Source organism: Symphalangus syndactylus, chromosome 11 (genome assembly GCF_028878055.3).
Source record: "Symphalangus syndactylus isolate Jambi chromosome 11, NHGRI_mSymSyn1-v2.1_pri, whole genome shotgun sequence".
Taxonomy (NCBI): Eukaryota; Metazoa; Chordata; class Mammalia; order Primates; family Hylobatidae; genus Symphalangus; species Symphalangus syndactylus.
This window is the reverse complement of record NC_072433.2, coordinates 50,442,361-50,586,539: the sequence shown is the minus strand read 5'-3', so window position 1 is coordinate 50,586,539 and position 144,179 is coordinate 50,442,361. Positions and strand designations below refer to the sequence as shown.

Below are 144,179 nucleotides of genomic sequence, written 5' to 3'. Positions count from 1 at the left end.
CCGAGATTGTACCATTGCACTCCAGCCTGGGCATTGGAGTGGATGCCGTCTCACACACACACACACACACACAAAAAAAAAAAAAAAGCTGTTATTACAGTTGGTCATTTAAATTGAAAGCACCAAGTAGCAGAGACTGCTGAATTGAGTCACACATGGTAACAACATGAGACAACAAATAGAAATGTCATGTTCTAAGAGGGGTGCCCCATAAAGACAGATTTTAAATATGATGCATATCAGTCACGTTATGTCTTGGGTGCACAGACATGAACCATGTAACTTCTACAAATGATCAACCATTTCTTTACACCATTTTTCCATAGCATTTGCTATAGCCATATGTTTCTAAGTAAAGTCAGTTTCTCTTAGATCTAAAGAAACTTGTTCTAGGGAAAGTCATTAAAATCTTCTAAAATCAAAACAAACTTCCAAAATAATTTTCCATGCTCTGAAACTAAAGGCCAAGTAAATCATGCAACAACTTTTCAATAGCTCCAAACTCTCAATAGTAAGTACACTGTGTTAAAGCCATTCTGTCCCTCAAAATGGTATTCAGGTATTAAGTGGTATTGAGGTATTCAGGTATTAAAATCTGATTCGGAGTTGCCTCCTTAGTGCGGGAGGCAGCGCTTCAGTCTCATAAAATCTTAATTTGAAAATTTCTTTGTCAGAACCACAATATTGTTTAACATTGCAACAACTATTATTTCAGGAAGGCAATTTGCAGGACATGTTTGAAATATATTACTCTAGAGAAAAGAGGAAATAATTTGGGGAATGGCAAAGTAAAAGTAAAATCATTTCTTTAATATATGGTGAGAAGAGTCATATACACACATACATACTACTAATATATGATAGAGAAGTATCTAATTTAATCTGTGAGCATAGTAAAGTGTCAGGTTCTGTTCTTAGGAGACACCTCCTGCCTGTAGGTGGAATACATCAGTCCATCTGTCCTCCATCTCCAACTATGCAGGTATGTCTGGTTCATTGACTGGCTGCACAATAAGAATCTGATCTGCCTCAACAATTCCTGCTGTTTACAGCAGGTGTCAGTGCTTTATAAAGTGACACATGCTTCTTTCAAACAAAACAAACAATAATTAGTTTTGAAGTAATTCCAAACTTACAGAATAGTTACAAGGATAGATACAAAATGTACAAAGTACCTTTATTAGATTCACCAACATTATACATTTTGCCATATTTACTCTTCTAATCTGTGTGCATGTGTATATCCCTCTTTCTCTCTCTGTGTCTCACTCTTTCTCTATCTCTGTCTCACTCTTTCTCTCTCTCTCACTCTCTCTCTATCCCTTTCTGTCTCCCTCTCTCTGTCTCTCTCCAACCAATACTTCAATGTTATTTTCTCAGGAGAAAATCAATCTCTTACAATAACTGTACTGCAACTTTTAAATTCACAAAATGTGATTTAATGCCTTAATCACATGGCAGCCTACCACATTTCAAATGTTGCCAGAGGTTCCAACATGCTGAATTTCTCTTTATGCTGCATTCCTCTCTATGCTATATTTTTCTTGATGCTACATTTCTTTTTATGCTATATCTCTCTTTATGTTATATTTTTCTTTATGCTATATGTCTCTCTATGCTATATTTCCCTGTATGCGATATTTCTCTCTATGTCATATTTATTTTTCTCCTGGCCAAGGATCCATCCCAGGCTCACACATGGAATTCGGTGGTTCTGCCACCCTGGTCTTCTTTGATCTGGGATGTTATTTATCTCTTCTTTATCTTTCACAGCATGAATATTTGTGAAGAGTGCAGGCTATCGCATGTGCCTCTTGAACAGAAGTTGTACCCCAGGACAAAGTCACCCCAAAACCTCAAATTCCTATGATTTATTCCTTCCTGGGAATTTCATTGCCATAACAAGGGCTGGACTCTCTACTTCCACTTTACAAAAGAAAAGCCATGTTGATTCTTAAGAAGCACAAAAAGTGGCAGGAGAGAGCTGCTGAGATGTTTCAAAAATGCGTGTCTGGCCCTTGAATTTGGAGATAGTTATGGAGAGAATGGTGTGTAATTGTGGAGGTTAAATTTTTTTTTGTATCAGCCTTACTCAAGTCTACCCATCAGAGCAATGGGCACAAGCATGCATGCCCCAAATTAGGCCAGAGAGGAATGAAGCCAGCCTGTGGGGAAGAGGCAGAGGAATGAAGGCAGGGCCAGTTCAGTGAGGGAGGATGGATGTCCCTGGTGGTTATCCATGGAAGACATCCCCTCCAGCCTCAGAGGAAGTGCTAATGCCAAGTCGAAAGCACTGTTTAGGAGTGCTGGCCAGGCACAGTGGCTCTGCCTGTTATCCCAATACTTTGGGAGGCCGAGGAGGGCGGATGACCTGTGGTTGGGAGTTCAAGACCAGCCTGGCCAACATGGTGAAACCCTGTCTCTACTAAAAATATAAAAATTAGCCAGGCATGGTGATGGGAGCCTGTAATCCCAGTTACTCAGGAGGCTGAGGTAGGAGAATCACTTGAACCTGGGAGGTGGAGGTTACAGTGAGCTGAGATTGCACCACTGCACTCCTGTCTGGGCAACAGAGCAAGACTTCATCTCAAAAAAAAAAAAAAAAAGAAGGTACACCTTTGGCAGGAACTAAGAAAGTTACTCATTTTTAGTGGCTCCCTGACTGCTACTTTGGGCGGTTCTACTGAGGATCAGGGAAACAAACTCATGCATTATGAATGGTCCTTTCCCTCAGAATGCCAAGGATGAAACTGCCAAATTTTTATTTACATTTCAAAAGGAAATGATTATTATCTTAATAGGTGCAATGTTTCCTTATTTTCAAACAAGGTTCTTAATGTTGAATTAAAATAGATTTTATGGTAATTTCTTATTACAAAGCAATACGTGCACAGAAAAAGTTGGAAAATGCAAATAAAAATATGGAATATTTTTTAACATCTATATTTTAATATATTTACTATATTCTATATTTCTACAACTCAAAAAAATTGCAATTAACATCTCAGCATATCACCTTTCTTTTTCTACATACATGTGAATGTAATTTTTATTCAAATATGACAAAATACTATATCACTGTTTTTGTTCACTTTTTTCATTTTACATATTCTGAATTTTTTCTACGTTAATAAACATTCTTCAGAATGCTTTTTCTGGCTGAAGAGTTTTCTATTTTGTAACTCTGCCACAGTTAACTTAATCTGTCTTTTTTTACTGGGAATTTAGGATATTTCTAGTTTTTGTTAATGGTATAACAGAAATTGCAATAAATATAATATAACTAGTGTTTTCTAAATCCCTGTAATTATTATTATTATTATTTTTTTTTTTTTTGAGATGGAGTCTTTCTCTGTCGCCCAGGCTGGAGTGCAGTGGTGCAATCTTGGCTCACTGCAAGCTCCGCCTCCCAGGTTCACGCCATTCTCCTGCCTCAGCCTCCAAGTAGCTGGGACTACAGGCGCCCGCCACCACGCCCTGCTAATTTTTTGTATTTTTAGTAGAGACGGGGTTTCACCGTGGTCTCGATCTCCTGACCTCGTGATCCGCCCGCCTCGGCCTCCCAAAGTGCTGGGATTACAAGCGTGAGCCACCGCGCCCGGCCCCTGTAATTATTTTTATGGTACTTTTGACAAGAGAATTTATAAGTCAAGAGTTAAAGGAAAACATTTAGAAGATCATAATATTTATATCTAACTTGACCTATGTATATAAAAACATTTTAAATAATGGAGTTATTCTTCTTGTAGGCCAACATCATTTTAATAGACATCTTTGTTTTGATGTTTTTGTATTTTTCTTAACTTTTCTTAAAATAACCTAACTTTTGTCTCCAGATGCCAGCAACTTCTGTGTGCCTTGCAAAGCCAAATAAAATTCTTTCAAAGGCAATGGCCTAGTCTGTACTGTCTCAATAACTCCCTGTGATTTCTTCAAATGCAGAAGGCTGACTCTTTCCATGGTATCTTCTGCTGCTCCACCTCTGACCACACAGCCTCCCCCATTTCTTCCACTTCCCCACTTGCAGTAAGTAAATGTCCCCTTTGCGATTTGCTGTCTTTCCCCTTCCTCTGAGACCAGAAGGTACACAGATACTTGAAGCTCAGCTTCAACCTCAATCTGGCTGATCACAGTGTTTTCCTCAATTAGGATAGTTCCTTGCTCAGAACGTTTCAATTGTAGCTGCTGAAAGAACAGTTATGGGCCTGGAGGGAGACGAACTGGCAGCATTTCTTTCTTAGAGCCATGTCTCAGGGACCACAATCCACACGCACAGAATCACTCCAAGGCTCAGCTGCTGAGTATCTGCTTCTCCTTCACTACTAGTGAGTGCTCAAGACTCAGGTGAATGGTGGGAAGAGGTAGGATTTTCTTCATAGTGTCTGTGATTCTCTCATAATTTTATTTTTACTTCTCACTGAATTATGACTAATTAGTAAGAATTTCCAAATGAAACATAAATGTTATTAATATTATGAGCACACAAATTTACATACTCATATAATGAAATTTGTGATTTTATACTATCATATTTGAATTGAAACTTTACTAGGCTATTTTTGATTACAATAAATTAGTATAACAAATTATTTTATGTATTTATGAAGAATTCTATCTTTCAACACACAACAAATGAAACTAATTTAGAATAATTTAATCTTATATCTTTTTTACAGTTTAGAGATACTTCAATATATTTTAATACTTTAGCACTATTTAAATAATGATGTCATAACATAAAATCTTTTCAACATTTCACAATACCAATAATTTAGCAGATGACTATAAAAGACATTATGTTTTATTGGATTATAGTAATTGCTACCAGAAGGATTTTTTTCTTGATAACACAAACTATCTGGCACCGTCATTTTTTGTTATATATTAAAACTCAATAGTGTGAGTGACCAACTTATATGAATAGAGGCTGGTAATATCCAGTACAATTTCAAATATTTCTTTAAGTTTACATTGATATTTAGATTTTCTAAATGATCTAAAACATATAAGATGTGTGTATTCACTTGTATAAGATTAGTTAGGAGAGAATAATAATTTGTGAATAATTTAGCATTCCCTTATTACTAGAAAATCTTCTAAATTTAGTATCTCTTTTTATTCTTCTAAAAAGCTTAAATTGTAGGTTGCCCTATTAAACATATAGTCACAAAAAGTGACAAGTCATTTTTAACTCAATTGTTGAAATTCACAAGTTAACATTTTCTGTATTTAATACGGTTAATGCCTTTTAGTGTCTATGTATCTTTAAAATGGAAGACAGAGAGAAAGAAACCAAGATACTTTTGCAAACAGAAGAAACAAAATGACAATGACAGAAATTGTCCATTTTTTTTTACTCACAAGGGCGTGAAAGCCTTAAGAAATTTGATCAGCAGCAAACTTTTCTATATCTGTACCATGAGAGAATTTTAAGTTTTTCTTAAATGAGTTCATGTTAAAAGCCCTGTACTTCATGTAGAAGAGGGAAGATGTCTGAAAAGATGGGTCTTAGTGGACCCTAATCGTTCCTGATCAGGGTACCTGAGCAGAAAGACATGCCCTCCATTTCCTTCTTAATACAATATTTGACACAGTTAATATGAGTATAATTTTTCTGTTACTCTGATGCACAGGGATATGATGGTAAAATACCTTGAAAGCATTTAGGAAAAAAAGTCCTATATTTTGCTCAAAATTTTAGAGTTTGGTAATCAAAAAAAAAAAAAAAATCTGCACTGGCAGACATAATTTTATGATTTCCAAAAAGTTATAGCTCAGAATTAGTGATCGAGCCCCGCCCGGGTGGTTTTTTTGTTTCCTACCTCTGCAGTGACACTTTCTTTTCCCATGTTTTTTTTCTCAGATGAAGTGAGAATACAATGTCTTGAGATTGTGAATATCTGCACTTGTGAGCACTGTGCTACCATCTGCACTCTTTGCTAAGCTAAATTACAATAGAATAGTAGATGCACTCCAGTTTCATTTCTCAGTGGTATCTGGAACTTGCCATCAAGTACATTTGTACATTACACAAACGATGTTTATAAAATTGTTTTAGCTGGAAAAGGTGACTTCCTTTTCTGATGTTGCCAGCTGTGTTTGTCAGTTTACCAACTATTGCCAGTGAATAAAAAGACCTACTGCCCTGCCAACTAGGTCATGTGCAATTCTCATAATCACTTCATTCTTCATAATCGTAGTTGATGGCCAGTAATATGTTTTAGGACACTGTTCATAGAATATGGTGAAATTGATGAGAATATGACACTTTTGATTATTAAACCAGTAAAAATAAAACAAGGTATTATTTATTTTCTGATATGGATTTTTAAGCATAAGTATATGCCAGGAAGAATGTAAAAAAACTATTAAGACATATCATTAAAATACAATTCTAAATAGTAAATATTATTATAATACTGAAAACATAGATTTAATCAAACTTTATCTTGTCCAAAATAGCATATTCTGTAACGCAAAATAGTGACAGGTTTGTGAATAGCTTCTTTCTCTCATGACAATCTTTTTTTTCTGATGTCTGATCAAGGCTGTTGACTTTACAATCAGCCTTTAGTTACTGGTCCATTGAAAGGTGTTGTTTTCCCTAACATCCATGATTGTGCATATCCTTTGGGGCTTACAGTATTAAGAATATCCTGAGATGAAAGTGAGAATAATGAAGATGAACTTTATCTATATTATCTGTCTTCTGAGAGTGCTCAGGGGCTTCACCATCAACCCAAAGGCAGGCTGGTTGCCAGATCTCATAGTGAGGGCTGAGATTTGCATTTAGAATTCTAAATGTGTACTGCATCAAATAGGACCCGATTCCTACACTCACATCAACCTATATGACCTCATGGATTTTTTTCTTCTATTTAATTTCTCTCAGTGGTATACCATGTTTCCAGATCTCATGATTATTTTATGTTAGAATTGCCAGACTCAGCAAATAAAAATACAGAGCATACAGTTAAGTTTAATATTCAGAAAAAAAAGTAACTTTTTAATATAACTATAAAATATTTAAACATTTGCATGTAGTTTTCCTATGCATAACTATTATTATATATTACATATATATATTCACTTTTTACTTATGTGAAATCCATATTTAATACTCTTATGCTTTATCTGTTGATCTCAATCCATAAGAATCATAGTCCTCCTCAGTGTTCAGGCTCAGCACCAATGACCTAGAGTCCCATTGAGTAGAAGGTCACATGAGAGTCATTTACAGAGTGGGGGCATGAATGAAAAATGGTGAGATGGATGTCTTTGAGGTAAAAAGAGAAAATATTAAAATTATTATTTATGTTACTTTTTCTATTACATTTATTCTCTGTCTTTGTTAGATAACCTACAATACCTGAAGAGTAATAATAAAAAGATTCTGGTATATAGTTATTAAATAATTCCATATATGTTAGTGATTCATACTCAAATTTTGCTTTACTTGTACTGGATTGTGAACCTTATAATGTGAAGATCATTAAGACTTTCTGTTGATATTCTTCTGGTGTTTCCCCTGAGTGCAATATGGCAACAGATTCCAACTGAGCTGAGGGTGCAAATGTATATTGTTGAGAACTATCAATTGGTTGGTTCTGTAAGTTGAAATAAATATGTCCCTTTAATAGATTAAGTGCTTGGATAAAAAGTAAAAATTATTTGCTGCAATTTTTTTTGATAAACTCATACGCATCAAGTGGTCTTAGAGCAATGTCTACCTCAGCCATTATTTTCTGAGTATGAGCCAAAAACACAGTTTATCACATAATCTGCATTGCCTTACGTATTTACACTTAGGGACCAGTGTAGTTTTAAGTGACCTTGAAAACAATTGAACACTTTCACATCTCAGAAGAAAAATAGAGTGCCTACAGATTTTGTTTCAGTATTATACAGCTGACTTGTTCTACGCCAGTATTGAATTGATTTAATAAAATAATAATGCCAGCATCCAGAGCAAATAACAAGAGAACAATTTTCAAATTATTCAGTAAAATTTCAGAAAAATTATTTTGATACAGAGATCTTTCAATTAACATATGACGAAAATTCCCTGTATTATTGAAGAGCAAAGTGGTTTTGAAGGCATGGGAGGGTATTTCGGTATTAAGTGAAGGCTCAAGAAAAAGATCTTCACATAAGCATTTTCATGTAAAGTTATGGACGCCATAAACTTGAGAAATGTGCTGCTCGTTCTCTTGAAAATTGAAAGCGGGGTTTTTAGTAATTCCTTTCTGAGATGATGAGGGTTTAGATAAGGAGTACCATATTAAAACTAAGCTTCAAGAGAACCAGGACCATTTTGAAAAGATACATACGGTTAGTACAGCAATGTTCACATCCTAAACCCCAGATCCTGTGAATATCTTAGCTAATACGACAAAGGAAAATTAAGTACAGATGGTGTCAAGGTTAATAAGCATCTGACTTCATGATAGATTATCTTCATCATTAGCAGAAACCCTATCTAATTAGAAGGGTACTTAAATATGAAACAGGGAGGCAATAAGAAAAGCATTAGAGTGATGGGATATTGGATCGATTCACTGCAACTTTTTTCAAAAAAATTTTTGGTGATTCTTTTTCCATTAGCACAAAGTTTACTTCAATTCAGTTGTAAACGCACCCATGATTTATTTTATATGCATATTATTATGGGTGGTGAAAATTAAACAAAAAATACAGAAAGTAAAGAAATGCTTTTTGAGGAGTGAGCCACAGGTACTATATGAGTATAGATAATGTGCACCCTACATAGATGTGATTGTGGATGTGTTGACATTTGATATATATATGAGTTATTTGTTATAAAATATAATACTCAGGCTGCATTTAAAAATTTTATATGAGATAGTCAGCATTAATCAAGATAAATGGGTAAAATTAAAATATAAGGTTGGTAATAATTTTGACTATACAATAACTAACATTGATGGTAAGAAGTCTATTGCTTTATTTCAGATATATAAAATATAATTCCTCTTCATCATTAAGATGACCATGTTCCACTTAAGGTACTACTAACAATCGCCCTTCTTCTTCAAGCTGGTATTGGATTCACAGCCAACAACTTCCTCCTATTCTTCCGAATCTTCTCACTCCTTCAGGATCAGAGGCCTAAGCCCACTGACCTCATCACCTGTCACCTGGCCCTTGTCCACTTAGTGATGCTCCTCATTGTGGTCTTCTTGGCATCTCCAGACCTGTTTGAGTCACTGTATTTTCAGAGTGACTTCAAGTGTAAGGCATTCTTCTACATGCACAGGGAGCCTCTCCATCTGCACCACCTGCCTCCTGAGCGTGCTCCAGGCTGTCGCCATCAGCCCTGGCACCTCCTGGTCTGCAATGATTAAACAGAAGTTCACAGGTTACATCTTTCACTCCTTCTTCTTCCTATGGGTTCTCAGTCTGTCTCTCAGTAATAACCTGTTCTCCTCTACTGTGGCTTCTTCTAATGGGACTAAGACCGATGTGCTAAGTATCGGCAAATACAACTCACTTTCTTCCGTAAGCTACATTATCAGGAGCCTGTCTTTCATGCTGCCACTGCTTAGGAATGTCTGCTTTGTAACAATCATGCTGCTCTCAAGTTCATGCATGGTAATTCTCTTGTCCAGACATCAGAGACGATCCCAATACCTTCACAGAACCAACCTCTCTCCAAGAGCCTCCCCAGAGAAAAGGGCCACCCAGACCATCCTGCTGCTGGTGAGTTGCTTTGTGGTCATGTACTGGGTGGACCTTATTATCTCATCCTCCTCAGCTCTATTATTGGTTTATGACTCAGTCATTGTGAGTGTCCAGAGGCTTGTGGGCAGTTTCTATTCCACTGTCAGCCCTTTCACACTTATTAGTTCTGATAAAAGCATAATCAAAATTTTGCATAATGTGCGATATATACATTTTTAATAAATTAATTACAAAATAGTCTGAAAAATAGATTATTTTGACATTAGTTAAATTATCTAAGAAGTAGATGATTTGATATATAATTTTTTTAAGGCCACAGCACAAAATTTATTGAGATTATTTACTAAATAATTCATATACATCCAACATCACTAAATGGAAATAACTTAATTTTTAAAAATAAGCAAGGCTTAAATTGGGGTCTTTCAAAAAACTCAAAAAATTCTTGGTGACTGTATCTTTAACAAATGGAATGACAAAACTAGTTAAGTCAGATTATCTCAATCAACTCCAAAACTCAATGTTGCCAACATGTTTTTCTACTTAAAAGGAAACAAAAAGCAAAGACTCATAATTTAGTAATTACCATGTTTCTTGGTTTCTGTTCTCAAATGCCACAGAAAGATATCTGATGAAAGGAAGCAAAGTACCAAGACTCATCAGTCTTCTTCAAAACTTTAAGGTTGCTTTCACAATCTCACTATAAGTATTTAGATTCCTATCTGACAGATTTCCTCACTTATGTGAGTAGGAATGCTCTCGAAACCTTAGTCTTTACTCTTGCTTCATACTAGAGCTGTTTATTTAAACCACCTCTGTATTTGCTGGCCTGCAACACTAGATAAGAACTCATTCCTATCTCTTCCAAGAAACCAAGATAATCTCAATATGAACTTTAGTGGCCAATATGTTATAGTACTTAGCAATACTTTGTTTTCTAATGGCAAGTATGTTGAAAAAATTATCATTAAGTGAATTTCATAGCACATAGAAATAAATGATTCTATTAAAATATAAAAACATCCATTAACTTGTCCTCACTATTTCCAGTGACTTTAAATATCAAATCTAATTATACAAAGACAAAATTATTTGCCCTATTTGACCCTGTGTACCAAATGATGTAAGTGCGGAAAATAAGAAACATTTTAAGATTTTAAATCTCATATTAAGAACCTTGGATACCACTTAGCATTGTGACAGAGGAGAAAAAAGTAAGGTGAAAACAAATTTCTCAGAGATTTTTAAAGGAAGAATCGATGTAAAAGAATATTCCTTTGGACTCTATAGCCTTTTAAAAATCATTTATCTTTCGGTGCTTCAACATGATGCCAAATAAAAATCTACTGAATAAAAATAGCAGGGAAGGGAATCAAACATTTATAAGATATATTTATTATTTTTCTGACCAAAGTGCAATGATTTTTAAATCTTTTTAAACAAATAACTATGAAAAAAGTATTCAAGAAAATAAAATACAAATGAGAAATTTAACTAGATTGCTTCTTCTAATTAATCCTAACCTTTTATTAAGTCTAGAAAACAAACAAAAGAAACCTTTGAAGTGTTACTAAAATGCTAACTGAATCATTTTAGCATAAATCTAGCCACATGCATTTCAAGGTTCCACTGTTGGGAATTTTGTTAAGATCAGCTGAATCATGAATAACACTATATAACAGAGTATAAGAAACACAAGCATTAGATGTGATCCTTGCCCCATACCCTTAGATTATGTCAGACTAAAACTGACAATTCTGCCAGGCTCTGAACCCCTAGTGCCCCCAACCCAAATCTTGGAAGCAAAGAATATGCTCTGTCATACAACTTTGTACGAGTTGTAGTAAAACAAAGCTTAAGTTTTCTCATCTTTCTATAGCAAATGGTCAGTTATTTGATAAACACTAAAATGCTGCTAAGAATCCATTTTGAGTTTTTTTACCAAACACATTGTGCAAGAACTGACTACACAAAAAGTTCCTTTGAAATTTGGTCCACAAATTCACTTAAGGTTGGAAATTTAAAACTTGCAAGAAAAAAAGGGAATGGGTATCCCTACTAAAATATTGTGATTACTAGAGGGATATATACGTGTACTCAAAAGTTTTGCTCACAGAAGGCACAAACTATAAAAGGGATATTGTTTTGAATTTAAAAAAAACTAGCTGATACCCTTCTTTGTTTAGTGAGCACCACAACTAAGATGAAGTTAAACCTGAATTCACTGTCTACTCCTGTGACCAAAAAAAAGAACATAAAAAATTTACTTTGTTTTACCATGTACTTTCCAGCCACTAATTGAGGTGTAGTTATGAAAGATTAAAATTGCCTTAAAAAGGGGTCATGGGGCCGGGCGCGGTGGCTCACGCTTGTAACCCCAGCACTTTGGGAGGCCGAGGCGGGCGGATCACGAGGTCAGGAGATTGAGACCACGGTGAAACCCCATCTCTACTAAAAATACAAAAAAATTAGCCAGGCGTGGTGGCGGGCGCCTGTAGTCCCAGCTACTCGGAGAGGCTGAGGCAGGAGAATGGCGTGAATCTGGGAGGCGGAGGTTGCAGTGAGCCAAGATTGCGCCACTGCACTCCAGCCTGGGCGACAGAGCGAGACTCCGTCTCAAAAAAAAAAGGGGGGGGGGGGTCATGATAGCAGCTATCAAAGCAATATTCAAGCATGATTTCAAGGATGCTTTCAGGTTTAGAATTAGCCTTCCTTGTCGAAAATCTGCACAACTTCATCAAAAACTTCATCAACAGATTTAAAAGCATCTATTTTCTTGACTTTCCCCATTTCTTCATATAAGTCAATAATTGGCTTTGTTGGCTGAAGGTAGGTCTGAATTCTCTTTTCCAAGCTCTCTCTGTTGTCATCACTCCTACCACTACTCTTTCCCCTCTCAAGACATCGTTCAATACAGATCTCATTATTACACTCAAAAAACAGAACGAAAGATACATCTGCCTTCCCATCCATGGTCTTGTTCCAACCTTGAACGTTGTCTTGATTTCTCGGAAACCCATCAGTCAAGAATTTCTTCTTCTGAGCATTGGCAGCCATTGTCTGATCCATTTCCCTCTTTAATAAACTGATGGTTATCTCAACTGGTACAATCTTCCCCTCTTTAACGTACTTTTCAATAAGTTCACCATACTGTGAATCTGGGTTCTTCCTTTCATCACGAAGCAGCTCTCCTGCAGAAAGGTGTGTGTAGCCATATTTCTCGACGATGCGGGCGCACTGGGTCCCCTTGCTGGCGCCGGGGCCGCCGAGGACGAACACGACCAGCGGCTTCATGAGACGGGGAGGGCAGAGGAGAATCGGCCGGCGGGTCTGCAGCAGAAAGCTAAGGCCCAGGACGTGGAGCAGCCGGCTGCGGCAGCGGCTCAGCATACACCACGCCTCGGCCAGACGCTGAGGGAGCTGACAGCGGCCGGCGCGGCGCGGGGCGGGGCGGGGAGGCGAGGCGGCGGGAGAAAGGGGCGGGCTCGATTTGATATATAATTTAATGACACTTTTAATCTATCTAAATTCTTTTGAAACCTATGCTGCCAAAGACTTAGTGGTTTCTTGAATTCAGTGTCCACCCTTATAGTCTCCTGTGTCTACAAGTTCTTTATCTTTAATTTTGATTCCCTAATTTTTCTATAAGACAACTTTTCTACCTTCTTGAAGTGTACAGTCAAGAAGCTCCTGTTGGTAAATACAATCTCTCTCCCTTTCTCTCTCTCTCTTTTTTTTTTTTACTTTTTAAGATAATTTAGTTTACCCTTATTTATTAAAAATATGCTAGCTATGTATCCAATTATAGGTTGAACAATAACTTTTTTTCAGAACTCTTAATATTTCTTTCTCAGTTTTCTGGGTCTGTACAGGCTGTGGAGATTTTACTCTCACCTTGTAGGTTATCTCTCCTTCTCATGGCTTTTAATTGTCTTCATTCTATTTGGTGTTATGCAGTTTGACTGTTATTTTGTTAAATATCTTTCTTTATTGCTCTCTTTTAGACACAGCACACTTCTGCATTTATGAGTTTATACCTGGTTTTTAATTTTAGAAATTTGAAAATAACTATTTTATTAGTGTGATTTATTATTTATATGGACTTAAGGAAAATAATTGTGCTTTGTTCCTTCTCATTCTGTTACTTATATATGTATAATTACATTCATATTGCTATGATTTTGTTTCTCTTACTGTCTTTGGCTACATTCATTCTGTTCAATAGTTCAATTCACTAATCCAGTTCACTAATCCTCTCGTCATCAACTTAGTCTAATTTAATATTTAACTCATACATTGTATATTAATATGTATTTAATTTATTCCATTTCTATTTGACTCTTTTCCAAATTTGCTTGTTTAGTTTATAATTTTCTGATTATTTTGATATCCCCTTTTCCCTATTTGCTTAAAAATTTAAACATATTTCCATATGCCTAGGTTTTGTGATGCCTAATTTCTTCTAACCCCTTTACCTGATGGCTTATTTTCTTCTGTCCTTTACAGTTTTTAATTTGCTTCTCACACAAATAAAGATCTCACCTTAAAACAAAATAGTATGGCTTGGCTTGTAATTTTTGTTGAAAGCAGTAGTATATGTTGTATAAAACAGTATATTGGGGTAAATAGTTTTCAGGTTATTGATGAGCAGTTTTCCCTCAGATAGGCCTTAGTGTAGGGGTTTATGGTCATGTAGATGAGAGGTACGCTGGGATTGAAATTTGTTATGGCAGCAATAACCTTCTGAGCACCAGGGAATTCAAATCCTTTTCAGGATACTTTGCCAATATCTCCCAGGTTTGCTGTGCCTTCCCTTTGTGCCTTTTATCAGAGATAATCTCATGCACAGCTGTATTTTACGGTCATTTTTACTCCTTTTTTTTTTTTTTTTGAGATGGAGTCTTGCTCTTGTCATCCAGGCTGAAGTGCAATGGCACAATCTCAGCTCACTGCAACCTCCCCCTCCCGGGTTCAAGCGATTCTCCTGCCTCAGCCTCCTGAGTAGCAGGCATTACAGGCACCCACCACCACACTCAGCTACTTTTTGTATTTTTAGTTGAGACAGGGTTTCACCATGTTGGCCAGGCTGCTCTTGAACTCCTGACCTCAGGTGATTCACCTGCCTCGGCCTCCCAAAGTGCTGGGATTACAGGTGTGAGCCACTGTGCCCGGCCAACTCCATGTTTTTTAACTTGGTGGCAGGGGGTGAGGGAGTGAGGATATCTCTGTTGTTCTGAAGCTTCAGACAGCACTGTCAGCTGGGGTGTGTGGTTACTGACATGTAAAGATTTTCCTGCCCATCCTGTAGATGCAATGCAGGGCCAAGAGCACATTTCCGTTTCTCCCCCAGTAGTAGAGAGGCTCCTAGTCCATGTTTCTAACTCCCAGTGGAAGTGGGTCTGCAACAGTGCCCCGTAAATTAATGGTTTAGTTTATTTGTTGTTGTTGTTGTTTTGAGACAGGGTCTCACTTTGTCGCCCAGGCTAGTGTGCAGTGGCGCAATCTCGGCTTACTGCAGTCTTGACCTTCTGGGCTCAAGCGATCCTGCCGCCTCAGCCCCCCAAGTAGCTGCGACTACAGGCATGTGCCACCATGCCCAGTTATTTTTTGTAGAGACAAGGTTTCACCATATTGCTGGTCTTGAACTCCTGGGCTCAATTAATCTGCCCACCTCGGCCTCTCAGAGTGCTAGAGTTATAGGCATAAGCCCCGCGCCTGGCTGGGCTTCAGTTTCTTTATGGGAGATGCATCTGTGCAGAGATGTGGATGTTGGCCTTGTTTCTCCACCATCAGCTGCTGTGAGTTTTTTCACGATTCCCTCTGGCTCATGTTTGGATGCTCTTACACTGCACATTGGGCCTTGTATTCTATAGGAGAGATGGGAGAGGTATGTCTCCAGAGTTGTAGCAGTGGGTGGGATAGTGGTCCCTCCCCATCAGCATTATTGGGGAAGCATTCTCAGGATTCTACCCCATCCTCCCTGACAGGCCTTGTAGGGTTGCTAGAAACACTCTGACAAAGGTGTAAACCTTATGTCTGTAGACTCCAAGGTTTCACCTTCTCCTTCACCCACCTACACACAGACACCAGGTACTACTTCAAAAGTTTTCGTTTAATTTTACCAGTGTACATGGTCTTTCCGGTGCACATAATAGCCTGGGGTCTCCATTACCTGCAGGCTTCTGCATCCCCTGATGTTGGATTTGTTGTATTCCCTGTGAATTCAGGTCTCTAAACGGCTCAGAACGAGCCATTCATTTATTTGCAGTTTCTCCAGCTTTTTTGTTTGCATAATGTAGGAGCAACTCTTTGTCAGGTGTCTACATCTACAAACTTAACTCAGAAGTGAATATTTTTAAATACATTTCATTTCTATCATACTTTTAGTACTTCTCTATTATTACCTATGCTAATTGTTCTTCAGTATTTGTTATATTTGTATGTTTTTATCTCTCTATTTTAATTAATTAATTATTTAATTTATTGAGATGGATTCTCACTCTATTGCCCAGACTGGAGTGCAGTGGCGTGACCTTGGCTCACTGCAACCTCCGCCTCTGAGGTTCAAGTGATTCTCCTGCCTTAGCCTCCCCAGTAGCTGGGATTACAGGCATGCACCACCACACTTGGTTAATTTTTGTGTTTTTTTTAATAGAGGCATGGTTTTGCCATGTTGGCCAGGCTGGTCTCAAACTCCTGAACTCAGGTGATCCACCTGCCTCCTCCTCCCAAAGTGCTGAGATTACAGGTGTGAGCCACCATGCCTGACCTAGTTAGAAGTAATCTTATTTGTTTATTCTTAGTTTTGTTCCCTGGAATTTTGAAGTTAAATTCAAAATCTCATTGCTCAGACCAATGTCATGGGACTTCCACCCTATGTTTTTTTTTTGTTTTTTTTTTTTTTTTTGGTAGCAGTTTCAGAGTGTCAGGTCTTACATTTAAGTTTTTAATAAATTATGAGTTAATTGTTACATATGGTGTAAAATGAAGGTGTTATTTTATTGTTCTCTGTGTGAATACCCAGTTTTCCCAACACTATTTATTGAAGAGTCTGTCATTCTTTATTGTGTATTTTTGTTGCCTTCATCTAAAATCAATTAGCTGTGAATGCATGAATTTCTGAGCTTTTTATTTTGCTTCATTAACCTATGTGTCTGTTTTTATGTCCATACCATACTGTTTTGGATACTATAGCTTTGTACCATGTTTTGTTGTCAAGTAATGTAATGTTTGCACATTTTTTTTTTTTTAGCTGATATTGCCCTGACTCTTCAGGGCCTTTTTCATATCATATAAATTATAGAATTTTTATCTTATGTCTGTAAAGTATGTCACTGATATTTTGATAAGAATTACATTAAATCTGTAGATTATCTTGTGTAATACAGACATTAAAACAATATTAATTCTAGAAATTCATGAATAAGGGACATCTTTCCATTTGTTTTTATTTAATTTTTGACCTCAATTCTTAAGGTTTTTTTAGCTTTTAATGTAGAGATTTTACCTTTTTGATTCAGTTTATTTCTGAGTATACTTTTTGTATGTATTATAGACGGAATTGTTTTCTTGATTTCTCTTTCAAATACTTTTACATAGTTTCTTGTTAGTGTATAAAAACCCTGTTGACTTTTGTATGTTGATTTTATCTCTTGCAAGTTTACTACATTTCTACATTAGATCTAACAGTTTTTTAGTGGAGTTTTAAAGGTTTTGTATATAAAATTATGTGGTCTGCAAAGAGTGACAAGTTAACTTTGTTTCCAATCTGTATGCCTTTGATTTTTTCTCTAATTTCTCTGGCTTGGATATAGAGTACTGTATTGAATAAGACTGATGAAAGTGGGTATTCTTGTTGTGTTCCAGGTCTTATAGAAAAGGCTTGCAACTTTGTCTCATTTAATATATTATTAGCTGTTTATTTGTAATACATGAACTTTAATTGGTTTAGGTGAATTTATTCTATACCTAATTTGTTGAGAGTTTTTCTCATGAAGGGATGTTACTTTGAAAAAAAAATTATTCAAATATTTAAATGTTATACTTGGTCCTGTGGTGTGTCTTTCTGATCAGAAGCTGAGATGTGCATCCATAACTACGGGAGGGCATAAGGGCATCATATTTCACATTCTGTCAAAAGGACCTGCTTATGTAGTCTACTGCGAGTGTCTGACTTCATAAAATAAATTGAGGCCCAGGAACTGTCATCTGCTTTCTTCATTGAATTATGCCAAGTCTCTGAAAAAGTGCCTAATATATACATGATGAATACGTAAGCCCTAACTCCCACCTCTTTAGATGTATCTGACTGTGCCTTTCTCAGCACCCAGGGATATCCATTCTCTCTGGGTCAAGGATAAAGTCCAGCTAAAATGAAACTCCATTGTCCTTTACAAATGTAAGGACAGGTTTGTCTTCTATATGCTTTTCCAATTATAGAGGGACATGAATCATTGAGACATGAGAAAAAGCCTCTTGGGTGAAAGAACAGAAAAAAATATATAAATATGAACAACCATTGCATGTCCAGCAGCCTTTCCACTGAGTCAGGCACTAGGGATCCACTTTTCATGTTTTATGTCATTCATTCCTCACAAAAACCATATGAGGTTCATTGTACAATTCTCTTCAGAGATGGAAACTGAGGCTGATAGAGATGCACTGTTATTCTGAAACACAGTAGCTGGTAGAGTCACCACTGTGCCTTGCAGAAAACAGATGCTTGCCTACTGAACAGCTGGTCCGGGAACTGTGGAGTGGTGGTGAATTCCTGGTAAAAGTTCAAGAAAATGGTGAAGAAGAAGATAGTTTGACCCCGGAAGGCTGCTGCCAGGGACTGCATCAGCTTCTCCCTTGGGCCTGGCTTGGGGGTTGGCTTCATTCAAATCTCTAGGTTCAGGATAGACTCATATTTTTACTTGGGTGGGTGTGTAGGGGGGACAAGAAGGAACATACAGTGATGAGACCATGAAACACCAGAGGACTGGAATGTGTGGCTCAGACCAGGAGGTCCCCATCCTTTGGAGACTTGTACATGTGGAGGATATAGATGTCCATGGTGAAGAATTTTTTAAGCTTCCAATGTCGAATTTGATGTGGAGGTAAAGAATAATTAATCCATTCATAACTTCAAGGCATCTTCATCATGCTGTATCAGCTGTAGAACAATAGCACTCTCCTGTATTAATAATCTTTATGAAGAGCACTATTCCAGAGAGTTCCCAAAAATCATTCTCAACGTAGAAATGAGAAAACACAGGCTTTGTGATATCAAATGGCTGCTCCAAAACACATGGGTCAGAATGAGAATCTTCCACGGTGAGGGTTGCATGAAATTTCTTCTAAGCTACCTGAGGCTCAGTGTGTTCCTGACATAAAGGGGAAGGGCATGGGGAAGCCACATTTTCTCTCTGTTTTAAAGACAGGGCACAGGGCAAGAAAGCCTAGCACAACCCTTTTGACTTAAAGCAACATAACTGAGTTTTCTAACCTCAAACGGAGAGAAACAGCTACAGCAACCCCACATCTGGCAAAAGTGTCCATGATGGGAAACTCCAGGGTTGGAGAAAGCCCATCAGAGGGCCAAGGATCTGAGGAGATAACTTGGTAAACAGAAAACCCAAATAAGTATGAAACAACTGAAAGGTAACTCAAACATACCAGTTGGAAAAGTGGAAATAGAAACATAATTTTCTTTGTCACATTGATACCAGCTTGTCAAATAATTCAAAGAGTCTGGATCCAAAATGGCAGATACATTCAGAAACTCCTGTTGGCAGTGTACCTGTCACAGCCCTTCTGGAACAAAGTCTGGCTTAGCTATTCACACTTTACATATGCCTATTCTTTCACTGAGTCATTTCTTTCCTGGGAGACTGTCATCTACCAGGGATTAGTACATGTTATGAGCTAAATTGTGTTCCCTTCCCAAAATGTATACATTCATGTTTTAACACCTAGTGCCTCAGGATGTGACTATATTTAAACATACAGTCTCTGCAAATGTAAGGTTAAGTGAATTCAATGGGACGCATCCTAATTCAACATGACTGGGGCCCTCATTGGAAGAGGCAGTCAGGGCACAGAAAAGCACAAGAGAACATCTTGTGGACACAGAGATAGAAGATGATCATCTGCAAGCCAAGGAGAGACCTCAGAGAAGACACACAGCCACCAGCTTCTGGTTGGATTACTAGCCTCCAGAACTGTGAGAAACTCAATTTTTGTTGTTAAAGCACTTCAGCCTGTGTTACTGTATTATGGAAGCCATAGCAAAGTGTCATAGCCTATTAGGACACACGTAAGATGTTCCCTGAAGCATGAGTGAAATGGAAATAGAATTTATTATGTCAGGCTCCATCAGCATTAAAAAGCTAAATTACTGAGAAAAAGGCTCTCCCTTATGAAATATTATGAAGACATATGAGGGCACAGCTCCTGCCCAGATGGGGCTACAGGGATGAGTTCTGTGAGATGACTAATGTATAGAGTAATATAAGACACTTTCTGTGTAAGCTCCGCTATTTGGATAAAACCCTTCTCTAGTAAGAGTGTACATTTTTAAATCTTAGAAAAGTTCTAGCAGAGAAGGCATTGAAGCTGCCTGCTGCAGGAGATATCTGGGGTGGGTAGTTAAAACAATAAACATAGTAGCAACTGCAAAGATACTCATGGCCTAGTGTAAAGTAAAAACAACACAAAAGTGTTTTCTTTGATATTCCTACAAGTATATGACTGGTGACTGTGCACCTAAGTTGCTATTATGGACTAATGGATGCCAGATTCCTTTGGGAAGGGATTGTGGGACATTTAATTGAGGAAGTTCTAAAATATTTTCCAGGGAGTCCTCATGTTTGGGTCTGGATCTTGGGCTTTCCCTGGTCTTTTGGGTCTCTTTGGAGACTCCACTGTACCCACTTTCACCCCAGACCAGCCCTGCCCATGGTTGTTGGCGTGGTGCATCTGCTCTTTGTCCAATGAGATAAACTAGCTGAACTCATCAAACAGCTCCTCATGGATCTCCTGCATGGAGCTCAGCAAAGAGAGTGCCTGGAAGCCCAGCCAAGAGGTGTCAGTGGCATGCCTGGCTTTCCCCACAGGGGACACCCCCATTGGAAATTCTGCCCCCCAGATAGGGCACAAAGGAACATTTGCATTGACCTCCTGCCAAGGAGAAAATGAGAGGACAGCTTGAAGTTTTTGAATAAACATCTGAACAGATAAAGGTGGTCCCCAGTACTCAACTTTCTATCCTGCCAGCCATAACCTGGGGTATAAATTTGACAGATGTACTAGCTTCTCAACAGCTGGAAACCTGCTCCTGTCAGAAAAGGACCCATTATCTCTTTCTTTCCCACAAGACATGGTGCTGAGGAGAGGTGTAGGGCTGCCCAGATGATATCAAAGGTGAGGCCTGGCCTGGTTGGGCCTGCCTTGCGTGGCCTTCTGTTACCTATGGGCACCCCCTTCCAGAAGAGCCAGGGTGAGGAATGAGCCAATGTCTACATCATAAGAAAATGCTGTCAGTTCAAGCCTTCCTGAGATGAGAGCCTCAGAAATCCAAGACACAGCAGGAAAACATCTTGCTGTCTTCAGAATCTTCTTACTAAACACAGGGCTATCTCTAAAATGAGGGTCCCAGGTTACCAGAGTTCCAAATTCTCTTGGAGTCTGTAACTAAGGAAGTGAGGTCACTTCAAGATTCCATCACCTGGGCTCCTTCCTTCAACAACACCGACCCACAGACCCTGCTGGGCTCCTGACTGCTCACCCTCCTTTCCCATGTAAACTCCCCAGCTGTTCACAACTATGAGAACACAGCCCCTATGCCCCTTTCTCAGCTTCCTGAGAAAAGCTGGATGTGGTTGAGGACCCACGTTTGAGACAGATCTGGGTCAGAACATCTTGTCTTACTATTTCTGTGACCTTAGACAAGTCAGTGTGTGTTTCAGGACCTTCTCTGTCACCCAACATGCACAATGGTAACAATGCTAGAATATTCTTCCTGGGAAACTCATCAGGTGTATATGAGGTAAAACTTATAAAACCCATGGTATGGCATCACAAGTAGATAATGTGCAAACTTAAAGATGCAAAAATTACCATAAGGGGTGGGAGGTGGCATGATATATAATTTCAACAGGCCTGGGTTCCAGCAGTGTGATCTTGCGAGAGTAATTTTCTCTCTGTGCCTTATTTTTAAGTTTGTGCCATGAGATGTTGAAATTAAATGAAATTCAAATATTGTCATTTTCTGACATTAAGCCTTCCAGTGTTTTTCTTTATATTTAGAATTAGAAGCATGTGCCTCACCTTGATATATAAAGTGAGCAGCTGCATAAAAGCTCCCAGCATGAAGAGGTTAGTGACTCACTTCTGACTAACAGAATATAACAAAAATGGTAGGATAACACCTCAAACTTCAGGCTGCCATAGCAAGGAACCATAGACTGTATGGCTGATAAGCAATGAAATTTTATTTCTTATAGTTGCAGAGTCTGGAAGTTGAATATCAAGATGCCAGTATTGTCAGCCTTTGGTGAGAGCTCTTCTGAATTGCCGACTGCAAACTTCAGGTTATATCCTCACCTGGTAGAGAGAACAAGAGAAATCTCTCTGAGGTTCCTTTTATAAAGCCAGTAATCTTATTCACGAGGACTTCATCCTCAGGACCTAATTATCTCCTACCTCCTAATATCACCACATTAAAGGTTACAATTTCAAGATATAAATTTGGGAGAAAATAGACCATCAGTCTATCATGGCTCCCAGGATTATATATGAAAATGTTGTAATTTCCCTTCTACTCACTCTGTCTTGTGTTTGCTCCCTCAATCTCTGTTCCTGTCTCTGTATCTCTCTGGGACTCTCTGTTGTATTCCTCACATTGCAGAAGCAAGCTCCAATGTTAATGTTATGAGTTGCTCTGTGTATGGGTCCATATGGCAGAGAACTGAAGGAGTGACAAGGCCAATAGACAAAGAAAAATAGGCTCTCAGTCTACGTTGAATTCTGCCAATAGCCACATGAGTGAGCTTGAAAACAAACAGCCTCATGAAAGACCCTGAGTCAGAGACACCCAACCAAGCTGGGCCCCTATTCCAGTTCCAACAAATTGTGAGATATTATTTGTTGTTTAAACGTGCTATGTTTTGGGGGCACTGTTTTCAGAGAAGACCAGATTACTACCCTCATCTTTCAGCCCCCAGGATCCTCCCTCTCTCTGTTTCTCTTTTCCCAAGGCTCCCTGCAGTGAAACTGGCCTTTTGCTATACAAAATGCCTATTTTTGGTATATAGAAGAAAACAGTTGGTTGTTCAGCCCAGATAGTTGAGATAAATGTCCAAAGATACAGAAAAATTAAATCCATTTTATTTGTTTACCTTTATTCATGGGAACCATGATTTCTTCCTGTCCAGACCCAGTACTGATTCCCTCAAAAGCCTCATTGAAGAAATACAAAAACGATAATCCAGAAAATCTAGCTTTTTCCAGCATGTAATCATCATGTTTAAAGTAAGGAGCATGAATCAGTGAGAACGGGTTCAATATCTGCTTGAGGTGAGACAAGAAAATGCTAAAATTATTATCTATTATTTTATCAAGTTTTTTGAACTATCTGGTTTTGATGTTTCGCTTGTCATGTATGCAGTATATTAATAAGATTAAATAGATATTCAGTTAATAAATGATTGAACATTTTTTAGTTCCTTCCAAAACACTTTTTTTACTAATACTGTAACCAGCAATGCTTTGTGTACATGTGTATTTTTCATATAATGACTTATTTTCTTTTGGGTTGGTATCCATAGGGGGATTGCTGGATCAAATGGTAGTTCTATTTTTAGATCTTTAAGAAATTTTCATGCCGTTTTCCATAGTGGTTGTACCAGTTTATGTTCCCACCAGTAGCGTAAAAGTGTTCCCTCTTCATCACATCCATGCCAACATTTATTTTTATTTATTTTTTATTTTTTAATTATGGCCATTATTGCAGGACTAAAGTGATATCTCATTGTGGTTTTAATTTGCATTTCCCTGATAATTAGTAATGCTTAGCTTTTTCTTTATATGTTTGTTGGCTGTTTGTGTATCTTCTTTTGAGAATTATTTATTAATCCACTTTTTGATGATATTATTTTTTTTTCTTGCTAATTTTTGGGTGTTCTTTATAGATTCTGGATATAGTTCTTTGTCAGATGTACAGTTTGCAAATATTTTCTTCAACTTTGTTTCTTGTCTGTTGACTCTGCTGATTATTTCTTTGGCTATTCAGAAGGTTGGTTTTTAGTTTAATTAGGTTCCATTTACTTATTTTTGTTTCTGTTGCATTTGCTTCTGGGGTATCAGCCATAAATTATTTTCCTAAACCATTTCCAAAAGAGCTTTTCTGATGTTATCTTCTAGAATTTTTATGGTTTCTGGTCTTAGATTTAAGTCTTTGATCCATCTTGAGTTGATTTTTGTATATGGTAATAGATGAGAGTCCAGTATGGGGCAGTTTGGGTCATTGATGAGAGGCTGTGGACCTCTAAGGCCAGACCAGCTACAAAAAGTTTTATCTCCTCTGTTTTCTGAAGTTTAGCAATTGCAAGAAAGTATAGAACTTGAATGGAAGTCTTCCAATGATACTGGGTCCCCAGGGCTTTGGACATTCCTCCTCGACCCGGAAGACAGCCACTTCTTTGTCACTTCAATAACAGCAGGAGCATGGATGTTTCCAAACACTTTCTACAACCCTCCTCTCAACACACACTCTATACCCCTTAGATGCCGGGTACTTGGTATTGCATGGTTAGTCAGTGACATCCCAGACCTGAGCCCTAAAGGCCGCAACACATACCCTGAAATGACTAAAGCACTGAGACCCCATTTCCTGACACTCAAACCAAGAGAAAAAGGCTGTTTTTGTCCTACGTTTCTACCATCTACCTCAAGGCCACATGATTCACAAGTGCACTTCATGGCTCAAACCACCAGCTCCTGCCCCACCTATGGCAGAGTAGACCTTTTTTTTTTTCTCCACACTTGCAGGGCAGTTACCGACCATGGAGAAAAAACAGTCATAAATTTTGGCCCTACTGTGAAATCTAAGTCTACCCACTAGACCCTAGGAACCATGTACATGATAAAGGATCAAGCCTTTCTGTTTGCTCATGAGAACTGCTACCAAAAAAAAAAAGTGTGGTCCTGTTGGCACTCCATCAGGTAATGCATGTTCTTATGGATCCCGGTGTTAACCTTCAGAGACAAACTGTTCCTGGGTAGAGGTTTCCTACATAGCAGAGCAGCTCCTCACTCTGATATATTTATTGAAATCATTGTCATGAGTGTTTGTCCCACAGCAGTCAAGGGCGCTCCTCAGGTTCATACTTTTTTTTGGCGGGGGACAGAGTTTCTCTCTTGTCACCCAGACTGGAGTGCAATGGTGTGATCTTGACTCACTGCAACCCGTGCCTCCCCAGTTCAAGCAATTCTCCTGCCTCAGCCTCCCGAGTAGCTGGGATTACAGGTGCGCACCACCATGCCTAGCTAATTTTTTCATTTTTAGTAGAAACGGGGTTTCACCATGTTGGCCAGGCTCGTCTCAAACTCCTGACCTCGGCTGATCCACCCTCCTGGGCCTCCCAAAGTGCTGGGATTACAAGCATAAGCCACCACACCTGGCCAAGGTTCATCCTTTCTCCACCCTGTGGGGAGCAGTGTTCATCGCTGTCCTGCTGTGAACCCTGCAGTATTGATGCTATAGCTGGTCTTTTGAGCTGTTTTTACCTGTGCTAGTAGAGTGGGCTGGAGGCCCCACCTACCCTGTGGGCTTTTGGAGGTGACCAATGCACCCCAAGGCTAGGGGACAGGGGGAATCCTGCCTCTATTCCACTTTCCTGGGGCTTGCTTACTGACTGGGATGGATTTTGGAAGTGGTTGGAGCTGTCCCCCCACCCCTGTTTTAGGGGTGGCCACAGGCCAGGTAATAGTGAGTATGAGTGGGTCAGGAAGGCTTCCTCTGTCCATGCTTAGATCCCTTCCCTATGATGGAGGAGAGAAGGTCAGACCTGAGCCTCCCTAGAGATGCTCCTCTTTGCCCAGTCCAGGTCAACCAACATGAGGTGTGGTGGGCTACCAGTGGCAGGCAGCAGATGTAACCACTCCAGGAAGTTATCAAATGGATATATGAGTGCCATGGCTACTACGTCTTCTCAAAAGGTCAACCAGATTTTAGGTCTAGGGGTGGAGTGGAGAGAGGGCCCACACTGGCAGGTGGGCAGCCACAGGTCCATAGGTGAAATTCATCCTTAAGGTGTAATGTGGAGGGGTCCAGAGGTTTATGCCAAAAGTAACATGCCATAAAAGTTACTAAAAGTAAATTATAGAACATTATCAATTACAAATATATAAACTAAACATCAACAATTACAATTACTGTTATTTATCATTACTATAATTATTACCACTATTAGAAGCAGTAGTTGTTGTTGCTGCTGCTATTGTTGTAGGAATGGTAATAAAAACACTAGTAAAGCTCTACCACTTCCTTGCTGGCTTGCTAGTTTGCTAGTCTGGCACAGACTTAGGACCTCTAAGGAGGGAGGAAGGGAAGGGAAGTAAGGAAGTCAAGAAACAAAACTGAATCCTAAATAGTTTTCCCTCCAATTCCGGGGTCTTGTTTTTTAAGTTAAATTCTTGTTTAATGAAAACAAATAATCAAGTTTTTCTAGCCTCCATGTGTGTCTGTTTGACTGGAAGACAACAGAAGAGAGGCTTAGGTTCATGAAAAATGTTTAATCCTTCCTGAAGCCCGCGCCTGCTTAAGAGCCCCCTGCAGGGAGCCTCACAGGAAATTTTGTGAAGCTGAAGCTTTCAGGCTTCACTGTGGCCAAGGAAAGTTTGAATCAAGACTGAGGACGGGTGGGGCGCAGTGGCTCACGCCTGTAATCCCAGCACTTTGGGAGGCCGAGGCGGGCGGATCACGAGGTCAGGTGATCGAGACCATCCTGGCTAACACGGTGAAACCCCGTCTCTATTAAAAATCTAAAAAATTAGCCAGGCATGGTGGCGGGTACCTGTAGTTCCAGCTACTCGGGAGGCTGAGGCAGGAGAATGGCATGAACCTGGGAGGCGGAGCTTGCAGTGAGCCGAGATCGCGCCACTGCACTCCAGCCTGGGCGACAGAACGAGACTCAGTCTCAAAAAACAAAACAAAACAAAACAAAACAAAAAACAAACAAAATACTCAAGACAATGATCCTGTGTATTTGAAGGTAGCAGGTAGGATGGTGCTGGACTGCAGCTGAAAGGAAGGAGGCACATATCACTTAGTGAGTTAGTGGAAGCCTACATTGAATGACAGGGTTTGTTCATGAGAGAGACCAGATTCCAGTTTTATGAGCAGCAATCAGTAAAACAGACACACCTGCATAGCTGGAAATGGCAGACAAAGATAGAAGGTATGTGTTCCAGCAGCAGACAAGGTGTCTACTAAGAACACACCTGCTACTTTACCTTAGAACTCTGTTCCCACAGACCAGGCAGACATTCTCATGTGAAAAACACCATATGGTTCCATCACAACCTGACAGGAAGAGACTGGTAGAGTATCCTTCTCTCTGTCCTTTGCTTTCTCCTTCCCCATTTCTCTGCCTTTCTTTCTTTCCTTCTTTTTTTTCTTTCTTTCTCTTTCTTTCTTTCTTCTTTTTCTTTTCATTCTCTCTTCTTTTTCTTTTCATTCTCTCTCTCTCTCTCTTTCTTTCCTCTAATTTTTTTTTTTAGAGGAGTCTGGCTTGTTGCCCAGGCTGGAGTGCAGTGGCACCATCTTGGCTCACTGCAACCTCCACCTCCGGGATTCAAGCGATTCTCCTGCCTCAGCCTCTGGAGTAGTAGCTGGTATTACAGGTGTGCACCACCACACCCGGCTGATTTTTGTATTTTTAGTAGAGACAGGGTTTCGCCATGTTGGCCAGGCTGGTCTCGAACTCCTGACCTCAGGTGATCCCCCCGCCTCGGTCCCCCAAAGTGCTGGGATTGCAAGCATGAGCTGCCACACTCGACCCCCATTTCTTTACTGTTCAGAAAGTATCTGGTGTAGGTGTACAAGCATACTGCAGTTTCTGTGTGCCTGGTTGTTTTTACTAAATGACCAGCAGCATCTGTTGATTGACATCCAGTGGAGATAGAGTGGGAACAGAGTCCCTTTCTTCAGTGGCTCCTCACTCAGCTCTTACCCGCATCTACTAGTAATTACTTTGCCCTCATTGATGTTAGAAACAAGTGCTTGGTGCCACAAAGAAAACCAGCACTTAGAAAACTTCTCAGCAACATACATTTACTTCTGCAGAAGGGCGCTGCCTGCTTCCTTCTGATTGCAAGAGCACATCTAGTGGGGTAGGGTAGGGGTTTTTATCCGTAACGCAATTCCTGTTTCTGTGTCCTTTCCCCATTAGCTGGAGTCGGACCGCACAATCTAAGCTAACCCTATTGGCTACTGTTTGAAATTGAGTATGGCTAATTAGGAGGGAAGGGAGAGGCTGTACTTTGCTAAGGTGGGAAGTGTTGTTTACAGAAGAAGTACAAGGCATGTCTGGGCACGGGGAAAGGTTGTTTACAGAGTAAGAGTAAGAGGTTTGCTAGTTACAGATTAAGCAGAGCAACAAGTGCTCCTTAAGAGATTAAGCAGGAAGGGCTGTGTACAGAGCAAGAAACACTAAGGAAGCTTTGAAGAGGAACTTATTGGTCTTAACTAAAACAAGCACAAATAAACAAAAAAACAAAAATCTGCAACAATGTGAAAATTTTTGCATACATTTTTACACTGGATGATTTTAATGCTTTTTATTATTATAAATTCAAATAAATTTTGTAACTAATCTTTCTGCATATCTGTTCCATATATTGTCATATATGGAATGTATGTCTCCAGGTAGGGATAGGTGTTTCTAGAAAGAAGAAGAAGAAGATGGAGGAGGAAAAAAGAAAAGAGGAAAGGAAGGAAGGAAGGAAAGAAAGAAAGAAAAGAGAAAAAAGGAGGGAGGGGAGGGGAAAAGGAGGGAGGAAGGGAAGGGAAGTAAGGAAGTAAAGAAAAAAACTTGAATCCTGAATAGTTCTCCCTCCAATTACGGCGACTTGTTTTTTAAGTCAACTTCTTGTTTAAAATGAAAACAAAGAATCACGTTTTTCCAGCCTCCATGCCTGTCCATCTGACCGAAGACAACAGAAGAGAGGCTTAGGTTCATGAAAAATGTTTAATCCTTCCAGAAGCCAGCGCCTGCCTAGGAGCCCCCTGCAGGGAGCCTCGCAGGAAATTTTCAAGTCTTACTTAGCCCAGAAGGTGCCTGGGAGGCGAGGGGTTTCTGTCCTGTACCCCCATAGACGTCTCTTTATGGTAAGATTTCTATTTCTTTAGTATATATCCAATAATAGGATTGCTGAATCTAACGGTACTTCTGTTTTAAGTTCTTTGTGAAATCCCCACTTTGCTTTCCACAGTTGCTGAACTGAGCCCCCTCCCCGGGCCAGGCGCCGGATGGTGGGCAATGGCAGTGGAGAGTGGGCGGGGCCGCAGAGGACAGGGCTCTGCGCCTCCCTCCCTGTGTCTTGTGCTCAGGGTGGCCCAGGGCTGGGTGGCGCGGGTACCCGGCCCTGCCTCTCCGGCCACGGGGGAGGGGGAGCCACGAGGGCGCTAGTGACGGCGGCATCAGCTGCGACAACGGCGGTGGCGACTCCTGCGAGGGCGCAGGGTCCCTCCGAGGGCCAGGCGGGGCTATGGGCAGAAAGACGCCCAAGCCCCGCGCGGTGGAGGCGGCGGTGGCAGCGACGGCGCGGGCTGGAGATGGTGAAGTGGAGGGACCCGGGGAGCCCTGCACGGACGGGGAGAACGTATTCACCGGGCAATCAAAGATGTATTCCTACCTGAGCCCCAACAAATGCTCTGGAATGCGTTCCCCGCTTCAGGAAGAGAGCTCAGTTGCGCATCACCGACTCAAATGCCAAGGAAACCATTAGCTGGAATGTCCAGGAAAAGAGAAGAGAAAGGAAATGCAAGGAGGAGCACCAGGAAGTCCGAGGAACAGAAGATCAAACATGCCAGAAGAAGTCCCCTGGCACCTTTTCCAAACCAATAATCTGAAACAGCAGAACCTCCCAAAACTCTAACCTCGTTTTGTGATTCCACTAATGCAGCATCGCCAAGCAAGCTCTGAGAAAGCCCTTCAAGGGCACAGAGCCCCGCCATCCCCCACTCCAGAAAAAAGCTCAAGGAAAAAACGCAGCAGACTCGCAAACTCTCGGATTTCTACCCTGTACGAAGCAGCTCCAGGAAGAGCAAAGGTGAGCTGCAGTCTGAAGAAAGGAAAATACCAGATGATTTGATTGAAGATGGGAAGAAAGAAGGAATGAAGATTGACCTCATTGATGGCAAAGGCAGGGATGCGATCACCATCAAGCAGTTCTCCCAGAGTGACTTTGTGGTGAAATAACCATGAGGCCTCATCAAGATCGCGATGCCAAGATGCAGGAGGCTTTTTACACACCGGACCCTCCGCGAGCTGCTACATCTACCGTTTTCAGTATCTGAGCAAAACCTGCTGGATGCAACTAGAGACACAAATCCCTTAGGAAGACTGATCAATCACAGCAAATGTGGGAATTGCCAAACCAAACTGCAGGACATCGACAGCCACCTCACGTCATCCTCATCGCTTCCTGAGACAGTGAGGCCTGGGAGGAGCTCCTGTATTACTGTGGGGACCGCCCCAAGGCTCCCTGGAAGCCGACCGGTGCCTGAAGCATTAACCCTGGGCCGGGCACCCTCTGTGCCCCACCTTCCCTTCTTCAAAGGGCAAAGTGCCCTCAAAGGGAATCAATGTTTTTTTACACAGTTAATCTTAGCAGATTACTTCAGATGCTTTTAAAAAGTATATTAAGATGCCTTTCACTGTAGTATTTAAATATATGTTACAGGTTTCCAAGGTGGACTTGAAGAGATGACCTTATATTACCAAAACTTTTCTCTTCTAGTTGTTTTTGGACTTTTTTGCATGAAGTCAAACGTTTGTGCTTCCCAGCATGCAGTCAAAGACACAGCACAGGTTTTAGAAGAAAGTCAAACATGAACATATTCTCCTTTCTCCAGTGGAAGAACCAGGACTGTCCCCCGACACCCCAATGTCCAGGGACAGGGTGTGAGGAAGATGCTTCCTCTCAACTGCCTGGATGGGATGTTTCCAGGCCCATGTTCTCCTAAAGTCTGAACATGCACTCACTGAAGCCTGTAAACATGTTTTTAAAAGGTTTCACAGTAAGCTAGGCTTCCCCTCTGGCTTTCTCCAAAGGTTACTGAGTCTGTGACCCTGAGCACTGGCCGGGCATAGATTTACTCTTCCAAGCTGCTGCCTTTCTGAATATCTTGAAGCACCAGGGTGCATAATGAAACTAGACGTGGACAGGGAAACTGTTGCTTACCTTCCCTGCTGCAACACGGTTTCCTGAAACTGGGTTAATTCTTTATAGACTGCAAACAGTAAGTTTATTTTAATAAAATAAATAAAAAACACAGAAAACAACTTACAGATGTCTTCAAGTGACTGAAGTGGCTGTGGGTTTTGAGAGCTTTCTTTTTTGCTGTAGATTTTTATATATAAGGAAGGGATCCAGTTTCAATCTTATGTATATGGCTAGCCAGTTTTCCCAGTGCCATTTATTGAATAGGGAGCTTTTTCCCGAATTACTTATTTTTGTTGAATTTGTCAAAGATCAGATTGTTGTAGGTTTGTGGCTTTATTTCCAGGCTCTCTATTCTGGTCCATTGGTCTATGTGTCTGTTTTTGTATTGGTACCATACTCTTTTGGTTACTATAGCTTTGTAGTATAGTTGGAAATTGGGTAATGTGATGCTTCTAGCTTTGTTCTTTTTGCTTGGAATTGCCTTGGCTATTTGGGCTCTTTTTTGATTCCATACAAATGTAAAATAGCTTTTCTTCTAATTCTGTGAAGAATATAATTGGTAGTTTGATAGGAATAGCTTTAAATCTGTAAATAGCTTTGGGCAGTATGGCCACTTAAAATATTCTTAAAATATTGATTCTTTCTGTTTATGATGATAGAATATTTTTTCATTTGTTTTTGTCATATCTGATTTCTTTGAGCAATGTTTTGTAATTCTCATTTTAGAGATCTTTCACCACCTTGGTATGCTGTATTTTTAGTTTTTTTTGTGGCTATTGTGAATAAGACTGCGATCTTGATTTAGCTCACAGCTTGGATTTTGTTTGTGTATAAGAATGCTACTGATTTTTGCACATTGATTTTGTATCCTGAAACTTTGCTGAAGTTGTTTATCATTAGAGCTTTGGGGCAGAGACTATGGGGTTTTCTAGGTATAGAATCATATTGTCTCCAGAGATAGTTTGATTGCCTCTCTTTCCATTTGGATGTCTTTTATTTTCATCTCTTTCATGATTGCTCTAGTTAGGATTTTCAGTACGCATTCAGTATGTTGAATAGGAATGGTTAGAGTGAGCATCCTTGTCTTTTTCTGGTTCTCAAGTAAAATGCTTCCAGCTTTTGTCCATTCAGTAGGATGTTGTCTGTGATTTTGTCATCGATGGCTATTATTAAGTTGTTTCTTCAATGCCTAATTTGTTGAGGATTTTTAATGTGAAGGAATGTTGAATTTTATGAAAAACTTTTACTTATGGCTGGAACCATATATGACAGTCAAAATTTCAACTGTGGACTGCATCCATGAAAGATTCAGGACCTCAGCAGTGGGCATTGTCCATATATGAGGGTAACAAACTTAACTTTTGACTGGATATACATATGAGTCACAATTTAAATGCCAAGCCTTGTTTTGACATATTCTGTACCATCTGAGAGAATTATACCATATGCTAGAGTTTCATAGTCCTCTGAGACTTCTGTGCAGTCAGGAAACCCAGGACATTACCCACTGCCCCAAGCCTAGCTACGGTCAATATCTTCTTTTGGATTAGTCTAGGTACAATAGTCAACATTGTACTTGTGACATAGATGCAGAAATTAGTCAACATCCAGCCTATTGCCAGATGCACATATGACAGTCACAATTCCAACAGTGGACTGCACTCCACTGCACTTCACACAGATTGTGTGAAGGTGACAATCCTAATTGTTGGCTGTATGTGTCTATGAGAGTCACATTCTCACCTGTCTGGTGGGCCCTGCTGTCACTCTTTATACAATCCAAAGGCTTTATAAAATACTTGTGAGTGCTGTAATTTTCTGTGACCTTTTTAAAATTAGGAGACCAAGGACCTTACTTGTTGCACTAAGTCTACCTATGAAGGTCAAAATGTATCCTATTGGCTAACTCCATGTAAGAAAGTCTTTATTATGACTGTTGCATGGGCCTAGGTATAGGTCACAATCCCACCTGTTGGCAGGAAGATGGAGGAAAGCCACAACACCTGAATGCGGGGCCAGGGAAATGTCAATATTTCTCTGCAAACAGGGCTCATGCAGGAAAGTCACATCACCTTTGTTCTAAGGTCAGTAGTATGTCACAATTAGGAAGGAAGGAAAGAAGGAAGGAAGGAAAGAAGGAAGGAAGGAAGGAAGGAAGGAAGGAAGGAAGGAAGGAAGGAAGGAAAGAAGGAAGGAAGGAAAGAAGGAAGGAAAGAAGGAAGGAAGGAAGGAAGGAAGGAAAAAGGAAAGGAAGGAAGGAAGGAAAGAAGGAAGGAAGGAAGGAAAGAAAGGGAAAAGAGCAGTTTCTAAGATGTTTATCAGGAATATACATTAAAACATATAAGCTATAGATTGGCTACATATTGTTCTTTGTATTAGAGATTCCAGGAACCTGAAGATAATGCATGAGGCAGCTAGTCAAGAACAAAATATCTTTAAACTAGGAATGGGCAAGGGCCATGGCTGAAGCCCCATACTCATGCTCTCAGGGCCTGATAAGCTTTGCAGACCTCACAGAGCTCAGACTGCTCTGAGATTTTCTTCTTTTCTTACCCTTGTGTTCAGAACACAGGAACACTTAACAAGAAGAAAGTTCAAATAAACTTGCTGAGCCACAAGGAAAATAGGCTGGCCGTGCCCTCCAGGAAGCTGGCCATCACCCTTTTTCCCCACCTTGACCTCAGCTTCCAATACGCACATACCCTGGATCACAAGACCAGCAAATCCACTCAACAAACTGAGGAGACAGAAGCCACAGAGGACCCTGGAACCACTGCAGGACCCCTTGGATCACCCTAGGATACACTCACAGCTGTTCTCAGCATTCAGGGGCCGTTTATTCCCATCTTCACACAACACCAAAGAATTGTTAACAGTGACAGGGTAGACTAGCTGAAACCTGGAGCTTGGGACAGCTCATCACTGTAGTCCCTGGTACACATCTGCCCAGCCGCCACCCAAGTGAAGACGCTATTGTCAAGAAATCAGAGTCGCTGCAATGGTGGTACATCAACCTATGGTGCAACAGCAACCAGCCAATGAGAACTCAACTCAGACCCCTTTCATTACCAAGTGATCGGTTTAAACTTCACAAGATAAAATATTTTAATTAGCAATTAATATGGGTTAATAGAAAACAAATACAGAAATAGCTAACTCTACATTTTTCAGAATAGCCCATCCTAATTGTTTCATATACCTTCTACTATAATTCAAATAGGCTTTGTCCTATAATTTTGCAGTGGATGTTAAGATAAAATCATATTTGTTAAGTATGTGAAGATAAGCTTACCGTAGAGTTCTTCACTCAGTGTGATAACTTAGAGAACACAACGTTGCAGAGAAAAAAGCAGATGTTTTCGAAAGAATTATGAGGGACACATTTTATGTATTGAAATGTATATTCTTACATCCGGAAAATGTGCATCTTATTTTGGACTTTGGTTCATAGTAGGTGCTACTGTACATCTGCTGATGCTGCTAACTGGTTCTCCACCCTGCAGGTGCGGTGGACATAACCTGAGGTTACCACACTCTCCGCGACTAGGCTCCACTGCTCATGGTATAGCAGTGAGAAGATGTCAGGTGAGAGAACTGGACCACAGGCCCTGCCCTGCTACCCCCCAGGTTCTACCCCCACCTCCAGGCACACCTCGTTGCCCTGATGTGGTGCTCTCTGAGGAAGTCTTGCAGCTCTTCAACCCAGAGATGGAGGAAGTGGGGTTGCCGATGGCCAGGCAGCAACAAGCAAAAGGGCTGGGTGGCTGGCATGGCAGGCAGCTTCCTGTCCATTAATTGGGGCTGAGTCCATTAGGGGCACTTCTGGCAAAGCTGCACAGGAAGGCCATGGCAGAGGTGGGGAGCAGAGGCCCATCCAACCCAACCCCCTTCCAAGGCTGCCCCTGCCTACCATCCAGCCTCAGTTTACCCTACTCTATAGGGAGAATGTTAGCCTTTCAAGCATCTCTGCCTGGACTTGATAAGGCTCCCAGGAGCCTCAACACAAAGTCCCCCAACCCCAACCCTCACAGCTGGGCCAAGCATCTTCTCTCCTTCGCCTCTTCTTCCTCCAGATGGCTGCTTCTGCTGAGGCCCAGGGTGCTCCAGCTGGGCCTGGGAGCCTTCAGGGCAAAGGAGCATTGTAGGGGGAGCCCCCACCTACTCAGGGAGGCACACTGTGGCAGGCCCACCAAGTGGGAGACCCAGAACTCATCAGGCAGCCCAGCTGCATGAGTGAGCTAGGAGAGGCCTTGAAAGCAGTTAACCAGGAGACACTCCCAGACACCTGCAGAACCAGGAGCCTCAGAGGCAGCCAGGTGGCATCATTCCACACTGGAATTCAAGACCCTGCACCACCTTCTGCAGAGCTCCAGGCCCTGGCAGGCAATCGGTGAGGAGAGCGCCTGAAGCCCTACCTCCTCCTCTTCCTGAAGTCCAGGGCTGCCTCCACCCCCACCCTCACAGCCCAACTGTTTTTTCCCTCCTACGGACTAAGGTGGGATCCACCTTCCTGTTTCGTCTCATGGGGAGGCTGGAGTGCCATCCCCCAGGATGGAGGCATTAGGGCCCCAGGACAGGGGAGAGGTAGCCTCCTCCCGACAATGACCTCATGCCATCCACCCTCAAAGATATGCCCACCTTTAAGAGGGGGCTGCCAAGGCACAGGTGGATATAATGTGGACAGACACTAGGAAGAGGCACCTCCCAGAGCTCTGAGTTACCCAAGGCTGGGGGTCGGAGACTCCAAGGCTGGGGGTCGGAGATCCCTGGGGTGACGGAGAGAGCCCAACAGGCTCTGGCAGGGGTGTTTCTCAGGACTGGAAGACCACAGTGACTCAATGCTGCCCACTGCCAGACAGTGCCTTCTGACAGGCGGCCCTCCAGTGACCCACACAGCCTGAGCCCACCAGGACAGAAACACCTAACACCTGCCTGGGATGGCCGGGTGGGCAGGGGCAAGCAGGGACTCAGGGCAATGGCACCAGGGTGTGTGGTGGGGGCAGGAGCTGAGCAGGCAGTGGAACTGGATAAATGTTTATCCTAACCCAGATCTGATCCTCTCCTGGGATCAGCTTCTCTTGGAATCTACTACCCTGGGTTTCCCCCAAGATCTGTCTCTTTGGCTGGTTCCTCTTACCTCCTTGCCTGCTGCACCCCAGAGGGGTCAGGCCGTACACCATCTGTCCCCAAGGACATGTAACTATCCCCACACATCTGTCCCACAAGGACCCTCAACAGCACTTGCTTATCTCTTAGCATTTCCAGTATCAGAACTCCACATCCCAACTGTCTCCATCATGGCTGGGCAAAGTCCACCTGTGACGGCTCCAAGCCAAAATGGCTGGGCATGATTCCCCTGAGTGCTCTCTCACACCCACAGCCCATCTGCGGAGAAATGCTGCAGCACCCTCCGTACAGCCCACAGCCACCCTCCCCTCCTGCTGGGCTGTGACAATTGTCTCCTGCTTCCCTTAACCATTCACTCTAGCCACCCCGTAGCAGCCACCTGAGCCCCCATGCCTGATTGTACTCACCCCTGTGGTGGCCCACCTCACCTGGAGCCAACATCAAAGTCCCCACAGGCCAGCGCTGGCCTCCTCACCACTCTTGGAAGCCTCGGAGCCCTGTGCCTCAGTCTCTCCATCTGCAGCATGGGTGTCCCCTGCCACCCACCCCCAGCCTGCTTTCCAGAGCCCAAGGCCAGGCATCAGAGCCATCCCAGTGGCCCGGGCCCTCCTTCACCCTGAGGAGACCCCTACCCTTGGTGTGACTCCAGGAAGGTTGTCCCCCAGTCTTCAGTCCCTTCTTGGCCTCTTGGGGGCAGGGCTGGGTGGGTGGAAGGCAGGCCCCACCCCAGCCGGCCTGTGTGCCTGAAATGTAGCTTCACTGTGGTCTCTCATCTTCCTCACCTCCCGAGGATGGTGCATCTGCAACGCAGGAGACAGTGTGAGTGGCTGGTGGCCTCATGACAGCCCATGTCCAGGCACATGCAGCATCTCAGCTAGGGGACGGAGTCTTTCTTTCCCAGGGCTCAGTCTCTGACCTGCCCCAGGAGGATTCCAGGTGCCCCTCACGCAGGCAGTACCTCCTGTGAGTACCCTCCTTTCTACCAATTATTAGAGAAACTCTGGGGTTGGGGTGCTACAGCCACACCTCTTGAGACCCTGGCAATTCCTCGGCGTGCTGGGTCAGACAGCTACTCCCTCCCCAAGCAGATGCTGGAAGTGTGCTAGGACCATCCCTCCCAGTTGATCTCCATTCAGGTGGTCAGTGGCCAGAACATTCCTCCTCTCAGCCAGAATCTTCTTCTTTTCCCACTCAGTCTGCCTCTTTCCACTTTTTCTGTCTGAAGAAGTGGCAAGTTGGAGGAATTAGCTAGAATGACCCATATCCCTCCCTAAACTCCCTGTTGGTGGGGGAGATGGAGCAAGGCCTGCAGAAAGACTAGCTTCTTATGCTCTTGTTGCTGCAACACCTTGCACTGTCAACTACCTGGATTCCCTGGGGAATCTCAGGCAAGGGCACGGAGAGTCCCAGCAGCCCTGCCCTTCTTTGCCTAACCAGTCCATTCCACCTCTCTTCAGGCTCATTCTCCTCACCCAGCCCAATCTCTACACTCCTACCCTCCAGCAAAGTGCCTTCCCCTCCCAGGGACTTTTCCAAAACTATGGGGAGGAAGAAGGTTTGAGGTTTTGTTGCCCACCTGGGCCTGATAAACCAGGAAACATGAGCGAGAGCCCCAGAAAGAAAGACCAAGACTACAAAAGAGGCACAGAGAGAAGGCAGAGAACACAAAGGCAAAGAAAGACACAGAACAAAAAAGAAGATAATTCAGATGCTTATTATTGGCAGTCTTGTTAACTAGGACTTGAGTGTGGTAGTTAGGGCTGGGACTATTTTGATAGCTGGGTGATGCCAAAGTCTTGGTTAGTACGGTAACCATAGGGGCAGAGGCAGCGATGCTAGCCTAGCTCTAAGCCAGCAACTTTGGAAGTCTAAGAAAATGTTTTGTTGCTTTCACTAAATAGAGAAAATGAATTGGACATAAACGCTTCTACCTTGAGAATGGAGGATCTCGGAGGAGTGGGGGACAAAAATCAGGGATTGAGAGTGAGTTCCCAGGGACAAACAACCTCACAGCTGTGTAGCACATAGACATGATCCATCTTGGCTCATTTGAGCTTCTTAAAGCAGCAGGGAAGGCAATATTCATCCCAGATGAGGAAACTGAGTCTCAGAGGTTGCATAAAGTCACACATCTCTATGTGGCAAGGCTGGGTCTTTAAACCCAGAGCTCTGACTCTAGACACAGAGACCTTCCAGCTCCACCAGCCCCCTGGGAAGCTCCTGAGCACTGCTGGAGGCAGGGATGGGGTGCTGCAGGGATGACCAGATGCTCCAGGCTCTGCCTGCAGCCCCTTACCCCAGCAGGCACGGCCCGCAGCCCTCTATCCCAGCAAGCCCCTCCTAGTGAAACAGGCCGAGCACCAGCTCAGGGTTTGGGCATGAGGAGGTCTCAGTTTTACAAGAACAGCAGCTGGGAATATCTTTCTGGAATCCAACAAAAGTCTGCCTGCTGCAGTCGACACCTAATTCCTCACAAATATGCCAGGACTTCCTGGGGATCCCTGCTGCTCCCCTTCCTCCTGGATGTATTCTCCAAAATGCATCATGTTTGACAAAGCCTTCTTTCTAGGGTGTCCTCCTCAAATTTCCTCCTATTCTTCTCCTCCTTTCACTAAAACCCATCTTTCTGATTTTCAGAAAGGGGAAAGACAGCAAATGAATGACAAGGACAGGAATCCCTGATTCTTGGCTGAAGCTGGTGGTCTTTATGCGTAAGTTCATCTTTCTTCCCACTGTGTAATGAGCTTCCTGAGTGTATATTTACAGCACAAGGCTGGCACACAGGAGTCTATTGAATGAGTGAAAAATGAGCAAATGAATCAGATCCAGATTCTTGAGTGTTAGTTTCCATCATCCCCTCCAGCTTGGAGCTACCCAAGAGGGCCTGTTACTGTGACATCTTCAGCAGTTGCACAAGAAGAAAGCTGCACAGGAAAAGAGCCGGTTTCCGGAAGTCACCCTGACATGGGAAGAAGCCTGTGGGTATGCAAAGTACCACCTGCTGGTAGGTTTAGCATGATCAGAAGGGAAGTGCTCCTTGTCCCCTACCTCCACAACACCCACTGCCTCTGGGTGGGCCTCACATGTGTGTCAACCAGCCGCCCTGCCCTGCCCCTTTTTGGCTTTCTGAAGCTGCCATGCCCAGGCTGGTAGAGTTTCATTTCTTTTTTTTTTTTTGAGATGGAGTCCTGCTCTGTCACCCAGGCTGGAGTGCAGTGGTTGCGATCTCAGCTCACTGCAAGCTCCGCCTCCCTGGTTCACGCCATTCCCCTGCCTCAGCCTCCCAAGTAGCTGGGACTACAGGCGCCCACCAACATGCCTGGCTAATTTTTTTGTATTTTTAGTAGAGACAGGGTTTCACCATGTTAGCCAGGATGGTTTCGATCTCCTGACCTCGTGATCTGCCCGCCTCGGCCTCCCAAAGTGCTGGGATTACAGGCGTGAGGGACCGCACCTGGCCGAGTTTCATTTCTTGACTACCACAAATTTGCTTCTTGTTTTTCCCACTTGCTACAGGGTCTCCCTATGTCCCATGAAGCCTAGACTGGGGAATGGATGAGGGCTGGAGAGTCTCTTAAAATATCAGGTTTGTAACGGCAGGAGATGGAAGCCTGAGGGGCTCTGTGGGCCTGGGCTTGAGGGTCACTCCCAGCCAGGAGGTTATGCTGCTCCTTCCACTCATTCCAGATGCGCAGCTGCTCGGCCTGCTGGGCCTGCCATTTTGCCTATGGAGAAGAGGCAAAGTCCACCCAGGCGTGCATGGGGAGTAGGTGGCATTGCAGGTGCCGGGCCCTGACAGAGCCACAAGAGAACTCATGGGGAATTTTCCTTCCCAGAGTCTTAGGACGGTGGCACTCTTCCTCCAAGTCCTTCAGTTTTCAGCAGGAGATAGCCCCACAGCAGGTGGGCCTCACAGAGAGTGCCCTGGCTAGGTGAGGACTGCCCACTTGCGGGCACTTGCGGGCACTTGCGGATGGCCCACATCCAACCTTACTCATGGCGAGACTGCCTGCGACGGTTTGGGAAATGTCAGGCAGGCTCCGCCTGAGCTCTGCCACTGTTCCTGCCCCTTCCCCACCCTGTTCTGCCATCTGCTTTGTGCTCTGTGCTCAGACAGGTGGCTAGGTCATTCAAGCCAGAGGAGCACAGCTGTGGAAAGGCAAGCTTGGTAAAGAGAAACAAAAGGAATCACAGCAACCTTCATGCTCAGCAGTAGAATAATATAAGATTTTGCAGGTCACACTCAAGTTCACCTCATTGGTTGGGGAGGAGGACACAAGGACAAGAGTGGACAACAGGCATGTGACCAGTCATTCCATTGCCAGGTCCTGAGTCAGGCCTTGTGGTGGCCTGGAAACCGATCAGACTGAGCTCTTGCTGTCAAGGAGCATCCAGTCTGGTGAGGAGAAAAGGCAGAGACCTAAGAAGACCCAGCCAGGGCTGCAGGAGCAGCTCAGAGTACTTCAAGGCTCCTGAAGGAGAGTCCACCTTGAGAAGGGTTTGGAGCTCCAGGGAAGGCTGCTTGGAGGAGGTGGGGCCAAACGAAAGGGATAGAGAACAGGCTGGGACCTGAGGCAACATTAGATGGGGAGACTCGATGCCTACAATCTTGTCTTTAAGAGAACTGAGCTCCCTCTCCTCCTACTTCCTGTTCTCAAAGTGAGCTTCGATCAGCTTCAGCAGCTCACTCAGGTCCTTCTTCATGTGCTTCTGGTGGATGTCCTCTGGGTGGATAGCTGGGGCGCAAAGTCTGCTATGCTGATGAGTCCAAGGGAAAAATGGGTGGGTTAGATACCCACCACCTCAATGCAAAAGGCCTCTGGAAGTGTTGTCCCTGGCCAAGTATATAAGTCAGTTCTCATAATGCTTTAAGAAAATATCTGAGACTGGGTAATTTATAAAGAAAAGAGGTTTAATTGGCTCATGGTTCTGCAGGCTATACAGAAACCTTAGCAGCTTCTGCTTCTGGGGAGGCCTCAGCAAGCTCTGATCATGGTGCAAGGTGAACAGGGAACCGCAATTCACATGGCCAGAGAAGGAGGAAAACAGAAAGGGGAGGTGCTGCACACTTTTAGGCAACCAGATCTATCTCATGAGAACTCACTCACTATATGGTACCAAGTTGAGAGGGTGGGGGATTGCTAAACTATTCATGAAAATGCCACCCCATAATTCAACTACCTCCTACTGAGCCCCACCTCAAACACTGGGGGTCACAATTCTACATGAGACTTGGTGGGGACACAGATCCAAACCATATCACAAACGAAAGGGCAACTGCAGCCTGAAACCACGACCATGCTCAAGGGCTGGCACCAAGCCTGGCCTGCACTAAACATCATCCCACCTGCAACCTGCCCTAACTTGAGGTTACAAAGTCTCTCACTCTTTGGGGGCCCTTGGGATTACTCCCAGCTCAGGCCTGCTCTGCCCACTCACATCAAATCTACTCTGTCATTTGGGGATCTTGGGTGGCACCAAGTTGGCCAGGAATGGCCTCTTGGAGAGAGGAATAATCAGTGATCTTCAACCCCACTCTAGACTCAGAAACTGTAGGTGTAGGGAACAGGCATGGCCCTGCTCCTTCCTGCAGCATTTTCCACCACTGCCTCAACCAGCCACAACCATGATATTGACATTGACATCAACAGCAGTCCTCCGCCTTGCTCAGCACCTGGGAGCATGCAAAGCTCTTTCACACATGTCATTTCATTTTGTGCCCATCTTATCCTTCATATGCCCATGGAGTAGGTACCATCAGTGTGATTTAGGAAAATGATGCTCATAGAGGTAAACCGACTTGCTAAAGACACACAACTAGGAAGCAAACAAGCTGTGACAAGATGACACACTTGTCTGACTCCAATTCCTGCTGGTTGACCCCGCACAATCTCCCGATGAACCCGAGTCCTGCAGTTTGGTCCCGGTCCTAGCACATACGTAGTGTGTGACACGAGGCCCAGGGAGGTCACCAGCCCTGGTCCGTGGAGGTGAAATCTGCCTTCTGGTGTGTGGAGGTGAAATGAGATACTGTAGTGTACAAGCAGCCAGGAAAGGAAAGGGTGCAAGGGAAATGAATGGAACTGGGAGGCCTGGGCTGGGCTGGGCTGGTTTCTGAAATCTCCACTGACATGGGAAGAAGCCTGTAGGAATGTGTGACACCATCTGCTGGTAGGTTTAGCATGATCAGAAGGGAAGTGCTCCCATGCCCACCAAACCCACTGCCTCTGGGTGGGCTTCACAGGTGTGGCAACCAGCCACCCTGCCCTGCCCCTCTTTGGCTCTCTGAGGCTGTCATGCCTAGGCTGGCAGAGTTTCACTCTTTGGCTCCCCCAAATTTGCTTCCCTTTTATCCCAGGTCCCAGCTCAACCATAGAGGGTGTTCTGACCATCCTGTGAGATAAGAGTATCTCTCCAGGGCTGTGACTCATCCATCCCCTTCCTCTAGATGAATATAGCTCCATCTGTCCTGGGACGCACAATTAATAATGAAATATAGGGTGGAATTCAGCCTCTACTCTCCCCCTCAGGAAGAGGCCCCTGTTTAGTGCACAACTTGGACAATTGTGTATGGTGGTTTGTGCCCAGCACAGTCCCAGCCCATGCCCACTGCTCCACACTACATTCCTGTTCCACCATCATCCTCCCTCATGGAGCCTCTGCTCCAGGCTTTACCACAGGTGCATCCCACTCACCTGGGCTTGGGTTTGGACTCCCCCACTGGGCCATTTAGAAGAGAGAGAAGAACACAGCCACTTCCACAGGGTCAGAGGGCTCCAGATCCGGTCGCAGCTCTGCCTCTGATGAGCTGGGCCTCTGTGGGCCTCCATTTTCCCATCTGCACAGTGAGTCTTTTCCATCCCTGGGTAGCCCTGATTCCAGGAGCATCAACAAAAATTAAGGCAGCTGGGGTTGCAAATCCCACACTCTGTCTCCCATAGCAGCCCAGTGGGGGATGTTTCAAGGAATGGCTGAGTCCTTCAGGGCACACACAAGCTCAATGTGAAACTTTAAACAAAGCCTCTCACACTCATCCATTCTGAGCAAAGCAGCTTGGCTTCTCTCGGCCTTCACAGTGAGGAGGGATTCTTTGAAAAGGGCCCCAGTATTCCTGGCCCTAGACTCCCTTCCCAGGTTTTTGCCTAATGCTTGTCTCTGGATTTCTTGGTGGCCACAGAGCAGAAGCTGATGGGCATGATTTCAAGCCCCAGCTGGCTGTTTCCTCCCCTCTGGAGGCATGGCTGGGTCCACCTGGAACCCTGCTACATGCTGCAGCATGGCAATGACCACAGCAGTGACCTAAGGCACGGACCATCCATGCATGAGATTTTAACCTAGAGGCACCTCACCCTGCAAGTTACCTCACCTAAGCTTCAGGTGTGGATGTGACTTTCGGGCCCAATTCCCCTGCCCAGACCAGGGGGCTGAACTTGTGTTCCCTCTCCCACCAGGCAGCACCAGTGCAGCTTCTGTGGGATGAGGAGGGGCAAATGTTTAGAGCTCAACATCTATAACCCTGCAAGTGCCACCAAGTTCTGTCCTTTCCTCCTTCGAACCCTCTTGCCCCTGCTCCCCGGAAAGAGCCCTGTGACATTCTCCCCCAAAGCTGCTGTGAGGGGTTTCCTTGCCACCCTAAAACCTCCCTCCTGATGCCCAACAGTCTCCTTAGCTTCCTCTTCTTGTCTATCTTCTAAACAAAACATGAGGCATCGATAAATGTCCTTGTTCTGAGTTCAAGCTCTCCCCAGAAGCAGCCTCTCCCATAGAAAAGTCCTTACCAAGGTGCACCCTGCGGGCCTAGGGCGTCAGCAAGCTGTCTTTTACACACATGTGCCCCTGGGTCCCAGACTCTGCCTGACTCAGAAGAAGCAAACCAGTGCCAGATCAACGTTTGTTGATCAGGCCATCAAGAGATGAATCTCCTTACAGACAGGAGGAGTGGATGCACGTGGGAGAGGGTGTTCCTGGTGGGTTTCCTGCTGCCAGAGGAATGGCTCTGGGGATTCTCACCACTCCCTTAAGCCCCGTGTACCCTCACCAAAGCCTTACCTTCTGCCTCCTTGACCTCAGCTTCTGCCTCAGCCCCATGGTCAGCCTCTATTCCACTGCCTCCTCCCACTCTGCAGAAGTGAACCAGACACAGTAAACAACCAGGTCCCACTCACACTGTCAAGCAGAACCCAGAACAGAGAGCAGGCAGAGAGTAGTTGGGATGGGGTCATGATGTCTAGATTCAGATGAAATTTGGGGTTACTGATGTGAATGATGGGGGTCTGCTCTGTTCCTGGTTTAGACTGTATGTACCTGGCTGCCTCTGCCCGGTCTATCTCCCGTTGTCCCAGCAACCTCCCTGATGTTGTAACTCCACCCCATTCCCTGCCTTCCAGCCCAGGGGTTCCACCCAGTGCCCGGCACCATGGGATCTTCCCTTCTTAAGGTGCACTGTTGGGAAGGCTTCTGTCCTGAATAAAATTTAAAATTACATATGTGATTCTCATTGACATTTTTATTGAACAGCACTGCTTTAGAGAATTCACCCATTCACCCTTTTCCTGTTCATTGGAATATTTTACATTCTTATCATCAGATTTTTTTGAAGAACTTCTCAACTATTTTGATCTATTTTCACTTAAGGGCTTGATGACTATTTTCTTTCTTTGAAATTATTGAGTTATTCTTTCCATGCACTAAGTTATTCTCAGACATCACAGACCTTAAATCTAGAATTTTTGTGAAAATATTTATTCATGGCCTCAGAGAATCTGATTAATTATGTCATAGAGCTCAGGCTTCTTTGTTTCTAATGACCACTCACTGATTAAGTATGTAAAGTGTATATAACATACAGTCCTACTCTGCTTTTTCTCAAGTATCTCTGTTCATTTGGGATACATCAGATCATCATCTTACTTTATTTACTAAGCCATGGTTTTCAGTGTGAGGCTGTTTATCACCCTCTTTTATTAGATTTGTGTTATTATTTATTGTTTGCCCATTGCTATACAGGTATTGAAAACTGTCCTGTTACTGATGCCTTCCTGGTGACTTTCTTATGTGGTCTAGGACCTTCAACATCATTGTATGTCAAAAGCACTAGTTCTAAAATTACTATGGTATTTAGATAGATGTGACCCGCATTAAATGTGTTAAAATAATTCTACTTAAAAATCATTATTTAAAATATACAATAAATTATATCTTTTGCAACCATTTATACTTATATAAGAATATTTAGATATTAACCCAAGAATGTGAAATGAATGTTAATAGTTTTAAAACATGTTTATGGGGTGCAGGGAAAACACGATCTACAGTAAAAGTTGTCAAATTTTCTCTGCGTGTTTTGTTTTTCTCCAGCTTATTCTCTTCAATAGAAATTTCTTTTGAAGACGTCAAATAAGATGTGGGTTCATATGTCATCAACTGTATGCCATGATTACATTCCTGACTCACCATTCCTATGATTTAGAAATCTCAATTATATTCTTTGATTGTGTATACATGAATATGTGTGTGTATATGTATGTATATATATTTGTGTGTATATGTATACACACAGAAATATGTATGTGTGTATGTGTCTATATATGTTTTGTACATATATACACACACGAGAGAGAGAGAGAGAGATCTATGTAGGCCTGTCTCTCAAGCTACTCACTTGCCACATATTACTTTTTCCTCCAAAATCTCAACCTTCATAGGGAAAAATGATGAAAACAATTCACCATCCCACAGTCCTACAAGGCTGCAAATCCTTCAGGTTTTTCAATAGGGTTTCATAGTCCCTCTGGAAGTTTGCCAAGTCTCCTCCTTGGAAATTTTCTATTCTCTGATTCCTGCCAGATGCAGCACGATGTTGTTTTCTTTATGAAAGTTGCACCCTTACTTATATAGATATGTTTATATATCTATGCACATGAAAATATATAATTTAATTTGCAAATTTATAGAATTTCAAAATATGAGTATATAAAGAGAATTAAAGAGTGTATATATGTCCATATAGCTATGTGTATGTCATTATTTATCTATCCTATCTATGCAATATCTTTTCAGAACATTATATTCCTCCACTCAGAAAATTATTTCAAATATTTTCTATGTATGTAAATTCAAATACACATGTATTTAGTTCAGGTATATTTTCTGTATATTTTCTGTTGATACATCTTTTTATTCTTTTTAAAATTTTTTTATTATTTTACTTTTTTAAGTTCTGGGATACATGTGTAGGATATGGAGGTTTGTTACATAGGTAAACGCGTGCCATGGTCATTTGCTGTCCCTGCCAACCCATTACCTGGTATTAAGCCCAGCATGCATTAGCTCTTTTCCCTAATGCTCTCCCCACCCCTGCCCAACCCCGATAGGCCCCAGTGTGTATTGTTTCCCTCCCTGCGTTCATGTGTTCTCATTGCTCAGCTCCCACTTCTAAGTAACAACTTGGCGATGTTTGGTTTTCCGTACCTGCATTAGTTTGCTGAAGATAATGACCTCCAGCTTCATCCATGTCCCTGCAATGATCTCATTCCTTTTTATGGCTGCGTAATATTCCATGGTGTGTATGTACCATATTTTCTTTATCCAGTTTATCACTGATGGACATTTGGGTTGATTCCATGTCTTTGCTACTGTGAATAGTGCTGTAATGAACATACACGTGTGTGCATTTTTATGATAGAATGATTTACATTTCTTTGGGTATATACTCAGTAATAGGATTGCTGGGTCAAATAGTATTTCTGGCTCTAAATCTTTGAGGAATTGCCACACTGTCTTTCACAATGGTTGAACTAATTTACATTCCCACCAACAGTGTAAAAGCATTCCTATTTCTCTGCAACCTAGCCAGCATCTGTTGTTTCTTGACTTTTTAATAATTGCCATTCTGAATAGCACGAGATGGTATCTCATTTTGGTTTTGATTTGTATTTCTCTAAGGAACAGTGATGTTGAGCTTTTTTCATATGTTTGCTATTCAAGTATTTTTATTTTTCTGAAAAATTATCTGTTCATTTTTTTGACCACTTTTTAATGGGGTTTTCTTGTAAATTTGCTTAAATTTCTTGTAGATTCTGAATATTAGACCTTGTAAATTTGTTTAAGCTCCTTGTAGATTCTGAATATTAGAGTTTTGTCAGATAGATAGCAAAAATTTTCTACCATTCTGTAGGTTGTCTGCTCTGATGATAGTTTCTTTTGCTGTGCAGAAGCTCTTTAGTTTAATTAGAATCTATTTGTCAATTTTTACTTTTGTTGCAGTTGCTTTTGGCAATTTCATCATAAAAACTGCGCATGCTTATATCCTGAATAGTATTGCCTAGATTTTCTTCTAGGATTTTTATAGTTTTGGGTTTTACATTCAAGTATTTAATCCATCTTGACTTAATTTTTGTATAAGGTGTAAGAAATGGGTCCAGTTTCAATTTTCTGCATATGGCTAGCCAGTTCTCCCAAAAGCATTTGTTAAACGGGGAATCCTTTCCCCATTGCTGGTTTTTATCAAGTTTATTGAAGATCAATTGTTGTAGATAAGTGGTTTTATTTCTGAGTTCTCTATTTTGTTCCATTCATCTATGTGCCTGTTTTTGTACCAGTACCATGCTATTTTGGTTACTGTAGTCTTGTATTACAGTTTGAAGTTGGGTAGCATGATGCTTTCTTCTTTTTGGTTAGGATTGCCCAGGCTATATGAGCTCTTTTTTGATTCCCTATGAATTTTAAAATAGTTTTTTTCTAATTCTGTGAAGAACGTCAATGGTCGTTTAATGGGAATAGCACTGAATCTATAAATTGCTTTAAATGGTATGGCCATTTTCATGATATTGATTCTTCCTATCCGTGAATATGAAATGTTTTTCCATGTACTTGTATCCTCTAATTACCTTGAGCAGTGGTTTGTAGTTCTCCTTGTTATTCTTAACTATAACAAAGTACAAAGTACCATACTATATTTAACCATGCCCTATTGAATGCCATGAAGGAGGTTCTTAACATCACAAACAATGCTGTGAACAGCATTCTTGTGGATATATTGTTGTGTTCATATTTTAATTATTTCTCAAAAATAGATTTCTGTAAGTGGGATTCCTTGGTCAATGATTTCACATTTTTACCTTTAGTTGATATTGTATTCTAAAGAAAACCATCCTGTATTACATTCAGATAATAATAAAAGAAATACATGTTTTCTTACACCTTCATCAGAAATACATATAACCAAATTTTAAAATGAATGCCAACCAGATAGGGAAATAATAAATCGTTGTAGGTATTTTAAGTTGCCATCTCTGAGTTCTGGAACGTTACTCTGTGAGAAGTGGCATGCCCTTGAGTTTCAGGAGCAGTGAGGTGCTTTTCTTTCTCTTCTAAGCCACATTTATCTGTTCAGGATTATTTGCGTATGGCTTTTGATTCCTCTCTGACTTCTAAGAAAAACATATTTTCCAGTTTTCCTTTTGGATCACTTCCACTTTTCTAGTTGTTTCATCTTTCTTGACAAACAGTATAGAGAAATCTCCCTCAGGCCTGCCTGCCTTCGCCTCAGCAGCTGGCTCATCTACCATACACAGTTAAATATTGCTTCTGTAAAGAACATAACAGAAGCACACCCTGAAGGGCCAAAGGAATAATCACCTCACCCTCTGTTCCTCTTGCTCTTGGTTAGTTTCTATCACCTCGTTATTAAGGATTGGAAAAGCTGTTTTCTTCATTATATTGAAGTAGTGCTTTTGAAATTTTTCTACCAAATTTTTCCTATAAGAGAAGAATTAATTTGCAAACAATGATTTGTTTATCTTATTCCAAACTTCTGAGTAGATTTAAAGGAACAAGAACACTTATGATTTTATTCTGTCAGTTCTTTTACTCTCTGACACAGACTATTTTGGTTAAGAAGCATTTTAATAAGATGCATGAAGATCAAAATCATGATAAATTCAACTCAATTCGATTTCACAAAAATGTATATATTGCATGCTAAACTATAATTAGCAATTATAGTTGTCCCTCAGCATCCATGAAGGATTGATTCCATGACCCTCTGTGGTTACCAAAGTCCATAGATTTTCATGCACTTTATATAAAATGGTTTAGTATTTTCACATAGCTTACGCACATTCTCCCGTATAAGTGAGCAGAATCATTATTGGGCTGTCCTTTTGTTACATCTTCCTTGTAAGATCTATTGATCTGTGAGAATTTCAAGAACAAAGGGAGAACCATGGATGAAGTTCTTCGTAAGAGTATGATTAATGTACAAATTCCTGTAGTTAATTATTTTACTTTGGTAGATGTGCAATATGCACAGTTTGCTAAAATCTAAGAGGTTTCTATATTTGAAATCCTCATTGATAAATCTTTATGTTAGTATTAGTTACATTATTGAAACTTTTTGTTTTTAAAAATAAAACAGAATCTCTAATAAGTTTAAGTAGTTTTAATATTAATGGAGACAGAGGGAGATAAGTTCTGACTTTTATTATTATTAAATCAAAAGGGAATTAGCATGCATCATAGGCCTAAATTTATTTGTGATAAATTGGCTCTTATTAAAATTAAAACATCTAATCTGCAAAAGTACTCTTAAATAAAATGTAAAAGTAATCCATGGATTAGAAGGTAATATTCACAATACATGTACCTGACAAAGGATTTATCCGTAATATATAAACACAGCAAGAAGAAAACAACCCAATTAGAAAATATGCAAAAAATTCAGGCAGACATTTCACAGAAGAAGACACATGAAATGGGAACAGTGGCAGTCCACCTGTAATCCCAGCTACTTGGTAGGCTGAGAGGGGAGGATCTCTTGAACCCAGATGTGTGCGACCAGCCTGGGTAACATAATGAGACCTGATCTCTCTCTCTCTCTCTCTCTCTCTCTCTCTCTCACACACACACACACACACACACGAAGGCTAATAAGCACATACACAGGTTTGCAACATTGTTAGTCATCAGGAAAATGCAATTTAGAACCACATGCTATACAGCTACATACCTACAAGAATGGCTAAAATTAATAAAAGGAAGTATTACCAAGAATGCAACTGGAAATCTCGTATGTTGTTGGTAGAAATGTGAAATAGTCTGGCAGTTTCTTATAAAACAAAATACATATGCACCTCGGTAGATCAAGCCATTCCACTTCTAGGTATTTACCCAAGGAACAACGAAAGCATATGAGCATATGACCACATACAAATAGTTATATATATATATATATATATACACATATTTGTAATAGTTCAAAACTACAAATGATACAAATGTCCACAAACTAGTGAATGAACAAAATATAATATTAATTATATAGCTTACATAAAAGTGAAATACTACTCACCAATAAAAATAAACTAATATACACAATTGTTTAAATAAATTTCAAAAAATTATGCTGAGTTAAAGAAGCTAGACACAAAACAATAAACATTTTATGCTTTTATTTAATTAAAATTCTAGAACAGGCAAAACTATAGTGATGGAAAGCAAAATAATGGTTGCCTGGGGTTAGGAGGTAGAGAAAGAGACCAGGATAAGTTCTGAGGGTGATGGAAGTGTTCTGTAACATAAGGATGATAATGATCACACAGGGTTGAATTCATTTGTCAACATGCATTAAACTTACATTTAAAATGAGTACTTTTTATTGCATGTAAATAGTTGTCAATTTAAAGTAAACACGTAAGTATAGGACGTAATTGTTACAGAAGTGTAGAGTTGAGAGAGATCATCAAGGGCTGGCAGTGTAGAATGCAGAAATGTCAGTTCTTGTTGAATGATATGAAAAGCAGCTGAAGGCAGCGGGAAAATTACACTGGTCTGAGAGTCAGATAATCCAGCTTTGGGGATGATTTCTCTAATTCAAATTTTAGTACAGAATAGAAGGGGCTGAAAGATGCTTCTCTGCATGCCTAAGATAGAGCGTAATGCAGAGCCAGACAGGAAGAGAACTTGTATATAGTCAGAAGGTGACTTACAAAAACTTTCTATTAGGCTCAAACAGATTCTTAGTGGATGCTCAGAAATGCTGCTTTCAAATGCTATTGGAGGCTGCCCAGCCTAAGAAACACTGCAGAGTGGGTCTGAGGATTTCCTTCTCTTCAGCTGGGGAAACAGTTGGAAATAATCTCAAAGCCTAAAGTTAAAGCTAAAGGTGTATCCTGCTGTTTTTTATTTCTTTGAGTTTTGCCCAAAGTGGCCTTCATTTCTAGTGTAATTTACAGAGGTATAATTTTTTGATTTTTGCTGCATACTTTTGTCAGGTAGTTAAATAGACATTAGCAGCTGGAGGGGTGAAGGAAGAAAGCAGAAGGGCTGTCACAATGACAAGCACTGGCCCACCTCAGTTCAGCCCCAAGACCTTCCTAACTCCACCCAAATGGATGAAGTTTATGGAAAAGTCTGTGGTCAGCACATTTTGGAGAAAGAACTGAGCACGGATGAAAACCCCCTACAGTGGCACATGCCCAGTTTACCTAGACCATTACCCAGGGTTACCCCATCTTCATTATTCAGTCATTATAATACAATTTCCATGTGGTTTTGCCCCCACTGAGTGAGCTTTTCTTAACAAATTATGGGTAAATACACACTCAGTTTAACCTCAGTTATATACCCATAAACTGCCAATCAAATGACATCATCTTGTCACTCAAACACAGCCAAAGCCTCAAGTCCTCCCCACAAACTCCATAGAAGGACCCTGAGCTCTATAAAGAGGGGCAGATTTCACTTTGAAGAAATGAGCCTACTCTCCCTCTGAGAGTGTATTACTGTGCTTCTGTGAATTTGCTTTGAGCTGGCCTTTTGGTGTTAGTTTGCATCTCTTTGCTTACTATCTCAAGAATCAAGATTGCTGGCCCAGAGTTCCAGCTCTGTTCATCTCCTTGATTGAAACATCCATACCAACACAGGATCCCCGGTAACACTTTCCCTGTTTAGAGCATACAATTGTTCAGATTATCTCAGTAATCCACTGGGAAGCTACTCATTTTCTGTGTATATTTATTGTACTTTTTATTTTGAGATAATCGAGATGCACATGCAGTTATTAGAAATAATACAGGGGTGAGCATGGTGATTCATGCCTTTAATCCCAGCCCTTTGGGAGACTGAGGCAGAAGGATTATTTGACCACAGGAGTTCGAGACCAGGCTGTGCAAAATAGTGAGACCCTATCTCTCCAAAAAATACAAAATTAGACGGGAAAGATGGGAAACACCCGAGATTCCAGCTACTTAAAAGGCTGAGGCAAGAGAATTCTTTGAGCACAGGAGATTAAGGCTGCAGTGAGCCATGATTGCATCACTGCACTCTAGCCTGGACAATAAGAGTGAGAAACTGTCCAAAAAAGAATTATTCAAAAATATTATTGGATGGTTATCAAATCATCCAGTTTCTCCCAGTATTAATATTTTGTGTAATTCTAGTATAATATCACAACTGGAAAATTGACATTGATTATAATTCAGATATCAGTTTATTCAGATGTCACCAGTTTCACTTCCATTCATTCGGGGGGGGGGGTGAGAGAGAGAGAGGAGTATTTTTAGTTCTGTGCAATGTTATCACATGTATAGACTCATATGGCAATCAGCAGAGTCAAGATACAGAATAATCCCATCACCATAAATATCCCCTATGTCATCCTCATATAACTGCACTCCATTCCTTCCCTTTCATCTATACCTCTGTGCATACCCTCTGAAAAACACTTCCCCATTTCTATAATCTTATCACTTAATACGTATTACAGAAATTGAATCATGCAATATGCAACCTCTTGGGACTAGATTCTTTTTTCCCTCAGCATAATTCCCTGGAGATACATCCAAGTTGTTGTGAGTACCAATAGTTCATTCATTTTTATTGCTAAGTTTTATTTCATTATGTAGATAGATAGATAGATCCCGGTTTGTTTAACCATTCATCCATTATGGGATACCTAGGATGTTTCTAATTATTGACTACTATATAAAATGCTATTATGGACATTTATATATATGTTTTTGTGGAAATATAAATTTCTATTTCTCTCAGATAAATGCTGAAGAGTAGAATTGTTGGGTTGTATCGTAACTCCATTTTTAGTTTTTAAAGAAAACGGTTAAACTGGTTTTCCAGTGTGGTGGTACCACTGTACAGTTTTACCAGCAATGCATGAGTGATTCAACTTCTTTACATCCTTTCCAACATTTGTTTGATGTTATCACTATTTTTTTTTATTTTGACCATTCTGATACATATATAGTGATAGCAAATTGTCATTTAATTCATATTTCCCTAATGGTTTATAAAGTTTAAATCTTTTTATGTGCACATTTGCCATCTACATATCCTCTTCAGTGACATATACATTTATGGCAATATTCCTAACTGGATTCTTTGTTTTTTTACAATTGAGTATTAAAAATTCCTTTTTTTCTTTATATGTCCTAGAAACTTGCCCTTTGTCAGGTATATGGCTTGCAAAATTTCTTTTTCGGTCTGTAGTTTGTCTTTGTATCCTCTTAACAAGGTATTTTGCCGAACTGAAGTTTTTAACTTTAATGAGGTTCAATTTATCAACTTTTCCTCTTGGGAATTATGCTTTCGATGTTATCTAAGAATTCTTTGCCTAATCCTAGATCCTGAAGCATTTTTCTATGTTTTAAAAACAAATTTATTGTTTTATAATTTACATTTATGTCTATTATGAATTTGGAGTTAATTATTGTATAAGATGTGAGGGTCTAGTTGATGGATTTTTGTTTTATTCTTGCCTATGGATGCTCACTGCTCCAGCACCAGTGATTGAAAGGCTGCCCGTCTGTCACTGAATTACTTTTGCACTTTTGTCACAAATCAACTGGGAAACAATCAGTTGAAAATATTTGTGAGGTCTATTTTTGTGTTTTATTTTCTGTTCCATGGATCTCTGTGCCTATCCCTCTGCCAATACCAGACACTCTTGATTATTGTCACCATATTATAAACCTTAATATCAGATAGAGTAATTCCTCTCACCTTATTCTTTTAATACTGTCTAAGATGTTCCAGGATCTGGTGCTTTTAATATACATTTTAGAATAAGCTATCCAATGCCTACAAAATAATTTGCTTGAATTTTGATAAGAATTGCCTTAAGCCTGCAGATCAATTTGGGGAGGGTTGACATTTTTACTATGTTGAGTCTTCCAGTCTCTGAAGAAGGTATATCTCTGTTTAGGTACTCACTTCCTTCTTTCATTCACATTTGCATTGTTCAGCATACAGATAGTGCATATTTTTGTTAGGTTTATGCTTAATAATTTCATTTTCCTTGGATTTATTGTAAACGTGTTTTAAGCTTGGCTTTTGTATGTTCATTGTTCCTATAATAAATCTTCTCTTAATGTCATTGATATGTTCTTGGAAACTGCAATGTTAGGCTAAATGACTTACAGCATGTCCCAATAGCATCATTTTTTGCAATGTCATTTTTTTATAGCTTTGATGAGAAAAAAATTGGTTCACTTAAGTGTTTGTTTAAACTTGCAGTTTCCAAAAACCTGTTGATGATGTTAGGTGAGAACTTGCTGTCCATAAAAACGACATTGACTTTTATGTTGATCTTGTATCTTGTGAACCTGCAGAAATCACCTTTTTCATTCTAGGTGTTTCATTTTTGTATTATCCATGGAACTCACTAAGTAGGAAATCATGTCACTTGCAAATACAGACATTTTTTATTTCTTGCTTTTAAATCTGTATGCCTTTTATCACTTTTCTTCTTCTTTCTCTTTTTATGTATGTATGTATGTATGTATGTATGTATGTATTTATTTATTTATTTTTGCCTTATTGTATGTAGTGGCTACAAGGGCTGGTACTGTGTTAAAGAGGCGTGCTGGCAGCTGGATATTTACCTTGCTAGCTATCTTAGAGGAAAGGATTCTGTCTTTCACCATTAAGAATAACAACTGTAAGTTTTTTTAACAAAGTTTATTTTTTAGAGCACTTTTGGGCTCACAGAAAAATTGAGTAAAAGGTACAGAAATTGCTCACATATCTGCTTTCCCCACACATGTATAGCTTCCATCAGTATCAACATCCCTCAAGAGGGTGGTACATTTGTTATAATTAATGAAAATAAGTTTTTAAAGATATTCTTTATCAAGTTAAGCTACTTCCTGTTTATTTCTAACTTGCTGAGAGTTTTTAATTATGAATGAGTATTGAATTTTGTCGGATGCTTTTTCTGCATTAAATGACACAATCAACTTCTTTTGCCTGCCAATTCCTTCTCCTCATTCTGTAAATTGGGGGCTTTTGATGATAAGGTTTGCTATGAAAATTGAGTCTTGGTAAAAAGCCAAGTGTCAGTCATGAAGTATTAAAATAAAATAAAGTTCAAAAAATTGATTCATAATACATAGTACAGGAATTCCCTACTGTACGTTAAGACTGAGTGGCAGTCAGTGGAATTAAGAATAAATTGTTAACAAATAATAGAGCAGGCTGGGTGTGGTGGCTTGGGCCTGTAATCCCAGGACAAGGAGGGAAGATTCCTTGAGCCCAGGAGTTTGAGATGAGCCTGGTCAAGATAGTGAGACCCATCTCTACAAAAAAAAATTGTATTTTAAGTTAGCCAAGCATGGTGTCATGTGCCTGTAGTTCCAGCTACTCAGGAGACTGAGGTGGGAGGATTGCTTGAGCCCGAGACGTTGAGGCTGCAGTGAGCCATGATCGTGCCACTGAAATCCAGCCTGGGTGACAGAGCAAGACCCTGTCTCAAATAATAATAATAATAATAATAATAATAATAGAGCAGAAAAGAATACATGTACATTGAGTACTGGAGCAAAGAGAAATGTATCACCTAAAAAGACAAAAACCACTGTGTTCTAGGATTTACTGTGTCTTAAGTACGGTAACTTCATTTCAATAACTAGTATTATGTAACAATACCTCTTAAACTTTACAGGGACCTACAATCTGTTCATTCTACCTCATTTTCACTATGTTTAACCCTACACTCCCCATGTTCCATGGTCCATTTCTGTTGTTGCTCCCTTGCCAATATCCTTATCTTCCTTGCCCCACTCTCGCTCTGCTGCAGTTGCCTGACCCTCCATCCCATTAAATCTAACTCTCCAACTACTCCAGGCCTGCACACACATGGCAGAGACTAGCTCGAGAAAAAAACTATGCATTTGTGACTATTCATATGCTATTGGCACTTAGGCCCAATAATCCTAAGGCCCAACATTTTTATTATCTATTTTCTCCTTTTTTTAGATCACTATATATATTTTTTACTCAAAATCTTTAACACTTTCTTGTCTTCACTCAGCTGATGCTTTTGCTTCCTATTTCATTGGGAAAAGAGAAATACTTGAGAAAGAAGGTTCACAAACACCCACTACAACAGGTGCCCACTTAACCATCTTCTTAGTAATTTCTACAGATAAATTTTCTGTCCTCAAACCATGACCCATCTTTTACTTCTAGAACTTTTCCCCTCTCATCCATTCTAGGACGTAATTTCAGCAAATCTTCTCTTTCTTTCCTGCATCAACAAGATTTCCACCCTGAGGAGATCATTTCCATTAGCATATAAACATGCTATAATTAGATTTTCCTTTCAAAGATAGGAAGGGTTTCTCTGCCACCCTGCACAGAAAGGTCCCTGAAATGATTCATCTGTAGTCTTCATCTGCTACTGCTCTTTTTCCATTTACTCTGGAATGCTCTCCATTTAGGCTTTTTCCTCCAACACTCCACAAAGCCTGATCATGTGAAGACCACTAATGGCTTCCACAATACCAAATATAATGATCAATTTTGGGACCATATATTCTTTACTGTTAGTAATACTAATACAAATATCTTGACTTTACTCTCAAACCTGATTCTCCTCAAGCTTTTGCCATCTTAATAAATTAGTGAAGAAAGTTCACTAATAACAAATCCCAAGAGAAGACTCCCATTGTGCACAGGACAACAGAAATCATCACTAGGCCAAACACCAGGAATAAGAATCTGAATATTTTTGCCCACTGCATCATGGGCTATGGTGTTACCAATTGCTTGAGTTCATGAGACAGAATACACTTGTGTGCGGAATATTATAGGAAAAAGTTTTATTACTTACAGACAGGCAACAATAAACAAAAGAAGCCTAGTATCCGTGGTGGGTCAGTTCCCCTGAGGTCCAAGAAAGCTGCCCTAGGCAGATGAAGTCTTGCTTGTGTGTGCTTCATTTACACCCCAGCTGAGGGACCTGAAAAGGCAGCTTGCCCTGGGTTATACACCTCAGGGGCAATGTGAGTCACCAGGTGAGCTTTGAAGGCCATCCAGCTTCCAGGAAAAGAACAATGCCTAGGCTGTCGTGGAAAGAGCCTCCTTAATTCAAGATGTCACATTCCCTAAGATGGACAGAACCAAGGCCCAGGCTCTAGGCAGTTCTGCTTTATCAACGTATTATATTCCCAGAACATTCTACAGTTATTCTTGAGAACTAAAAGCAAGAAAGGGGAAGAACTGTGTGGGTCCAAGGCCACTCAGAGAACTGTCCTGCAATAAATGTCAATGTCATCATTCTGGCTGCCCAGATTAAACATCCTGGTATCAACCTTGAGGTCTCTTACATACATCTCATATATAGTCCTTCAGCAGAACTCAATCACTTCCCACCACCCCTGTGCTATTATCACTCTAGTTCAAGCTATACTCACCTTTTGCATGGATTATTTCAATTGCCTTGAAACTGTTATTTCTTTTTTTATCATTCCATGAATTCTCATCCAATTTGCCTAAAGGACTTACCTAAACCCCACAACAGATTATGTCTCCTCAGCTAAAAACTCTCCAACAGCTTTCCGTCACTCTTCATAAAAGCCACCGTACATAGAATTACCTGCAAAACCTTACAGAATTCTGGCTCCGCATTCTTCTTCTGACCCCACCTCCTTTTCCTTTCTCTCTGACTTACTCCACTCTGGCCACACAGACCTCCTTGCTGCATCTCAGACACCAGCAACCTTCCTGTCTCAAGTCCTTGCTTTTACTGTTCCCTCTCCCTCAGATAGCAACATACCTCACTTTTCCTAGGTCTTTGTTCAAATGGGAGGGCTTCTTTAACTGTTATATTTAATATTGTAACCCTTCTTCCTGGGCCCTGCACTCACTATCTCCCTCTTCATATCCCCATCTATTTTACCTAATTTTAAAAAATGTCTTGTCTCCCCTATTAGAATGCAAGCTCCAAGAGACCAGAAATTTTTAATGTTTCGTTCACTATGTCTAGAACAGTAGTTTGCACACAGTTGTTGCTTAATAAGTATTTGTTGAATACATGGATGGATGAATGAATGAATGCATGCATGAATGAATAGCAGAGATGACAACTTTGGGACAGGTTTCAGAAAAGAAGCTTGCGATCTAATACTTGAATTCATGACCATGTTGAAGTGAGATTAATGTAAGTTGTGAACAGATTCTAGCCTCCTTGTGCTTCTCAGAATATCTAAGGAGAGCTGCATTCCCCTGGGAGGTGGGGAAAATCCTGGGTCAAAGAGCAGGCTCAAGCTCTCATCAGCACAGAGATGCAGCTTCCTAAGGGCAGCTCCACTGGATAAAATAAAACATAACTCATATCAGCTATGCCTAAAGATTGTATCACATGAAATGACCAATAACTGTGGTATGCAGTATGAGTTTCAATAGTTTTTGTTTTTTGAAACCAAGTCTCACTGTGTTGCCCAGGCTGGAGTGCAGTGGCATGATCTCGGCCCACTGCAACTTCTGCCTGCCGGGTTCAAGCAATTCTCATCCCTCAGCCTCCCAAGTAGCTGGGACTAAGGGCATGAGCCACCACGCTCAGCTAATTTTTGTATTTTTAGTAGAGGTGGTTTTTCACCATGTTGGCCAGGCTGGTTTTGAGCTCCAAAAAGCCGCGGCGGCTGGGGGAAGAAGCCGCGGAGGCGGGGGGCGGGGGGCGGCAAAAAGCCGCAGAGGCGGGGGGGCAAAAAGCCACGGCAGCGGGGGGGCAAAAAGCCTCGGAGGTCGGAGGAAAAAGCCGCAAAAAGCCGCGGCGGCAAAACGCCATGGTGGCAGAAAGCCGTGGCTACAAAAAGCCGCGGCGACGGGGCGCAAAAAAGCCACAAATGGCCTCGGCGACGGGAGCAAAAAGCCCCGGCGGTGGGGGAAAAAGGAATATCTTGTTAATACTGTATTGTAATTTGATGACTGGAAACACTTTTGACAGTGGCTTTATATGCCAATGGTTTCACCTTAGTGGGTTTCTTGTGCCTCGCATGTTACAGGTGGATTCCATAATGAATTTGGTATCCACACTGATTCAAGATCAGCCACATCGACCTGTAGAAGACCCTGATCCAGAAGACTGCTGATGAGCAGAGCCTCTTGGGCCCTTCATCTGCTGCGCTCTGAGGACCCTGACCAGCAGTACTTGGTATGAGTTTACTCTTACTATAACCCTGTATCAGCTCCTAGTGAAATCACATGTCAAAGTGCTTAAAATGGTTTAATTCACCTTCTGGTCTTAGACGGTTTTGATGGAATTGCAACTGAATTAAAGATTCACTTGAACCTGGGAGGCAGAGGTTACAGTGAGCTGAGATTGTGCCACTGCACTCCAGCCTGGGCAACAGAGTGAGACTCCCTCTCAAAAAAAAAAAAAAAAAAAAAAAACAAACGATTCATGGCATCCATGGGCTTTTACTTTATATGTAAACACATAATTGTTTGTAAACTTCTGAAGCATGTAACAATTCAGTTGCTCTGGTTTCTTTTGAAGACTGAGAATTACAAAAAAGTCTGTCTTCTTGAGTGCCCATAATTATTCCATGTTCATTTTTTTCTGAACTGTTTATTGCTTATAATAAACTTTATAAAAAATACAATTCTTATATTTAATTTTACTTTTCCAAATTTGCAAGTATAAGTTATATTTGTCACATTGAAAATGTGAGTTTTTGTTTTTTGATGAAAGATTTAAAAATTCATTTTGCCTTTTTCTTTTTTTTTCTGATAAAGAACAGTCACACGAGGTTCTCTCTTTATTATTAGTCCACAGGGAATCTTTGTGAAATGGATAAAACATGCTGCCTGAGTAGGGGTATCAGTGACCGATACTAGATAATTTATTTTTGGGAAGGGTTAGCATGGTTGGCTACTTAATTATTGTTTTGGCAAAGTAGTTTAACCATCCTTGGATGCATAAGGCTGTTAGGCTGCTATGATGAAAAAGACATTTGCTTGAGGATGTCCTGTCTCAGCTCCTTCTGTTGACTTTCTTCATTGTAGTTGACACTCCTGTACTTCTTCATAATCAGTGTGAAATAAGAGGCTGACTTCTGTTGGTAGTGTGATGGTCTTCGTCTTGGCTTAGTGACAAACATTCCAGGACTGTGGTATCGTGCTCTGTGAGCTATGTGATCTGTACAGAGGGACTGTCTGAGTATTTTAACTGATTCCCTTACGTTTCTGTGTGAGATTGTGTGTGTCTGTGTGTTTTCATTTTCTATTGCATACCAAATGTAGTAGTTAGAAAGTATGCCTTTTGGCTGGGCGTGGTGGCTCACGCCTGTAATCCCAGCACTTTGGGAAGCCAAGGTGAGTGGATCACCTGAAGTCAAGAGTTTGAGACCAGCGTGGCCAACATGACGAAACCCCATCTCTACTGCAAATGCAAAAAATTAGCTGGGCATGGTGGTGGGCGCCTGTAATCCCAGCTGCTCAGGAGACTGAGGCAAGAGAATCACTTGAACCTAGGAGGTGGAGGTTGCAGTGAGTGGATATCACGCCATTGCATTCCAGCCTGGGCAACAAGAGTGAAACTCTGTCTCAAAAACAAAACAAAAACAACAACAACAACAACAAGGAAAGTATGCCTTCTGCATGTGGCTGATTGGTTATTCACATGTATAGAGATCTTTACTGATAGGGTCATTAGCTCTGACTGCCCCTAGGGGAGACGAATTCTCTTATTCATCTACCATATCATTTCACAAAACCTGGGTGTCATTGTGTCACACATATTAAAAATATTTTATGAATTCTTTGTACTTTTCATAGCTAGAGAGAAGTCAGTGCTTGGCTTCACAGCTTCAAAGGACAGCTGACTCTCTCATTTGGAGCCAATGTAACTGGTCACTTTAAGTTGAAGCCAGTGCTCATTTACCATTCTGAAAATCCTAGAGCACTTAAGAATTACGGCATATCTACTCTGCCTGTGCCCTAGAAATGGAACAACAAAGCCTGAATGGTAGCACATCTGTTTATAACGTGGTTTACTGAATACTTTAGGCCCATTATTGAGATTTACTGCTGAAAAAAAAGATTCCTTCAAAAATACGATTGCTTATTGACAATGTATCTGGTCATCTGAGAGCTATGATGGAGGTGTATCGGGAGATTAATGTTGTTTTCATGCCTGCTAATAACATCCATTCTGCAGCCCACGGATGAAGGAGTAATTTCAACTTTCAAGTCTTACTATTTAAGAAATACACTTCATAAGGCTATACGAGCTATTGATAGTGATGGGTCTGGGCAAAGTCAATTGAAGACTTTCTGGGAAGGAGTCATCATTCTAGATGTCACTAAGAACATTTATGATTCATGGGAGGAGGTTAAAATCTCAACATTAACAGGGATTCTGGAGAAGTTGATTCCAGCCGTCATGGATGATTGAGGGGTTCAAGACTCGAACGGAGGAAGTAACTGCAGATGTGGTGGAAATAGCAAGAGAACTAGAAGACGTGACTGAATTGCTACAATCTTATAACAAAATTAGAACAGATTAGGAGTTGCTTCTTATGGATGAGCGAAGAAGGTGGTTCCTTGAGATGGAATCTCCTGGGGAGGATGCTGTGAACATGGTTGGATGACAACAAATGATTTAGAATATTATGTAAACTTGGTAGAGCAGAGGCAGATTTTGATAGGATCGACTCCAATTTTGAAAAACCTTCTACTGTGGGTAAAGTGCTATCAAACAAGTTCACATGCTACAGAGAAACCCTTTCATGAAAGGAAGAGTCAATCAATGTGGCAAACTTCATTGTTGTCTTATTTTTTAAAATTGTCACAGCCACCTTAACCTTTAGCAAACACCATTCTGATGAGTAAGCAGCCATCAACATTGAGGTGACCTTCCACCAGCAAAAAAAAATTATGTCTTGCTGAAGGCTCAGAGGATTGTTAGCATGTTTTAGCAAAATAAAGTATTTTAAATTAAGATGTATACATTGTTAAAAAACATAATGCTTTCGTACACTTAATAGATGCATTATAAACATAGTACTCATTAGTATAAACTCATATGCTCATTTGTATAAACATAAGTTTTATTTATTTTTTGTTTTTAGAGACAGTCTCACTGTCATCTAGGCTAGAGTGCAATAGCATGATCACAGCTCACTGTAGCCTCAAACTCCTGGGCTCAAGCAATTCTGCCTCAGCCCTAGCCAAGTAGCTGGGACTACAGGCGTGTGCCACCACATCTGGCTAATTTTTGTTATTTTTTAGAGATGGGGTCTTGCCATGTTTTCCAGGCTGGTCTCAGACTCCTGGCCTCAAGCCATCCACCCTCCTCAGAATCAAATAAACATAACTTTTGTATGCACTGGAAAACCAAAAAAATTGTGTGACTCACTTTAATTGTGATATTTCCTTTATTGTGGTGGTTTGGAACTCAACCTGCAATATCTCTGGGATATGTGTGTGTATGGAAGTCTGATTATTTATTTATGAGGCCGGGTGTGGTGGCTCACACCTGCAATCCCAGCATTTTGGGAGGCTGAGGAGGGTGGATCACCTGAGGTCAGGAGTTTGAAACCAGCCTGGTGAACATGGTGGAACCCCGTCTTTACTAAAAATACAAAAATTAGCCGGGTGTAATGGTACATGCCTGTGATCCCATCTACTCAGGAGGCTGAGGCAGGAGAATCCCCTTGAACTCAGGAAGCAGAGGTTGCAGTGAGCCGAGATCGCACCACTGCACTCCAGCCCAGGCAACAGAGCGAGGCTCTGTCTCAAAAAAAAAAAAAAATTCATTTAGGCTGGGCGCAGTGGTTTATGCTTGTAATCCCAGCACTTTGAGAAGCCTAGGCGTGTAGATCACCTGAGGTCAGGAGTTCGAGACCAGCCTGGCCAACATGATGAATCCCCGTCTCTACTAAAAAATACAAAAATTAGCCGGGCATGATGGCAGGCGCCTGTAATCCCAGCTACTCAGGAGGCTGAGGCAGGAGAATCGCTTGAACCCAGGAGGCAGTGGTCTCGCTCTGTTGCCCAGGCTGGAGTACAGTGGAGTGATCTCAGCTCACTGCAAGTTCTGCCTTTCAGGTTCAAGTGATTCCCCTGCCTCAGCCTCCCAAGTAGCTGGGATTACAGGTGCCCGCCACCACGCCCAGCTAATTTTTGTATTTTTTAGTAAAGACGGAGTTTCACCATGTTGGCCAGGTTGGTCTTGAACTCCTGACTTTGAGTGATCCACCCCCCCTTGGCCTCTCAAAGTGCTAGGATTACAGGTGTGAGCCACTACATGCGGCCTAAAAAAATTATTTTTTTATGTACATAGTGTGATGACTTAGCAATCTTAACCCTGAAGTGAAAAATAGCCTATTCATTATAACTTGTTTAAAAAAAAAAAACAACAAAACACTAAGCATGGAACTACCATATGACCTACAATTGCATCCGTGGGCATTTACTCCTTAAAAAATGAAAAATGTGTTCACACAAAAACCTGTACCTGAATGTTTACAGCAGCTTTACTGACAACAGGCAAAAACTGGAGACAATCTAGACATCCTCCCACAAGTGACTAAACAAACTGTGGAACAACCACACATTGGACTATTCCTCCACAGTAAAAAGGAGCAAGCTATTGGTACATACAACGACCCAGGTGAAGCTCCACAGAACCACACTAAGTGAGAAATGCCAATCCCAAAAAGCCACATACTGTGTGATTCCATTTCTACATTTGTGAAAAGAAATAAATAGAAGTGAAAAACAGCTTAAGGTGTGCCTGCAGTTAAGGAAGTGGTTGGTGGGACAGGCAGGTGAGTTTGGCTCTAGGAGGGCAGCATGAGGGGTCCCCGTGGTGATGGGAATATTCTTCCACTTGACTGGATCGATGTCAGTATTCTGGCTGTGATGTTGCATGACAGTTTAACAAGACGTTACCCTTAGGGGACAATGGTGAAGGGCATAATGCAGGATCTCTCCCTGTTATTTCTTACAACACTGTGTGAATCTACAATTACAAACTTATAATTTTAAGGACCTAAACCTCTCTTAAAGCTATATAAAGTAATTGTGAGATTTACTTTTCTTCTGTCATTTAAAAATGCTTCATGAGAAGACCCTTGCACAGTTGAGTCTGACTGACTTGGTAGAGATGACTGTCTGAAGACAGTGGGAGTACACACATACATCTTGGTCCCATATTTCATATATTCGTTTACAACTTCAACCCAAACTACTTCCCCAAGAGGACAAGAGCTTTTACCTTGGCTCCATATAACTGAGTTCTTCATTAGAAACTCTGGCGATGTCCGCGCTGTGACTCTGGTCATCTCACACTGCAGCACACAGTTTTCCAGCATAGTCTTACCACGGTGAACAACTGGGATGAAAACACACGCTGACTGTTTTAAGAAGTAATGTGCCTTTTCCAATGTTAGAGATAGCCTGGCGCTGACATTAGCTATGGTCTAAATATTTCTCAATGGCTACCATTTAAATTTTCTTACCTAATTTACAAATTCATAAAATATAAAACTGACTATTTTGAGTTATTTTCTACAATCTAAAAGCAACATTCTTTAAAAAGAATGACTTGACCTCAGATACAAAAGCACTTTCCATTACCAGAAAACAAGAAAAGTATCAGAGAGCAATTTTTCTGAGTATCTCGGAAGAAAAAAACCTTGATTCAAGAAAGGGGATACAAAGATTCCAGCAAACAAATCCCACGTGAAGATAACTTCCATCTAGTGCTACCTTGAATACACAGAACACAGACCACAACACTGGTAAGTTTTAAAAGAAAAAAATCACTACACAGAAAAGAAACTAATATTAAACAAGTTATAATGAATAGGCTATTTTTCACTTCAGGGTTAAGATTGCTAAGTCGTCACACTAGGTACATAAAAAAATAATTTTTTGGGCCGCATGCAGTGGCTCACACCTGTAATCTCAGCACTTTGAGAGGCCAAGGGGGGTGGATCACTCAAGGTCAGGAGTTCAAGACCAACCTAGCCAACATGGTGAAACCCTGTCTCTACTAAAAAATACAAAAATTAGCCAGGTGTGGTGGCGGGCACCTGTAATCCCAGCTACTTGGGAGGCTGAGGCAGGGGAATCACTTGAACCTGAAAGGCAGAACTTGCAGTGAGCCGAGATCACTCCACTGTACTCCAGCCTGGGCAACAAAGCGAGACCTCTGCCTCCCGGGTTCAAGCGATTCTCCTGCCTCAGCCTCCTGAGTAGCTGGGATTACAGGCGCCTGCCATCATGCCCGGCTAATTTTTGTATTTTTTAGTAGAGACGGGGTTTCATCATGTTGGCCAGGCTGGTCTCGAACTCCTGACCTCAGGTGATCTACACGCCTAGGCTTCCCAAAGTGCTGGGATTACAAGCATAAGCCACTGCGCCCAGCCTAAATGAATTTTTTTTTTTTTTTTTTGAGACAGAGTCTCGCTCTGTTACCTGGGCTGGAGTGCAGTGGTGCAATCTCGGCTCACTGCAACCTCTGCTTCCTGGATTCAAGGGGATTCTCCTGCCTCAGCCTCCCGAGTAGATGGGATCACAGGCATGTAGCACTACACCCGGCTAATTTTTGTATTTTTAGTAGAGACGGGGTTCTACCATGTTCACCAGGCTGGTTTCAAACTCCTAACCTCAGGTGATCCACCCTCCTCGGCCTCCCAAAATGCTGAGATTGCAGGCATGAGCCACCACACCCAGCCTCATAAATAAATAATCAGACTTCCATACACACGCATATCCCAGAGATATTGCAGGTTGAGTTCCAAACCACCACAACAAAGGAAATATCACAATTAAAGTGAGTCACACAATTTTTTTGGTTTCCCAGTGCATACAAAGTTATGTTTATGGGAGTCTGTGGAGGGTGGATGGCTTGAGGCCAGGAGTCTGAGACCAGCCTGGGCAACACGGCAAGACCCCATCTCTAAAAAATAACAAAAATTAGCCAGATGTGGTGGCACACGCCTGTAGTCCCAGCTACTTGGCTGGGCAGAATTGCTTGAGCCCAGGAGTTTGAGGCTACAGTGAGCTGTGATCATGCTATTGCACTCTAGCCTAGATGAGTGAGACTGTCTCTAAAAACAAAAAATAAATAAAACTTATGTTTATACAAATGAGCATATGAGTTTATACTAATGAGTACTATGTTTATAATGCATCTTTTAAGTGTACGAAAGCATTATGTTTTTTAACAATGTATACATCTTAATTTAAAATACTTTATTTTGCTAAAACATGCTAACAATCCTCTGAGCCTTCAGCAAGACATAATTTTTTTTTGCTGGTGGAAGGTCACCTCAATGTTGATGGCTGCTTACTGATCAGAATGGTGTTTGCTGAAGGTTAAGGAGGCTGTGGCAATTTTAAAAAATAAGATAACAATGAAGTTTGCCACATTGATTGACTCTTCGTTTCATAAAAGGATTTCTCTGTAGCATGTGATCTTGTTTGATAGCACTTTACCCACAGTAGAAGGTTTTTCAAAATTGGAGTCGATCCCATCAAAATCTGCCTCTGCTTTACCAAGTTTACATAATATTCTAAATCATTTGTTGTCATCCAACCATGTTCACAGCATCCTCCCCAGGAGATTCCATCTCAAGAAACCACCTTCTTCGCTCATCCGTAAGAAGCAACTCCTAATCTGTTCGAATTTTGTTATAAGATGGTAGCAATTCAGTCACGTCTTGAGGTTCTCCTTGCTATCATCAGGCTCTACTTCTCTTGCTATTTCCACCACATCTGCAGTTACTTCCTCCATTCGAGTCTTGAACCCCTCAATCATCCATGACGGCTGGAATCAACTTCTCCAGAATCCCTGTTAATGTTGAGATTTTAACCTCCTCCCATGAATCATAAATGTTCTTAGTGACATCTAGAATGATGACTCCTTCCCAGAAAGTCTTCAATTGACTTTGCCCAGACCCATCACTATCAATAGCTCGTATAGCCTTATGAAGTGTATTTCTTAAATAGTAAGACTTGAAAGTTGAAATTACTCCTTCATCCGTGGGCTGCAGAATGGATGTTATTAGCAGGCATGAAAACAACATTAATCTCCCGATACACCTCCATCATAGCTCTCAGATGACCAGGTACATTGTCAATAAGCAATCGTATTTTTAAAGGAATCTTTTTTTTCAGCAGTAAATCTCAATAATGGGCCTAAAATATTCAGTAAACCACGGTATAAACAGATGTGCTACCATTCAGGCTTTGTTGTTCCATTTCTAGGGCACAGGCAGAGTAGATATGCCGTAATTCTTAAGTGCTCTAGGATTTTCAGAATGGTAAATGAGCACTGGCTTCAACTTAAAGTCACCAGTTACATTTGCTCCGAATGAGAGAGTCAGCTGTCCTTTGAAGCTGTGAAGCCAAGCACTGACTTCTCTCTAGCTATGAAAAGTACACAGAATTTATAAAATATTTTTAATATGTGTGACACAGTGACATCCAGGTTTTGTGAAATTCTCTGATATGGTAGATGAATAAGAGAACGCATTTCCCCTAGGGGCAGTCAGAGCTAATGACCCTATCAGTAAAGATCTCTATACATGTGAATAACCAATCAGCCACATGCAGAAGGCATACTTTCCTTGTTGTTGTTGTTGTTGTTGCTGCTGTTGTTTTTGTTTTGTTTTTGAGACAGAGTTTCATTCTTGTTGCCCAGGCTGGAATGCAATGGCGTGATATCCACTCACTGCAACCTCCACCTCCTAGGTTCAAGTGATTCTCCTGCCTCAGTCTCCCGAGCAGCTGGGATTACAGGCGCCCACCACCATGCCCAGCTAATTTTTTGTATTTGCAGTAGAGATGGGGTTTCATCACATTGGCCGCACTGGTCTCAAACTCCTGACTTCAGGTGATCCACTCACCTTGGCTTCCTAAAGTGCTGGGATTACAGGAGTGAGCCACCATGCCCAGCCAAAAGGCATACTTTCTAACTACTACATTCGGTATGCAATAGAAAATGAAAACACACAGACACAATCTCACACAGAAACATAAGGGAATCAGTTAAAATACTCAGACAGTACCTCTGTACAGATCACATAGCTCACAGAGCACGATACCATAGTCCTGGAATGTTTGTCACTAAGCCAAGACGAAGACCATCACACTACCAACAGAAGTCAGCCTCTTATTTCACACTGATTATGAAGAAGTACAGGAGTGTCAACTACAGTGAAGAAAGTCAACAGAAGGAGCTGAGACAGGACATCCTCAAGCAAATGTCTTTTTCATCACAGCAGCCTAACAGCCTTATGCATCCAAGGATGGTTCAACTACTTTGCCCAAATAATAATTAAGCAGCCAACCATGCTAACCCTTCCCTAAAATAAATTATCTAGTATCAGTCACTGATACCCCTACTCAGGCAGCATGTTTTATCCATTTCACAAAGATTCCCTGTGGACTAATAATAAAGAGAGAACCTCGTGTGACTGTTCTTTATCAGAAAAAAAAAGTTAAGAAAAAGGCAAAATGAATTTTTAAATCTTTCATCAAAAAACAAAAACTCACATTTTCAATGTGACAAATATAACTTATACTTGCAAATTTGGAACAGTAAAATTCAATATAAGAATTGTATTTCTTATAAAGTTTATTATAAGCAATAAACAGTTCAGAAAAAAATGAACATGGAATAATTATGGGCACTCACGTAAAAGAAGACAGACTTTTTTGTAATTCTCAGATAGTCTTCAAAAGAAATCAGAGCAACTGAATTGTTACATGCTTCAGAAGTTTACAAACAATTATGTGTTTATATATAATGTAAAAGCCCATGGATGCCATGAATCATTTTTTTTTTTTTTTTTTTGAGAGGGAGTCTCACTCTGTTGCCCAGGCTGGAGTGCAGTGGCATAATCTCAGCTCACTGCAACCTCTGCCTCCCAGGTTCAAGTGAATCTTTAATTCAGTTGCAATTCTTTCAAAACCGTCTAAGACCAGAAGGTGAATTAAACCATTTTAAGCACTTTGACATGTGATTTCACTAGGAGCTGATACAGGGTTATAGTAAGAGTAAACGCATACCAAGTACTGCTGGTCAGGGTCCTCAGAGCGCAGCAGATGAAGGGCCCACGAGGCTCTGCTCATCAGCAGTCTTCTGGATCAGGGTCTTCTACAGGTAGATCTGGCTGATCTTGAATCAATGTGGATACCAAATTCATTATGGAATCCACCTGTAACACGCGAGACACAAGAAACCCACTGAGGTGAAACCATTGACATATAAAGCCACTGTCAAAAGTGTTCCAGTCATAAAATTACAATACAGTATCAACAAGATAGTCCTTTTTTTGGTTAGAAAGTCGATACACATGTATGTCATACACACATATACAGACAAAAGTCTGGAAAGATATGCACAAAATGTTAATTAACAGTGGTTATTCTCTATCTGGTGGAATTGTAAATGTTTTATAATTCTTTATACATCTCCAATTTTCTAATTTATATAATGAATAAGTTACTTGTAAATTTTCTTTAATATTGAATTACCCTCCCTTCCCATCTCAGGTATCTAGGTCCAAAGTCTAAAATTGTAACGCTGTTTCCCTAAAATAGCACGTAGATATTCTCTTACCTGGTCTTGAGAGACAAAGTCCAGAAACAACTGATGCTCTTTCTAGACTCATAGTCAAAATACTCAAAGAGTGGGTGAAAATGTTTTAATTTCAAGACTGTTAAAATATTTTTGTAAGTGTCAACTGGTATCTTCAAAAGTCTGGTGAATTCCTTTGAAACTGCACTGCTGGTAGCAATACTACGAAAAGAAAAACGGAAGTCTTAATGAATAAAATTAACTTTCTATATACACAAATAGAACTGGTTCCATAAGAATTAGAAATTTTTCATTACACATTAAGGGAAATGGGTCAAGTGACTGATACCACCAGAAGACTATAACAACCTCCTTTCAAGGGGATAAAAATGCTTATCTAAACACAAACATAAATTCATCTATTATTTTTCTGTTGATACAAAACTAGATACAGTTTCCAACTCATGAACAGATGGTATAGCTGGAGTTAACATGACTGTCTAGAATTTGATGACATTTCTAAAGGGAAGTATTTTAAGTGGTAGTTTTGTTCCCAGGGGGCAGCCAACGAGTATTGTATATTCACAATGAAAACAAGTAGGAAAAAAATCCATGCAAAACCAGCAATTCGACACAATAGAAAAATATATAAACTATTTCCTCTGCATCAGATTTTGGTGATTAAGGAAAAGCAGGCTGACTGACTTTTAGGTAGTGGTTAGTAAAAGCTCTGTAGATATTGAGGCATATTGGGACATTTGTTATGACCTCTTTAGAGGTTGTTATTTCTAATTATTTTGTCTATTTTTACTTTAAAATTCACTTGGGGGGAAAGACATAGATACATCATTTAGTTTTTTTTATTTAAAATTTTTTAATTTTTAATTTTATTTTTTATTAGAGATGGGGTCTTGCTAGGTTGCCCAGGCTGTTCTCAAACTCCTGGGCTCAAGCGATTCTCCCAACTCAGCCTCCTGAATAGCTGGGACTACAGGTGCAAGCCACCACACCTGGCACATCATTTAATTTTCTCTCACACTTAGCATTCCGTATCTGGACTTGTTTTCAGTTCACACACACACAAACCCAAAAATGACCAAAAGAAAAAGGGTAATACGAAGGGGAAAAAAAGAAGAAATTTTCTTGATGCACGTAAACCACTGGAAGGGAGATAGAAAGGGGGAAGATTACATGAGGTAAAATTCTGAAGAATATGGGCGGGGGAGGCGGGTCTGGCTTAACCCGAGTCCAGAGCAATGGCGAATGGGGCAGGAAGGGAACTGCTGGGGAGGGTAACAGGATCAGAGCTGCCCACAGTGCCCACTAGAGGACGCCATAGGTCTAGGACAGAACAGCTGAGGCGGCTTCAAGTTGGAAACAGTACCGTTGATATGTTCTTTGATGGAATCAAAATCAAAGCTCAAAATAGAAAAGATATTTAAACCAATTTAATTCTGCACTTTAAATACGTATACGCCCCTCATTTTTCACCATGTACTCTTTCGTAGGAAAACACCTTTTATGGAAATAAATACTGGCTGACAAAGTTTCCTTACCAGTTTAAGAACAAACTCATCACACAAACTCATTTCATACTCAATACAGCAAGCTTGTCCAACTCACAGCCCACAGGCAGCCCAGGATGGCTTTGAATGCAGCCCAACACAAATTTGTAAACTTTCTTAAAACATTATGAGTTTTTTGCGATTTTTTTTTAAGCTCATCACCTATTGCTAGTGTTTGTGTATTTTATGTGTGGCCCAAGAAAATGCTTCTTCCAATGCCGCCAAGGGAAGCCAAAAGACTGGATGCTCCTGATACACAGAAAGGGATCCAAATTGGAGAGACTGGTCCCTGAAGACTGCCTATGGTCCATAGGTACGACAATTTCATTAACATACACATTCAAGTAATTGGTCACCACTTTCTGCCCCTAGTAGTGCTAAGCATGACAATCTTAATGCACAATTAAAACAAGAAAAATGCCAGCAGTTCAAAAAACAATTGAGAAACAAAAGCAAATCTGGGGCAAAAATGTCTTTATGAGGATTTTCATAAAAATGTAACTTACTGTTCAAGGCTGAGCTTATTGAATATCTCTGCTGTTGTTTCTTGAACTTTATCAACATAGTCCACATGATCAGGGTAACATTTCATGGCAAGATTAATGAGAGAAACTTGTGAAGACATAATATCCTCTGAAGGCATGTCTTGTCTAGACTGGAATGTTTAGAAAACCATACAATTTATTTTAAACAATGGTAAAAGGAAGGCAGAGAAGTTTCAAAGTTTTCAGAACTTAGGAGAAAAACTATACAAACCTGTATCACTGTAGCCACCTGCTGTGAAAACATATCAAAAAGTTTAATATCTGCTGGGATTCCAGGTCCATCTTCACAGTGAGCAAATAAAGCTAATCTAAAAAAACCCCCAAAACCCTTTATTTTAAAAGATACAGGGTTTGGGTAGTGAGATCACGGATGACATCTTATTCTTTATTGCTTTTCTATATTTTGTATGAGCCCAAAATGTTTTTAAGTCGATCATTCCCTCAATGCTTTGAGACAGTCTCCCTCTCTCACCCAGGCTGGAGTGCAGTCATGCACTCTCCACTCAATGAAACCTCCACCTGCTGGGCTCAAGCTATCCTCCCACCTCAGCCTCCTGAGTAGCTGGGGCTAACAGCTTGTGCCACCACGCCCAGGTAATTTTTGTGTTTTCTGTAGTGATGGGGTTTTGTCATGTTGCCCAGGGTGGTATTGACCTGGACTCAAGCAAGCCTCCCTCCTTGGCCTCCCAAAGTGCTGGGATTACAGATGTGAGCCACTGCACCCGGCCTCCTCAATTCATTTTTTTATTATTGTACTTTAAGTTTTAGAGTACATGTGCACAACGTGCAGGTTAGTTACATATGTATACATGTGCCATGTTGGTGTGCTGCACCCATCATCAACTCATCATTTAACATTAGGTATATCTCCTAATGCTGTCCCTCCCTCCTACCCCCACTCCACCACTCATAGGTGGGAATTGAACAATGAGAACACATGGACACAGGAAGGGGAACATTCATTTTTAACTAAACAGTTTTGCCAATGAAACCTTTTTCCATCAGCATTCTTTTTTTTTTTTTTGAGATGGAGTCTCGCTCTGTCACCCAGGCTGGAGTGCAGTGGCGTGATCGTGGCTCACTGCAAGCTCCACCTCCTGGGTTCACGCCATTCTCCTGCCTCAGCCTCCCAAGTAGCTGGGACTACAGGCGCCCACCACCACGTCCGGCTAATTTTTTGTATTTTTAGTAGAGACGGGGTTTCACCGTGATAGCCAGGATGGTCTCGATCTCCTGACCTCGTGAACTGCCTATCTTGACCTCCCAAAGTGCTGGGATTACAGACGTGAGCCACCATGCCCGGTCTTTTCATCAGCATTCTTATTTCATACCATACTAAGTAGATTTTCAACAAAATAATTCTCTCAAAGTCTTTTTTATTTTTTTAAATTTATTATTATTATTATACTTTAAGTTTTAGGGTACATGTGCACAATGTGAAGGTTTGTTACATATGTATCCATGTGCCATGTTGGTGTGCTGCACCCATTAACTCCTAATTTAGCATTATGTATAGCTCCTAATGCTGTCCCTCCCCCCTCCCCCCATCCCACAACAGTCCCCAGAGTGTGATGTTCCCCTTCCTGTGTCCATGTGTTCTCATTGTTCAATTCCCACCTATGAGTGAGAATATGCGGTGTTTGATTTTCTGTCTTTGTGATAGTTTACTGAGAATGATGGTTTCCAGTTTCATCCATGTCCCTACAAAGGACATGAACTCATCATTTTTTATGGCTTCATAGTATTCCATGGTGTATATGTGCCACGTTTTCTTAATCCAGTCTATCGTTGTTGGACATTTGGGTTGGTTACAAGTCTTTGCTATTGTGAATAGTGCCGCAATAAACATACGTGTGCATGTGTCTTTATAGCAGCATGATTTATGGTCCTTTGGGTGTATACCCAGTAATGAGAAGCATAATTAAGTAGATATGGACAGAAATGCATTAAAGTGACAAATGTATTCAACAACCATGATTTAAATAAATGATCTTTAAAAAATAAAAGTACATAGGCTATTTTAAGATACTGCATTTTTACTAAAGTTTGAAATACAACTAAGTCTAAAATACATAAAATTGACTTTTATTTCCCACATCTTAACTTACTCAAAATAATGTCTGTTTCATTATCATTATCTGTTTGTCAGAGTCACAACTATATCCACATTTTGTTATGCCCAGAAACATCACTACTGACAGAGACGGGTAAGTGACATTACAGGCAACACAGGAAAATCCAGTTACTAGCTTCCTTTAAGAGTGAGCCCAATAAATATGGAATTATTGCTGCCCAGCATTGAGCTGATAATTTGGAAAATTTTGTTATCTAAATTCTCAGACTTTAAAATGAACAACTTAGTTTTTTTAAAAAAACATACAAAAGGTATCTGCAGAAATAAATCTTCACTTAGGTTTCAGGTTTCATGACAATGCTTACAAGTAGTAGGACAGACATTATGTACTACTACACAACATGGCTGCAAAAAAGTCACCCACTGGCCAAGCACGGTGGCTCACATCTGTAATCTCAGCACTTTGGGAAGCTGAGGCAGGCAGATCATTTGAGCTCAGGAGTTTGAGACCAGCCTGGCCAACCTGGCAAAACCCCATCTCTACTAAAAATACAAAAATTAGCCGGGCATGGTGGGGCATGTCTGTAATCCCAGCTACTCCAGAGGCTGAGACACCAGAATCACTTGAACCCAGGGGTCGGAGGTTGCAGTGAGCCGAGATAGTGCCACTCTAGCTTGGGTGACAGAGTGAGATTCTGTCTGGGGAAAAAAAAAAAAAACTAAGAAAATAAAACTTAAAGTGGATGTACTAAACATATGTGATACTTAAAATTTTTTCTTTAAGAAAATGTGATGATAGAGGGATTACTTGAACATTTTCAATCATCTGTATCTTATGGCTAGTCTAAATCAAATGAGTTCCCACTGCAAGATACTTACATCATGGTAAAAAACAAATTTTGTTCTTCAATAGGATCTTTGGATTTGTATGATTTAAAAAATAAGTCTGTACAACATCTTTAAAGGTCAATTAAATACAGAGAATAAAGATATTCATTATTGTCATGTCTCTTGCACATTTAAGTTAAGCTTCTTTCTTGTCTAACCTAGGCAAGTACCTAGTACTCATACTCACAAAGCTAAATTATTTATAGTATAATTAAATTAAGATCATTGGTATGATAAAGATGTAACAGAAACAAATAATTGAAAAAAATGTTTAAAATTCATTATTCCCAAGTCAGAGCATTTATCCTCCAGTGTTGGAAGGTCTTACCTATCAATTAAAGCAATGATTATGTTTTTCACGTTGACACTCTGGTGTAACTCAGCACAGGCTCGAAGAAAAGGATTCAAAGTCTGGAGGTGAAATTCATCAGAGAAAACCTGCAAAACAAATGATCAGTACAAGTAAAAGTATTTCGCATAATATTCTGAACTCACATATGGTAAAGTTCACATCTGTGGGAAAAAAACACTGTAATCTTATACAACTAAATTCAAACACATTACTTCTGAAGCTCTCTACTAAACATAAGCTCAGACAGAAATATTCCAATAAACAAAGTGTGCCTACAATTAAACTAAAGCTACAGAGATCTAGAAAATCAGATTACTCATTCCTACATCTTGGAGGAAAACAAACCACATTGATACAAAGACCAAGTTATAAGTTAGAAACAGAAAATTCCTGTTTCTAAATTATTTTCAGAAGAAGCAAGATTACATGAACAAAAAGAAGCATTAAAAATGATTTTAATTTTTTATAGAAATGACATCTTGCTATGTTGCCCAGGCTGGTTTTGAACTCCTGGTCTCAAGAGATCCTCCCACCTTGAACTCCCAAAGTGCTGGGATTACAGGTGTGAGTCACCACACCCAGCAAGGAAAATTCTTTATTCAGGAAAGCTTATTTCCTATTCCATCAACATTTTTTCAAAACAATTAAATTTAATGAAAGATAAAATAGGCCCTTAAAAAATGAAATAAATGTTCCCACCTACCTGAATAACACACTCCATGAGATATTCTTGAGCCAAAGCATCCCTACAGTTTACAACTTGCTCCAATATGCCGGTCAAAACAATCTAAAAGAGAAAAATAAGAAACACATGTAAGGATTAAAACCTGTTTTCAAAATCTTAAGCTATTCCCATAGTAACACATTTGAACTACTAACTTGAACATCGTATTGAGATTTTTCTCACCAAGACTTCACTTCTAAACTTTAAAAGCTATTTTCTTTTTGAGATAAGGTCTTGTTCTGTTGCCCAGGCTGGGGTGCAGTGGCACACTCTCCACTCAATGCAATGTCCACCTCCTGGGCTCAAGCCATCCTCCCACCTCAAGCCTCCTGAGTAGCTGGGACTACAGGTACATTCCACCATGCCCAGCTAATTTTGGTAATTTTTGTAGAGATGGGGTCTCCCTATGTTGCCCACGCTTGTCTCAAACTCCTGGACTCAAGTGATCCATCTGCCTTGGCCTCTCAAAAGTAAGCTTTTTTCTCCATGGCTTGTGCTTTTTTGTGTATCCTCAGAAACCTTTGTGTAATCGTAGGTCACAAAGATTTCCTCTGTGTTTTCTAACAGTTTTAGGTTCTATATTTAGGTCTCTGATCGATTTTTGTGTTTTTTCTATATGGTATGAGGGATTGGTCAAGGTTCAGGGTTTTTTGCTTGTTTGCATATAAACATCCAATTGTTCCAGAATCACTTGCTGAAAAGGTTGCCTTTGTACTTTTATCAAAAATAACTGATCATAAATATCTGGGTCTATTATGGATTGTCTAGTCAGAGATCAGTAAACTGAGCTGCTGCTTGTTTTTACAAATAAAGTGTTTCTGGAACACAGCCGTGCCCATTCACTTCCATATTGTCTGTGGCTGCTTTTGCACCATTATCTGCAGTGTTAGTAGTTGTAGACTGGGGTGTTCAACCTTTTGGCTTGAAGAAGAATTAGAAGAAGAATTATCTTGGGCCACACATAAAATACACTAAGAATAGCTGCTGAGCTTTTTTAAAAAAAGCAAAAAATCTCATGTTTTAAAGTGTACAAACTTATGTTGGGCCATGTTCAAAGCTGTCCTGAGCCACAGGTTGGACAAGCTTGTTGTACAGCATATGTCTTGCAAAGCCAAAAAACATTTATTATCTGGTCCCTCACAGGTAAAGTTTGCCATTCCCTGTTTTATTCCCCTCCATTGATTTGTGTGTCTGTCCTTTTCACCAATACCACACAGGCTCTCACTGTGGCTTTAGAGTAAATCATGAATTCGGGTTGTTTGGGTCTCAACTTTGTTCTTCCTTTTCAAATTTGTTGCAGCTGCTCCAAGTTCTCTGTTTCTTCACATAAACTTTAGAATCAGCTTCTTAATTTCTACAAAAGTCTGCTGGGATTTTGACTGAGATTACATTGGATCTACAGATCATTTTTTAAAAAAGATGCTATCTTGACAATATTAAATCTTCCAATCCACAAACATTGCATATATATCTTTCTGTTAAATAAACAGACTTAAATAAAGTCTTCTTCAGTAAAAGCCATTTTAAGATTTTTTCAATGTAATATTATATAACAAAAATATTCTGATTTTAAAAATCAGATTTCAGTTTATCTCAGAACATAAGAAGAGGTAACAAAAATATACAAACCTGTTTGTAACGTTCCACATTTACACCTTCCAACTGACTGAGGCACACCAAATTTGTTCCCACTAAAATTCTCAGTTCTTGTCTTTCTCATTCTCTTTTTTCTCTATCTCAGCTACGTCCCTGATGCTGCATTTGCACCCAGAGCTTGTTCATTCCTGCAAAGTTGAGCAGTACAAAATCCATGGAATCACTGATATCTCCAGTTGTTTCTTCGCTGCAAAGAAACAGAAAAGCCTTTACACAGTATTTACAGGACCAACTTACTGCTATCCCTCTCCTTTGTGCATTTCCCACTTACCTCTGTAGTACACCAATGCTTTATAAAAAAAACCACTTTCAATTTCATTGGCTTAGTGTTAAATTTCAAAGGGAACAGAATCTAGGGAAAAAAGTACCTGGAGAAGACAGTATAAATTTAAAGGGCGAATTACTTTCCCCAACTCCCTATCCTGGGCCAAGTGGACTTGCTCTTATGGCAACTTCCTTAATTCAAAAAGGCTAGAAGGGTGGGCATGGTGGCTCATGTCTGTAATCCCAATGCTTTGGGAGGCCAAGGCAGGAAGATCGCTTTAGGCCAGGAGTTTAAAACTGGCCTAGGCAACATAATGAGACCCCATCCCTACAAACCAAAAACAAAAACAAACGGCTAAAAAATTAACACTTAGGGTGTACTGCTAACTACATCATTTTACTGTTGAATATTTTGTTTCTAATTGGAATGTAAGCTTTGTGAGGGAAGAGACCATGGATTTCCTGCTTTATTTTTCTACATCTCCTAGGATGGAGACCTCAGTAGCTTTCAAAAAATTTTATTGATTGCCTAATTCAATGCTCAAAATGGAAAGTCAAAATGTAATAAAGCAAATAACTTTATCAATTTCTCTACATTGTTAAATTTTTTATCTTTTCTGTACTGATTAAAAAAGAAATTGATGCAGATATATTAAAAAACATTGAATTGTACACCTTAGAAATAAATGAAAATATTAAAAAGAAAAAAACAAAATCTGTTGGGGCAAACTGAAAAAAGATTAAAAATTAAAGAAAGAAAATAAATAAACTTTTTTAAAAAAAGGAATGAAGTTCTTTAATCTGGGGACCTGTCGTGTGAACAGCTCACCCCACTGAAGACCACAGTTGGCTGCCCACCTGCCCCTGCTATGGGATAAAAGTACAGTAGACTTCGATTCTAGAATACTGATTACACAAGAGACAGGAGTGTCTCCGAATAGCTTTTATTTTTTCTTTTCTGGAGTTAATAGCTAACTTGTAACAGATAATTCAAATCACTTATATTCCAAGGTAACTAGCAGTCTATAAATTATAAAAACTAATAGACATTAAAGGAACAATTATGAAATCCAGCTGGCTCACACTTCATTATTTCATTACAAATTCAATTTCCAAATATAACCCCCTTTAAAAAGTTGTATTTTCAAGGAATATTTAATGTAGTGGAAAAATGCTCAATTACATGAAATAAAAAAAGCAGGTTCTAATAATCCAAAGATAAACTTTGCATAAGAGTACATCTTAGATCATACCACATATACTGAGGAGTTCTATATGACAAAGGAAATCTATATACAAATGCTACCTAAATGGCTGACTGGGTGGAAGAATTATTCATACTTACTATATTTCTGTACATGTTTCCACACTTTTATACATTCTGCAATGAAAGAAATATTCCAACAAAATCAAGAAAGAAAATCACTTACTCTGTTGGCTCTCCTTCATCAGGTAAGATATTTCTGGTACACTGAAGAAAGTAATTTTGAAGAAACAAACCCCTCAAGGGATGCTGCACACCAGGGCACATTTCTACCAAATCTTTCAAAATGTCCTTCCTGGACTGAGGAAATGACTTGACATATACAACTCCAACTGTGATCAAAAGGTAACTAGGAGAATTATGAAGAAATGCTGATTAGAAATAAAATATTCAAATCAAGAATTTGATTATTTCCAAACACATTGAACAAAACATTAAATAAACAAGACAGGAACCATGTTGTTTTCTCCTGCATGATAAGGAAAATATCTGATTTAAAATATAACCGCTGACTGACCTCTAAAAAAACTATATATATATTCACTCGCGCGCGCGCGCACACACACACACACACACACACAGAGACATATACTGTATATATACAAGATAGATATTACCTTTAACATATTAGGAAGAAAATAATTGTTATATTAATTTTTTTAACAGTCAAGACATTAAACAAAATAGCAAACATGTCCATTTTTTTCTGTTTCCAAAATTCTTCAAATATCTACATTATTTGAATCATCTCATTGGAAATGTCCCTAACACACTGCCAGAAAGCGGCCAGGAAGTAGTTTCTTCAACCTAACAGCTGGTTCCCTATTAAAATGTTACCGGGCCAAGCACGGTGGCTCACGCCTGTAATCCCAGCATTTTGTGAGGCCAAGGCGGGTGGATCACGAAGTCAAGAGATAGAGACCATCCTGGCCAACATGGTAAAGCCCCATCTCTACTAAAAATACAAAAATTAGCTGGGTGTGGTGGCGCATGCCTGTAGTCCCAGCTACTCAGCAGACTGAGGCAGTAGAATCGCGTGAACCCAGAAGGCAGAGGTTGCAGTGAGCCAAGATTGAGCCACTGCACTCCAGCCTGGCGACAGAGCAAGACTCTGTCTCAAAAAGAAAAAATGTTTCCAAGGGAACCTAGTAGAATGATTCTAAGAGGGAGCTTTGTGATCAGAATGATCAGCGTGCAAATACTGCCTATACTTTTTTTTTTTTTTTACACAGGGTATTGCTTTGTGGCCCAGGCTGGAGTGCAGTGGTGCTTTTTGCCCCCGCCACCGCGGCTTTTTTTTACCGCCCTGGCTTTTTGCTCCCTGCCGCCGCGACTTTTTGCTCCCCGCGTCGCGGCTTTTTGCCCCCATCGCCGCGACCTTTTGCGGCTTCTGGCCGCCGCCGCCTCCCGCCGCCGCCGCCGCCTCCCGCCGCCGCCGCCTCCCGCCTCCCGCCGCCGCCGCCTCCCGCCGCCGCCGCCTCCCGCCGCCTCCCGCCGCCGCCTCCCGCCGCCGCCTCCCGCCGCCGCCGCCTCCCGCCGCCTCCCGCCGCCGCCTCCCGCCGCCGCCGCCTCCCGCCGCCGCCGCCCGCCGCCGCCCGCCGCCCGCCGCCGCCCGCCGCCCGCCGCCGCCCGCCGCCGCCGCCCGCCGCCGCCGCCGCCCGCCGCCGCCTCTCGCCGCCGCCTCTCGCCGCCGCCTCTCGCCGCCGCCGCGGCTTTTTGCGGCTTTTTGCCCCCGCTGCCGCGGCTTTTTGCTACCCGCCGCCGCTGCTTTTTGCAGCCGCGGCTTTCTGCCGCTGCGGCTTTTTGCAGCTTTTTCCCCCGGCCGCCGCGGCTTTTTGCCCCAGCCTCGGCGGCTTTTCTCCCCCGGCCGCCGCGGCTTTTTCCCCCTGGTCCGCCGCGGCTTTTTGCCCCCGCCGCCGCGGCTTCTTACCGCCGCCGCCGCCTCTTGCCGCCGCCGCCGCCGCCTCTTGCCGCCGCCGCTGCTTTCTGCCCCCGCTGCCGCTGCTTTCTGCCGCCGCGGCTTTTTGCAGCTTTTTCCCCCGGTCGCCGCGGCTTTTCCCCCCCGGCCGCCGCAGCTTTTTCCCCCCCGGCCGCCGCAGCTTTTCCCCCCGCCGGCCGCCGCGGCTTTTTCCCCCCGGTCCGCCGCGGCTTTTTGCCTCTGCCGCCGCGGCTTTTTGCCCCTTCTTAAAACAGCGTGTGTTTTCATCCTAGTTGTTCACCGTGGTAAGACTACGCTGGAAAACTGTGTGCTGCAGTGTGAGACGATCAGAGTCACAGCGCGGACATCGCCAGAGTTTCTAATGAAGAACTCAGTTTATATGGAGCCAAGGTAAAAGCTCTTGTCCTCTTGGGGAAGTAGTTTGGGTTGAAGTTGTAAACGAATATATGAAATATGGGCCAAGATGTATGTGTGTACTCCCACTGTCTTCAGACAGTCATCTCTACCAAGTCAGTCAGACTCAACTGTGCAAGGGTCTTCTCATGAAGCATTTTCAAATGATAGAAGAAAAGTAAATCTCACAATTACTTTATATAGCTTTAAGAGAGGTTTAGGTCCTTAAAATTATAAGTTTGTAATTGTAGATTCACACAGTGTTGTAAGAAATAACAGGGAGAGATCCTGCATTATGCCCTTCACCAGTGTCCCCTAACGGTAACATCTCGTTTAACTGTCGTGCAACATCACAACCAGAATACTGACATCAATCCAGTCAAGTGGAAGAATATTCCCATCACCACAAGGACCCTCATGCTGCCTTCCTAGAGCCAAACTCACCTGCCTCTCCCACCAACCACCTCCTTAACTGCAGGCACACCTTAAGCTGTTTTTCACTTCTATTTATTTCATTTCACAAATGTAGAAATGGAATCACACAGTATGTGGCTTTTTGGGATTGGCTTTTCTCACTTACTGTGGTTCTGTGGAGCTTCACCTGGGTCGTTGTATGTACCAATAGCTTGCTCCTTTTTACTGTGGAGGAATAGTCCAATGTGTGGTTGTTCCACAGTTTGTTTAGTCACTTGTGGGAGGATGTCTAGATTGTCTCCAGTTTTTGCCTGTTGTCAGTAAAGCTGCTGTAAACATTCAGGTACAGGTTTTTGTGTGAACACATTTTTCATTTTTTAAGGAGTAAATGCCCACGGATGCAATTGTAGGTCATATGGTAGTTCCATGTTTAGTGTTTTTTTTTTTAAAGAAATCGCTAAAATGTTTTTCAGAGTAGTTGTACCATTTTACATTCCCACTAGCAATGTTTGAGTGGTCCAGTTTCTCCATGTCCTCAACAGCATTTGGTGTTTTGACTATTTCTTGTTTTCACCATTCTGGTTAAGTCTGTAGTGATATCTCATTGTGGTTTTAATTGTCATTTCCCTAGTTGTTAATGATGTCAAGCATTTTCTCATATGCTTATTTGCCACCCTTATATCCTCTTTAGTGAAATATCTGTGACTTTTGCCCCATTTTCTAATTGGATTGTTTGTTCTTCTTTACTGTAGAGGTTTGAGAGTTCTCTGTATATTCTAGATACTAGTCCGTTGTCAGGTATGTGGTTTGGAGACATTTTTTTGCCACTCTGTAGCTTGTCTTTTCACCTTCTTCATATGGGTTTTTATGGAGCAAAGTATTTAATTTTGATGAAGTCCAATGTATCAGTTTTTCCTTTTATGAGTCGAGGTTTTGGTGATAAGAACTGTTTGCCTAGCCATAGATCCCGATTTTCTCCTATGTTTAAAAAAAATTTTTATAGCTTTATATTTTACATAAGGTTGTGATCCATTTTCTACTTAATTTTGGTGTAAAGTGTGAGGTTTAGGTCACGGTTCAGTTCTTTTCCTATTCTGTTTCACTAATCTGTGTAGCCATCCCTCCACCAGTACCTGTAGCTATACATTAAGTCTTAACGTCAGGTAGAGTGATTTCTCCTACTTTTTTTTTTTCAAAATTGTTTTTGCTACTCTAGTTCCTTTGCTTTTCAATACAAATGTGAAAATAATTTTGTCTATATCCACAAAAGATCATGCTGAGATTTTGATAGGAACTTTAATAAACCCATATGTCAATTTGGGAAGGATTAACACCTTCCAGTCTTTGAACACAATGTATTTCTCCATTTACTTAAAATCTCTGATTTCCTTTTTTTGAGATAGGGTCTTGTTCTGTCACCCAGGCTGGAGTGCAGTGGCATGAACATGGCTCATGGCATAGCTTCAGTCTCCTGGGCTCAACTATCTTCCCACCTCTGCCTCTCAAGTAGCTGGGACCACAGGTGCATGCCACTACACTGAGCAAATGTTTTTTACTTTATTTTTTGTAGAGATGGGGTCTTGACATGTTGCCCAGGCTGTTCTCCAACTTCTAGGCTCAAACAGTCCTCCTGCTTCAGTCTCCCGAAGTGATGGGATTACAAGCATGAGCCACCACACCCAGCCAAATCTTTGTTTTCTTTCATCAGCATCATATACTCTTCAGCATACAAAGGTTGTATGTGTTTTGTTAGATTTGTACCTAATTATTTCACTTTTTTGAGTGATTGTGATACTTTTCATTTCAATGTCCATATGTTCATTGCTAGTATATAGAAATATAATTTATTTTTATATGTTTATCCTATATCCTATGACTTTGTTAAACTGTACTTATAGGAATGTTTTTGTAGATTCCTTGGGATTTCCTATATAGAGAGTATTGTTATCTGCAAATAAGGGCAGGTTCTCTTTTTTCTTTTCTAATCTTTATGCCTCTTTCCCCCCCTTGCCTTATTGCACTGGCTAGAATTTCTGGCACTATGAAAGCAGACCTCATTACCTTGGTTTTGATATTAGGGAGAATATGTTTAGTATTCCATCGAAAATAATAAGGTTGACCAGGTTTTTAGATATTCTTTATCAAGTTGAAGAACTTCTGCTCTATTTCTTTTTCTTTTTTTTTTTTTGAGAATTTTTATCATAAGTGGATGTTGACTACTTTTTTTCTGAGTTCCTTTCTCAGGAATAGGCTGACTTTTAATAATTTTTTCTGGATAGATTGATATGATCACATGATTTTTCTTATTGGAAAACAGAAAATGGCGGGTTACAATGGTTGATTTTCAAATTTTGAGCCAGCCTTGCCTCTGTGGCATAAACCCCACTTGGTCATGATATATAATTCTTTTTATATATTGCTGAATTATATTTGCTAATCTTTTGTTAGGAAATTTTGCATCTATATTCATGAATATTGGACTCTGGTTTTGGTTTTCTGTGCCACTGTCTTTGTTTGATTTTATCGATAATAATAGCTTCATAAAATGAATACAGAAGTGTTCCCTTCTCTTCTATTTTGTAGATGAGCTTGTGTAGAATTGCTGTTCATTCTTTGGATGTTTGATGGGTTTCTCCAATGCAATCACCTGGGCCTGGAGATTTCTCTTTCGGAATTTTTAAATTATGAATTCAATTTCATTAATAGTTAAAAGGGTATTCAAATGACCTATTTCATATTGAGTATATTTTGGTAGTTTGTGCTTTTTGTGGTATTGGACCACTACTTCTAAGTTGTCAGGTTTATATTTATAGAATTGTTTGTAGCATTTCCTTATTCTTCTGATATCTGCAGGGTGTATAGTAATGATCCCTGTTTCATATTTGATATTGGTAGTTTGTGTCTTCTCTCTTTTAAGAGCCAATTCTTTGTTTCATTGTTCTGTGTATTTTTTTCTTTTTGATAATTGTTCTGTTTTCAATTTCATTTATTTTAGTTCTTTTTTTAAATTTAATTTTAATGTTAATTTTTACTTTTTTATGTTCTTTTTACGATTTTGTTCCTTCTGCTTCTTTTGGGTTTATTTTACTCGTTTTGGGTTTTCCACCTGAGAGATTAGATGATTGATTTGAGACTTTTTCTCTTTTCTAATGTAAGCATTTAATGCTATAAACTTGTCTCTCAGCATTGTTCTAGCTGTTTTGTAAATTTTGATATTTTTTATTTTTATACTTTGATTCATGCAGAATTTAGAAGTGTGTTGTTTAGTTTCTAAATATTTGGAGTTTTACTATTACCTTTCTGTTGTTGATTTCCAGTTTCATTCCATTGTGGTCAAAAAACATACTATATGATTTTAATTCTTTTAAATTTCTAGAGGTTTCTTTTATGGCTCAAGATATGGTCTATCTTGATACATAATTGTGTGAGCAAATGAAAAGAAAGTGAGTCATTCTCACATTCTGTCTGCTGTCATTGCGTGGTATATTCTATACAATGTCAACTAGATCAAATTGGTTGGTCATGTTGAGTTCTTTTGTATTCTTTCTGATTTTTTTCTTCTGTCAATCGTTGAGAGAGGGCTGTTGAAACCTCTGATTATAACTGAATTTGTTTGTTTGCCTTTTCAGTACTATTAGTTTTTGCTTCACATATTTTGCAGTTCTGTTATTTGGTGTATGCTCTTTCAGGATTGCTATGTCTTTTTGGTGAGTCAGCATGTTTATGATTACTTTATGTCTGTCTCTGGTAATTTTTTTTGCTCAAAAGTCTACTTTGTCTGATATTAATATAGCCACACCTGCTTTCCTTTGATTATTGTTTCCATGATGTGTCTTTTTCTATTGTTTTAATTTCAACTTGCCTATATTCTGTTTGAAGTGAGTTGTAGACAACATACAGTTGAGTCATGTTTTTAATCCAATTTGGCAATCTTTGTCTTTTAATTGTATTTAGACCACTCACATTTAATTATTGATGTTAAGTCTTTAGTCTGCTATTTTATGTTTTCTGTTTGTTCTGCTTTTCATTTGTTGATTTGCTTTTTTTCTGCCATCCTGTGGATACCCGAACATTTTTCAGAATTGCATTTGTTTTTGAGAATATGTCTTTGTATAGCTTTTTTAGTGGTTGCTCTAGGTTGTATATATGATATGTACATAGCATCACAATTTACTGGTGTCACCATTTCAAGTAAAGTGTAGAAACCTTGCCTCCCTTTCTTATTCTTTACCATCTCCTTTTTATAATTGTCTTAAACTTTTCCTTTACATACATACACCTAGAACCGTATTAGACAATTTTATGATTTTTTATTCAAATGTCAAACATAATTTAGAGCACTCAAGAGAAGGAAAGCTTATTGTATTTACCTATATCTTTGCTTATTGAGTTTTTTTTCTTTTTGATGTTCCAGGATCCTCTCTTTTATCATTTCTTTTTTGTTTAGATAACTTCCTTTAGTCATTCTATGAAGATAGGTCTGCTGGTGACAAATTTTCTTCTTTTCCCTTCTTCTGAGAATATCTTGATTTCCTCTTCATTCCTGAAGAATATTTTCACTGGTTATAGGATTCTGGGTTGACAATGTTTTTCTTTTAGCCCTTGAACAATACTGTGTCTCTTTCATCTGGCATCCATGGTCTCTGATGCTGTCAATCACATTTTCTCTCCTATAGGTAAGGCATAAAATTTTCATTGATGCTTTCAGATTTTTGTTTTTAGCTTACACTAGTTTAATTATGATGTATTTTGGCATGGATTTCTTTGAGTTTATCCTGTTTGGGGTCTGCTCAGCTTCTTGAACCTGTAGGCTTGTTATCCAAATCCTGCCAAATTTGCAAGCTTTTAGTCATTATTTCTTCAGGTGTGTTTTTAGCCTCACCCTCTTTCTCTTCTCTTTCCAGAACTCTGATGACATGAATATTGGATCTTTCATTATGTTCCAGCAGAACTTTGGAGCTCTGTTTACTTTTCTTTTTCAGTATGTTTTCTCTGCTATTGGGTAAATTTTATTGTTCTATCTTCCAGTTCACTGATTCTTTCCTCTGTTGTTTTCATTCTGCTGTTGAGCACATCCACTGAGTTTCTATTTTCGTTACTGTGTTTTTCAGTTCTAAAATTTCCATTTGGTTTTTTATGTCATCTACTTCTTTGCTGAGACTTTCATTTTTCGTTGGCTTTATGTGCGTTCATAATTCCTTATTGAAGCATTTTTATCATGGCTGCTTTAAAATCACTGCCAGTTAATTCTATCATCTCTGACATCTTGGTTTTGGCATCTGTTGATTGTCTTACTGTTTTTGACATTTTCCTCATTCTTGGTATGACAAGGGATTTTCAAGTGAAAGTTGGATATTTTTGTATTGTGTTGTGAGACTCTGGATCTTCTGTTTTAACTTGGCTTCTCTGATACTACTACATGAAGGGACAGGATTCGGGGTAGATGGGCATCATCTTGTTACTGGTGGAGGTAGAAGTCATGGTTCCCACTTGGCCTCCATTGATACCCAAGTTGGGTGGAGGAGCTCCTCATTACTGCTATGTAGGGGTGGGAGGTCTAGCTTCCTACATGGTCTCCACTGGCACTGTGATATATGGGAGTGGTCTTGTTACCACTGGGCAATGGTGAAAGTCTGGAATCTCCACTAGGCCTGCTCTGACACTGCCCCAGTAGGGAGGGAGTGGTTGTCTTGGCACTGCCAGGTCGGAGTACAAGTCCAGGCTCCTCGTATAGTTTTCACTGACACTGCTGCAGGGAGGGCCTTGTAACTGTGGTTGGTGGGGATGAAAGTCCTGGCTCCTTGCTTGATCTTCTCTGGTACTGCCCCAGTCAAGGTGTGGTACCTGGTTACATCCTTGAGGGAGAAAAACTTTAGGTTTTTCTCTTGATCTTTGCTGGCATGGGTGAGATTTGGGCAGCTGTTTTATGCTGTGGTGTTTACCTGGAATAGAGCTATTATTATCTAAAAGTTTTCTGTCTTTCTAGGTTGCTTAGTCCTTTCATTAGAGCAGCTTTGTTTTAGGTGTATGTCTGTTGGTGTACTGGATTGCTGGCTTCTTCAGCTCCAAGTCTAGGGATTATGAAGCAAAAAGAAAGGAACTTCACCACTGTGTTGGTGTTGTTTCTTGGGTCCTGAGGTCCCTAGCAGGTCTGCCTTCTTCTCTCCACTTTTCTGTCTTATGCTTGTTTTATGTATAATGCCCACGGTTTTTGGTCATACCTAGCAGGAGGAATAGGGACATCTGCTCCATCATCCCAGGAGTGGCAGGCTCCTCAGTTACTTTTTAATTGACAAATTATCTGTACATTTTCATAACATATTTTGAATATGACTTTCATTTGCTACATGACTGCTGGTTTTAATTGTTCTCCTTTACAAATTTTATGTGATTCTTGATCATTTGATATTTAATTTTAACTATCTTGCTGTAGATATTTTTTAATGTAATCGCCCCTAAACCTTTTTTTTTACACACAACCCCAAATTGAAAATCTCTTAGAAGAAGGCCCAATTAGCACATTTTTAAAATCCTCTCTACAGAGAGTTAGATTGGTGTATACATATGGTTCGGGCATATGTACAGGGTTAAGTAATCATAAATGTTTTCTCATGGAATACTACTGCTACTAGAAAATTAACTGAACATACATGCAGTAGATGTGTCATCAATGGTTATAGCAACTCTTCTTCATCAATGCTGTTGTGTATTAAATTATTCCCAAATGGTTGCTGAAATAACTATAGAGGTTTGAGTGAATTATTTTTGTTTCCCAGAGTGCCTTGCATAGCATTAGGAAAGAAATTCTTATTACTTTTATGTTTTTTGGTGCCATGAGGTGTGAGAGAATAGTGTCATGTTTGATCCTTCTGGTTACTCTGTTTGAATGACATTTGTACTGGCTGCTAACGTTAACGTGTGTGGTAGGGAAAGCCATTGTTTCACTCATAGAAATGATTTTTAATTTGGGTGGGGTATTTTAAAACTGGCACGTTTTGGAAAATGTGGGGTCTTGTTTCTATCCTCAAATTACAATATTTTACTAAATTCAAATACTTTTCTCCAACTAATTGAGTATCTGAGAGAATGGTCATTTTGAATAAGTGCATCTTTTGACAAAATTGTTAAATGACCTTTCTTTGGCAGAATCAGAAATCATTTATCTAGAATGAAAAAGTAGAACAAGAGTTAACTGTTGGCACTTAGGCAAGTGTGTGTGTGTGTGTGTGTGTGTGGTTTTGAAAGTGATAAATTGTCAGCAACTTGCTAGAAATGGAACAAATGGAAATGTTGATTAAAAATGGCTGATAAAACTTATCTGTAAAATACTTTATCTTTGTGCTGTACATTTGTACTGTATTAAAGGCTAAGAAGTAATTATAATAAACTCTTATAGTCTTGCCTTTTAAAAACTGATTGTCATTTTCTCAAACTGTGACTCATAGGGTGCCCGTATAGAAATCTACCCTGGGAGTCAGTGCACCCTGAGTGACAATGGGATCCACCACTGCAAGGAAGGGATCTTCATTAAGGTGAGCATTGGCCAAAACACCCACTTTTCAATGGATAGAATGGCGTCACCTACAAATTATGCTTTATTAAATTGTTGGGTTCTATTTTCTGGTTTTGAAAAACATGAACAGTATACACCTTTCGATAATATCAGTAGTCAGTGATTGGAATCTCTTGTGATAATGCTTTGTTACCTATAGATCTGCAGAAATGACAGAGGAAAGCTGTGTCACTAAGGGCTCAAACTGTGCTACAACATGGAACTAAGCATAGCCTTTCCCCTTTATTTTTAGAATAGTGTGAATACAGAAGATTTTTAAAGCAGGAAATGCTGAAAACATTTGTTTTCATTGCCACAGGACTTCTTAGATGAACATTGTGACATTCCCAAGATATCCACGGTGAATCATATAATACATAATAATGAAGGTTATGGTGCTGTCTCGGTGAAACCTACAGTCTTCTCTGACCTGCAAGAAAATGCTAAAGATGGAACTGAGGTATGTTATATTTAGTAATTTTTAATATAAAAACCAGACATAATTTATTTCAGCATTAAATGCTGATTAAGGATCTGAGTCTTCCTCACTTCCTTCGAAAAGTTTGTTGGGATATGCTTGGGCATGGAGAGAGAGAAGGTTGATAAAGCCATAACATTATAGAATGTGAAAGAAACTTTCAAGGTCAACTAGTTCAACTGTCATTCAAAGTCTTGATGTGGTTTCTGTGTAGTTCCCTTCTTATCATACTTAGCTTTCAATGAGGGTGGATGTGTGATATCAACGGTGTCTGTGTCTGACAGAATAGCCTTTAGCCATTATCACATTTGCAGATTTCTGGGCAGCCATATTTCCAGTGTTTACTTTCCATGGGTTAATGGAAGTTGTAAGCTGCTTCTTAAAAGTTTTAGGCTGGATGTGGTGGCTCCTGCCTGTAATCCCAGCACTTTGGGAGGCTGAGGTGGGAAGATTGCTTGGGGCTAGAAGTTTGAGACCAGCTAGAGCAACATAGCAAGACCTCATCTATAAAAAATTTTAGAAATTAGGAAGGCATGGTGGCACACATCTGTGGTTCCAGCTACTCAGGAGGTAGAAGTAGGAGGATTGCTTGAACCCACAAGTTAAAAGGCTGCAGTGAACTATGATTGCACCACTGCACTCCAGCTTGGGTGACAAAGTGAGGCCCTGTCTCTTAAAATAAAAAAAAAAATCACAGGCTGGGCACGGTGGCTCACGCCTGTAATCCCAGCACTTTGGGAGACTGAGGCAGGAGAATCGCTTGAACCCAAGAGGTGGAGATTATGGTGAGCCGAGATCACGCTATTGCACTCCACCCTGGGCAACAAGAGCGACATTCCATCTAAAAAAAAAAAAAGCCATTAGGATCACATTTAAAATCTTATTATGTGGTGGTTTTCTCTCCTCTCCTTTCCTCCTTTCCCCTCCCCTCTGTTCTCTTCTATTCTCTTTTTTTTTTTTTTTTGAGACATAGTCTTGCTCTATCACCCAGGCTGGAGTGCAATGGTGTGACCTTGGCTCACCGCAGCCTCCGCCTCCTGGGTTCAGGTGATTCTCCTGCCTCAGCTCCTGAGTAGCTGGAACTACATGTGCGTGCTGCCACACCCGGCTATTTTTATTTTTTTTTGTATTTTTAGTAGGGATGGGGTTTCACCATGTTAGCCAGGATGGTCTCGATCTCCTGACCTCATGACTCCCCTGCCTCGGCCTGCCAAAGTGTTACGATTACAGATGTGAACCACCGCTCCTGGCCTGGTTTTGTTTTACATAAGCCTCTTCCTTTGTTGAAACCATAAGATCTTCCTCACAGTGGAGAATCCTGAAAGCTCCCAGCAGCCAGCAATGAATGAAAGGTGTGGGCAGGGCTGCCAGCAGGGCGGGGCCTGGTGAACTACGTGCCTAGGCTCCCACATCACAATGGGGGCGGGGGCGCGTGGAAGGGACTCTGGGCCTGATTGGTTCCTGGGAAGGAGGAGTGAGCTCTGCCGGTTGTCAGGGCAACCTCCTGCCGTTGGTGGGAAGCAGTGGAAGGAGGAGGAGCTCCCTCTGTGCTCTCTTCCCTGCAATTACAGCTTGTTACATCTAGACCCATTCTAAATAAACCAAGCAGGTTCCCAAGGGACCCTTGCAGACAAGTCAGCTGAGGGGAGGCATCTGAGGCGAGGTGCAGGCTGCTAGTGGGGTGCAGCCCCATTGCCAGGGGCTGGCCCTGCCAGCGTACATTTGCTGGGAAGAGGTGGAGGAAGTGCTGAGCTCTGCAGACTTGGAAGCAAGGGAGGGCCAAAGCTGCTGGAGAGGAGCCGAGCTACCCCATGGGGAACACGCTGAGCTGTTGCTTGTGCACCAACGCCAGCCCCAAGCGGGGCCAGCACAGGAGGTCTGGGGAGCTGTCCTGCAGCGCTGACATCTATGAGGCAGCGTCAAGCAAAGGTGCAGGCCAAGGCAGAGAGGAGTGGAGCCGCCACAGATGGAAGACGCTGCTCCCTAATGCCAGCCCCAAGCAAAGACAGCGCAGGGTGCGGCGGGCAGAATCACTCTGCAGCTATAACATCACGGAGGTGGAGGTGGCAGTGGCACCACACCCCACTGCTGTGGAGCCTGCCCCATCGGATTTCGGAGCCCAAGAGGGCCATGACCTGCAGCACATCAGCGACCAGGAGATGCCCAAATGTAAGGAGGCGGCTGATACTATTTTCCCTCAGGCGCGCCTCTGGCCGCCACTGACCCAAGGTCCCCCCTAGAGGCATCCACAGCCTTGGGTTCCTCCCTGCTGCCCCTAGCCAGCTTTCCTAGGCCCAGGGACCAGACCAGGCAGGAGGACTGGCCTTGCTTCGTGCCTGCCTGCCCCCACCCCTCATTCTTTTTCCCTGCAGCATCTGGTGGTTTCTCTCCTCCTCCCTACCCCAGTGCCCAGTTCTGGCCCCTTTCTCATCTCCCCAGGCTGGCCAAAAACTAAGTTTTCAAAATAGAAAATGTACGCTACAGATTTCATTCCTATAGTGGAAGTGTCTTACAGCTCTTCTGTTTAAACTTTGGTTGGCCTCTTAATTTATTTAAACGTTAGAATAATTAAGCTTCATGATGAATGTGCCTTTGTAACTGGAAAGTACTATACTCTTGGAATATTCAAAAATCATGAATGAACAAAGATAGTATGTGAATGAGTTGTACCTTTATACACAAAGCATACAAGTACTTGTGAAAGTTTTTCCTTGTTCGGTGGTGTAAGGTAAGCCTCTGAGTGGTTTTACACACTAGGTAGTAGATGGGCAGTGTTGGATGAGAGCCCAAAATAGACTCTTTATATCATTCTTTAGGATTTATAACACATTTTCATGTATGTCTCATGTGTCACCTTGTCTCTACAAAAAAAAAAAAAAAAAAAAAGGTTAAAACTTAACCAGCTATGGTGGCTTGCACCTATAGTCTCAGCTGCAAGAGGATCACTTGAGCCCAGGAGTTTGAGGCTTCAGTGAGCTATGCTGGCTCCATGGCACCACTGCACCACTCCAGCCCGGGCAACAGAGTGTGACCCTGTCTCTTTACCAAATTGTTTTTTGCCTAAAACAGCTCTTTGTTTTTATATATTTGATATATGGAGCCAGTGTCTGACACTAATTGACCACAGCATCACTTGCTGCTTGAGACTTTCCCTGAAATGTGCTGAAATAGCAGCATAGAGGAGGGTGGTTCTATTTGATAAGTAGAAGGAGGAGGGCATGTATATGATTCATCTACAAGTTACATCAGTTTATTTAGGTGCAAGTTTTAAAAAGAAGTCCCAAACACAGCCTGGTTTTATTCCACGTACGTGGAGAACATCTGTGATTTTCGCATTCTTCAGCAGAATTGGGACATTATGGACTTTATTGTCTTTACATTTTATGCTAAAATCTTTTCTCGAGACTGTTAAGAGTGATTAAAATGGATTTGTAGCTTTAAAAAGAATCTTTTCTACTCATCTAAATTATTACATTTTTCCTTCTTCTTCCTCTACAGATTTTGCCTCTGACCATCCAAGGGAAAGCACACGCTTCCTGAGAAAATATCAAATGAGTGGTAAGACAATATTGTTTCTTCCTCCAAGCAAAAAACTACAAACTTTCTGTTTTGCATATTACAGAACATATTTAGAGGAACTCAGATATTAGTTAAAAATGTTTCAACTTTTCATACATTTACTTGTCTTATTTTAATGTGTGACATAATTTCCTTTAGTTGTCACTGTTCATGGAAACATGGAGACTTTGTGTTTACACAATTGGTGACATTGTTATCAATGCAATTAATTGGTCACATGATTTAATGTAGTAGTCATGGACTTGGGCCTTTTTCTTCATACGTCTTTGCCATTTTTCCCTTGCTCCAAAGAGTCCATTTTAATGATGAGTGATAGGATTTAGGCTACAGGTTGGATTTCACTTGAACAAATGAAAAGAATCCGTTGTTCTAGATTGGATCTGTGATTTTGGCCTCCTTTTTACACAGTGCTCTAACCACATGAGCCTATCACATCCATGTTCATGCTACTCAGAACTTATTCATTCAAATGTAATGGAAATGTAAATATGGCCTGTGCCGTTTTCCAGGTTAGCCTTAGTGTGTGAAACTAGTGTAAATTTTCCACATCCTGCTTGTTTAAGGATGAGAATTAAAACTGTAGGAGTTTTCTGTATTCCTGCTTATTTTTTGTAACATTCTGCTAAATCTTACTTTATTTTCAAAAAAAGCCATACACCATGTTTTTTAGTTATTTTTAACAGCAAGAGTACTATATATATATAATAACATCTGAAGTAACTATATATATATATATATATATATATAAAATAACATCTGAAGTAACGCAGCACAATAAAAAATGGGTTTCTCCCCTGCGTTTTCATAGTTTGTGTGGACTTTGCCTGTCTTGAGCTGGTAACTTCTGGTTAGGATTGTTGTATTTCTCAGTTTCTTCCAGAACCATGGGCATCTCACACATAGAGTGCATGGAAGTGGAAGAAAACCTACCCCATGTCCTCGTCTCTTCAGCAGTGAGAAATGTGTGTCAGTGAGACCAGTTCAACTTCAAAGGAGGAGGCATTGTGGAGAACAAATTGTGGCCCAAGTCCCTCTCATAGCTTTTATTCTTTGGACCTGTGTTAGAACAAAATGATTTTGTGTGCTGAGGATACCATGTTCAATTATGTTAGACACTCATTTTAACATCTGAGTTTAAGAGAGGCTACTTTTCAGTTGCGTAAAGACCCATTTGTTTTTTCAGTAACATATTAGTAGATGACCGATAAGTCCTTTGGGATGCTTGCAGGGATTGTAGTGCATCTAGAGATTGGCTCCTGGCCAGAAATTGGTTCTTAGAGCTGTCAGCTCTATTAGATCCTGGTAATGAAAGTAAGCTATGTGTAAATGTAGAATCAGAAAACACTACAGCCTAGGGGTTCAGATATACAATAGGTAAATTTTTTATTAGCTAAATTTCTCATCTGTCCTGTATTTTGGCATTTCTATGAAGGAATACCTGAGACTGGATAATTTATAAAGAAAAGAGGCTTTATTGACTCACGGTTCTGCAGGCTGCACAGGAAGTGTGGTGCTGCATCTGCTTCTGGCAAGGGCTTCAAGAACCTAATAATCATGGTGGAAGGTGAAGTCACCTCTCACATGGTGAGAGAAGGAGCAAGAGAGAGTGAGAGGTGCCGCCTGCTTTTAAACAAGCAGGTCAGGCCAGGTGTGGTGGCTCATGTCCCTAACTCCAGCACTTTGGGAGGCTGAGGCAGGCAAATCACTTGAAGCCAGAGTCTGAGACCCGCCTTGGCCAACATAGTGAGACCCCGTCTCTACAAAAAATTTAAAAATTAGCCAGGTGTGATGGTACGTGCTTGCAGCCCCAGCTACTCCGCAGGCTTAGGTGGGAGGATCAGTTGAGCCTAGGAGGTCAAGATTACAGTGAACCATAATCACGGCACTGTACTCCAGCCCGAGCATCAGAGTGAGACCCCATCTCAGAACAACAACAACAACAACAACAAAAAGCCAAGAAGATTATGCATGAACTCAGAGCAGGAACTCACTCATTACCAGGGGGATGGTGCTAAGCCATTCATGAGGGATCTGCCCCTGTGATCCAAACGCTTCCCCAGCTCCAACACTGGGCACTACATTTCAACATGAGATTTGCAGGGCACACACTTGCCCAATTTGTTTTGCCTTTCCTTATGTACGTGGGGATTCTTTCATATTTGTGTAATAAAACATCTGTTAGGTCTAAAAGTAAAACTATATTTTTAGATTTTACTTTACGAGATTCATCATGCCAGATTATTTAAATTATAAATTCTGTTGGTAAGAATTTTTAAAAACGGAATTTTATCTCATTTTATATAGTGATAATCAGATGATCAGCAACTACTTTTATTCTATGGTATTTATACCGGAATTGATTAGTTATTTTTTCATTCTTAGTGCAAGAAGAGAGGAGGAGCTCTCACCTATATTATGTAAGTAAGCTTTTGAAAAGTTAAGAAATTGTTTGAATTAAAAGTCTATCTGTCATGATTCTTTAAATATTTAACAGGGAGCCAGTGCTGTCAGCATGATCCTTTTTTGATGGAATTTCTGAATTTCTTCTGTTTTCCTAAGTATCGGATTTATGCAGGAAAGTCTTTAGCTTACTGTGTCCATTTTTAAGGGTGTCTGACATTTAAGTTACACAATTTGGTTGTGATATAAATATCTGCCTTAAATATTTAATCTTTTGTATTCAAATAAAATTAAAAATAGCTAAGTCCACTTTCTTCAACACTTTCTGCTGACTTCCTGTCATAGCAGGTGAAAGCGTAGCTTCCTCACTCCACTGTGACCTTATTTCTCTCTGTTTCTTCCACCTGTAACACATTTTTAATTAAATCACTAATTGATATTTACATGATTATGGGTATGCACATATTATTCACTGCTGAGTCATAGAGTATTCTGACTGTGCCTCCTCTTTGTACATCCTTCATTTTTTTCTCTTAAATATTTCTGAAATCTGAACGCTTCTGTACTTCTACCAGATAACCCCCCCTTTTCCTAGCCCGTGATAGCTCATAAAGCCAAATGCGACCATTACCCCCCAGCTGGCCTCTTTGTTTTCATATCCTTCATTATTTTGTGTATGGAATTAATTTTCTGACTATGTTCCTTTGCCTCTTTTTTGACAGCTATTCTTCCCCAAGTGTTGTAACATTTGTCACATGCCTAACAGAAATAATGTTTTATCTACTAAAACATATGTTGCATGTTTTTTTCTTGGAGCAACTTTCCTTGGCCTTTGGTTTTCCTCCTCCAGGATAGATTATGTTTCCCTAGGCTGTCCTGGGCCTGTTTTCCTGGGAGCCCTCTCTGAACTCTTCTGCGCCCACTCACGTTGGATCCCTGACTCCTAGACTGTGCATTGCCCTCTGCCTTGTGTTACTCCCCAGTGGTGCTGGAGCACAGTTTCCGAGGAAAGGCTCATGGACACATATGTATAGAGATCTAGCCTCTCTCAAAACCCCTCCTTTGTTAAAGAGTATAAAATTCTAGAGTGAAAACTAAATTTCATGGCTCTGAAGACATTTCTCTATTGTGTTTTCATTATACTGTTCTTGAAACTATTGCCTTTGTGTGATGCATCATATGTAACCATTTTTTACATTTCTTGAGCTTTTTAGGATCTTCTCTATTCCTGGGATTCTGAAATTGTACAATACAGCTTCGTGGGGACCTTTTATTTTATTGCAGCCATTAAGCCTGCAGACTATCTCTTTTAGAGAATTTTCTTATTTTCTCTGTTTTATTATCTTTGTATTCTTATGATTCAGATGTTGGGCCTCTTAGACCAGTATTTCTGCATTGATCTTTAGTTTCTTCCCCTCCTATTTTCCAGTTTGTCTTTTATTCTGCTTCTTAGAGATTCTTTGACTTTCTGTGATAATCCTTCTATTGAATTTTTTTTATCTCCTTAAGTGTATTTTAAGATTTTTTTTTTTAAAGTTTTGCTCCTGAATTTTTACTGGTCCCAAGACTTCCTTTTTCCTGTTATTTTGATCTCTCATTGAAGGCTTCTCTCCGATGTGTGGTTGTCTTAGGCTTTTTCTATTTGGAAGCAGGACCTTTGTTCACTAAGGGGTCTCATTGTGGGGATTTGGAGGTCAAGCCAGCTTTTCTTTTGGGGGACATCAGTGTATTATATGAGGGTTTGAGGGTATTTTCTTTACAATGGTTCAGTTCTCTTCCAAGAAGGGTCTCCCAATGTTCTGCCTGGGCAGTGCAAGCATGGCTGCTGGCTTTCTAGAAGCAGGGTTGAGAAGGAAGGTGGAGTTTCCCTTTGTGTGTGCAATTTAATCCCATTTCCTAGGTTTCAGCCCTAGTAGCTCTGAGCCCAGAAACCCTCAGGTATAATATATCCAGAGAATGCGCATACATATTCCTTATAAGATGGGAGGGGAGGTGGCCTTGGGGCTCTAAGCACAGCTTTACAGTTGACCTTGCTGGCTTCTGTTGTATATTTCACCCTACCTTCCCAGGTACCCTGTGCTTCTGATTTTGGAGCCTGGGTTGGGTTCTTCAAAACAAAGAAGGTTGCTTGCTTCTGTCCAGGTCACTCCCTGTCAGCTCCAAAGTTGTGCTTCCATGGCGGTTGCCGCTCCTCTATCTGCTTTTCACCTTGCAGCATTGACTCAGGATCATCTGCCATCAATCCTGTCTCCTGGTCCTGTGTATAATGTTTTATTTTATGACTAATACTAATGAGATTTCAGAAGGAAGAGAAAATAAATTTCTGGTCAATCCGTCATACTTAATCCAAATTTAGAACCCATATGTAAGTGTAAATCTAAGTTTAAATTCAACATAATTATGACATTAATTCAGACAATTTCTATTTATACCTCCAATAAGCATATTACACTTTTCCACTCAGGCCTTTGTGTAAGAATTCTATTCAAACTCCATACATGCCATGTGGTCCCATTGCTGTGCAACATAGATGGAGCTGTTTTTGTTAGCGCACAAAGTGTTAGAAATTTTTAAGTCAGCTGAAAGTCATTAATTATCTAAAAAGTAGCTGAAACATGTCTTGTAAAAAAATGGGGAGAAAAAAGTGATCTTGAGAGTTGAGCATGGTAACTCACACCTGTGTCCCAGCACTTTGAGAGGCTGAGGCACGCAGATTACTTGAGGCCAGGAGTTCGAGAACAGCCTGGCCAAAATTAGCCTGGCATGATGGTGCTCACTTGTATTTCCAGCTACACAGGAGGCTGAGGCGGGAGAATTGGTTGAACTTGGGAGGCGGAGGTTGCAGTGAGCTGAGTTCAGGCCACTGCACTCCAGGGTGGGAAACAGAGCAAGACTTCCAAAAAAAAAAAAAAAAAACCACAGACCAATATATGTTCCTTATATGAAATTTTAAATAGTACAAAATGGGGACAGCTATCACCTAAAGCTGTACCAACTAGTCTATGTTTTGGTGCATCTTTTTTCTGTTCTTTTTAGTTTCATATATGGATTTTTCCTCAGAAACAACTTTTGTTATGGCGTAGTATTATGCTGTATCACCCCTAATAGTAGTGACTTTAAGGGATACCTTCTTTGACTTTGAATGAAAGTATCTCAATGAGTCCATTTTCATTTTTCATGCTATATTTGTTTTTTGAGGCAATAATAGTATGTACATTGACAAACATACACTGTTAATGTAAAGTATATACGTTAATAGAATAGCTTAAGAGACATAAGAGTTTAGCTAGAGTTAAAACATTTCTGCCTTGAAGGAGAATTTGATCCTTCAAATAGTAATATTGTTCAAAACCATCTGGGATTTTTGTTAAGTAGTAAGTGAATTTATAGTAAAAGGCATCTGAAACAAGCCAAATGTTGTTAAGAAAGTATGGATATTTCTGATTATTGGCTACAGGCAATTTTTAAATACTCTGTACTTTTCTAAACTACCATTAGATCTTCTCTCTGTCTTTCACGTACTTGTGGGAGACCCTGATGGAAGAGTGTGATAACATGATGTAGACAAGCATATCCCAATAGGAGGAAGGAAGGCTCATCTGAGTTATTTTTTTAAAGCTACAGTAATTGATATTTTGTGGTTTTAAATAATGCTGTTGATCTCTTCAACTATTTGGTGACTAGGATTTGGTTACTGCCATTATTTTTAAGAAAGAGCATTTTTCTTTCTTTTTAGACGAAGTCTTGTTCTGTCACGCAGGCTGGAATGCGGTGGCATGAGCTCAGCTCACTGCAACCTCCACCTCCCGGGTTCTAGCAATTCTCTGCCTCAGCCTCCTGAGTAGCTGGGATTACAGGCATGCCTGCCACCACACACAGCTAATTTTTGTATTTTTAGTAGAGACGGGGTTTTACCATCTTGGCCAGGCTGGTCTTGAACTCCAGATCTCATGATCCACCCGCCTCAGCCTCCCAAAGTGCTGGGATTACCGGAGTGAGCCACCGCGCCCGGCCAGGAAGAGCATTTTTTTAAACACAGATGAGGCAGTTTCCATATTGACTGTTGCACTCCCAACAAATGAATAGATACTTTTAAAGTGTTTTAGAGATACTTTATTTTCTACAGGGCTCAAAAGGTTCACTGTCACCTCTCTGATAGCACTGCAGATAAATTTTCACCGATTTGTAACTGTAGGAAGATTTATCTTCCAAATTGTAACTGATTTAAATAACTTGTCAAGCATTTATTGAACTCCTGAATTTCTCCCACATTCTGTGCTCAGCAGCTGCGGTTAGGAGAGGAAGGGCCCTCCCTCCCCTGGAGAGGCTTACTTTCTCACCAGGGGGATGCTCTGCAGGCAGTTGCCATCATGTAACACACGGTGAATTAGACTGACGAGTACACAAAACCGGAAATGTTTTGTGGTGTGGCTGCTGGCAGAGGGATCCCAGAAGGCAGAGGAGGTGAAGCTTGCTGGGAGAAGGGGGAAAGAAATAAGATGTTCCGGGCAGAGAGCAGCATGAGTGAAGCAGGACAGTGCCATGATGTGTGTGAAATAACTTACAGAATAAAATCAATCAACTTTTGAAATGAATGTAAAGTATTCTTGGAAGTTCTCATTTGAGTAATGTAATAGCAGTCTTATGTAAACATGAAGTGAAAGTTAAATTCCCGAAGTTGTTTTCATCATCTGATTTCTAGATGTGAGAGAGTCTTAAAGCAGTAGTTTTTCTATCTTCCCCCAAGGAAACAGGCCCAGAGAGACCTATGGCCCCTCACTTGTTTGGTCACTGGGCCGCCCTGGCACACAGGGTCTCTGACTCTAAAACGCTGGTTCCATCACACTGTCTCTTGAATGAGTACACTTAGGATTAGTAACTTTGTGAATGTAGTATTAGGTCTTTACTTACTGCAATAAAAATGCCTCTTGTGCCAATATTATTTAATGTATGACATTTTGTTGTAGTTAGTGAATAACAAATAGAAAATCTCAGCTGCTTTTTACTGCATAATAAAAAACCATGAAATGTTATTTTAAACTTTTCCCATTATTTATAAAGGGAGTTCATAATAGAGGCTTGCCAGGTTTGATGATTGGTATCATAGCAAGGGCAGCATTTTATAACCCATTCCTCAAACATCATCTGCGGAAGTTAAGCGCCTCCAATGAGTTTCCCATAGAGCTGCTCACGATACCACACTCAGGCAGGTCACGGGGCATAAGAAATACCTTAATGCTTTATTGTTTGACATTTTGACTAAGGAAAAAAGCCCATACTTCTGTAGGTTCAGCCTATTGTGACATTTTTCTCTATCTTCCTTCTCCTTCAGATACCTCCATGGCTTCTTGCTAGAAACTACAGCTCACGTTCGACCATATTGCTAGATAACAGCACAGTCAGCCAGCCTGATCTTAGACACACACTAGAAAAGTGAGTACAACGAGGCTGCCAAGGGCTGAGTGACAGACCCCCGTATGCTAAAAGCATCCCGGCCATCCTCTGTCATTTCAGCCATTTGGTTGCCCTTTTCAGCAAGCCGTTTCAGAAATTGATGTCAATTATATATGGATTTCTGGGACCTAAATATGAATTTTCTGTTTCTCTTTTAACTTTAGATGCTGTGTGGTAGAAGGAAAAGCCAGATAGCAAATAAGCAATCCCAGAAAAAGCACATGCATTCATGTTATGATAGTGTTGAACCTAATGGGAAGGAGAGGTGCTTTTTATTGGGTGTTTCTGGGAAAAATTATTAGTTCTTTATGGGCTACAGGCCTAAGATGATGGGTACTACTTTGGAAACTACTCTTGGATGAAGGAACAGCTTGTCCTCCAGTGGTACCGTAGTGTATCTGCATTGAAATTTTCCCATCATGCATGAGCACTTCATAGGCCACAATCATAGATGCCTTTTCAAAACACCCTTGAATGATGGGTTCAAGTGTATTTAAAAAGTCACAACAAAGCCCAGTTCCATTGGAGGTGTCCAGGGAATATTATTAACATCTCCTTAGATTATGAGTGTTGATTTTTGGGAAAACGGTTTGAGAACTACTACCTTAGCCTGTTAATGTCCTTATCCCTAACTTAACTTTCCAGTCTATAAACATGACTAGCTTACAGGCTTTATTTTGTTTCTAATGTACTAGCTTTTTAAGCTAATTTGTCAGTAATTTCCACTTTAATTAAAATTGGGGGGTGGGGGGAGGGGGGAGGGATAGCTAATTTGTCAGTAATTTCCACTTTAATTAAAATTGGGGGTGGGGGGAGGGATGCTAAATGACGAGTTAATGGGTGCAGCACACCAACATGGCACATGGATACATAGGTAACAAACCTGCACATTGTGCACGTGTACCCTGAAACTTAAAGTACAATAATAAAAACAATGGTAAATTTATGATCATAATAATGTTACTTTCCTCTCTCATGTATAACAATTATTGAGATCAAATTCTGTTTCAGCAGGAACTGGACTCCACCTATGTCTAAAGCCCTGAGGTTTGGCCTCTATGGAGTCATCACCTAATGTTTGTATTCAGCCCTAAGTAAAAAGCCACTCCGTTTTGGCTAGAGTCCCTGGTTTCTTCTGATTTCAAAAGATTCTGATGTTTCAGTATGCAATTCAAAAGTAGTTTTTAAGCTTCACCTTGCTTAAACAAGTAGAGATTCTGCTTTTTCTTCCAGCATAGTCTAATTCTTATAAGTTTTTTTTAAATAGGATTTTTTTTCCTTTTTAGAGATGGGGTTTTCCTGTGTTGGCCAGGCTGGTTTCAAACTCCTGGGCTCAAGCAATCCACCCAGCTCCGCCTCCCAAAGTGCTATGATTACAGGCAGGAGCTACCACGCCCGGCCTAGAAGTTTGTTTTTGAAGTACAGTTAGTTTTAATTTGCTCTCAAATCTTAGAAGAGATCATTTGGTATATTTATTTTTGATGAAATGAAGGTTTATTGAGCAAATTAATACAGCAAATTGGCTTTTTGGAAAGATTTTGAAAAATGTTTTTCATGGTTAGTAGTCCATTGTTCTCAAAGGGATGAGTGAGCCATATTAGAATCACATATACATGTTTCTTCAAAATATATGTCTGCAAACACATGCATCTTCCCAGCTCCACATTCCCTCCATCTCTGGGCACTCACAAGCCTTTTAGAAAAATGTTTAAGTACGTGAGGCATCATTATATGGATAAAAGCATCCCAGATGATTCTGAACTTAACCCTAACTCAGTCATTCCCAAACTTTGCTGCACATTGGAATCACCTGGGGAACTTTGCCAACAACCCTGATGCCCAAATCATACCCAGTGCAAATTAAATCAGAATGTCTCCAGCTGGCAGTAAGGCTGTTTTTAAAGCTCCTTGGGTGATCCAGTGTGCAGCAAACATGGGGGCCACTGCTTCCTTTGCGTGGAGGATTGATGGTTCTCACGTATAAATTACACATTTTCCCTGTCATTTGCTCTCCTTTCTACCCATAGAGCCTTTCGTCTGTGCAAGTCATTTCTACGTATGTGTGCATATGCTTAAATTTAAACCGTACCATAGTGTTTCGTGAACACCTGCAGTTCACAAAAGCACTATGTGGAGACTTTGGGCATTAAATCAGTTTGAAGCCTTGTTTCTCTTATTTGTAAAATGGGTGGTTCATGGAGTGTCATGTAAGGTTCAGTGGTCTTTTCAGCATGTAACTTCAAATTCTGTGATTTTGAAATCAATTTGGAGATGAAACTGTTTGAGGCACTATGGAAATATCCATCTTAGATACTAATAATGTTCTAAGGCCTACTTTTTACAACTCAAATTTGCCTTCTCAAATTATTCTGAGCCTCATTTTAAATGCTGAGGGCAAATGGAAGCACAGAACTTATCCAAGAGAAGCCCCTGTTTGCTGCCACACAACATCTGAGGATGACTTAGGACCACAGTAACATACATCTGAAGAGCTGTATTTGTTCACTAATATTTTGTTTAAACGAATGTGGAAATACCTGTCATGAACATTGTATGATGCAGTGTTACACTGTGTGTTTAGTGCTGCTTATATCAGGATAGCTAAAAGTGTCATTAATTTTGTGTGCATTATGTTTACTAATTTTCTGCTAATAATTATGCATAGGTGATTTTAAATTACTTTATTTGGTATAAAGCACATTCATTATGTGCTTTTATGGAAATAATGACAAATGGGTGAGTAGGTGATGGTGAACTAAATCAGCTGAAATGCAGGGCTTAGCCACTTATAAAGCAAAACATTACTATATGGCCTAAATAGAAGCATATGTACACATAGATGTAAGTGACTTGCACAGGATGAAAGGTTCTATGGATAGAAGAGCAAATGACAGGGAAAATATGTAATTATTTATATATACTAACCATCAGCAGAAACTTCTTCTAACAGCATATTGCCTAGCATTTTGGTTCTCCTATTTTCACTATAAAGCCAGAGAGCTAAAACAAAAGAAAAGTGCTCATACAGTACTGTTTCGAACAAGATGATTTCAGGGCCACTGAGAGGGTTCCCTCCTCCCCCTTTTAAAAACATATCTTCAGGCCAAACAAATGATAAAATCAGTTCTTACAAATATATTTTTCCTCCACAGTGTGACTTTGGCAATATATTACAGCATAAAGCACAGGTGAGCTCTTTGAAAACCTGCCTTGTTACTCTAGCTCATCACTTTGTATAATAGGACACACGCTGTTAGGTCATAACTATAGACATAAGCTGTAGAGTGCTTATTTTACAGTATTAAAGTGAATCATTTGTGGGTTTTTGTAAGACTCTTTTACCTCTTAAATTATTGAGGGTCTCAAAGTGTATTTTTTAATGTCTTGTTTGCAATTTATTGTAAAGAAGAAAGAAAAAGATGAACTAGCCTCATGCAAATATATAGTAGAAAAAATGTGTATTTTTAAAGCTTTCAGGTAATTGTGGATATTCTTTAGCCACACCAAAACTTCACAAGTGCTGATTTATTAAAGTAGTTATAATGGGATTGTACATATCAATGAATTCGTTCCACTAATACTCACTGATCTTTCTTGTACAATAAATGGATCTTTCCCCTTGCCAGCTTTTATAATATTATGCATTGGCTATTTGGAAAATATTAATTCATGTTCATCTCTAGTGTCAAAAACTCACTTTCATTAGTATCACCATGATTATAAAAATGTCTTCAAATATTGAGATGCTGTCAAGCTCACAGTAGTAGATATGAGTTTTCCAAGTCCTGATTTTAGCTTGAAAGCGTTAGCTTTATTATACACAACAAATACTTGTTATTTTCCTTGAAATGACAGACTCACTTGACTTCTTTTTGAGAATGATAGTCAGTCATACTTTCAGATAGAAATGGTGTTCTGTGAAAAATTGGCTTGTTCAGCTCACAATTAAATCACAAGTGCTTTTCTTTAACACGACCATACTTCAGTATGCAGAAGTGCTTTATGTGAACTTCCTAGTTAGAATACTAAAAAGAGATTTCAGGATTTAATAACACCATGAATTTTTACTGTTTCATCAAGGACATTCTTAAGTGAAGCTGGCTACTTTAACAAAAACTGCAAGGGACAGTGAAGAGTGGAATGAATACTAGTATAATTTGGTACTACAGCCTTTATTCATACTGAGAAACCAGCAGTTTTACCCACTTTTGCTTTTATGCAATCATTAAAAGTGTTGAACAGTGAGAAAGCAAGCAATGTCTTAATACTTTTAGAAAGTAATAAATTATTCTTATGTTTCATTTTCAATCAGTTTGTCAGGTTGAATTAGTATTCTTATAAGAACATTTAGGGCCATAGGTGGTGGTTGACATCTGTAATCCCAGCACTTGGGGAGGCCAAGGTGGGAGAATTACTTGGGACCAGGAGTTTGAGACTAGCCTGAGTAATGTGGCAAGACCCCATCTATACCAAAAAAGAATTAAAAATTAGCTGAGCATGGTGGTGTGCACATTTCATCCCAGCTACTTGGGAGGCTGAGGCAGGAGGATCGCTTGAGCCCAGGAGTCAAGCCTGCAGTGAGCCATGTTTGTACCACTGTGCTCCATCCTGGGTGAAAGAAAAAAACCCTGTCTCAAAAAAAAAAAAAAAAAACTTGTGACATCACGGGCCTTCTAGGGAATCTCAGGGGTCCACAAACCACATTTGAAGAACCACTGGTTTCCTAAATGAGCACACAGTGTGTTAGTTTTTTAAAGTCCATTAAAGACTGGCCTCTTTTAAAATAAAAAGGCAATTAAGTTTGTAACTCAAACTACTTAAATATGATAGATGTATATTACAGGAAGATTGGGGAAATCTGAATCTCATTCACATTTATTAAAAGTTCTAAAAACTTTTTTGGCAACCACCACTGCTTCATAAATTGTTCTTGTGTTCCAGCATGAGGTCAGAGGAGTGAAAATAGATATAATTTATTACCATTGATTGTTAGTGTGGGGTCAATATTTAAAGACAAGTCTGGCTCATCAATGTAGAAAAGACTTCACAGTTCAGGACATTATGTGCTGAAGGAAAAAGAGGTCAAGAAACCCTCTGAAGGCCAGGATCCAGGAGAAAAATTTGCAAAAACTGTTTTGGTGAACAAATTTTAGCAAAGCAAACAAGGTGTATCTCCCTCCACCCTCCATGCCCTACTCCCAGCAGGTACTTTACTGAGATGTTAACAATTCCCCAATTAATTTTGTAAATGCACGTTCTTATTTTATAGATCTGCAAATAGATCTCTGGCTATTTTGGAAGAGCCAATACATCCACTTTCAGTAAGTGTCACTTTCTTTGAGGTTCTATTTTTGTCTCATAGAGTTGTATTTAGTTGATGCTGAAGTCAAAATCACCCACCTTTAAGTCTTCCCTCTGTTGTGTCTAATCATCTTATATAAGGAGTGTTGTCCAGTGGGCATGCTGGAGTAAGAGCTGACTTGCAGCTCGGTTTAATTAGTGCACTCAGGGGAGTAAATATACCATCCAAATAACAAAATGTGTCATTTAAAAAAATAATTTTCTGTAGCACCAAACAATATAAATATTTGTAAATAGTCCTGACAAATATGCACAATCTCTGTGAATAGAACTAGAAAACAATTTAAATTTAAATCAGTTTAAATGCTATAAAAAGTTAAAAACTTCCTTCTTCACATATGATAGCCACAGGGCTACCATAGGGCCTATGTTTGCAGAAAACCAAAAATATTTTAAGGTCCTGCTGTTTATATTTTTAAAATTAAAAGACATCCCATCAGAATTGTTGTAAGGGACACGTGGGCACAAATGTGAACATTGCCATCTTAAGAGTTCTTAAAAAGTTTTCTTGAGTAGATATTTATGTTGCCTTTTTCCTTCTTTCAGGAAGAGAAGGCTCCAGGGAAATCCTTCGAGCATGATCCCAAATGCAACTGTATTTTCAGATATTTCCGTACTCTTTTTCAACTCATGAGACTAACAGCTCCATGTGCAATCGTAGCTTTGGTAAGATATTTCTTATCTATAAAGCATCTTTAACAACTGGTCTCCTACACAGGGTATGGCCGTGTTTCTAACTAAAAGTAGATTCCTGGAATTATCATCAGATCTTTTAAGAGAAACCTGTGCAAGCAAAGTAAATACACATATTTGAATTTAATCTTCATTATGGTTTAAAATGATGCCATTGCTTTTCTTATCACAGAATAATTGCTATTAAAGGCAGCAGGAGAGATTTCTGGTTTCTCCTTCAACAGATTCCAATGTAGATCTCAGCTGAGTCCCAGGCCATATTCCCTGGGCACTTCTGATGCATGCTGTGACTGGGAGCTGCTGCTCTGAATGCTTTGTTGTTCCTGCTGACCTCTTGTGCCTGCTCCATAATTTGCCAGGAATGTGGTACCAGTAAGACTTGGACACAGGCTTTGCTAGATAGCCTGCTAAGCGGCAGCTGTGTCCTTACCACTACATCATTCTCAAAGAATCACTGTGGTGAGACTCATTCTGAATAGCAAGTCCTCTTCAGATGGCTGGGATTGGTTTACCCCTCCCTACACTGACCTGTAGAGGAATGTCAACCACACAGCCAGGAGAGAAAAGATACTTAGAGCAGTACCCTCTCCTTTAGCATCTGGCTAGAGCTTAGAAGAGAAGGCTTTTGCTGGGCACCTGCATAGAAACCCTTCTGTGGGCACTGGATGAGACGCAGGCCTCTTCATAGAGCTGCAGGCCGTTTAGAATGCTCAGCACCTGCTGGCAGGAAGCAGGAGTGGAACTTCCAGCTGGAGAGAGAGAGAGAGCTGATGCTGGGGGGAAAGCTGGATTGGAAGAAGGTGGTGTTCACTATAGACAGGCTAAATTTGGTGTTCCTGTAAGATAGCAGAGTGGCTGTGTGCAGTCAATATTTGGATCATTGGGACTGCAGCATGAATCTGAACTAGAAATAAGGAATGAAGACTAAGAGCACCTGCTCAAGGCTGGGCACAGTGGCTCACACCTGGAATCCCAGCACTTTGGGAGGCTGAGACAGGCGGATCACCCGAGGTCAGGAGTTCGAGAGCAGCCTGACCAACATGGGGAAACCCTGTCTACTAAAAAACACAAAAAATTAGCTGGGTGTGGTGGTGGGCACCTGTAATCCCAGCTATTCAGGAGGCTGAGGCAGGAGAATCGCTTGAACCCAGGAGACGGAGGTTGCAGTAAGCCGAGATCGCGCCCCTGCTCTCCAGCCTGGGCAATGAGAGCGAAACTCTGTCTCAAAGAAAAAAGAGTAGCTCCTCAAATGCAGAGAAAGTGTTTAGAATGAAAGTGGAGAAGCCGGGCACGGTGGAGCACACCTATAGTCCCATCTACTCAGGAGGCCGAGGCAGGAGAATCCCTTGAGATCAGGAGTTTCTGTCCGGCCTGCGCAGCATAGCAAGTCCCCATCTCTACAAAGGAAAAGAAAAGGAGGACAGAAGATAGCTCTGTAAGGACTACCAGCATGTAAGGGACAAGCCTCCAGTAAAGTGGCTAGAGTGGGAGGAGGAAGAGCAGGAGAGGATAATAAAAGAAGAACAAAGGATGGGAAAGGCTGTGGTCACTGTGCTAAATGTTGCAAGAAGTTGTCTGTTCCATAAACACCCCCTGGATGCCGACCCCGTCCCACTCTTCTAAGTGCTGGGGAAGAGAAGAGGACAGGTTGAACACAGTCCTTGTCTTTATGAGCTTATGTTGTAATGAGGAAAGCATTTTTTTAGGTTATGGAAAATAGCAAAACGATAAAGCAGGATAAAGACAGAGTGACGGGAGGGGCTCACTATTTCAGAAAGGATGATCAGTAAGAGCCTCTCTAGAGAGGTCACATTTGAACAGTGACCTGACTATAAAGCGAGGACGATAAGGAGTGCTGGCATGACAGGCAGTGGGATGAGTGCAAGGACTGAGACAGGAACACATTTCATGTGTGTTCAAGGAACAAACAGCAGGGCCCCGTGTGGTGAGAGGAATGAAGGAAAGAACAGAAGAGATGAGGCCGCACAGGCAGTGCCACAGCTCACAGAGCCCTTTGGCTTGCAGGCCATAAGAAGGAGTTCAACCAGTTTGATGGGGGCACTCATGGTAGATCTTGAGCAGGGAAGTGCAGTGTTCTTAATTTAAGAGGTTATGGCGACTGCTTTGGGGAAAGCAGACCACAGCTGGGAGGAAGGTTAGGGCAGAGAAGAGGACCAAGAAGCAACTAGGGTGATATAGGTGAGCCATTACCCATGGTGGCTCAGAATCTGAAGCAGGCAGCCTACCCGTGAAGGCAAGCATAGAGGGATTGCACACAGATTGGAACAGGGTAACTCACACGTAAGTATTAGTCCCCAGGAGCTAGGCCAATGGCCATTCCCTGGACAAGATTAAGGCCAGCTTGGGGAGTGGAGCCTTAGGGTGAAGGGCTCTGGTTTGTAGGCGTCAAGACTCCGAGGACCTTGGCAAGAGGAGTCTCAGGCAAGTGATGGGGGTGGGTGAGGTGGGTTAATGAGAGATGGGAGGTGAGGAGCTGGCAACAGGGCCTGATGCTGTAAGCAAATAAGAGGATGCACCTGGGGAGCTGTGGGGAGCAGGATGGGAACAGGAAACACATTTGTATTGGGGGAAATCTCTGGCAGAGAGGGAGAAAGTCTTCAAGAAGAGGTGATTTGGAGAACAGTATTCTACAAATGTGGGATGGGATCCACCATGCTGACAGAAGAGTTGGTGTTAAAAAAAGGAGATTCCTCACTGACCCAGGAGGGCAAGTGGTATCAGTGAGTGTCAGCAGCTCCAGCTTACCAGTAAAGGTGACAGGAAGTTGAGGGCTCACCAATGCTGTTCAAGTGCTCTCTAATGAATGCTGTGGAGTTGAACCCTGGGAGGGAGGGTCATTCCTAGGATACTTGATAGTGCAGAGTTAGGGGGAAAGGGAGCAGAATCTCTCATAAGAAGATACCACGTTCCACAGCCATTTGATTTTGAAAACACAGTTGAGTTTGGAGGACATTGCCAGATCTGAGCCGCCGATCTATCACCTTCGGACAATAAACGAACTCTCTTAAAATGAACTGTTCTCCTTTGGTCTTGATACAAAGACTTCAAGTAGCATAGAGACATACTCTTCTGCAGAGCACCCTCTGGGGTGGCAACGCCTCACAGCTCACCTCTGTAACCTTCACTCAGCTGGTCCCTCACCCAGTTCTTTACAGGATAGAGATTGGAAAGATAGAAAATGCTTTCTGAGATTGTCTCACAAACTGCTTGGCAGGTTGAGAGGAACCCCAGGGATACAGAGGCCTACAGCTGTCTGTACCTAAAAACCAACCGAACTGACTGAATGCAGATACTGTAGGACAAGAAACGAGTTTTCATGAAGTGATTGTGGAGACATGGAAAATAGGGGCTGTGAGCAGGACCCTCCTTTCACACACATGCGTTCCTTAACACAGCACTGAATATGGAGATTATTTCTGAGCCACAGAGACCTGCACTTGTCATGCTGTCGGCATGGCAGGCATTGGGAAGTGCTCTTGACCCGCAGTTCCTCAGCTGGTGTCCCAAGAGTGGGTTAGTTATTGTGAAAAGGAGAAGACAGCAGTGTTCTCAGTATCACTTGGGCGTTACGTTTTCAAGCATGGCACACCTGTAAAATTCCTACCTGCCAGCCAGGTGTGACGCTGCACACGGACGGCACTGGAGTGTTTCCTGAACAACCTTAATCTGCACTGGGCCTGAGTTTGTGCTGCCTTTCATGAGTGTGAAGGTGCTAATGGTGCCTCTCTTCATGCCCACAGGGATGTCCAGTCATCCCTGTGACCGAAATTGGGCTGGAAATGTCTATGGGCAGAGTAGCCTGCAGAGGTATCTCAATATGACTGTGATTTGGCCTCTTGCTTTGAGCAAAGTCTCTGCAGAGCATAAGAATAAAAGGCACTTACTTTCTGGTCAAAACCGGAAGAAATCTTTCATTCTTAAATGTTCGTATCACCACACTTAAACTGAACTGAAATCAAAGAGCAGTGCTCTATTTTGCAGGTGTACATTGAACGACTTCTAACTAATGGCTAACATCGATCTTTGTCCTACTAATTGGAAAAAGATTGTCCTTGGAGCCATGCTTCTTGCCTCCAAGGTTTGGAGAAATGGTGGTCTGTGGAGTGTGGATGACAGCCAGAATCCCAAGGACATTGCAGTTGAGAACATGTGAGTTTGTAAGGCTTTGGCGAACAGTGTAACCAATTTCCATACCTCATTTGCTCTCCAAGTTAACATTGTAAAAAATATCTTTATAGGTTTCATTGTGCAGATAAAGGAAATAGGCATAAGACAACAGACTTCTCTCTATCCAGCTTTAGTGTAACAGTTTATATTTTCCGGCATTCATGGGTAGGTCTTGATGTGTTATTGTTGTAATAACCTCCTGGATAAACTGAAAAGTATTTTTCTGATTGTTTTTTGGCAACCCTCTTTCAAGTGTCCTATGAGAATGGCACAGTACAATAAATATCTTTATAGGTTTTTAGAAGCTATCTGCCAGTTTCGGTCCCTTTTTAAAGGGCGAACATCTGGCCTTTGAAATAATTGGCCACACTGTTAAGGTCTTAAGGACTCTGGACTGTGGAGAAGTTTTAGCTTCAACCTAAGTCCTCCATTGTGTAGTTGCTTTTGCTGGTCCTTTCCTCCCCCTTTTATCTGAAGATCTTTTTTTATAGGAACCTTGAGATATGAAGTTAAATAGCCATAGATTCCTGTGCCCTGGCCCCTCCCCACTGGGAGTGTTGCGTGTGTTTGGAAATCAGCCTGATGAGTTAGAACCTCCAACGTTCACCTGTGGTGTGAAAAGCATTTCTGGGGCATCTCCCCATGCCCACCACACTCACAAGGCTCCATGGGTACTCAGACATCCGCGGCAGCACTCTGGGGTCTGGAGTTGCCCATGACAGTGCAAGGAGCCTTGCAGAGGCATAGGGTTCCTCCCAGATGCACCAACACCACACAGCTTCACCAGGACTCCCAGTCCGGCCTCATGACTGCTGTGAAGGGATGGGCCCTGGAGCTGGCAGGCAGGGTGAGCAGGGAGGTGTTTCCAGCAGAGCCTTCCTGGGTGCCCGCTGGACAGTGAGGACAGCTGTGCAGGCTGCATCTGTGCAAGACAAGGGAGCAGCTCTTGTTCACATTGAGCAGCAGCAGCCCATCAAGATCATTCCAGGCAGTGGCACAAGTTAGTTTTGTGACCTTTGTCCATGACTCCAGATAATACTATCATTCTGAATCACCTCAGTGTATGTCTGCAATTGAAGATACAGTGTCTATTGTAGATATACCTCAGTGTATATCTACATTTAAAAATGACCCCTTTGCGGCTGAGCTCAGTGGCTCATGCCTGTTATCCCAGCACTTCAGGAGGCTGAGGCGAGTGGATCGCTTGAGCTCAGGAGTTGAAGACCTGCTGAGTAACACAGCGAACCCCGTCGGTACAAATTTTTTTTAAAAAGTTATCTGGGCATGGTGGCAGGCAACTGTAGTAATCCAAGCTACCTGGGAGTCTGAGGTGGGAGAATTGCCCGAGCCTGGGAAGTTGAGGCTGTAGTGAACTGTGATCACATCACTGCACACCAGCCCTGGGTGATGGAGCCAGACCCTGTCTCGAAAACAAAAACAAAAATCTATTTTTGCCACCACTTTGCTAACAGTATAAACCAAGAGATCGTGGTGGTATTTCTGGTAGCCATTTTAGCAAAGAGTGTGACCGCAAATGAATTTGAAACTAACGGAAGTGCTTTGGACGTTGCAAACACTAAAGTGGCCTTGATCATAGTCATCCATTTGAAAACTGGTCCCTTGAAGGAAGCAAGGTTTGTGACTGCCTGACTTCTTCTTGCCTGCTGCCTAGCCAGAGCTGATTTATTAAGACAGGGGAATTGCAATAGAGAAAGAGTTTAGTTCATGCAGAGGCAGCTGTACGGGAGACCAGTTTTACTGTTACTCAAATTAGCCTCTCCAAAAACTCTGGGATGGTTTTTAAAGAATAATTTGGTGAGTGGGGGTCAGAAAGTAGGGAGTGCTGTTGGTCACATCAGAGATGGAATCAGAGAGCGTTGAAGCTGTCCACCTGCACTGAGTTGGCTTCTGGGTGGGGGCCACAAAACCAGATGAGCCAAGTTTGTTGATTGGAGTGGTGCCACCTGATCCCAGTACAGGGCCTGCAAAATATCTCAAGCACTGATCTTAGGTTTTACAATAGTGATATTATTCCCAGGAGCAATATGGGGGAGGTTCAGACTCTTGCAGACTTCAGCTGCATGACTCCTAAACCATAATTTCTAATCTTGTGGCTAATTTGTTAGTCCTGGAAAGGCAGTCCAGTCCCCAGGCAGGAAGCAGGTTTCTTCTGGGAAAGGGCTGCTACCGTCTTTGTTTCAAAGTTAAACCATAAACTAAGTTCATCCCAAAGTTAGTTTGGCCTCTGCCTAGGAATCAACAGGGACAGCTTGGAGGTTAGAAGTTAATTCAATAATTCAAGTTATATATATATATATGTATATAAATTCAAATATATATATATAAATTCAAATATATATATATATAAATTCAAATATATATATATTTAAATTTCTATAGACCTACCGACATGTGAACAGAAAGTTGATTTTGGAAGTAGGTTCAGCTGGGTTTTAAGTTCAGCAAATTAGATCACCACATCTTGGCTCCTGGTCTAACTGTCCCCCTTACAGGAGAACATCAAGCATTTGTTGACTTAGCCACTGGGTAAAATATTAAAAACTTTCAATAAAATATTAAAAACTTTCAAACCAAGAAACCAAATGTATTGTTCAGATACTGCTCATTTTTAAGCAATTAACTCATTACAGAGGTTACTCTGAAAACAGCCAGATTTACTCTGTGTACCTATTAATTTAGCCTTGGTGAGGGCGGCTGGATGAGCATGTGGCAGAGGACAGCTCCCAGCCCTTTCATCTCCCACTGTATTCAACTCCCCCAAATCCCATTCTGGCCAGGGGTGACAGATGCTGAGCACTTCAGGGTTGCATTCCCAACTCAGGAGCAAGACTGCGTGTATAAGGCCAGGGCCCTACTGGAAATCACATCATAAAATGGGTTTAGTCTAGCCAAAATGTCTCTCCTTGATTTTTCTGCCTTTCAAACTTTAAAGAATATCCTTGCCCTGTCATAGTGGCAGTTTCAACTCTTCATAACACTAAGGTGAGCAGAAACTTGCAGTATGCCCCCTTGACATAGCCTTGCGGGCTGGAGCAGAGGGAAGGGGATTCTTTTTGCCATGGAATACAGCTTGCTTGTAAGTATTTATTTGGGATGAATCCTTCTTGTAGCCTTAGAGTTTTTCCTCCTCTGAGATAATACGGTGGCTCTCCATGGGTCCATCTGTTGCCATGGTGATGCGCCCAGTCCTCCTGTTGGTGCTTCTCTACTTCAGTTAGCCCCTTCCTGTTATCGTCCTGGTAAAAATGCCTGGAGGTCCTTCAGAGCTAATAAATGGCACCCATCATTCCCGTCATGTGATTGCTATTGCGGGGCTTGTGAGTGAGAATGGAGATTGAGTTGTGCAGTTGCCCTAAGGGAACTCTGAAGAATGAGCCCCGGGTCCACAGCAGGAGTGCAGAAGAGGCTTCCACCTTTCCCTCATCCCAAACTTGGGGTGCTGGGATGCAGAAGAGACCCCAAGCAGCTGTGTCTTGTTTGGACATTAGTGTAGGAACCCGACCAGGCAGCCTTTATTTGTTTCAAAACAGAATTTAGAGCATCCTAGTAGCTCAGAATGGTATTTTTAAAGATAACCCACTTGACTAGAATTGTCCTATGTTGGTTTTATTGTGTTTCTCCTCCCCTAGGGGCAAGATGGAGAAGTGTTTCTTAGAGCTACTTGAGTTTAATATTCATGTATCTGCCAGTGTCTATGCAAAATATTACTTCGATCTGCGTGCCTTGGCACATGGCCATGACCTGTATTTTCTATTTGCTTCTCTTCACAAAGATAAAGCACAGAAACTGGAGGTAAGGATGTGAAGTCACTTAGTGGAATTTTCCATCGGCCACAAAAGCCAACATCTGTTACAAAATCATATTAAATAGTGATTAGGAAAATGAAAGCCTTAAAATTAACAGACGAAAGAGCTTATTTCTTTGGCATCATATTTCTTATCTGTTAAAGTTTATAGAAGGATCCATATTCTTTATTAATTAATTAATTAATTAATTTTTTGTTTTTTGAGACAGAGTTTAGCTCTTGTTGCCCAGGCTGGAGTGCAATGGTGCGATCTTGGCTCATGGCAACCCCCGCCTCCTGGGTTCAAGCAATTCTCCTTCCTCAGCCTCCTGAGTAGCTGGGATTACCACCACACCCAGCTAATTTTGTATTTTTAGTAGAGATGGGGTTTCTCCATGTTGGTCAGGCTGGTCTTGAACTCCCGACCTCAGGAGATCCACCCTCCTCGGCCTCCCAAAGTGCTGGGATTATAGGTGTGAGCCACAGCCAATGATCCTCCATATACTTTTTTTTTTTCTGAGATGGAGTTTCACTCTTGTTGCCCAGGCTGGAGTGCAATGGCACGATCTTGGCCCACCACAACCTCTGCCTCCCGGGTTCAAGCAATTCTTCTGCCTCAACCTCCCGAGTAGCTGGGATTACAGGCATGGGCCACCATGCCCGGCTAATTTTTTATTTTTAGTAGAGACGGGGTTTCGCCATATTGGTCAGGCTGGTCTCGAACTCCTGACCTCAGGTGATCCTCCCACCTTGGCCTCCCAAAGTGCTGGACTTACAGGCATGAGCCACCGCACCAGCCAGTGATCCATATTCTTAAAAAATAATTGATATTCTTTCTGCTATGACCATAATTCAGAATATTTTTAATTACATTTAATCTGATTTTAATGGGTTTTGTTTTTAACCTCTATCCATTCAGACAACAATACGTGAATAAATGCAATTGTATTCCTGATTATATCTATATACACAATGCACTTACCACTCTTGACTGTCTTTTACTTACACAGTTTGGAAATTTATGTCATTGTCTACTGTATATAACACAGTGCAGTCCCATGAGTTTATTAGACAAAGCAGTAGTGGCTGAGAAACTTGTACTTAGACTGCATAAGGTGCCAGTGTTTCAAGTACTGTCTGTAGGAAGGACATGGGTTTTTAATGAAAATGGTAACTTTCATGGGGCAACGTAAGATTTCTGGCTTATGACCCTTGGTGGGTATACAGGAAAATTACAACTGAAATAGACACATATAAAATTGGCACTTTTTCTGGTATCTTCGTGGTACTTTAGAATAATACGTTTTTCTACCACAATGTGCAAGTAAAGTAGCACCTTATGCTGCTTCAGTCATTAGACTTCTTGGATGTTCCAAAATAGCCCAGCACACACCTGTCTCATTAAAATTTGCTTTGAGTACGTAGTAACTAATAAAGATAGGGTAGAATTTGAATCGCTGAGTAAATTGATTTTCTGGCACAAGTGCATGTTTATTATGTTGAAGGAACAGGTGCACAGGTAACAGATGATATTGTTGTTAGGATCTTATCACAATACTCTTGAAATCTTTGGGAGTCCTATTTTATTTTTTATGTAACTGTATCATTAAGCGATGAGCCCAATTTTACAATAACTTAATAAAGTAAGTTCCTCTTGGCTCTGGCAATCTATTCATAGCCCTTAAAGGAGAACACCTTAGTGAATGGGCAGGGAGTAGCATCCTCAGAACCTGGCCCTGTAAACCTCAGCCAAAGCAGCTGCAAAGGAACCATCTAAAGGAATCTGTATGTGTGGCTTGTCATCAGCGATGCCTTTTAAAAAATGCTGGAGCCCGGCCGGGTGCGGTGGCTCACACCTGTAATTCCAGCACTTTGGGAGGCCAAGGCGGGTGGGTCAGGAGGTCAGGAGATTGAAACCATCCTGGCTAACACAGTGAAACCCCATCTCTACTAAAAATACGAAAAATCAGCTGGGCGCAGTGGCGGGCGCCTGTAGTCCTAACTACTCGGGAGGCTGAGGCAGGAGAATGGCGTGAACCCGGGAGTCGGAGCTTGCAGTGAGTGGAGATCGCGCCACTGCCTCCAGCCTGGCAACAGAGCGAGACTCCGTCTCAAAAAAAAAAAAAAAATAAGTTGGAGCCCTTTTTTAAATTATACCTGTTTTCTCTTTGATTTACTTTCCTAGGCTGTCACGGCCGTGTGAATACAAAGACTTGCATCGAGATGCCGCTGCAATGAAAAGGGCTGTCAGCATGAACTTCATTGGTATTCGGTGCTCTAATGCCATCTTATCTTAAAGAGAGAAATTAGCCTTAAAAGACCCTGAGCTTCTCAACTGTAAAGAGTAGAAAATATCACTTCTGCTGAAAGAAACAACAAAATTAGGATTTTCTTTTTTTCTTTGTTATTTGTTTTGTAAATAGTTTTTGTTGTTGTTGTTGTTAGTGTTTAGGATTTTCATCGAGAGGAAGCATCTTCCAGTCAGCCACATTGTGGAACTGGTGATGGTGGTATGAACAGTGGGTGCCAGGTGGTTCCTGCCCTTCCTCTTCCACTGGGTCCAGATGGCATTTCTAGGGCACCACCTTGAACAACTCTTGGGGAGAAGCAGTGTCACATGGACACGGCACATCCCAGCTCAGAGTCCACAGTCACCCACAGTCTCAAGCAGGTGCCAGTCGTGTCCACAGTCACCCACAGTCCCTAGCAGGTGACTCAAAAAACTTTAGAATTGGCTCCAGATTTGTGAGAGCACCTGGGTTTGGTTCTCTGTCCACTGAGGCACTGAATACATGATGGCCCACAACTCACCAATGGCTGGGAGAGAGTGGCATCGGGGCAAGGCTGTCATTACTCCAAGCACCAGGGTGGCTCAGGCCTGCACATCTAGTCTTTGGAGGGAATCTGTGCATGTGAAATGAGGCCCCTACGTCATGGCTCTAAAGGAAGAGATGAAATCAGCTCATCTTCCCCCAGGCTGATAATGGTCACACCACCTAGGGAAGCAGTAGAAGACCTGGCCTTGGGATTGTTAGGGGAGCTACGGAAGTGAAAACTGAATTTACCCAGTTCCGGGAAAACAACAAAGGAGGAACATCTGGGTTCAAAACATTATCAGATCATTTTCCCAGCTAATCTTGCCCTGGTGCATTGTATGGTCTCAGCACTTGTCAACAAAACAAAAGTCTCTCAATAATTCTAACACAGGGTCACACCACAACTCACATTTTCCAGTGCACCTCAGTGGTTCAAGAGATTGCTGGTGCTGCCTGCACCTGTCAGTCTGTTCACATATGGAGAGCAGCAGCGGTTCTCACAGGAGTGACTTCTGCATCCTGAGGAAGTTTGCCCACACAGTTCTGGTTGTAATAACTGGTGGCACCCACTGACATGCAGTCAACAATGGGACTCCTATGGTGCACAGGACTGCCCCCCTCCTCAATCAAGAAAGAATTTTCTGGCATCCAAACTAGAAGGCGCTGAGGATCAACTGCCCCAGAGTCTACAAGGGAAACACTTTCTGAGACTTTCTTTTTTCTTACAAGACCAGATCCCCACCAATGTGAGACGTTGGATCAAGTTTTTGTGCAAGGGTGGATGTGGGGGGCAGAATCCTAAGATGCCGTTATTATCTCTGCTGTCTTTTGTTACACCCTGAATCTTTCCTTGGGTATGGCCAGGCCTGTGCCTTGTTCTAGACATTTGAATATGGCAAAGTGAGGGAGTGGCTTTCTAGGAGTTACCTTTCCTTTCCTTTTATTGGGAACAATAGGAATCCCTATTTTCTTTCTTGCTTTTATTTTCACAGTGCAGTGGTTTGGAATATCCCACTGTTGATTTGTGATTTCCTCCTCCAACCATAATCTATGGCCCTTTATATGTAACTGAATATTTTCATGTATTGATATTTTGTGTCTGAAGATAAAATATTAGACTAAACATGTTAAAACATTTCATGCAAAACTTCAGTGGTTGTAGAGTCTACTCTTTGGTGAATACACAAATTTAACTATTTTATATATTAAAAATTGTATTAGTTGTGATAATGATATTTTCTTATCTTCACTTGTTAGATATAGTTACTTAAATTTTTCCAAAATTAATGATATTTTATCTTATATTTGATTTAAAATACTACTAGGATATTTAGATTGATAGTTGAAAATAAATGGCAAAATAAGAATTGCTGAAACCTAGTGATAATGTACTTAGGATGGGTTTATTATTATCCCTATCATTGTTAAATGTTTAAATTTCCATGAAAACCTCTACGTAAGAACTTAAAATTTTGTGTAAAATCCTTCGTGGCCTGCACTTTAGCTCCACTGCATAATTAATAAAAGGAAAATGGATTCTCCTGTGGGAAGCTCCGCTGGACTCTCCCTTTCTTTTCCCTGCAACATGGGGAGAGCGTTTTGAGGTCACCATGGGGTGAGGCGGCCGTGAGTGCCGGGAGGAGTGTGTGTGTGGAGATGCGTTTAGTGGCCACGATTCTCCCTTGGGTCTTTCTGGTTGTGGGTGGTGGCTTTGAGAATGGTTTCTGAGGATCCTCTCCAGGGGAGTCCTCCGCTTGTGAGGTCTCCCTCTGGAGAGGGAGCGAGGGTGTCTGGGGAGGGATTCATAGGATCGCCCCTGTGTGACAGAGGCGCCCTGTGCGGGGTCTCCGGGAAAGCATCTTTTTAGGGGTGGTGGGGGGAAGCCATCGCCTGAGTGGAGGGTGGGGCCTGGTCACCCCTGTAGGGTGGGCGGGATGTCTGACGGAGTGCTGAAGGGTCGCCTGTGTTTCGGGGTCGCTGTGCAGGGTCTCAGTACAGCCCTTGACGTGGGGAAGTCATTGTGGAGACTCCGAGGTGGTTGGGACGGGGAAGAGGGCAGCCTGGGCAGTTGCCGCGGTGTGTCAGCGTCGCTGATGCCAGGAGACAGGTTTGAGATGGGTCTTTGGATGGGAATAATTGTGGAGTCCCCACGTTCCTGGCGGGCGGGGAAAACTCGAGGGTTCTCCAGGGCCAGAGGTCAATGCGGGGTACGCAGGAATAATCTAGGGGGGCTCGCAGGGGAATGATGGCTCCCCCGAGGGGTAAAGTGTGGAAGGAAGGGGCCTCAGCAAGTTAGGTCCTGCAGGGACCTTCTGTAGGGCGTCTGTGAGATAGATCCATGGGGCCTCTAGGGTCGCGCCTACCGGGGACGGGGTATTTTCCCGACGTCAGACCTTTCTGGGTCCCGGAGGAAGGGCTTCGCCCTCCGCACCGCCCGGTGGAGGCGGCCAGGAGGCCGGGGCTCCCGCCTGGCACACGTGGCACTTGGCAAACTCAGTTCGGGGGAGTCGCGGTGCTCCTGGGCGGGGAACCTCCTCCAGCCTTGGAGATAGCGGGGCCACCCCTTAAGGGCCGGCAGCAGGAAAGGACGGAGCTAGTCGCGCAACTCTGCATCCTTTTATTATGGAATTGGAATTGCGTTTACTTGGCCGACGCTGTGGAGCGGAGGGTGAGGTTGGTGCTCCCCCTGCTCCTTCTCTGCCAGGGGCAGTTTCCAGCGCAGATCCAAGCCCCTGGGATCAAGCCCCTGGGATCACGCTCCGCCTACTGAGGGGAGCGCGGCCTGGTGCAGGGGGCGGCCCCAGGATCCCGGAACTGTCAGGGGACATCTGCGCCCTGTGAGCGCCAAGCCTGCCCCACAGCTCCTGAGCCAGCCAACACCGGCGCCCGGTGCAGAACGCGGACCCGCAGCCCGAGCTCCGGAGGTGGACAATTTTGCTCCAGAGCGAGCAGCGACAGGTAGGGCTACAAACAGAGGGAATGCGGGGGGCTGGCCAGAAAAATGAAAAGAAAAAAAAGGCAAATGATTGAATGTAGTAGTCATGAAATGTGGAGTTTCGTATTAGATTTGAGTGTTACACTGGGTTCAGAATGAGTGACTACAGTGCAGTTTTAGGACTGGCGGTAGACAACTGTAAAACTCTAGGCAACTGCAGATAGGAGAGTCGTTGATAACCTTTCTGTGAGATATCTCTTTCGATCTGTGTTTGATAAGAAATATGCCCAGCCCTACGAGTACAGCTTTCACATTCCTAACAATCTGAGTCAGAGTGGTCTTCAATAAATTACAATCATTTCCTTTGCTTTTCTGACCTGGTTAAACGAATCGCATGGTTCCTGCCCATTAATATCCCTGCATCAGTAACCAGATCTTTGCGTGTTCGCTTGCTGCCTCCCTTTTCTTTATTATGTTTTGAAATGGACAAGAAATAGATTTCATTTTTGCAATCTGTGACTTGGGTTTCTGAAAATCTTAACCTCAGTGTATGCTGACATGTTAATTTCTTAAAACGCTTTACTGACGTATACTTTATATAATCACATATTTTAAGTACAACATCAGGCTATTTAGTATATTTATAGAGCCATGCGAGGTTAATTACCACCTAAGTTTAGAATATTTGTATCCCTTAAGAGGAAAATGCATCCTATTTGCATTCACCTTTGCCATGTCAGATCTAGACAACAATCAATTTTATGTCTCTCAGAGTTTCTAATAGCCAGGATCATGGATTATGTGGTCTTTTGGGACTGGTTTCTTTTCACTTAGCCTAATGTTTTTGGGTTTCATTTCTGTTGTAGCTTGCATCACTACATAATTCCTCTTGGATGGCAAGTAGCGTTCTGTTGCATGGACATGACCACATGTTATGAGCATTCATATAAGAGTCTTTGTATGATTATAGGAATTTCATTTCCTTTGCATACTAACTTTGGGTTAGAATTTCTGTGTCCTATGGTGATTTTATGTGCAACATTTTGAGGGATAGCCACATTTTTATTTCGTATTGTTTTGTTTTTAAGGTGGCGCAATATTTTACATTCCTATTTGCCGCATATGTGAGTTCCATATTCTCCACTTCTTTTCTAACATTTGTCATTGTATCTTTGGTATAGCCATTCTAGTAGGTGTCAACTAGTATTAATTGTGGTTTGACTTGTATTTTCTTAACAACTAATGAAATTGAGCAAATTAACAAATTGTGTATCTTCTATGGAAAATGTCTATTCAAATCTATTGTCCATTTTTAATTGGTCAATAGTTGTTTTAAGAGTTTTTTATATATTCTAGATACTAGCTTCTCTTAGTTTGGTTTTTAAGACTCCATATATAAACGAGATTTTATATATATATATATTCATAAAATGTTCTTCATAAACCCTAATAGACCCAAATAATGTATACAATTTATTTTCTCCCATTAAGCAGCATATTTTTTCACATTCTTTTTGATGTTCTAAAAACAAGTTTCCAATTCAATAAAGTATAATTTATTTTTTCAATAAAATTGTGCCTTTGGTGTAATATCTTAGACATATTTATGTAACCCAAGAATACAAATATTAACTATAAGATTTCTCCAAAGAATTTTGTGTTTAACCTCTTACATTTTGATATATTACCCTTTTTGAGTATTTTTGGGGTCTTCAGTTTGAGGTAGGGGTCCACTTTTTCCTTTTGCAAAGTGTATATTTAATTTTCCCAGCAAAATTTTTTGAAAAGACATTTATTTTCGTATTACAATTTCTTGGCATCTTTGACACAATCAATTTACCATAAATTAATGTGTTTATTAGTGACCCTTCTATTCTAGTCTGTTGGCCTACATGAATCTATACTTATGCTAGTACCAGACTATAACATTGCAGTAAAAATTGATACTGGATGGGTGAGCATGGTGGCTCACACTTGTAATCCAAGTCATTCAGTTGGCTGGCAGCAACCCCTGGTAGGATTCTCGATGGAAGCTGCTTTTCATCTTAGATTTTAACAGAAACTCAAGGTTAAAACTTTTCAAGACTCAATAAAGCCCAAGTCTCTTAAATTTTTAGTGTAATTTTGGGTATCAGAAAATCAGTATTTTCAGCATCTCTGAAATCATAATGGAAAAATAGCCCCAGCTTCATAAGGCCAGCCCTTGGTATCTCTGTTCTGCAAAGTAGGGTAAGATGATGCCACAAAAGGCAGGCTGTACGCAACATTATCCTCACTCCAACAACAAAACTATGACACTTTAAGTAATCCAGGGTGTCTTTCAATTATAAGACATAAAGAAAAACTTTCTTGAGAGGGAAAATTTTACAAATCAGAGAAAAAGTTTCTAGAACATAACATTTACATCTTATAACAAATAAGTTATATGACCTTATTCTTTCCCTATGAATATATTAGTTTTTCCATAATACTTTTAATTTTTAGCTTGAAAATACCAGTTACTTAAACAACACAAAGACACAAAACGAAACCCCAGAAATTTTTTTTTTTTTTTTTTGAGGCAGGGTCTTACTCTGTCACCCAGGTTGGAGTTCAGTGGTTGGATCTCAGCTCACTGCAGCCTCAATCTCCCTGGCTCAAGCGATCTTCCCACCTCAGCCTCCTAAGTAGTTGGGACTACAGAGCCATGGCACCACACCTCACTAATTTTTGTATTTGTTTTGTTTTGTTTTGTTTTTAGAGATGGGGTATTGCTATTTTGCCCAGGCTGGTCAAGAGATCCACCTGCCTTCACCTCTCAAAATGATTACAAGTATGGGCCATCATCCCTGGCCTAATTTTTTTAAGCTGATAAACAATACATACAATATTTAAATCAATGTACAAAAATCACAAGCATTCTTGTACACCAATCACAGACAAAGAGAGAGCCAAATCATGAGTGAACTCCCATTCACAATTGCTTCAAAGAGAATAAAATACCTAGGAATCCAACTTACAAGGGATGTGAAGGACCTCTTCAAGGAGAACTACAAACCACTGCTCAATGAAATAAAAGAGGATACAAACAAATGGAAGAACATTCCATGCTCATGGATTGGAAGATTTAATATCCTGAAAATGGCCATACTGCCCAAGGTAATTTATAGATTAAATGCCATCCCCATCAAGCTACCAATGGCTTTCTTCACAGAATTGGAAAAAACTACTTTAAAGTTCATATGGAACCAAAAAAGAGCCCACATCGCCAAGTCAATCCTAAGCCAAAAGAACAAAGCTGGAGGCATCACGCTACCTGACTTCAAACTATACTACAAGGCTACAGTAACCAAAACAGCATGGTACTAGTACCACAACAGAGACATAGATCAATGGAACAGAACAGAGCCCTCAGAAATGATGCCGCATATCTACAACTATCTGATCTTTGACAAACCTGACAAAAACAAGCAATGGGGAAAGGATTCCCTATTTAATAAATGGTGCCGGGAAAACTGGCTAGCCATATGTAGAAAGCTGAAACTGGATCCCTTCCTTACACCTTATAAAAAAATTAATTCAAGATGGATTAAAGACTTAAATGTTAGACCTAATACCATTAAAATCCTACAAGAAAACCTAGGCAATACCATTCAGGACATAGGCGTGGGCAAGGACTTCATGTCTAAAACACCAAAAGCAATGGCAACAAAAGCCAAAATTGACAAATGGGATCTAATTAAACTAAAGAGCTTCTGCACAGCAAAAGAAACTACCATCAGAATCAACAGGCAACCTACAGAATGGGAGAAAATTTTTGCAACCTACTCATCTGACAAAGGGCTAATATCCAGAATCTACAATGAACTCAAACAAATTTACAAGAAAAAAACAAACAACCCCATCAAAAAGTGGGCAAAAGACATGAACAGACACTTCTCAAAAGAAGACATTTATGCAGCCGAAAAACACGTGAAAAAATGCTCATCATCACTGGCCATCACAGAAATGCAAATCAAAACCACAGTGAGATACCATCTCACACCAGTTAGAATGGCCATCATTAAAAAGTCAGGAAACAACAGGTGCTGGAGAGGATGTGGAGAAATAGGAACACTTTTACACTGTTGGTGGGACTGTAAACTAGTTCAACCATTGTGGAAGTCAGTGTGGCGATTCCTCAAGGATCTAGAACTAGAAATACCATTTGACCCAGCCATCCCATTACTGGGTATATACCCAAAGGACTATAAATCATGCTGCTATAAAGACACATGCACACGTATGTTTACTGTGGCACTATTCACAATAGCAAAGAGTTGGAACCAACCCAAATGTCCAACAACGATAGACTGGATTAAGAAAATGTGGCACATATACACCATGGAATACTATGCAGCCATAAAAAATGATGAGTTCATGTCCTTTGTAGGACGTGGATGAAACTGGAAAACATCATTCTCAGTAAACTATCACAAGGACAAAAAACCAAACACCCCATGTTCTCACTCATAGGTGGGAATTGAATAATGAGAACACATGGACACAGGAAGGGGAACATCACACACCCGGGACTGTTGTGGGGTGGGGGGAGGGGGGAGGGACAGCATTAGGAGATATACCTAATGCTAAATGAGGAGTTAATGGGTGCAGCACACCAACATGGCACATGGATACATATGTAACAAACCTGCACATTGTGCACATGTACCCTAAAACCTAAAGTATAATAAAAAAAAAAAGTTCAGAAGTCAAAACCTTCACAAATACCTCTAGATTTTGTAAATTGAAAATTTAAAGGCACCAATCACTACAGAATTAAAAATAAACTAACATTTTATAACCAAAAAAAAAAACAATACATACAATATTTAATTGTATTGTATGGCCTAGTTTTTTTAAGCTGATAAAGGTAACACACCAGTACCTTCTGGGGGAAAAGCTTTCAAGCAAAGCAGTCATTTTTGGTAGAAATCATAGAAGATGCTAACATGATGAAACGGTGTAACTAATCCAGAACAATTCATAATCTCTTTCTCAGATCTTTGCTCAAATCAGCCTCATGCACAAACATTCCTGACCCTCACTTCAGTAATACACTTTTTCCTCTCTCTCTTTTACACTTTCTCCCTGTAGCTGTTTTTTTGTGACTCCCTGGCAGGAAAAGAGAAAACATGCTACTTATTGAACACTATTATGTGTCATAAACTATGGTAAATACCTTCAAGAAGAAAGACTGAGCTAAAAGGGCTTCACTTCAGTCTAGTAGATGTACCTCACAGGGTCTTTGAACATTTGGTGACAGGCGTTTTGGGCATGTCTTCTAGGCTGAAGTGTAGCCCTTATGGGACAGACTCACTCTGGAAGAATCTCAAGTCTCACCCCAAGATCTCTGTCTCCTCTGTCTGGGGCTGTCAGGGAAGAGAGAAGCCCAGAGTACTCTGCACTTGGGGATCGGCCATAGGAGCTGCTCACCGAGTGGAGAGATAGGAGCTAGCAGCTCAGGATGGGGACACAAGGTGAGTTCCAAACAGCTCTGTCACAGAGAGTGTCAGCAGAGCTTTGTGACATCAATTGCAAAGACAGAGGGCATGTGACCGAAGAAGCCCCGAGTGATGAGTCACAGCCCATTCTGAGGCAAGGGAGAAGAAAGTAGCATCCTGAGGCTCTCTTGCCTTACTAACCATTGCATTTATTCTCAGAGGCTCCTGCCTAAAATAAAGACATTATTCCACCTCCATCTCCTTACATTCTAAGCCAGTAATATGTGTGAGTTATTCAAGTGCACAGAGATCTCTATTTTCTTCCTCCTTAAATGACACTTTTAATACTAATAAATTCCTCATAATTTTTACCTCACATATGGGAGACAGAAGAAATAGGGCTTCAACACTGAGTTAATTAAAAATAATTCAAGTTATTTATTTTCCTTCACACTATAAATTTGAACAGCATTTTCATTATTCTTTGGGTGTTATAACATACATGCTTAAGCAGCCAAGGCAAGCATCTCCTTAATCTTTACTAATGATTCCAAGGAAAGGCAACTGTACTTCCTAAGGATAGTCAAAGTATGTGAAATGTAGAGGGTGAGGGAAGAAAAAGTGGTAGCTGGAGGTTCAACATTCAATCAGGTTTAATTTATTTATTTTTGTCCCAGTATAGAATTCTATTATTTTTATTTTTTGGTGTCTTTTTTCAGTTTTATTTTATTTTTGATTGACAAATAGTAATTTACATATTTATGATGTACAATGTAAAATTTCCGTACATGCATACATTGTGTAATGATCAAATCAGGGCAACCATCAAATTCACCACCTTAAACATGTATGATTTGTGCTATGAATATTAATGGATTAAAATGAAAATGTTTATCAGTGGTTTCCTTGCCTCAATTTGTTTTACACACACTAGTGTCTAAGGCTATGTGCTGTCCACTTGTCCACTTCAGTGGGCTTTTTCAAGTCAGCTGTTTGCTCTTGGAAAGAAATATTACTCCTATCATTTTGTTCAGTCTCCAAATGTAAATGCACGATCAATTTTCTGGACAGTATAGAAAAACTACTAGATTGCAGATTGTGGTAAATTCCAAATCACAATAAACAGCAATAAAGGGTATCCACAGGCTCTTCCTTTATTCATGCATAATTATTTGTTAGCTGTGGTCATCAACACTTAGAATTCTCTAATTGACTAATCTTTCTCTTTGTAATAAATGTTAAGTATTATCTATATTATATTTTATTTAAGTATTCTATTGCCAAGGAGATGAATCCTCTTTCATATATGGTAAATTATTTATTAATTTATTTTTACTGTGCACATTAATTTTTTAATATTGTATGTATTGCAGATTTATATGCCAGTTTTTTGTCTTTTAATTCTCTAATTTTAATATATTTGAATGTGTTAGTTTCTTGTCTCTTTTCCGTACATCAAAAACTGCCTATTCTTTGTCAAAAAATAACCCCATGGTGACTTCTGCAAGTTTGCCAGTTGTATTTTGCACATTTGAATATACAATCAATTTATTATCCATAGAATAGAAAGGAATGAATGCATTTTACCGATTAAATACCAATTAAATTTGGTTCACATGTTAAAGTGCTTGAGATTTTCTACACTATTTTATAGTGTTTCCTCTGTCATTAGTCAACTTTCCATATAAACTCCAGCTCATTAAAGACTTTTTTCTTTCTCGTGGCCTATTTGTTTACATCTCTGCTAATACTACACTCTTTTAAATATTATATTTGAGAATACTTTATGGATATATGGCAAGCTATTACATTTTTGTTCAGAAGACTTTGAAATTGTATTAGACATTTGTTACTTTTATACATTTTGAAAAGTAGTTTTTGTTAACTACTAAAAAGCCTGTTTTGGGGATTTCTGAATTTTAGGACTTCATTTGTAAGAGGTGACATCCAGCTGATATGGGTTATTGTTAAGAACATGTGCTACGTTTCCACTTACTCATTCTGCTTTGACAGTTGCTAATAGAATTTTTAAACTTTTTCTGTTGTGATTCTTAAATATTTTTAGTATTATTTATTTCTCAGTTAAATTTGTTCTGGAGTATACATTTTACAAGCTATCAAATGTTTTCTCTTCATGTAACCACAGGGGATGGACACACTTTCCCAATGAACAAGTTGTGACAATACACTTGTGAAATATTTTCTATGAGGGAAGTTCATTAGATACTCAGGGCTCAGAGTATTTTTTGGAGGATGATCCCCTAGGCAGTGCTGTGATAATGAATCAAAATAATAGACTTTCAGAAGCAATACAGGAGTTCAGCAAATGCCATATTGTTTAGATAAACTTTTTAGCCACACTGAGCTACTCCTATCACATAGGTTGTTGGGATCCCTCCCCAAATCTAAGTTCTTTGATACCAGCAAAGGTGAAACATTATGAGCAGGACTTTCCAAGGATAATTTGTCTTAGGATGGCTAAAATTAACTTTTATATGTACATCATGTAGTAGGACATTGTTATGACAGGTAATAGCAATACACTGAAAAAGGAGAAAGTAGAAGTGACCTAGTAGCACATGTTACTCCCTGGGCCCAACAACCAAAAGGCTACTCTGCATTTGCCTGCTGGATAGTTCAGTTTTAGCATCAGGACTGCTGTGTAGGAGGAAGTATTTGTGGACAGAGAATAACAGTTCTGTCTACTAAATCCTGGAATAAATGTTTGGGCAGCACAGAATCAGGTGAATGTCTTGTGAATTGAATATAGATTTTCAGTGCAATCATTCTCACCAACTGTCTACATAAACGTGGGATGTTTTAGGACTCAGTCGCATCTGAGGATGTGGCTGTCAACTTCATGTAGGAGAAGTAGAATTTGCTGCCTTCTTCCCAGAAGGTGCTCTGTAGAGGTGTATTGCAGGAAATCTTCAGGAACCTGGCTTCTACAGGTAAAAATAACAAGATTTATTTACTTTGTCAATTAGGGGATAAGTATTTCATGGTTTTCAATGTTGTTCCATGATTTAGAATGTGGAAAGGTAATGTTTTGGTGAATAATCTAGCATGGCCACAGTGTAAAATGAACCTTGTGTTTAATTCTGTTTTGTGTTTCTATAACAGAATACATGGCACTGGGTAACTTACAAAGAGTAGAATGTTGTATTAGCTCATGGTTGGAAAGTCCAAGATTGGGTAGATTCAGCTGGTGAGGGCCGGATACTACTTCAAGTCATGAGAGAAAGGAGATGGGAAGTGGGCTTATGCAAAGAGATCACATAGTGAGAGAGTGAGAATGAGTCTAGGAAGCTAAACTTGTTTTTCATATAACCAACTCTCTGGTAACTAATACAGTCTTGCAGGAGCAGTAAATTATGTACTCCCAATGGTGGCTATTAATCTATTAATGAGGGATCTGTGCCCATAACCCAAACACCTCCCAACATTGCCATATTGTTCATCAAATTTCAACATACATTTTGTTGAGTAAAAACTAACTCTACATCATAGCACTTATAATCTGATTTTTAAAAATAATGTCTAATCATTTGTACTGTTTTGGGGGTCTACATTTTAGGAAACAAATAGGAAGATCAGAGCGTTGAAGATTAGTACAAAAAATCTTGGAGAAATCTAAGATAATTTCCACTTAAGAGGAGGTAATATTCTTTGGGGCAGTCTTAGCATGTCATAATATTTCTAAAACAAGCAAACAAATTACATGAGCACGATTTCAAATATATTTATATTTAGAAAGTTTTTAACCAAACCTATATACTCTAATGTAATGTATTCACTGTTTGCAAAATAGTTTACTTGGAAACAGTGCTTTGTTAATTCATTTGCATTGCTATAAAGGAATACCTGAGGCTGGGTAATTTATAACAAAGAGAGGTTTATTTGACTTATAGTTCTGCAGGCTGTACAAAAATCGTGGCACTAGCATCTGCTTCTGGTGAAAGCCTCAGGGAACTTCCAATCATGGTGGAAAGGAAAGGAGAGCTGACATGTCACATGGTGAGAGAAGAAGCAAGAGAGAGGAAAAGAAGATGTCAGACATTTTAGCAATCACATTTAACAGCAATGAATAGTGTGAGAAGTCACTCATTACTGCAAGGGTGCAATTAATCAGGGATCTGCCACCATGACCCAAGCACCTCCCACCAGGTTTTACCTCCAACACTGGAGATCAAATTTCAACATGAGATTTGGAGGGGACAAATATCCAACCTATATCAAGTACTAAGAAACTGCAAATATGAACATTACAGTTTTGATCATTGCTACGGGGGAAGGAGCTGTGTGGATGGGTAATCAATCCATTCACTTTTAAACACAAAGCTTCTAGTTTTGTCAAGGTACAAAACCTCTACTTTTCCTAATAGCCATAGCAACCAATGTAAGTTCAAAACCTGTTAATAAAAGAAAATTATAGTAAACCAACTGTTAATGAGGAGCTTGTCATTTTTTGCAGAAGTTATATGGTAGAGACACTGCATGAAAGTAAGGCAGGAAGGCAATGTGGAGAAACCTTTAGCCAGATTCTAAATCTTAATCTGAGCAAGACAGTTGTCATTAGAGTAAAAACATGTGAATGCAGGGTGTGGAAAATTCTTCATATGCCATTCCCCACTTCATAGGCACATCATGTCTCACTCTGGAACATATGAGTGTCAGGAATATGGAGAAAAGCCATATGAATGTAAACAGTGTCGAAAACCTTCATTTCTCTCACAAGAGTTTGAAGAGACATAGGAATGCACACTGGAAATGAACAATATAGTTTTACAGTTTCCCCAATTTATTTCAAATACATCAAGCAAGACACACTGGAGAAAAACCCTATAAATGTAAACAATGTAATGAAACCTCCAGTTTTTCCACGTCCTGTCACATACATGAAAGAACTCACACTGGGGAGAAACCTTGTGAATGTAAGGAGTGTGGTAAAGCCTCCAGTCAGTTCTGCCACCTTCGTGACCATGAAATAACTCATACTGGAGAGAAATCCTATAAATGTAAAGAAGGTGGGAAAGCTTGCGGTTATTCTAGTAACTTTCTTTATCATGAAGTAACTCATGCTGGTGAGAAACTCTATGCATGTAAGAAATGTGGGAAAGCGTTCACTATTTCCAATTCTCTTCATAAACGTGAAGAAATTTATACTGCACAGAAAACATAAGTATGTAAGGATTGCATTAAAGGCTTCAGATGTTCTTATTTTCTTCCAAGACATTAAAAAACTCAAACTGGACAAAAGCCTTATGAATGTAAACAAATGTGATAAAGGTTTTAGTCATTACAGTTTCTGTCAAAAACATGAAAGATCACATACTGGAGAGAAACTCTACAAATGTGAGTAATGTGGCAAAGTATTTGATTTTCCCAGTTTTCTTCTATGACATGAAATGAACCAAACTAGGGGAAAACCCTAAGGCTGTAAGAAATGTAATAAAGCCTTCTGGCGTTTTTCATTCTTTTTGAATTTGAAAGTACTCACACTGAAGGAAAGCTTTATAAATGTACAAAATGTGGTAAGGCCTTTAGTTTTTCCATTTGTATTTGGTGGCATAAAATTACCTGTTCTGGAGAATAACTTTATGAATGTGCCAAATATAGGACTCTCTTCATTTCTCACATATTAATTCAAGGACACAAGGCATACACCATGGACTGACCTCATAAATATAAAAATACACACTGGATTGAAATCCTGGTAGTTTGGAAAATACATACAGTTCTAAATTTTAATAACTACTTTAAAAGTCCTATGAAAACTTTTGCTGGAAAAATCCGGTAGATGTAAGTAATATGGAAACCATGATGCCGCCTAATTATAATGCTTGAGAAAATTTATAAAATGAGTGAAATCTTATATGAGTTATAAGTAGATTGTGGTTATCACTGGCTCATTTTTAAAAAGGGTCTCTGGACTATGGATTTCCACTTCTTCTGCATAGAATTATGAAGGTGAGAATTCTGTAAGTACTCTTTAAGCAATAATACATAATTTTAATAGGTAGCAGTTTTTTAGCCAATAAGTAATTTTTTTCACCCAAGTTTGTTTAATGTTATGTGTAAATTGAAATATATTTCCAATATGTATATAGGCTTAATTTTTATGGTTGTTTAATTATTCTGTTATTAATGGGCCACTGAAAACTGAGTTTCTGTTAAACATTGCAATTTTCTTACTGGCCTAATATGGCAAGATTCAGATATTTTCATCTTTTATTTGTATACCAAGTGTAGTGCTACTATTTTTGATGTAAAAAAGTGTATTTTCTTTGCTAATAAGGAGTTGGTGTTAATCTGTAAGTACACAAAATGTATTATAGAATATAGCCTCATGTGAATTATTATTTAAATGTGTTGCTCTTTAATCTTTGTCATTATTTCTGGCTTTTATTTGCACATATCACTTTGAATTATGAACAGAAATCTGTGATAGAACAATGTGTTGTGTCTAATCTGAGAAACAAAACATTCATTGTTGTATTCGTTCTTACACTGCTATAAAGAAATACCTGAGACTGGGTAATTTATAAAGAAAAGAGGTTTAATTGGCACATGGTTATGCAGGCTGTACAGGAAGCTTGATGCTGGCCATCTGCTCAGCTTCTGGGGAAGCCTCAGGAAACTTACAATCCTGGTGAAAGGCAAAGGGGTTGCCAGCACATCTCACATGGCTGGAGTGGAAGAAAGAGGAAGGGAGGGGGGCCACACACTTTTAAACAACCAGATTTCACAAGAACTCCAACATGAGAACAGCACTAGAGGGATGGTGATAAACCATTAGAAACCACCCCCATGATCAATCACCTCCCACAAAGGCCCCATCTCCAGCATTGGGGATTACATTTCAACGTAAGCTTTGGGTGGGTACACAGAATCCACATCATATTAAATGTCAACATTAGTTATGTTATCTGTGATGTTTTCATAAATGCATTTAAGCAGCTCGAAAAAGTTTTCTGCTCATTATTTATTGTTTTGTTGTCAAGTGTTGAACATTTTTACATGGTTTTTGTGGATTTATTGTGTTGATCTTGTGGTTTTTTAATTTTTTCTATTAAAATGATAGACTAAATTAATTGACTTTCACATGTCAAAACAAGATTGATTTTCTGGGTTATATTTCCCTCAGTAATGAATTATATGTCTTTCTATATACTGGTAGATTCCGTTTGCTAGTACTTCTCTTGAGACTTTTTTGGCATCTGTATTCAAAGATATTTATCTACCTCAATATAATATATAGTATACACTATTATCTTGCATGCATGTGTGTGTATATAGTGCATGTGCATATGTTTATGTGTGTATATAAACATATATGTAGCCATGCATCACATAATATCAGGGATACATTCTGAGAAATGCATTGCTAGGCAATTTTATCATCTTGCAGTCATTATTATAGAGTGTACTTACACAAACCTAGCTGATACAACCTACTTCACACTTAGGCTACACCATCACACATGCAGTCTGTCATTGAACAAAATATTATATAATGTACTTAAAATATGTTGGAATTATTCTCTGGGCTGACGACTAAAACACATTACACAATCAACTGTTAAGACCACAATAATATACTATAATATGTAATGCTGCAATATATTATATACTATATAATATACTGTATTATATAGTATACTATAGTATCCTATATACTAACTACAATAAATTCTCACTTTAACATCGTCTACAGGTTCTTGAAATTGTGACCTGAAGTGAAAGAATGAACTATATAACAAAACCAATTTTGCCATAGCCTAATTGATATAAACAAGTTAAATTATCATGTCATATGTTACATTGTTTCACTTAAAGTCATAATTTTTAACAAGCTATTGACACGTTAATCCTCGTAAACTGTAAGAAAATAAATTTCTGTTGTTTAAGCCCCCCAGTTTATTGCATTTTGTTATGGCATCCTGAGCAGAATTATATGCCATCTTTACCATCTTAATCACACACTGTCTTAATCATTTTCAGCATACAGTTCCGTTGCATTAAGTATATTCACAATGTTGTATAACCATTACCACCTTCCATCTCCAGAATTTTTTCATCTTTCAAACCTAAAACACTGTACCCATGAAACAGTAACTCCTCATTCTCCTATACCCCAATCCTTGGAAACTGTCATTCTACTTTTTGTCCCCATGAATTCGATTACTTTAGATACATGATATGAGTGGAATCATGTGTATTTCTCATTCTAAGATTGACTTATTTCACATAAAGTCCTTAAGGTACACAGATATCATACATGTGTCAGAATTTCCATTTTTTATAAGGCTTAATAATGTTCCATTGTATGCATGCACCCCTTTTTGTTTTTCACATTATCCATTGATAGACATGAATTGCATTTACTTTTTACTGGTCAAAATTTCTGTAAACACTAGTGTACCAATATCTCCTTAAAACTTTGCTTTTCATTATTTTGGGCATACACCCAAAAGCAAAGTTAGTGGATAGTGTGGTGGTGATTTTATTTTTAAATTCTTGGATAATTCACATACTGTGTTCCATGGCTCCTGTACTATTATACATTCCATGCAAGAGTGCACAATTCTTCTAATTTCTCTGCATTCTCATCAACCCATGTTATTTGCTAGTTTCTGTTTCTTTTGTTTTGTTTTCCTGGTTTACTCCCAAGATGTTACTTTCTTTATGCCTTTTGTCATGCTTTCCTTTAGTTCTATGAACATATTTATGTCTACATGAAAGTATTTTTTTGTTAACTCTGACATCTATTGTTGTTCCAGGCAGATTTTGTTGCTGATTATTCCTTTTTTCCCCAGTTTTTGGGTCATACTTTCATGTTTCCCTGCATTTCTCATAATTTTCATCATAAGCTGGACAGTTTAGATAATATACTGAAACTTCTCGGTGTATGCTCCCCTTCCTTAGTCTGTTGTCATTATTAGCTTGGTTTTCTGTTTAGCGGCTGGCTGGATTATCTTGGTGAAGTTTATTTCTGCCTCATAGCGTTAAGCCTCTCATTGACCTTCAACAGGAGGGGGAGTGGCTCAGCTTTGATTCTGTCCACAGTCTTCCAGGGATGACAGTGGTATTGGTGGGATTCTGTTCCTCTCTTGGAAAGCACTCAGATGTTAAACTGCACTAATTACTCTCTGAGGGCTATTTGCAAGAAAGTCCTGGGATAAATTTGTCCTATAAGGTGATGCAAACATGTTGCTTCTTTATAGGAATACTGTCTAAGGTTAGTGTGTGATATTGTCTAGAAGTCTAATGATTTTCTCCTAGCAATGTTATTTTCTATTTTTTTTCCTACATACTAGCTGGCCTAGAGTCTAGGCTTTATTTTCACTAATTTCATAAATTACTTGCTAACTACTTTCAACCTCTATTTTCTCTGTCTTGAAGATGGGGTGCCCTTTGGCTTGAACTTCTTAAAATCTGTTAAAATTGAAATGAATTTCTTTGGCAAGAGATGAGGCACTCTCTGCATTATGACTTGCTTCTTTTCACCTCAAAAAGTCTTTCTGATAGAATGCCGAAGCTTGAGTGGAGAAAACGGCAAGCTGCTTTTTGACTGATCCTGTCTTTTGAAGAAAGTGTTCAATGGAGAGGAGGGACAGCAGCCTAATATCTTCACAGCCTGTCTCCTGGCATGGATCCACCATCTCACAAGCTGGGGCAAGGCTGATCAGTGTTCCAGTATTCTGGGCACACCATGCTTACAGTAGAGCTTCTAGTCCATCAGTAAGGATTGGGTAGGAAACAATGTTCCCATCAATTTTTTTCTTTTTTTTTTTTCTTTTTTTGAGATGCAGTCTCGCTCTGTCGCCCAGGCTGGAGTGCAGTGGCGGCAATCTCGGCTCACTGCAAGCTCCACCTCCCGGGTTCATACCATTCTCCTGCCTCAGCTTCCAGAGTAGCTGGGACCACAGGCACCCACCACCATTCCCAGCTAATTTTTTTGTATTTTTAGTAGAGACGGGGTTTCACCATGTAAGCCAGGAAGGTTTTGATCTCCTGACGTCGTGATCCGCCCGCCTCGGCCTCCCAAAGTGCTGGGATTACAGGCGTGAGCCACCGCGCCCAGCCACAATGTTCCCACCTTTTAAGCACACACACACACAGAATGTAACCTCAGTAATGGGTAGCTGGAGGTAGGAAAATAAATGTTAAAGCCATAATTTTTTCAGAAAAAGACCTCTTGCTGGAAGCCTAGGTGGACAGAGAACCTTGTATTCTTAGGTGCACAGTCTGGAGTGGTGTTCATCTCACTGAGCTGAGATGTAGAGGCAGGCAGTGTTCAGTGTTCAAACACCACAGATTTTTACACTTCTCGTGGGATTTTTGTGAATTGCCTTGAATAGATGTGCCTCATTTGCTTTTTGCCTTTAGGATATTTCTTAGAGGCTTTAAATGATTGTTTTAAAATAATTATTACATTCCACAGGGCAGTGGGTCAGCAAAGCTCCTCAGGCTGTCATGCCACCCTAGTGTAGTTAATATTCTGCCCATTTCGGAAAATGCTGTGCAATATCAGTTATTTTATTTACAAACAAAATTAATAAAAATATTTTTATGATTTGCAAAAACATATTGTGCACTTTTTAAAAACTTGATTAGTGGATTAACATCAAATTAGAAATAAATTAGTCATTTAATTTATAAACTATTAAAGTGTGGTTTTATGAATTTTTAAGTTTACTATTGTTTATAGTGAATGTGAACATTCAAAAACAGCCTGAGATTTAGAAGTCTGCATGAAGGCTCACTCTTAAAAATTCCTGTAGCATTTAAGTCTATTTTCCTCAATATCCCAAAAGTAACAATATTATTACAGGGAGCCTTCCGTATTCCTGGGTTCCACATTCATGATTCCAACCAAGCAGATAAAAAATATTTTTGAAAAAGGAACTGTTTGTACTGTACATGTACAGACCTTTTTTCCTGTCATTATTTCTTACAGAATACAGTATCACTCCTATCTACATGGCATTACATTATATTACATGTTATAAGTAATCTAGAGATTATTTGAAGTATATACGAGAATATGTATAATTTATATCCAAATACTATGACATTTGATATTAGGGACTTGAATATCCTTAGATTTTGATATCCATGAGACATCCTTGAGCCAATTCCTCAAGGATACCAAGAGACTAGTATATTTTTTGTAAGCCTTTTCAGCATTTATGTGAAAAAAGGTAACTAAAGCTATTCATATTTTTCTTCCCTTTCATATAAAAGGCAAGGCAACAAGGTTTACACAAAGAGAAATGCTATGCTTTTGTTTATTTAAAAATAAATCCTTCAGTTATTTTTGTGTCAGTAGGTGCTTTCCCAAATTTTATTCTTTATTATTATTATTTTTTAGAGAAAGGATCTTGCTGTGTCACCTAGGCTGGAGTACACTTACACAATAACTCACTGCAGCCCTTAACTCCTGGGCTCAAGCGATTCTTCCATCTCAGCTTTCTGAGTAAATGAGAGATTGATACCTTTACAATCATATTAGGTAACATTAAAAACGTTATAGTGGCTGGCCACAGTGGCTCATTCCTGTAATCCCAACACTTTGGGAAGCCAAAGGGAAAAAATTACTTGAGGTCTGGAGTTTGTGAACAGCCTGGGCAATACAGTGAGTTCCATCTCCAGAAAATAATTTTAAAAGTACCCAGGCTTGGTGGCATGCACCTGTAGTCCTAGCTAATTGGGAGGCTGAGGTGGAAGGATTGCTTTAGCCCTGGTGTTTGAGGTTACAGTGGGCCATGTCTGCACCACTCCAGCCTGGGTGACAGAATGAGATCCCCTCTCACATTCACATGATTAATTCTACTAACATTATCTTAATATTAAAGAAAAACAGTAATTCTGGTCATAAACACATATTATTTCTTAACATGGAGGATTATATCTTAAACATGTGTGTAAAATATAAATATATATTCAAATATTAATAAAAATTACCCCACGCAACTATTGGTGGTGATGTTCTAAATGAAGAATATTGGAATTTCTTATGAGACATTATTCTGCACAAAATATCAATGTGAAATATTTTACTCATGTATGCAATGTGAAATTTCCATGTTGTAGAACAAAAATATCTTTACAACATTTTTTTCTTTTTTTGAGACCGAGTTTCGCTCTTGTTGCCCAGGCTAGAGTGCAACGGCACGATCTCGGCTCACTTCAACCTCCATCTCCCTGACTCAAGCGATTCTCCTGCCTCAGCCTCCCGAATAGCTGGGATTACAGGCACCCGCCACCATGCCCGGCTTATTTTTTGTATTTTTAGTAGAGGCGGGGTTTCGCCATGTTGGCCAGGCTGGTCTTGGACTCCTGATCTCAGGTGATGCACTCGCCTCGGCCTCCCAAAGTGCTGGGATTACAGGTGTGAGCCACCGTGCCCAGCCTACAAATCTTACTTAATGCAGACATCTAAACACACTCAGAAGTTACAAAAATTCATAAATGGCTGACACACTTATAGGAAAACATGGGAACTTCCCAGGACCAGAAGTAAATTAAAAGAAGGACCCGTAGAGGTGTCAAAGTGAGAAGCCAGTGTTCTCTTCAGGTGCCAGGTAAACACAGGAACCTCAAGGCTTTGAGGATTATTCAACTGCCTTTGTGGAATAAACAAGGGAAAGTACTGACTAAAGTTATTCCATGTATAATCTCTCAAATACAAAAACAAAATTATTTTCAAATTACAACTTTTTATATGCTATGAAGTACACAAAAAATAAGCTACCAAGATGAAGGTTAGAAGAAATTTTAGACATCACATAAACGTCAGATATTGGAAATGTGTTTAAGGTGTTTAAATTAAGTAAATGAGAAACAACAACAACAAAAAAACTAAAAAAAAAAACATTATTTCACCGTAGACAAACCATGCAGCCATCAGGTGGCACATGGACTCCAAGGGAGCTTCTCTGTCCGAGACAGGTATGGAAGCTGAGAGCTCCAGGATCACCAGGCAGGCTCCCCACCTCGCCGGGGCCTTCACAAACCCAAAGTGGAACCGCTGGAAAACGACTGACAACCGGCGACACGACCGAGGTGGAGATGCAGAAAGATGCCCACCAAAGACAGGCAGACATGCAAGAAACTGCCTTCCAGTGCACAGGGCACATTCATCCCAACACACACACGCACAGAGAGAGAGAGAGAGAGACCGACACAGAGAGAGAGAGAGAGAGAGACAGAAGAGAGAAAGAGACACACACACACGGAGAGACATACAGCAGTGGCACAGAAACACCCACCCCCAGGTAGCCCCTGAGGCTGCCGGCTGCTTCTCTCAGCGAGAACGACCCTCGGGTAAGAGGGCAGCCCACAAGCTAACAGTCAGCCCTGTCCTCAAGATCACAGGGGGCACGACTTGTGGGGAGACTCACCCCCACACCTTCCGAACAGGCCTGAGGCTGGGATGGCGCGCTGCTTCCCTGGGACTCCCCTGCCTGAGGTTTCTTCATCCCAGTCGGCCCTCCGCAACTCCTGGCTTCCGGAGACCATCCTGTCGATCCCCTGGAGAGGTAAGGCCGGAGCCTCGACACCCACGCACTGCCACGGAGGGCTCCTGCTTGGCCCAGCCTCAGGGACCCATCACCCAGGCGATGGTGGGGGTCACTGTGACGCGAGAGCCGCTCGCCTCACGCATGCGCATTGGTTAGGCCGACTATTTATTTATAAATAAAATATAAAAATATTTCTATTTTTATTTTTTTAGTTATGTACTTCCTCTTTCTTTTTTGTTTGTTTTGGTTATTTAGCTAGAGGTATGTCAATTTTGTTTATCTTTTTTTTTTTTTAAGTTTCACTCTTGTTGCCCAGGCTGGAGTGCAATGGCGTGATCTTGGCTCACCGCAACCTCCGCCTCCCGGGTTCAAGTGATTCTCCTGCCTCAGCCTCCTGAGTAGCTGGGATTTCAGGCATGCGCCACACCACTCCTGGCTAATTTTGTATTTTTAGAAGAGATGGGGTTCCTCCAAGTTGGTCAGGCTGGTTTCGAATTACCGACCTCAGGTGATCCGCCTGCCTCGGCCTCCCAAAGTGCTGGGATTACAGGCCTGAGCCACCACGCCCAACTGAATTTTGTTTATCTTTTCCACCAACCGTTAGTATTATTGATTTTCTCTATAGTTTTATAATCTCTATTTGGTTTACCTTGGGCTCTACTCTTATTTTTTCTCACACTAGCCTTGGATTCAGTTCTTTTAAAATATTTTCTAAAGGCGTAAAGCTATGCTGTTGATTGAGGACTCTTCTTTCTAATGTAACATTTACAGATATAAATTTCTTTTTTAGCATTGGTTTCACAGCATCCATCACAAATACTTTGTTGTGTTTTGCTTTTATGTTCGTTTGTATCAAAATAATTGTGTAAATTTCCTTGTAATTTTTTCTAGGATCAATCAGTTATTTAAGTGTGTTATATAATTTTCATGTTTGTGAGTTTCCCATTTTTCATTCTGCTGTCGACTTTTGAGATTCCTTCCACTGCGTTCAAAAGAAATACTTTATATAATTTCAATAATATGTAATTTATTATGACTCTTGTAGTCCAGCATGTAATTTATTTGAATAATGTTCTATGTACAATAGAAAACATGTATATTCTGGTGCATTTTTTGTTCTTTATTTAAAAGTTTTATTTTTAATTTTTGTGGGTACATAGTAGGTTTTCTCTCTGGAAGATCTGTCCCATGCTGAATATTTTCATTAAATATACTATTCTAGATAAAAGTGGTGTTTTGTTTTTTTTTTATTCAACACTCTAGATATGTCATGCTACTCTCTCCTGGCCTGCAAAATTTCCACTGAAAAGTCTGCTGCCAGACATTTGCTTCTTTTCTCTTGCAGCTTTTTAAATCCTTTCTGTATCTTTGACTTTTGGGAGTTTGACTGTTAAATGACTTGATTTTGTCTTCTTTGGGTTAAATCTTTTTAGTGTTCTATAACCTTCTTGTACATGAATATTAATATATTTTCTAGGTTTGGAAAATTCTCTGTTATTATCCCTTTGAATAAAGTTTCAAGCCCACCTATTTCTCTACTTCCTTTTTAAGGCCAATAACTGTGAGAGCTTCTTTAAAGACTATTTTCTAGATCTTGTAGGCATGCTTCATTGTTTATCCTTTTTCTTTTGTCTCCTCTGTGTATTTTCAAATAGCCTGTCTTCAAGCTGACTAATTCTTTCTTCTGCTAGATAAATTCTCCTAGATACACTGATGCATTCTTCAGTACGTTAATTGCGTTTTCAACTCAGAATTTCTGCTTGATTGTGTTTAATAATTTCAGTTTCTTCATCGAATTTATCTAATAGAACTCGGAATTTCTTCTCTGTGTTATCTTTAATTTTTTCGAGTTTCCTCCACAGAGTTATTTTGAATATTCCATCTGAATGGTCACACATCTGTTTTTCCAGGGGATTTTTTGGTCCATTGTTTATTTTGTTTTGTGAGATCATCTTTTCCTGGATGGTCTTAATGCTTGTAGATGTTCGTCAGTTTCTAGGTATTGCAGAATTAGGCAATTATTGTAGTCCTCACAGTCTGGGCTTTTTTCTGCCTGTCCTTGGGAAGGCATGCCAGGTATTGATAGGGACTTAGACCCCAAGCCCAATAATGCTCTGATTGTCTCAAATTCATTGAGGTACTGCTTTGATGGTCTTGGATAAGATCTTAAATAATTTTATGGATTACCTAGTGGAGGTTTTGTTCTTTTCTCTTACTTCCTCCCAAAGAAATGGAGTCTCTCTCTCTCCATACAATACAGGGCTTGTGTGGATACAAGCATTCCTGTGGCCACCACTACTGGGGATGCACTCGTTCAGACAGAAAACCAGCACAGCACTGACTCTTGCCCAAGGCCTGCTGTAATCACTTCCTGGCTACCACCTATGTTCACTCAAGGCCTAGTGCTCTATAATTTTCAGGTTGTGAAGTCAGCCAGGTTTGTGTACCTCTTTTCAGGGCAGTGAGTTTTCCCATGATTGGGTGAATCCAGAGATGCTGTCTGAGGGCCCGGGATTGGAGTTTAAAACCTTATAAATTTACCTGATGTTCAATTCTACTGTGGCTAAGCTGGCACCCGAACTACAAGACAAAACCCTTCTCACGCTTTGATCTTTTTTCTATACACAGAGGAGCCTATAAAAAAAAGAGCCTTGTGTCCACCACCACCACTGCCCCATGGAGGTTTCTGCTAGGTCACTGCCAATGTTCACTTAAAGCCTAAGGGCTCTTGAGTCAGCTTGTTGTGAATGCTGCCAGGTGTAGGACTCCCCCTTCAGGGCAGTGGGCTCCCATCTGGCCCAGGGCAGGTCTATAAATGTTGTCCAAGAGCCTAGGCCTGGACCTGAGAACCCATGAGCCCACTTGGTTCTCTACCCCATTGTAGCTGAGGTCATTTTACTTTTTCTTCTGCTTTTCTCAAACAGAAAGTCTTTCACCATAGCCACCACAGCTGAGAATGTTGTGGGTCACATCTGAAGCCAGCATGTCTCAAAATTCAGGGTCCATGGTATACTACCTGGGTATTGCTGTTGGTTATTCAGGGCTTAAGGGTTCTTTAGTCAACATGTGATGAATCTTGCCAGGACTAGGTCCTTCTGTTGAAGGCACGCAGCAGGTTTCCTTTTGGCATAAGGTGTTTCCTGAAATGTCATCCAAGAGCTAGGGTCTGGAATGGGAGCCTCACAACTCCGCCTGCTGCCCTAACTTACTGTGGCTGAGCCGGTGTCCAAGATGCAAGATGATGTCTTCTTTACTCCTCAATCTCCTCTACTCAACCAGAAGGAAGGAATCGCTTTTGTTACTGCCAGCTATCCCGGCTGAGTTTGGGGGACAGATAGCAGAAGCCCTCCCTTAGCCACCCTGTCTAATGTCTCCCTAGTTCATGTGCCACCCTAGTCCACTGGCTCTAAGACCAACCCAGCACTAGGAGTTGCCTAGGAATTGCAATACTTGTGTTCTAGACAGTCTTTCAAGTTTTCCTAGGAATGCTGAGCACTTTGGCTGGCAGCGGAAGGGCCTGCCAAGAAGCTCAAGTTTTGACTGCTGGGATAGGCTAATCCCTCTGGCTAGAACTGGCCCTAATTCATGAACACTGGCTAAGCCCAACATGGCTTTGCTCTCTGCTGTGACAGAGAAGCACTGAGCTCAATGTAAAGTCCCCCAGTTGCTGCAATCTCCCTCCCCTAAAGCCACAGACTTTTGCTCTACGCTGCAAGGCCACTGCCAGCAAGTTGGTGAGGTGTGGCATTGGTG

General features: G+C 40.7%; 4 protein-coding genes, 3 long non-coding RNA genes and 2 pseudogenes across 15 annotated transcripts; 5 read left to right on the top strand and 4 right to left on the bottom strand.

Moving 5' to 3' along the window:
* The first annotated feature begins 9,168 nt into the window (after positions 1–9,168).
* On the top strand, positions 9,169–9,921 carry LOC129492634 (vomeronasal type-1 receptor 90-like). The gene is given in 2 exon segments (XM_055297867.1): positions 9,169–9,277; positions 9,279–9,921. Coding segments are annotated over 2 exon segments (741 nt in total). The 5' UTR covers positions 9,169–9,179.
* A 2,423-nt stretch (positions 9,922–12,344) lies between these two features.
* On the bottom strand, positions 12,345–13,149 carry LOC129457755 (UMP-CMP kinase-like). 2 transcript variants are annotated; one of them, XM_055233237.2, is made up of 2 exons: positions 12,923–13,149; positions 12,345–12,775 (listed from the first exon to the last, which is right to left on the bottom strand). In XM_055233237.2, exons 1-2 carry the CDS (start codon positions 13,090–13,092, stop codon positions 12,406–12,408), a joined length of 540 nt encoding a protein of 179 aa, XP_055089212.1. In that variant the 5' UTR covers positions 13,093–13,149; the 3' UTR covers positions 12,345–12,405. The 2 variants fall into 2 exon arrangements, with proteins under 2 accessions (XP_055089212.1, XP_055089211.1); XM_055233236.2 differs by having other exon boundaries at positions 12,345–13,146.
* An 8,281-nt stretch (positions 13,150–21,430) lies between these two features.
* On the top strand, positions 21,431–40,499 carry LOC129457760 (uncharacterized). Of its 7 annotated transcripts, XR_010114431.1 has the most exons (9): positions 21,431–21,733; positions 22,191–22,818; positions 23,121–23,262; positions 34,641–34,722; positions 38,902–38,975; positions 39,128–39,268; positions 39,781–39,850; positions 39,952–40,196; positions 40,378–40,499. It is a non-coding gene; the product is annotated as an uncharacterized lncRNA (long non-coding RNA). The 7 variants fall into 7 exon arrangements; XR_010114429.1 differs by having other exon boundaries at positions 39,952–40,494; XR_010114432.1 differs by having other exon boundaries at positions 21,431–21,595; positions 39,952–40,483.
* On the bottom strand, positions 22,164–43,132 carry LOC134731826 (uncharacterized). Its single transcript, XR_010114436.1, has 3 exons — positions 42,960–43,132; positions 36,897–37,064; positions 22,164–22,290 (listed from the first exon to the last, which is right to left on the bottom strand). It is a non-coding gene; the product is annotated as an uncharacterized lncRNA (long non-coding RNA).
* LOC129492633 (N-lysine methyltransferase KMT5A-like) lies at positions 29,541–30,478 on the top strand (annotated as a pseudogene).
* A 24,731-nt stretch (positions 43,133–67,863) lies between the features above and the next one.
* Positions 67,864–80,033, bottom strand: LOC129492632 (vacuolar protein sorting-associated protein 35-like; annotated as a pseudogene).
* Positions 80,034–83,782: 3,749 nt separating this feature from the next.
* LOC134731824 (SHC SH2 domain-binding protein 1-like) lies at positions 83,783–91,550 on the top strand. The gene is made up of 4 exons (XM_063612767.1): positions 83,783–83,908; positions 89,620–89,706; positions 90,046–90,186; positions 91,341–91,550. The coding sequence occupies exons 1-4, from the start codon at positions 83,840–83,842 to the stop codon at positions 91,341–91,343; spliced, it is 300 nt and encodes a 99-aa protein (XP_063468837.1). The 5' UTR covers positions 83,783–83,839; the 3' UTR covers positions 91,344–91,550.
* Positions 91,551–91,753: 203 nt separating this feature from the next.
* Positions 91,754–118,065, top strand: LOC129457753 (cyclin-Y-like protein 1B). 2 transcript variants are annotated; one of them, XM_055233235.2, is made up of 8 exons: positions 91,754–92,373; positions 93,703–93,762; positions 96,166–96,200; positions 101,516–101,616; positions 104,790–104,825; positions 106,907–106,958; positions 107,545–107,664; positions 117,870–118,065. In XM_055233235.2, the coding sequence occupies exons 1-8, from the start codon at positions 92,016–92,018 to the stop codon at positions 117,885–117,887; spliced, it is 780 nt and encodes a 259-aa protein (XP_055089210.1). In that variant the 5' UTR covers positions 91,754–92,015; the 3' UTR covers positions 117,888–118,065. The 2 variants fall into 2 exon arrangements, with proteins under 2 accessions (XP_055089210.1, XP_055089209.1); XM_055233234.2 differs by lacking the exon at positions 117,870–118,065 and adding an exon at positions 115,530–115,687.
* Positions 118,066–130,772: 12,707 nt separating this feature from the next.
* Positions 130,773–140,734, bottom strand: LOC134731825 (uncharacterized). Its single transcript, XR_010114428.1, has 2 exons — positions 140,307–140,734; positions 130,773–130,899 (listed from the first exon to the last, which is right to left on the bottom strand). It is a non-coding gene; the product is annotated as an uncharacterized lncRNA (long non-coding RNA).
* Between the last annotated feature and the right edge of the window lie 3,445 nt (positions 140,735–144,179).

Excerpts from the sequence above, each read along its gene's own strand:
- LOC134731824 (XM_063612767.1), top strand. The coding sequence starts at position 83,840 with ATGAGCCACCACACCCAGCCAAATCTTTGTTTTCTTTCATCAGCATCA. Across the intron at positions 83,909-89,619 it reads ATACTCTTCAGCATACAAAG|GGTGCCCGTATAGAAATCTA; the intron begins GTTGTATGTGTT and ends TGTGACTCATAG. Across the intron at positions 89,707-90,045 it reads AGGAAGGGATCTTCATTAAG|GACTTCTTAGATGAACATTG; the intron begins GTGAGCATTGGC and ends TCATTGCCACAG.
- LOC129457753 (XM_055233234.2), top strand. The coding sequence starts at position 92,016 with ATGGGGAACACGCTGAGCTGTTGCTTGTGCACCAACGCCAGCCCCAAG. Across the intron at positions 104,826-106,906 it reads TATTACAGCATAAAGCACAG|ATCTGCAAATAGATCTCTGG; the intron begins GTGAGCTCTTTG and ends CTTATTTTATAG. Across the intron at positions 106,959-107,544 it reads AGCCAATACATCCACTTTCA|GAAGAGAAGGCTCCAGGGAA; the intron begins GTAAGTGTCACT and ends TCCTTCTTTCAG.
- LOC129457755 (XM_055233236.2), bottom strand. The coding sequence starts at position 13,092 with ATGCTGAGCCGCTGCCGCAGCCGGCTGCTCCACGTCCTGGGCCTTAGC.